The 144,179-nt window shown below is 42.4% G+C and overlaps 1 protein-coding gene across 13 annotated transcripts; it reads right to left on the bottom strand.

Annotated features, from left to right (window-relative positions):
* Nucleotides 1-27,567: 27,567 nt before the first annotated feature.
* Nucleotides 27,568-96,629, bottom strand: C2H11orf24 (chromosome 2 C11orf24 homolog). Of its 13 annotated transcripts, XM_054971223.1 has the most exons (8): nucleotides 96,493-96,629; nucleotides 78,823-78,885; nucleotides 66,475-66,514; nucleotides 35,945-36,069; nucleotides 35,620-35,676; nucleotides 33,819-34,058; nucleotides 33,020-33,133; nucleotides 27,570-30,460 (listed from the first exon to the last, which is right to left on the bottom strand). In XM_054971223.1, the coding sequence occupies exons 6-8, from the start codon at nucleotides 33,973-33,975 to the stop codon at nucleotides 29,178-29,180; spliced, it is 1,554 nt and encodes a 517-aa protein (XP_054827198.1). In that variant the 5' UTR covers nucleotides 33,976-34,058; nucleotides 35,620-35,676; nucleotides 35,945-36,069; nucleotides 66,475-66,514; nucleotides 78,823-78,885; nucleotides 96,493-96,629; the 3' UTR covers nucleotides 27,570-29,177. The 13 variants fall into 13 exon arrangements, with proteins under 13 accessions (XP_054827202.1, XP_054827198.1, XP_054827194.1 ...); XM_054971219.1 differs by lacking the exon at nucleotides 66,475-66,514 and having other exon boundaries at nucleotides 35,620-35,709; XM_054971216.1 differs by lacking the exon at nucleotides 66,475-66,514.
* Between the last annotated feature and the right edge of the window lie 47,550 nt (nucleotides 96,630-144,179).

Here is a 144,179-nt window from a genome sequence, read left to right as displayed (position 1 = left end):
AAGAGAGCCCAATGGGCTCAGAATGCTGCCATTAGGGGAGGAAGGGATCTGGTTTCCCACGTGGAAACAGCACTGGAGTGGAGTTATTTCCCCATTTTTGCTGCTTCACATGCACAGAATACTCCATGTGGAATATGGGGAGACCCAACTCTTTAAAACTCCAAACATGTAATTTAGTCCTCAGTAACTCAGATTTAAGTTGACTTTTTTCAGCACCAGAGATTTAAAGGAAGATTCCAAGGTGAAGCTCTTAGTTGGAATACATATGCAGATTTGACACTATCAGTCCCTCAATCAGTCTTGGGAATGACTAGCTCGCTACAGAAAATAATTATCTTTTTTTGAGGCTTATGCGTGCTATGTACCAGTTCAATACTAATCGAGAGTGATCCACTCCCATTCTGATGTGACTGTTTATTTTTTGGATTTTATTTCCATATACATTCTGCATAGTAATACAACAGGTTAATCTGTTAGATTGCTTGCCCTTTTAGCTTTATTTTGTCATATCACTTCTCCTCCACACCTTTCTTGTGTCTGTATTCATGTACATGTGAATGTGAACATGCCGCTGAGGAAAATATTCCATACATCTAATGAAGTGGACTCTGCCTCATAAAAGCTTATTCCACAATAAATGTGCGACTGACTTTTTCTACGTGGCAATACTTCCCTATGGAACCGCAATGTTGCTACAGCTGCCAATGCAGCACAGCACAGCAACCTTGCTTCCAGATGGCAGCTTTCCTAACATTTTCCCTGCACTGGTGCCCATGGTGGCCATTCCCTCCGGCACACCCTGTGCCACCGGAGTGGAGGGCTTTTTCTGAAGGTTTTTTAACATGGTAATGGATATGCTGATATACCACTATATTGATATGCCAATTGCCAAGTCTTGGTGGGGTGGGGGGGTGGGGGGAGGGAATGCAACAAAGTTTGCTGGTGTCATGTGCAGAGAGGGAATGGATGCTATGGGATGTGAGGCAGGGAAAATGGCTGCTATGTAAAAAAAAGCCAGACTTTCACATTCACAGAGCAGTCAGCCTGGCCATACTATAATCTTTCTCAAAGCACCAGAGCAAAGTAGGTTTGGGAAAGATTATAGAAATGCCAAGAAAACCTATGTGGTACATAGAAACACCATGATGTGGTAAGGAAGCAAAACACTTCTCAACAGCACTGAACCCAGAGCAAATCAGCCCTGTGCAAACAGCCTCTGAGGGTGCTACAAGACCTTTTATTGAAAACATAGCCATTCAATGTTACCTTTGCTTTGTAGAGCTAAGACTTTCATGTGGTGCTGAGGGGCCCATTATGATATATTTCTAGGTGGATGACTTCGTCTTGGTAAGGAAGTTATCTTATTTGATACGTTGGAGGGAGGGTATATTTATTTATTTATAGTATTTCTATGCCACCTCTTCAGAGTTCTGCTCAAGGAGAAGTTACAATATTAAAGGAGGAGGAGGAGAAGGAGAGTACCCTCAAGTCATAGTTGTCTTATGGCAACCCCCGGTGGGTTTTTCATGGCAAGAGACTAACAAAGGTGGTTTGCCATTGCCTGCCTCTGCAACCCTGGTCTTCATTGGAGGTCTCCCATCCAATTACTAACCAAGGCTGACCTTGCTTAGCTTGTGCGATCTGATGAGATCAGGCTCCCCTGGGCTATTGAGGTCAGGGCCCAATATTAAAACCAAGATATTAAAAACAATGTCATGAGGACTAATGCCTGATATTTCAGAGAGGTACATCCATTGCAACAGAGAAGTACTCATTTGTGCAACATCATAGTCAGGGCCGGCGGGCCTATTGAGGCCAGGTAGGCGGTGGCCGCAGGCGCGGGGTGCCGGAGGGAGCGCCGGAGGAGGCGCGGCAGGCGGGAGCGCGCGCCACAAAGCACCAGCCTCCTATCCCTCCCACCCCGCGCCGCTGCCACCGCCAGCACAAGCCCCCGGCTAGGCGCAGCCACCGTGGGCAGGCATCTGCGGCGGCGCAGGCAACCGAGTGGGAGAGCTCGGAGGCCACCCGCCGCAGCAATTGGGCCAGTGGCGGCGCATGCACTCCTGTGATGACGCCACGCATGACATCATCATGCAGGCTGGTGTGCGCGTGTGCGCGCACGCACGATCGTGCGTGCGTGGGGGCGCCCGGCCGGCTGGCCGCGAGTGTGGTAAACCCTTGCGCCGCCCCTGATCATAGTATATTTCAGTATAGATACTGACAAGCATATTCCACAGAGCCTGAAGACAGATAAGCCAGTAAAAAGAGATAAAAGGGGCTTTTTCTTGACAATGTCTCATTAAAAAAATTAATTAATCATTTCTACCCTGCTTTTCTTCCTCACTACAACTGAAAGCAAAGAAAAACCAAAACGCAACCTATGCAAATAAATATTTACCAGCCTGGTTCACTCAGGGCAACAGGCTCTAGCTAAAAGGCCTGGATCTTTGGCCAAGCCCTTAAATATCTGTAAACAGCAAAGGAAACAGAAGCTCAGCCCAGATTACACTCAGTCAGCAGAGGTTGTTTGTAAGACTTCCCCCTTCTTCCTTTTGCCTTTTGATTCACCTAGATGTACTCTGGTTTAATTAATGGGAGCAAAGAGACATTGCCGTATTGAGAATATACACTGCCAGTACAAGATATTCTCTTCCACTTTTTAGGCCCATGAGTTTTTCTCTGCTTGCCCTATAGGAGATTCTACACTTGTTGGCAGCTGCTTGACATTCTCCAGAAGCCCCACAGGGCCCATCTCAGCTTCTCTGATAAACATCTGAAGAGATTTTCCAATCCCACACAAGTTGCAAGCGGTGTTGTGGTCAATGTCACATGAGACATGCCATGCCCCATGATTACGTCTTCTATGTGGTCACCAAACTTCCCTTCCTGCATGGCTCATTCACACTTTAAAAAAAATTAATTGGATTGCATACATCATCTTAGAATGTGCTATAAACTGAAACCTGAATTGCTTGAATTTTGGGGTAAATATACAATTAATATTTTAGTAACTATGCAGTCATTTCCTGAACATATTTGCATCATTGTTTCAGATCCATGATACAAAAGACATCTCTATTATATGGTAATGTGGTTTGGAATCAGAAGACAAGGACCCTAATTCCACATACACTTGTAAGAAACTCTGACATACTTGAACTTTGACACAATGGAAGTAAAGGCAGTGAAGAAATGCTGGGATGCGGGGTACGTGACTGAGAGGGATCCTTGTGTGTGGAAAAGACAGCCCTACCTTGCCATCCTTACTCTCACCTTTCCCTCATGACTCATAGATCAAGTGATGTGAAGAGAGTTGAAGGCAAGGAGGCTCTGTAGCACATAGATGACTCGACCTTGCCTATCAGTTCCTCATCCTCACCCTATTAGTTTAGAACCAGGAAGAGAAAGGGTAGGATAGCAGAGTCTAAAGCAAAGTGGGTGAGAGATCAGGAAAAAGGCCCTTTCCCCAATATTCTGCTATCAGATATTAAATCAACAAGCTATGAACTAATTTTGCATATTCATCAGACAAATGTTTCACAAACATTCATAATTCTGATTGTGTGTGTATTTTTGGATATCCCTCCCCAAACTCTCATTTTAATAAGATTGTGTTTCTACCATACCAGCTAAAAATATCTTTATCTGGGCTCCCGGCAAAAATTCCAGATGCCTTTGGCATGGTGCATTGTAGAATAGTACTCCTCAATAGTGCATCTGCCTAAGGTTGTGTAGTTGTTATTATTATTCTGTGTAGTTCTTATTCTCTTTTCTGCCAGAATGATGGCTTCTAGTCACAGGATTGCAACACACCAAATGGGAATGTACAGAATAATCACACTCCATATTCAAAATTATCCTTCAAAATCTGTACTTGTAGAAATGGAGGAATTTGTACATTTTTCCTGTATACCCATCGGCTAGTTCAAAAAGGCATGTTATCACTGCTTATGCCACAGTTGGATCTCTACTCTCTACAATTCCAAATGGAACCCAGTTCACTTAAATAACAAATGGTGGCAGCTGCCAAGTCTATCACTTATTTCGCTCTGTGGAAACAATGTTGGGGACCGATAAGGGAGAGGAAATTCCATTCTATCTCCTTTTTGGCCCCCTTCTGTACTACTTTCCCCACTCTTTAAAGTCGTCCCCACTTCCACCCCTTGTCCCCACTTCTTCCTTAATGGCAACTGCTGCATGCTGATTCCTTACTGCCCCACTCCCTGCTTTCAGGTCATTTCCTGTGTCTCTACTTTCTTTTTCACTTTTATGTCCTGCTTCATCTCCTTCCCTCTCTTCCTCTTCCTTATAACTGGCTCCTGCTTTTCTTTTTCTTCCGAACTCTTCCTTCTACCTACTGTTCAGCTATATCTCACCCAGGGCTTTTTTGCAGGGGGAATGCGGGGGAACGGAGTTCCGGAACCTCTTGAAAATGGTCACATGGCTGGTGGCCCCGCCCCCTGATCTCCAGACAGAGGGGAGTTGAGATTGCCCTCCGCGCCACTTGGTGGTGCGGAGGGCAATCTCAACTCCCCTCTGTCTGGAGATCTGGGGGCGGGGCCACCAGCCATGTGACCATTTTCTCCAAGGGCAACCCACTGAGTTCCACCACCTCTTTTCCCAGAAAAAAAGCCCTGATCTCACCCAATGCTTGAGTTGTTTTGGCAATCCATAATGGTGGCTGAAATCTTGGACATCAAAATGATTGTGTTAATAGTGCTGTTGAACATTTTTTTTATTCCCTCTTCCCACTAATAAACTTTAAAAACATTTTCCATTTTTGTGAACCAGAGGTGTGTGTGTGAGTTTGTGTGTGTCCTTAGTTTGCAGAAATCTCTACTTTAGTCCTGTGTGGTCCTGTTGAATGACCTTTTTCTATCTGCACAGTGGTGCCACGTGTGCCTATTAGATATATAAATTTCATTCAATTAGCTGTCTTGACATACGTGTTGTGCCCTTGTGTAAATGTTTCTAATTATGTTTTATAAAACAGAAACCCTCTCCAAACACAACTAAAGTGCGTACAAGTTAACCTACATAAACAGCACACTGAGATGGGTGTAATAGTGCAGAGTGAATCTATGTCAATGTCAATGTGTGGATGTCATATTTTAATACTAAAATCCCTACAAATAGAGGCGGGGGGGGGGGAGGAACCCAGCACAGCAGTAGTGGGCAAAAAACATCTCTCCTGGATGTGTCAGAGGTTTTGTTTTTTAGTGGGGGGCCTTAAGAAACAGTATTCACCAAAAGCATTGTGATGTGTTTAAATTCATTCTGCAACCTCATTATGCTACATGTGCAGAATTGTAGATCCAACAAAATCATTCATAATCAGAGAGCCAATGTAATGTCACTGGTAGGGCTGGGCTTGATCCAGTGAAATCTGGGTTTGAATTCCTATCAATCCTTGAAGTTCACTGGTTGACCTTTGCTCTCTATCATGCCTGGATCCCAATCCCACTGAGAATTACTGCCCCAAGAAACATTTTGTATTGAATTTGATCGCTGTTAGTATTGTAACTTAATGTCTTTGAGCCACTTCAGGAACTTTGCTGAAAAGTGGAATAAAAATGAAAAATTAATCAAAGAAGGGGCTCAAGATTGGTCCTGGATAGCATGATATATGCCCTTCCCTGCTGCTATCCCATGTATTAAACTAGTACATAGTATAAATGATTACTGACGAGGTTGTATGCAGAGCTGTATCTTGACTTACAGGAAGTGCCAGACAGAAGTGCCAGGCTTGATAAACAGGAAATGTGCGGCTATTCTTTTCCAAGCAAGTGCATAGGAACAACCAAACACACATATCTGAGAAAGTGCAAATGAAATATCTTCAAAACATACCTAAAGTGACAGAATGACTGATACGTGGGTCAAAGTCTTCATTTAAAAAACAATCTATATCATGCAATCATTTCGCACTCGTTTTTTAGAGCGCGTTTGTACCTGCTCCACATCCCATGTTTGCAAGGTTTTCACACTTAAAAGCAGTCATGGGATGCAGTCTCGCTGTTTGTCCGCTGTATCCCCGATTTTTCCCCCTGCGGACATACCCCGATGTTTTTTTAAGTTCGCTGCCGACTGGCAGCTGGCCCGCATTTTGCTAATGTGAACACTTTTGCCTCCTTTTTGCTTCTCTTCCCCCCCCCTCTCCTTTTCCCTGGGAGCTGATTGGTTTGTGCAGAATTAACCACTCCCACCCTCCTCAGCTCTCTGAACTCCTTGTCCACCATTTTTTTTAGTAAAGCGAGCTGAGGGTCATAAGGCTGCTTCTTCGTTGGTTTCCTTCCTCCCAGTATGCATGCTGTTTTATTTTTTTTCAAAAACCAGGAAGGATTCCTAAGCTTGCTGCTAATTCCCTGCTAGCTTTAAAATCAAGGAAAGTGTTAAATAGCTGCTTTCTCCTTCCTCCCTTAGGGTATGCACACACATTCTTTTTTTTTTTAAAGACAAGAATGGGTTGCAACATTGTAATGTTCCTGCACTTTCTTCCTGGCTTTAAAAGCCAGGAAAGGATTAAACGGCTGCTTTTCCCTCCCTCCCAGGCATGTTTCAGACTTTGCCAAAGAGGGGAGAAAAACCCAAGCATTTTGCACAGCCCTTTGGAAACAAGCCTCTGCTTCCTGGGAGGAGATTAATCGGCAGCATTTTAACCCTTTCCTGGCTTGATTTAAAAAAATGAGAGTGGTATATGTTTCCCCCCAGAACTCTGCCACCAATTGCCTCTCCGGTGGGCAGGGGACAGCCCAATCAGCAAAAAGGGGGGAAGGGTTCCAACATTGCAACATTACTACGCATGCTCAATTTTTTTTTAAAAAGTGTGACGTGAATTGCAAGGCCCCAAAAGCCCAAAATTGCACCGAGGTTTTGAAATGAAGCACAGACACCAAATCGAAATTGCAGTGGACAGTGTGAAATGAACAGGTGCAATGCTGAAGCCACTGCGATCGGGGCGAATGCTCATAAATGGCGGTTTAAACCGTAAGTATGAAAAGGGCCATGGAAGCTTCAGGGCATCGTTTGTATTGCCCAGCATCTTTTATCCCATCCAACCATACCTCCTCCTACCAGTTCATGTAGTTCACTATCAGCTGATGATGATGATTTTTCCATCCGATGCTTTTGTCTGTCTCCTGTCTATCACTGAATGTGGACCTGTTCTTGGTTTGTCACACCAGTAAGAGGGGTGGGGGTGGAAAAGAGTCAAGAATGTATTTGAGACTTTCTCTGGTGAATAACAAGGGCAGGGAAGCTCCATATCTGTTAACCATCATAAGAACAGACACAGAAATGAAACACTGACAACTTTTGTTGAGTAACTGCTGTTGTGGAGAATGTTCTTGACAGCATCACAGAGGAGTGGGAGGTTGTAGCTTAGGTTCTTGTTACGTTTCTTTGCCTTTGAAAGCCAGAAGGGTAACAGACCCAACTTTCCCTCATCAATGTCCCCACTATGAGTACAACTGCACCTGTTAGATTCTGAATGAAAGCTGCTTGGCTAACTTTCAAAGGCACAGGAACCCTACAAAAACGTAGTAAACCTCCTTAAGAACAGCTGGCTTCTCACCCAGCTGGCAGTTGGGCACTAGGTGGGGCCATCCTTTCTACTGTCCCTGTTAGATGGTTGTCTGATTGTCTATGGAAAAATAAGAGGACACATGGAGATAGTGACACATGATGAGTAGCAGCCGCATCAGGCAATGCCGGGGTGGCTGGGTGCTCACTGAGAACTGGTTGAGAAAAGCTGACTCCACTGGGGTGCTTTTGTTATTAAAACATTTGAACCCCAACTTTGGGCCTGTGGAGTCCAAAGGCAGCTTATTGTAATATCAGTTTAAATACATTACAGTAAAAATAACAATACAAATAAAAACTCCTTACTAAAAGCTAAAAGCAGAGTGGAACAAAACAGAATACTCCAATAGATGAGACTAATTTGACTGATAAACTCAGTTGGCCCAGTAGACTGAAACGGAAAGACCCCCTCTGCTTAACCTAAACTAAAATTATCTTTAAATATAACAATCTTAATCAGTTTACAAACCCTAGCTAAGTAGGTTCCCCCACCCTCAATGGGGGAAATAATTCTACAGTCTTGGGTCTGCTACTAGAAGGCCTTGTTCCCATCTCATGTATCAGCCAAGCTTCTGAAGAAAAGTAAACATGAAGCAGAGCTGCTCAAGATGACCTCTGCAATCATGTAAATTCATGACAATGAATGCTGTCCATGAGGTAACCATAAACCAAGGTAAAGGCAAAAAAGCAAGCTCTTGCATTTGAGCCCAGGATCAAATTGAAAACCAGTGATGGTTTAACAGCATAGATTTAATATGTGCAGACTGGCTTGCTGTGTTAAAATCAGATAACTGCATTTTGAACCAGCCCAGATGCATGAGTAACAGGCCAGGTCAGACTTCTCCTTAATGTATTTCCATTTTACATAACTCAGCCAAATAACTTCCATAGTGAGAATGCACCCACCTGAGGTATGTACATTTGGGAAGCCACTAATTGTGGTATGTTAACATTTTGAGTTAGCCTCAAAAGCACATGGTCACTTCTGTATAATAGTGTATTTATTGCTTGATGGTGTCTGATTATTGGCCATTAGCATTTGTTTTTTTTTCACATTGTATTTTATTTAAGTTTTTCAAATTTTTTATAATACAACATCTGGAAATTATTAACAGAAAATATTCAACTTCAATTTTAAACAAATTAATAGTGTACTTTTCAGTAACAGCCAACAACTATCAACGTCTAAACTACTATCTAGTCTAGACAAGAACATTAACATTAATTAAAACAAATAAAATGATGTAACAATTATTGAAAACACATCTCTGATTTGCAGTGACCAGGTTATAAATTGCCTAGTGGTGTAAGGGTCAGATAACGCTTTTGTAAATAAAACTGTGTAATATTTAAAGATAGGCCAAGGAATAGTATAAGTCTTGTTTCACCTTGTTGTTAGACCATTGTTCATCTTTGGTTAAATAATCAAGTACTGGTAGCCATTGCTCAAGAAAACAAGACTTATGTTTCGGGTTTTCTCTCTGTGCCAGCTGGTCAGAAATCTTCTGCATGACAAAATGATCCCATATGCGATTTCTCCAGTTATTTATGGATGGGATTGATTTTTGTTTCCAGAAGGAAGCTATTGATAATTTCGCTAGTGCCAGAAGTGAGAATATAATATTAAGGCTAGAAGTAGGAATCCCAGGATTTTCCCAATAGCTTAATAATATTACTTCTGGAGAATTAGGTATCACATAACTTGTTATGACCTCAATTTCCTTAATTATTTTATCCCCAAAAGAACTGATGTATTTACATTCCCACCAGCAATGAAAATATGTGCCCAGCTGACCGCATTGCTTCCAACAGGTGGCTGACTGAGATTGATTGACATGATGGAGCTTGATTGGGGTCATATACCAATGTGAAATCAGTTTTATGGTTTGCATCTTGATGTTTATTATATTTGTACGGAAATTATTTGAGTTCCAAATCATGTTCCATGTATCATTTGAAGGGTCAATTTTGCATTCCTTGAACCAAATATTTTGATAAGACAAAATTTTGCATTTTTGTTTTTCTTCCGATAGAATTGAATTGATTTTAGACAGGATACCCTTCTGTCTTACTGATCTTTCTTTTAAGATTCTTTCAAAGCTTGTTAGTGGCTTGCCTATAGATTCTTTGAGTTTTGGCGACTCAAAGAGATGCTTGATCTGAAGATATTCAAACCATGGGGCTCTTGTCGTGTTGCCTTGTTCTATTTTTGCTTTTTCTTGTAATTGTTTTTTATCAAGGATATCTATTATTCTAGTTTTATTGTTCAGCCTCCACCATCTGTATGAGTGGGTGCTGAGAGCTGGTGGGAACCAGTGCTGTCCTGCAAACGATGAGACTACAGAGAATGGATGGACTAATTTAGATTTCATTCTGTCCCAGATTTTAATATCGCTTAATAAAAAGGGATTGCTTTTTAGTGTAGAGGGGCGTTCTAAATTCGTGTTCCAAATGCATTCACTTAAACGACTTCCTTGCAGGTAACTCTGTTCAATGTCTTTCCAATCTAGTCCAATTAAATCATTTGCTATTACCACCAGATTTTTCAAATGATTAGCCTCATAGTAGGTTTTCAGATCTGGAAGATTTAGTCCACCTCTGCTGGTTTTTCTTTTTAAAGTTTCCCATGATACTCTGGGTTTTTTATTATTCCAAATGAATTTACTAATTTTAAATTGCCATTGATCAAAATTTTTGTCTGGTATTACGATAGGGATTGCCCGGAACATAAATAGAAATTTTGGGAAAATAAATGATTTGATTAGGTTAATTCTCTCGAGCAAGGTTAGGTAATTCCGCCCCCATTCCTCTAATATAGTGTTGATTGACTGATTGATTTCGCTAAAGTTGATGCTCAGGAGATCATTTAAATTTATAGGTATTTTAATTCCTAGGTACTTCCAATGTTTTTTAACCCATTTGTATTGATAGTTGCTTTTGATGAGATTGGGCAAGTCTGACTGTAAATATATTGGGAAAATTTCACTCTTGTTGCTATTGATGGTTAGGCCTGAGGCTTTTGAGAATTCTTTCATAATTGTCTCTAATTCAGACATTGAAAACACAGGGTCTGAAAGGTAAAGTGCCATATCATCGGCAAACAGAGAAAGTTTGTACTCTTTGTTATTAATATTAACGCCTTTTATGTTGGGAGATGATCTAATATGGTTTGCAAATGGTTCAATAGCCAGAGCAAAAAGAAGTGGGGATAGCGGACATCCCTGTCTAGTGCCTCGAAGTAGATTAATTTTCCCCGACTTATGACCATTAATTTTGATGGAGGTAGTGGGGCTAGCATATAATGACTGAATTGCTCTGAGAAAGTTATCTCCAAAATTCATTTTCCGTAATAGTTCCATAAGGTAAGGGATTTCCACGCAATCAAAAGCTTTTTCCACATCTAACGCCAAAATAAGAGAGTTAAGTTTATTTTGCTTTCCAAAATTAATGATATTCAGTGTTTTTCTTATGTTATCTGTTAGTTGGCGGTTTGGTATAAAGCCAGATTGGTCTTCCTTAATATAGTTAGAAATTATTTTGTTTAATCTGGCTGTTAGGATGGCTGTGAATATTTTCATATCCTGATTCAATAGAGCTATAGGGCGATACGAAGCAGGATTAGTAGCATCCTTTCCTGGTTTTAAGAGAACCACCATTTGTGATTCAGTCCAGGAGGGAGGCATTACACCAAATTCTAATATTGCATTACAAACACTAGTAAGATGAGGGGCCAACTGTTGTGAAATTTTTTTATAATATTCAGCAGGAAATCCATCGTTACCAGGGGACTTATTATTTTTCAAACTTTTAATCACCTCTTGAGTTTCTGTAATTGAGATTTGCTGATCAACCATTTGTTTATGAGCTGTTGTAATCTTATTAAGCAGCCCTGCTTTTCCCAAGTAGTTATTGACAGTTTCTAAATTTGGAGTGTCTGACTTATATAGATTTTTATAAAAATTTTGGAAGACTGCAAGAACAGATTCTGATTTTACTTGAATTTGACCATCCTCATCTCTTATTTGATTTATTAGTCTTGTGGCTCTTTTTTTCCCCACTTTCCAAGAGAGTAATTTCAGATTTTTGGGATTATTTTGCCAATATTTTTGTTTTAGAAAGATTAGATTTTTCTGAATAGTTGTGGTTTCTAGGGCTTCCAATTTTTTCCTTTCATTTAAAAGTTTTTTATAGATTTTCTTATTACATGTTTTTTTATGGGCCTTTTCCAAGTAAGATATTTTCTCCATTAAGTCCAATTTAGTTTTTTCTTTCTTTTTCTTGTAGGCTGAAGCAATTGCAATACACTTGCCCCGAACCACAGCCTTCATTGCATCCCAGATTATTTCATTTGGAACACCACAATTTAAGTTTTGTTTAAAGTAGTTTTGTATTTCTTCTAATATGTCTTTTTGAGCTGCAGCATCAAATAAAAGAAATTTGTTAAGACTCCAATTTGGTGTTTTGGTTTTTTGTTCTGAGGGCTTTAATGCGCATTCTACCCATGAGTGGTCAGACCACCTCATTGGGCCTATCTTTGAATTTGAGATATATTGTAGTAGATTTGGAGATGCCAGCAGGTAATCAATCCTAGTATATGTTTCAAATCTGGGGGAGAAATAAGTATAGTCCCTTTCAGTAGGATGTTGATTTCTCCACACATCAACTAGATCTAATTGTTTTAGGATATTAGCAAGATGACTATTTTTAGATGAATTTAGCCCAAGTGAAGTAGATTTGGATTTTCTTTTTTTGTTTTGTTTTGAATGGTCTAGTTTAGGGTCAGCTATTAAGTTTAGGTCCCCCCCTAATAAAATGTCCCCCTCCTGAAACACTTTAAGTTTGAAAAAGGTCTCTTTTAAAAATGAAATCTGATTAGAATTGGGAGCATATACTGACGCAAGTGTCAGTTTCTTTGTGTTGAAATTACCCTTAAGGAATAGGTATCTACCTTCCTGGTCCTTTTCTACTACTATATCTTCAGATCTAACATTCTTCGAAATAAGAATTGCCACCCCTCTGGATTTGGAGTTACCAAGAGCTAGGTATTGGTGGTTCCACCAGCTAGATTTGAATACCTGTTTCACCTTTGCTGAAAGATGTGTTTCTTGGAGTAACAAAAAATCTGGACACTGTTTCAGCAGTGTAGCCTGGACCCTTTTGCATTTAATAACATTATTTAGACCCCGACAGTTTAGAGAAAGAACCTTAAACTCCATTTCCTGCGAAATAAAAAGAAGTCAATAAAACAGGGTTTATATGACTGCAAGGTGCAAACAATCTTTTGAATTTCAAGGTTTTACCCCAACTATAACAAGAACCGGTCAACTATTACGTATTAATTGCAATTTGCAAGAATATAAAATGAGGAGAAAACCTCAATGGAGAGTAGCTGGGAGATGTGAAGAGATTTGAGAAGAGAAAATTCTTAGAGAGAAGGAAGAGAAAAGAAATAGAAAGAAGAGGGATTTTTTAAAAAAAAAAGAAAAAGAAAAAAGAAAAAAGAAAGGGAAAAAAGAACAAGGTATAAGAACCCTAACCTCCTTAGTACTTTCAAGGAGGAAACCACCGGAAACCTTCCCTAGTAGGAAAAGGATTGCTAACAATATATCCAGAATCGTGTGCACTGAAACTGGGTTTTGGTCTTTCAACCCAGTATCCGGGGTTTAAACTAAATTAGAGAGCCAACTAGGCCTCACTTCCGTCCACCCCCTCCCACCTTACCCGGCCGCATTTTAAGCTAAATCAGACACCATACAGCGAAACAGGAGAGAAAGTAAGTAATTTTTGAGTGACATTTAAGAAAGGTTTATTGTTTATAAGGAAACTTCTCGCTTCTTTTTCTTTTGTGGGAAAAAGTAGTATTCCGGCAGAAAAAAGAAAGTCTTGCCACCTTCTGCAACTCTTCTTTGGTTTGTTCATGGTGACTCCTTTTGTGGACCTCTATCATCTTTTTTTACTGGTATTTTGCTCCAGTTGTTCAGTGAAGCTCTTGCGTTGTAAACAGCAGTTTTGCTTGGAGAGGTGGTTTGCCAGTCTAGATGTAGATCTTTAAGTAGTTTGGTGCCAGTTTCCATGTCGTGAGCTTGGTATGTCTTCCCTTGCCAATGTACCAGAATTCTTGTTGATGAAGCCCAGCGGTATCTCATTTCAGCCTCACTCAGTTTGTTAATGATCGGCTTTAATTCCCTCCTTTTCGCTAGTGTTTCTGCAGAGAGATCTTGAAATATATATATTTTTTTATTTTGATAGGAGAAATATCCTCTCACTCTAGCTTCCTTCATGATCTTTTCTTTTGATCTGTAGTCAGGGAGGTTTATTATTATATCTCTTTGCTGTTGTCTTGATCTTGTATTGATTAGTGACCTCACTCTGTAAGCATGAGATATTAGGGGGGTTATACCATCCTCCAGTCTTAGTTCTTTTCTAAGCCATTCTGCTATAAATATAGAGAGATCTGTATTGCGTTCTTCATGTTCATCAAAACCTCTGATTTTTATATTATTAGATCTTAGCTTATTATCAAGATCTAAGATTTTTTCATGAAGCTGTTCATTTATTGCATGTAGATCATGGATTTCTTTTTGGTTGTCTATAGCTAGTTGCTTAGCATTTTCGGCAGTCTGTGCAACCCGATCAATTGACTCTTTAAGTTCACAAGTCTGGTTTTTAAGTGCATTTTCAAGCCTTGTAACTATTTTATTTTCAAGCCGTTCCAGGGCAGTACTTATTTCTCCCTCTAGAGCCTGAGCTTCATCAGGGTCTTTTGCTGGCTTGGCGGCCTCCATTTTAGCTGGCCCTTGTCGATTTCCCACCGGGGCTTGTTTAGCTTCTATCTGCTCTAAAAAGGATTTTAGAGAAGGGCCGCTTTGATCTGTGGGCTTGTTTTTTCCTCCTCCAGTTTTCCCCATAATTTTTAGAAGCTTACCGCTGTATAGGCACTTGCAAAAAGCCGCGGTAGGCAGTTAGGGTGCGGAGCGAGGTTTTAGATGTCTGCCATCTTTGCACGACGCCCCCTGGATCGCCATTAGCATTTGTAATTTGTAGCTTTTGATTTCTCTGTATCCCCATTCACTTTATTTTTCCTCTCTCTTCCCCTTTACAAGGATTTTTATATACAAACATAAAATGTATTTTAGTATTTTAAAAAAACTACCATGACAATCCATTTAATTCATCAGCTGTTGGATCTCTTTGCTGTGTCTCTGCATTCTGTCACAGGATCTAAGAGGGAGCTGTCCCTCTTTCGTGCCAATGCTGCAGCAGTAAGCCTCAGCACAGTGCCAACTGGCGACCTTTCTGGCAAATGCCAGATTGCCGGAAGTCTCTGTCTTTTCTTGCCTGTTGCCCCCTCACTACTGCATGGTGAACGCTTATCAGAATGCAAAAATTTGTGGTCAACTGGTTCTCCTACTGCAAACTACATACTTGTTTCCTCTGTGTGACAATCTGTTGAGTAAAAGAGTGTTGAGCCAGTATATAGTTTCCCTAAACTGCAGGGGGAGGAGAAGGCACTCTTTAGTCATAACATTTTAAATGCTAAGCAGGGGCTGGAATTGGGTGGGCAATATTCAGGAACCATGTTTGGAGGTATACCGCCTTCCATGCTAACCTGTAAAGGGTGTCATGTGTATATATTCTTCCCCTCAAACTCATGTGAGCTGTATTACCTTAATGAACTAATACACTCCTTGTGCTTTGCAACAATTGGCTACATTTGGCGTAGTGGTTAAGAGCATGGGACTCTAATGTGGAGTCCCCACTCCTCCACTTGAAGCCAGCTGGGTGACCTTGGGTCAGTCACAGCTTCTAGGAGCTCTCTCAGTCCCACCCACCTCACAGGGTGTTTGTTGTGAGGATAATGACAGGGCTTTTTTCAGCTGGAATGCGGTGGAACAGAGTTCTGGCACCTCTTGAAAATGGTCACATGGCCAGTGGCCCCACCCCCTGATCTTCAGACAGAGAGGAGTTTAGATTGCCCTCCGCGCCACGGCACGGAGGGCAATCTAAACTCCCCTCTGTCTGGAGATCAAGGGGTGAGGCCACAGGCCATGTGACCATTTTCGCCAAGGGCAATTTAAACTTTAAAAAACTCCCCCCTTGTTCCAGCTGAACCAAAGTTGACATCATTGTGTGGTCCTGAGTTCCACCACTGAGTTCCACTACCTCTTTTCCCAGAAAAAAAAGCCCTGGATAATAATAACATACTTTGTAGACCACTCTAAGTGAACATTCAGTTGTCCTGAAGGGTGGTATATAAATTGAATGTTGTTGTTGTTGTTGTTGTTGTTGTTGTTACATCATTAGCTGGGATTTTGTCTTCTGAAGAAGCTGGGATGGAAGTGAGAGACAGTAATATGGGACTAATATGGTCAATTTAATTATGAATTATTTTTATAACCGTAAGGTTTATGCTGCTGGGCTCAGGGCTAACTCAAGAGAGCTCAGATTCTGGTTCAACCATATCCCCTCCCTTGCCTGCTGCTCTGCCCATTTTTATCCTTTGTACTTGCAGTATCCCACTATTGCAGGGGTTACACTGATTTAGTGCACTGCTAGTACAATAATATTGTTAAACTGGCATAAATCCACGATCCTGGAATAAAGCTTTGCACTGCCAGGGGTATTTAGCTGTGATTCCATTCTTGTTCAGGAAGTCTAAGTATCCAGTTGACTATTATGTACAGATAAGAGAAACTATTAGCATCGCCTTTTACCCAAACATTTTCTTGAAGACCTTATGGCATGACCCACATTAAATAACTCTGGATTACTAACCATTTGTCATAACCTACTTGCCCATTTGACATTAGTATTAGAAATGCCAGCAGATTCCTGATTAGGTTCCAGTATCTATTTTGTACCTTCTGGGTATTTCAGTATCAAGCAGCTCCCTTTTTGGAACAGTGTAATGGACATTTGCTTTGAACCTGAAGGTTCACAGAAGAGACCTTTGTGGACAAAAGGCATTTGGGAAATTTAAAAATGCACTATTGCCTCACAGCTAATTACTAGCTGATTAATATCCATGATGGTTCCACCCAAATTATGTGTCTTCTCTTCCTTACTGTACAGGATTTTAGTATGAACTAATAATGTATGTAGGTAAAAGGTAAAGGCAGTCCCCTGTGCAAGCATCGAGCCATTACTGACCCATGGAGGGATGTTGCATCACGACATTTTCTTGGCAGCCTTTTTGTGGTGGTTTGTCATTGCCTTCCCCAGTCACTTACACTTTACCTTCAGGAAACTGGGTACTAGAGATCGGCATGAACTGAAATATGAACCAAAGTTTGTCACGAACCAAGCCGGTTCGTGATTCGTGAACCAGCGGTTCATCAGAGCCCATTTCTGATGAACCGCCATGAACTTTAGGGCGGTTTATTTGTTTTGTTTTTTGGTTCGTCACTGCAGACAGCCTGGTGCCAATCAATCAGTTTCTTAGGCAACAGGGGTTGAGCTTTCTGCAGACCTTATGCTGGCCCAGAAGTGACCTTCTGCTGACCCGGAAGTGGTGATTTGCTGGCCCAAAAGTGACATTTTCACAAACCAAAACAAATTGGTTCGTGAACCGGGGCAGGTTCATGAAAGTTTGTGGTTTGTGAAACGTGACGAACCATGAACCGTATGGTTTGGGGTTTTTTTTGGTTTGTGCCCACCTCATTTTACCCACCTTGGAAGGATGGAAGGCTGAGTCAACCTTGAGCCAGTTAGCTGAACCTGGCTTCCGCCAGGATTGAACTCAGGTCATGTGAGCAGAGCTTGGACTGCAATACTGCAGCTCGAGCTTACCACTCTGTGCCATGGGGCTCTTAATAATGTATGTAAAAGAACTATATAAATGTTGCATTAAAGAAAAATCATCTCCCTAATGTGCATGACTGCCCACTTTTCACTCTAAATCTTATTTTGAATTGCCTAAAACTGTGTTGAATCTACTGTCAGAAAAAGGCTAACTTGGGATGACAGACTTTAGCAATATTTATTTATTTTATTTTATTTGATTAATATTCTTCCCTTCCCACACCAGCAGGCTCAGGGCAGATTTCAATTAATAGAATAATATAAAATACAATATTTTAAAAACCAATAAAACATCTTAAATATTTAAAAAAGAACACACAACGAGCAACACAGCAGCAGGTTTTGTAAAACATGTGGCAGCAGATTTCACCAGCAACCACCACCCAACCACCTCCAGAAATATATAACAAAGGCTAGGTAGTAGACATCCCTTTGTAGGGGCACAGCTTTCTCTAGGTGGCCGGCAGGGAGGCCCAGAGCATCAACCATATGCCTGGTGGAACAGCTCTGTCTTACGGGCACGGAGGAAGGATAGCAAATCTGGCCGGGCCCTGATCTCTTCAGGCAGAGCGTTCCACCAGGTTGGAGCCATCATTAACAAGTCTTTGGGCTCTGGGGGTTTTCCCGGGGCGCTTAAGGAGGGAGTGGTGAGAGGTCCGTTTTAAAGAAGCCATCTTTGGATCCCGCCGACTCGCTCAGTTACTGCCCAGTGTCGAATCTTCCGTTTCTGGGCAAGGTGATTGAGCGGGCGGCAGAGAAACAGCTGCAGAGCTTCCTGAAGGAGACCTTGGCCCTGGATCCCTTCCAGTCTGGCTTCCACCCAGGCCATGGGGCTGAGACATTGCTGGTCACCCTCACAGATGATCGTCACAGACACCTGGATCGAGGTGGATCGGCAGTGCTGAGTTTACTAGATCTCTCGGCAGTGTTCAATACGGTCGATTATGACCTTTTGACCCACCACCTCGCTGACATGCTGAGTCAACTGCACCCAGCCCAGAAGCAAACTGCTGAGTCTGTAAGGACTTAGCCACATAGCACTGCAGTGCAAATTGTGCTGTGTTAATTCATAGGGTTTTACTACCTTTGCACCCAAGTGTGCCTCTAAAGGGCTTCTAGCTGTAACCTCTTGAAGTAGGTGGCTAGTTTGAAATGCTCATTCAATCACAAGCCATTAACTACCATTAACCCTGAAACAATAGCCTTGATATAACTTTCAGAGCTTCATGCCAGGTAGATGTATTCTGAGAGTTGTCTTAGTTTTGTAGTGTTTTTTTTCTTTTTCATCCCTGGACTATTTTTTGGTTTTCTTTTTATTAGGAAAGCACATTTGTGCCTGACTATACTATTCTTTTCTTAAAGTGGGCAGAGAATAGGATCATGCCAAAATGGCAGTTCTCTGGCTATGTAGAATCTATTTTATTTACTGTAAATAAAATAGGATCTATTTTATTTACTGTTTTTTTCAATCCATCACAGAGGCATGCAACTACAAAAATCTGTTTTTTTAAAAGCAAAGCAAGTGGATTGGCTGGTCTCTGCTGTGTCAGGACTTCTGGGAAACAGAATAGTTCAGTGTATCTCTGTCCATTTTTCTGTCTTGGTGAGTTTTACCAGAACAAAATGCCACTCTTTAAAATAGGGTAATTTGAACTCAGTAGCCACAGTTTATGGCAGTGCTTCCACAAATTCCCAGATGTTTTCAGATGTTACAACTAAAATTGGTTGGTTACATCAACTTCAGTTCCATGTGGTCCCACAGTAAATTCCACATGTAGACAATCCCTTAATTGAGCCTCATTGATCCTGGCCAGTGTTATGTTCTGCTCTACAGTTAGGCCAGTTCTCCCATAATTTGGTATATAAACAGCATTTTTATCATTTTGGTGGTCACAGTGTTTCTGATACTAATGAATACACCAAGCTACACAGACAAATCACTGTCCTTTGCAATTAAGTGATTATTCACGACTAAAGGATCCCTGCAATTGGATTCCACAAGCTATTTTCTATATACTTGTCTGCCAGAAGACAAAATTAACAAGTAAATCTATAGGGCTGAAATGAAATTTTACATGCCAAAACTAACATTCTCCATCTCAATCATTTCTCTGTCAGTAGTTTGTCTTGATGTATACTCCATTAACATGCTATTCATCACAAGCATCAAGGAGCCCCTTTTCTGGCTGCTGTGTCCATCAAGACTAACAACAGCAGCAGCAGCAACCCACTCTTCTAGACAGATGTGCCCCACTCAGAGCAGCAGACATGATCACTGATTATTATAATCCCCACAATACAGCTGGGGAGCTGGGGCTGAGAGGTGTGGCTTTCCCAAGGCCACCTGGTGAGTTCATGGCAGTACTGGGATTTGAACCAACACAGTGCTGATTCACTTAACTATTATGCTACAGCCACTACTGATCAGTGCTAGGCAAACTGAAAAAACATAAATTCTTGGGTAAGGAAGCTGGCCTGACTTGTATTACCTAGACCTGGTTGGAGAAGATGTTTATTTTTCTTAATTATATCCTTCTTAATTATGTCCTCAGTACAGCTCAGTGGACAAAGAGATGGAGTTGCTGTGGTTCATCAAAGATTTCATGCCCTTTTCCTGGTATCCCATCCAACAATCTCCTAATTCTGTTTGTACCTCATTCTGACTGACACAGTTTCAGGAATTTATTCAGAATAGGAAGTTTCCTACTGTTACATCCCTAGTTCACTTGGAAAATGGAAATGTTCCAAGATGCTCAACATGATCCCTCCTAGAAACACCCTCTCACTGCTCAGTCAGCTGCCTATTATAGTAGGGAGACTTGAGTGTTGGCTAGGGACCTAGGTCAAGAGTGGAAGACCACTCAGGGCAAGTGGGAAAAGCATGTTCCGTAGAACTCATTTTATGGCCTGCTCCATAGCACTGATGGTGGCAAAGAAAGGTTCTGCCTCTATTGCATCAGTACAATGCTGTCAGGTGGAGCTGTTTCCAAGAGTGAGAAATGTATTGCCTGCTGGTCCCCAGAGGGAGGGAGTTCTCTTGATATTCCATTATTTGTGAAACACATTCCATATAAAATAATTTTATGTTAACGGCTGGAAGATCAGGTAGTCTTGGGACTGATGTTAGATTTGTTCAGGATGGAGTCACACTCCCTCTTAAGGAGCAGTCTAGCAGCATGGGAATACTACTTCTGAATACCCAGGTGGAATGAAAGCTGTACCTTCTCCTAAAAAGGAACAAAAGATCTTGCTACTTCTAATTCTACATGTAGTCCCATTAAAAAGCATTTGGAAGGTATAACTGGTCCAGAGTTTCTTAATCTGGGGCCTATCTCACAGAGCATACTGTTCTTCACTAGTAGCATTGTTTTGCTTGGCTTCTCCTCTGAAGTTTTAGGAGTAAGTAAGACCATGTATGTGTCAATGCCTGAAAGTTATATAACAAGTCAAGGAAGAGTTGACCTAAATAAAGACTTCAGATCAACACAAGCAAATGAGCTACAGAGAAGAACTACCATAGCAATTTTAACTTCCCTTAATTATAGTAACACTAAAAAAAATCAGAATGTGTATTAACAGTTATATAACAAACATTTCCATATTTGATTTTTATTCTGTCTATCCTATTTATGTTATTTTATTTACCAAAGCACCATTACATCTCATGTATCCATGTCAACTCTAGGAAACCTCAGTGTCTTTTCTCCATGTTTAATGTCATACTAAAACTTGTCCCACCATCTCCTTGCATTCCACTCAAGACTTTGGCTCCTCTTTGTGATAAAATAGAAGCAATGCAATCTGCTTCCTCTCCATCTCTTCCAGTTCTCTCTCCTAAAACTTCCCTCTATCCTCTATCTCCCATCTCAAATGACTACCCTGTTGATATTAGCCAGTCCCTCCAGCCCATCCTCACTTTCTGGTTGCTAGATCCCCCACATCCTAAATTTTCCCCTGCTGCATTCAAAATACACTAATTCCCTATTCCTTTCTATCCTTTGTCCCAGAGTCCTAGGGAATACTACTTACTTCTACAGTATTAGCTTCCTTCTTTTTTGATCCCCTACAACTTCTACCCACTGCACATCACTTAAATTGCCCTCACTAAAATCACTCTGCTTCGTCCTCATCCACCTTGAACTCTCTTCCATTGATATAGTTGATCACTGTCTTCATGCCCTATGCTTCTGTCCTTAGCTCATTCTTTCCACAGGGCAGGGTGAGCACAAACTCCTTAGTGCACAGTTCCTACTGAAATTAAGCTTAAGTATATGCAGTGGAATGAAAACAGATTTCCATTTTTCTAGCTGTCTCGATTATAGTAAATTTTAGTTTGTAAGCTCGTCTGGACAGAGACCTATATTCTGGTGTTTTGTAGTGTCACATGACACCACATTATTTCTCATCTTACTGATATTAAGATCCTGTATTGCTCATGCATGGGAGAGGGTGGGGGTGGTGAGAGAAATCCAAATTGCAGGGCCATGGCTCTACAATTATTACATGTGTTATATTTGAGAACTTTTGCCTGCCCCAGCATGACTAGAGTTAAATGCTTTATGAACCAGGAAATGCTTGTTCTATATTTTTTAATGCATACACAATCCTACCCTAATAACTTCCAACTTTTTAACTGATGTCAACAGTGTGTTGGGTTATCTACTCTACCATCTTAATTGCTCTCTCAAATACAGTTCATGGCAGGGGAGGGAACCACGGGAATGAGAGGAATAGCAGTCAGGGAACCACCATGTTTTGTTTTCCAGAATATTTTGCTTTGTGTTTGGAGACTGAATCTACGTATCACATGAACAGCACAACAGCACAACCTCTTGGTTCCTCTCTGCAAGTGCAAGTAATCACAAGAGAATCACAAGAATCACAAAAGCTGTGCAGGCTTACATTAAAATTGGAAAAACCCAGCCTTTTGTTAATAGGCAGACACACATGGACAGCTGCATTAGAAGATGCAGTTTCACCCCCGTACTCTTGTGCTGAGAGCAGGATGCGAACTGAACCCTTTGTCTCATTTTTTAAAAGCAAGAGGAGGAGGGACTTGCCACCTGTCCTGCTCTCCAAACTTCATGAAGGCTCAGGGTCCATTCCCCTTAATTCTGTTTGTTGAAGCAGACATGGTAAGTCTCTGCTGATTCTCATTCAATCTGGAAAGTAAATTTCACCAGAAATACCCCAAAACCATGCTTTCATTTTAAATATGGTTATTTTCTGAAATCAAAATTCAGCTCCTTGACAAATACTGGCTTAAACCATCTTTGCTCTTTCAATCGCAAAGACCCAGCTGGCTTCCCAGTTTGCACTGTAGTAAGCAGGGTGTCAGGGAACAAGGATTAAATCAGGACAAGCAGGGGACTTGCAGGGATATACAGGGGCATCTCATTTTCCTGTTTCCCTTTTTCTCTTCCCCGGTAGCTGCCACCATCTTCCTGCTTCCTTCTTTTCTTCCCACACACCAGCCTATCTACCTCTGTTTGCTCCCATCTTCATCTTTCCCTCCTTCCCCCCTGCCCCTGGCAGCTTCTCCCAAGAAAAGTCTGGTTGATTGGTACAGTGACCACCAAGTTGGGCCTGGTTTTACAATGGCCACTGGGTCAAACATTGTGGGTAGTGAGTCTCTGGTGGTCACTGCTGAGTCTTCCCAAATCACAGGCCATGACAGGGAAGGGGGACAGAATTTGCAAGGATGTTTTGGCCTCCAAGTCCACCCTTGCAGTTTTGCTTTACAGAAACCAAGGCTTTGAAGCTCAGCAGTGTTGTTGTCTAGTGACTTTGAAAATGGCAACTGAAAGCTAAGTGGGCATTCTCTTCTTAAAGTTACCAGTGTTTCTATTATTTAGGCGAGCTTTAGTGTCCCAATTTTTAATTTTTGGGGGATTTTTCTGTAAATTTGGGCCTTCAGGTTTATTGTGAAATCTTCCTACCTGTCCCTAACTCCATTTTGATGATCTATTAATCCACACTCTATGATCCAGTTTGGAATTAGATATATGACAAGTGGGGACCCACAAGGATTTGCAAGGGAGGATCTAATTTTCCCTCCCCAACGATGCCTTTTTTCTCTTCCCTGCCTCCTCATAGCCTCTTCCCCTTTTCCTGATTTCTCCTCTCCTTTCCATCCACCTTTGTCTATCTTCATCTTCACCTTTACCCCTTCCCCTCCCAGCAGCCTTTCCTCTATGGCCCAGTTGAGTGGTACCAGCTGAGCCAGACACAGTTGCATTGTGGGGAACCAGCAAGGAACTTGCAGGGGTACTTCACTTTTTCCTGAATTGCCTTCCCCACACTATTTCCTCTTTCCTTCCTGGCAGCCTCCATATGCTCACCTTTCCCTACATCCTTCTCTCTTTCAAACCCACTAAAAACTTACCTTTTATCTGTCTCCCTATATTCACTTACATTTCTTAATTTACTTCATTTATATAGTGCCTTTCTCCAAAAAGCATCTTGGATCATTCTCCTTGCCTCCTTATTGTCCTCATAACACCCTGAGAGGCAGGTTAGGCTGAGAGTGTGTGACTCTATCAAAATCACCCAATGAGCTTCCACAGCAGAGTGGTGATTTGAACCTGGGTCTCCCACATCCTTCTCTGAAACTCTAACCACTACATGTCCGGGTTTGAGGCACAGCCCCCGGCCTCAACAAGAGGAAGCAGGGGGAGGCAGCCAGGAGACAGCAGTCCTGCCACCTCAGCCAGCAGCCAGGGCCGGAACCTGCCTACACCAAAGGGAGAGGGCAGAGGCAGGAAGAATTGGGACCCAGCAGCAGCCCAAACAGGGCCCTTACCTGCAAAGGGGGAGAAGCAGCCACAGCAACTCAGAGCCACGCCCCAGCATCCACCCCAGCTTGAAGAGGGCAACCTGACTCAGGAGGTGCTCAGAAGCCAGCCCCTCCAGGTGGAGCTGCTGAGGGCACTCTGTGGGAAGAGCTGGGCAGCCAGCCAACGGGCCGCAGCTGGGCCCAGCTTCCCTAATCAGCTCAGCCAGAGAAGCCCAGTAGCCAGCCAACATGGTGCAGCTGCGGCTGATCCCGGCAGCCCAGCCAGCTACCCCTGCTGCAGCAGCTTGAGACAGCCCAGGGCCACGCCAGGGCTAGAAGACAGCAGCCTGGCTCAGGAGTTGCTAGAAGCCAAGCCTCTACAGGGGGGGCTGCCACAGGCATTTTGGGGGAGGAGATGGGTAGCCCCGCCCAGCATTGCCAAGCAGGCAGCACGGAAGCTGGCTAAGGCAGCTCCTCGTGAGCAAGGCCAGGCAAGTTCAGTAGCTCAGAGGCTGGCTGGGGCAGCCCCTCGTGAGCAAGGCCAAGAAGCCCTCAGCTGGGGATGGCTCACACTCAACCCCACCCTGCCATCTAGGCAAAGGAGCCCAGAAGGGATTAGTGGTTGGAGGGAAACACCTGGGCCTGGTCAGGAGAGGGAACAAGCCTGGAAGGAGGGCGGGGTGGAGACAGGAAGCCCTATAAAGGGTGGCTGGGAAGAGCTCTGGGGTGGTGGGTGTGAGTAAGGAGTGAGGATGTGGAGTGAGAGCAGAGCAATGCAAGAGTGGAGGCTTGGAGGAGAGTTCTGGGAGGCGAAGGTGATGGAGGATGCAGATGGTAAGCAGGCCAGGTTGAGCAGGCCAGCGAGTGGGCTGAGAGGGAGTCCGGGTGATGTATACCGCCCCTCCTCCCACAGAGCAGGGTCCTGTAGAATCCCTGGCCCCCCTTTGATGTCAGGAGCAGACCGCCCAGCGCCCTGCCCAGTGGCGGCTGCTGCTAGCCCTGACACTACACAACACTGGCTTGTGGGGTGGGGGTGCTGCTGTTGAAAAGTAGCAAGTAGCCAGGCCTGGGTGAATCATGCAAGTTACCCTATGGTTGGTGCCAGGCCTGGTCCCAATAAGTCCCCCCTCAAAGTCTGAAACACCCTGAAAAGGCCCTGCCCCTCCCCCTGTCTTTTACCGACAGAACCCAAGCCTGGAATACTGGCTGAACTCTTATGGTTGCCTAGCTTCAGCCACTGAGGACATCTGGTTAAAGCTACAGGCACTTTTTTATCATTTTAAAGTTTTTGAAACCCTCAATGTATTTTTTTTTTAAAGATTTGAGATTGTCTGCAGACTTGGGGTATTTTTTTTAGATGTGTAGGGTAATTTGTCTTGTCTGTTTATGGCTCCAGTCTCCAGATTTAAGTATCCTCAGATCTTTTCTACTTAATTATTAGTGTATAAGATGTCAACATTAGTACACTTTGAAAGCCTTAGTTAAGCCTGTCATTAATAAACAACTTCAAACCATGCTTTCAGATCCTGGTCTGACATACCTTAACTATTTATACTTAACTGGCTTGATACCCATGCTTCGCTATTGTATTTAACTACTTTAAATCCAGTTATAGTACTTATTGATCTATAACATTTTTTGGTTTGTGTTTATTTTCTTGAGTTGGTTTTGTAGTATAATAGCATAGTACTCGAGCTTCATAAAGGTGTTTGACTAAAGCGATGCGTGTTACCCCTATTCAGGAGTCTTGTACCGTCTTTCTTCAACTGTCTGCAGTTTTCTTTTCCTGATTTTTACTTTAGAACACAGAGTTCCACAGCTGACCAATCAGAGCTAAGCTACAAGAGATGAATTACACAAGGATAAGCATGTGAAGAGATCCCATGTAAGCTGGGATCTCCCTGGCTCTGTAGAGAGGGGAAATTGACAAAGCCTTCCAATCTCTTTTAAAACTCAGCTTCCCGGCTAACATTGTGACTCTTTTCATGTGCTTATCCTTGTGTAATGTGTCTCTTGTAGCTTAGTTCTCAGAGAGAGGGGGGTGCAAGCCGGCAGGAGCCTGTCAGCCACACAGGAAAGCCAGGTCCTGCAGGGAGATTGGTAATCCTGGTGACCTTTGTGGGGAAGACTGGGAGGTGCATTTTACCTCAGGACACATTCAATGACTCCCAATAGCAACTGCCTACTGTTTAGGGATGCCAGACCTCCGGCGGGGGTGGGGGATCCCCTTCCCCGCTCCCCACACCCCGCCTCCACTTACCTAACCAGCAGGGGGGGCACCTTCCCTGCGTGCTCCCCCGTGGTGCTGCATGCTCCCGTGTGCACCCCCCTCTCCCCCAAGGTAAGTGCCAGGCCCCTATGCCCCGCCAGGAGGTTGAGGGGGCCTGGCAACCCTAGGCCACATACGCAAATGACATCTGTGTTCTAACTGTCTCGGGGGGAGGGGGATGAAGTGTGGAATGTGGTGAGCCCCAATCAGCTTGCATATGCAAATGACCTTGAAAGGATGACCCAATCAGGGAAGAGTGGCTGAGCTGGCAGTGGGCGGGGGTGTAAGCAGGCAGTAGCCTGCCAGCCACACAGGGAAGCTGTATTCCTTTGGGAAAACATATTTGACCTCTTTTTACCCCCTTAGGGGATGAATTTCTTAAAATCCATTCTTAGTGGGTGTTTATATCATGAAAGCAATGTTCTCCCCAAATTTCATGTTGCTAGGTCCAGGGGTGGGGGCTGGGTGTTGATGAGTCAGTCAGGACACTTATATATATATATATATATATATATATATATATATATATATATATATATATATATATATATATATATATATATATATATATATATATATATATATGTTCAGATCATCACATTCACCATTATTTAAACAAACCATAGTTTCAGATGTCTGAGCTGACAACCCCCTTCCTGTTAATAAAAGTGTTATCAAATTACTTATCAAAGAGCAATATGCTCTTGTAGCTGCTACTTTTACTTATTCATGAAGTCTTATTCCAAACCCTCTGATTCTTTCTCTTGCACAATTATCTATCTACATCTTTACTTTATTAAGCTGAATTTTTAAGGGTAGCCCATTCAATTTGTGCCAAGCTAACTTCCTTTGCATCTTTGGTCACCAGAGATACATTCAATGTAGCTCTGCTGCTGCTTGCTGAATTGATCCAGGAAATATTAAAAGTATGGTAGATTATTATACACACAAAAATGGAAAATTTTGACATTAACCACAACAGAGGAACAGTTGGTGATGATAGAACTTGCAGAGATGGCTAAACTTACTTCTTTGATTAGAGAAAAGACTTTATCTACATTTATTGCTAACTGGAAACCACTTACAGACTTTTTGCATAAACAGAAAAAAAAGAGCTAATGATTTGTGGATTTGATGATTAGGGGGGAGAAATTGGATAACAGAAAAAGAAGACCCTTACTTTTTGTAATTATAGAGTGTTAAGCTTGTGATTTTACTTGTGTTTAACATAGAGAAAATCAGAAGTCACTTCTTTATATTTTTTATTTTCCTTTTGTCAGCTTTGTATTTCTACTTTTCTTTTTTCATTTTTTTGTTAATTTTTTACCTTTGGCTCTAAAAATTCTTAATAATTTTTTTTAAAAGTATTGGTGAAGTTCCCTTCTCTTTCCTACACCATGCTCGTGTGAGAAAAACCACCATATATTTGCATACTTGAACTCATCTGATAAACATTTGAATGATTTTGAAAAAATATCAAGCATAAAATTAAGCTAATATTAAAGAGTAAGAGCACATATAGTTTATACGTTCTTTAAGGGACAAACACACACATGGAAGAAAAAGTCAAAGGTCCATTGCTCTTTCAGTCCTCCACTGAGAGAAAATGGGGCAGTAGGTATGTGTGGGTTCTTTTTAAATAATCACTGGTTAAACCATTTCCATTAACACAGTCTAAAAGGGCATAACTATGCTTTACAAAGTCCTCATGTTCCCCATGTATCCACCCCACTCTTAGTGACAGATGTGCTTTGGAACTTTGTGAGTTCTGTGGTCAAAGGCAGGTATGGAAGAAGAAAAAAAAGGTGAGTGAACCAAAAACAGAGCCATTGACTTTTAAACACGCTCTACCATTTCATTTATTCAGTGAGTACAAAAATAAAATCATATAGAGGTGCAGAGGTACCTCAGGAAAAAGCCATCATGATTAGGAAATAGCACAGCATTAATAGGGGCTAGTAAACAGCTGTGTTTTCCTTTAAATAATCAAGGAACTCAGGAAAACAAGATGGCTGTTCCACTAAAATTACCCCCAACAGAGGGTAATAGGAATGCTTAGTAATTCTAAACAGCTTTTTATCCAAACCTTTCTGTTCTGTAAACAAATAGTTCGTTTAGATGCTCTTGAACTAGCAGCATCCCTCATGGCTGATTTAGTGCTGTAGCAAGTAGCAAAGTGAAACGTACCATTACAAAGAGGTACCAAGCTGTGTAAAAAGGTTTGCCCTTGATACTACTTTGGGCATTGCTACCAGCATCTGATTTGCTACTCTGTACACCATTTGGAGTAGCAGCTGCTATCACAGTCTCTGTGCAACTTTCGGCATCAGGCATGCTGGAACTCCAAAAAACATGGAATCACTCCTTTTCCATTATTTGTGTCACAGGAAAAGGTATAATGTTAACAAAACCTGAGGAACTCGGCCTAGGAAGCCACAAAGTCCTTATATGAAGGTTGCTTGCAACATTAATGCTGCTTTGCAATGGCAAACTAAACTGGCACAACAAAAGTGATACTGTAGTTTTAGAAATAATATATCCATGGCAACCTGTAATGGTGAGTTTAAAAAAAAATACTTTACAGTAGAATGCATGGCATTTCTCCTACATTGCACCAGAAGTAATTTGGAAGCACTTTCAATTGATCTTTGAGGCAAAACAGGGCACTGAAAGCCAAGCCATTGCGGGCTTTCAAATCTGAGAGAGAGAGAGAGTGTGTAATAAGAATCTCCCTTTGCAACTCTACTGCTTTCACATTTCTGAGTCTGCATACATCCCATTGATTAAATAGTCCACTTGAGTGTAGTCTTTCTTCCTGTAGCTCTCATAGGCCTGTATGGCAAATAAAACTAAAACTGTTATGAAAAATAGGACTCCAAAAAGAAGTGCTAAGAGCAAACTGACATCTACCTGCTGATAGATACTCTCACTACTTAAGCCTTGCTGATCTTTTCCTTGTACAGTTGCTGATTTGGGCAATGTTGCTGGGCTTGTAACTGTAAGCACTGATGGAGTGGTGTGAGTTGGTGCCATAACAAGTTGGCTGGTAGTCTTTGTTTGCTGTGTAGTAATGGAGGTTTCAGAATCCTTTGTAGAGACTATGGGAGTTACCGTAACTGGATTAGATTTTGCCCTGTCTATCAGAGTTGTCTTATCATCTGACTTTGTTGTTGCAGTAGTTGCTCCTGCAGTTGTCAGAGCTGTGCTGATGACTGTTGAATGGGGTCTTGTCACTGATGGCATTTGTGTTGCTCCTGCAGTTGTCAGAGCTGTGCTGATGACTGTTGAATGGGGTCTTGTCACTGATGGCATTTGTGTTGCTCCTGCAGTTGTCAGAGTCATGTTGATAATTGTTGAATGAGCAGTTGATAGACTCTGGGTTGCTCTAGCAGTTGTTAGAGATGTATTTGTAACTGTTGAATGAGTTTCCAATGTCTGTGGACTATGGGTAGTTTCCACAACAAAGCTTGCTGGTTGTGAGCGACTTCTTACAGAGCTCGTTAGTACAGAAATTTTGGGATTAGTAGTTGAGGATAGGGGGGACACTAAATGGTTCCCTTTTATGGATTCAGACCTGCTAGAAAGAAGTTCTATTGATGTCATGTTCTCAGTTGGTCCAAATGTTGGCTCCTTGTTACCTGTTCCTTTTGAACCTGCTGTACTCTTAACAATATGGAAATATGTGGCAGATTCTTTTATATGAGGGGAGATGGTGGGAACTAAAGAGGTGATTGGGACTATAGCCGCTGGTTTATTACTACTTGGGGTTATATTGTTATGAATTCCACTTAGGTCTGCAGTTCCTGCTGTAAGTTGAGAGGTGAAAGTAGTAATGGTCTTCACAGTCATTAGAGGTGGGCTGACCCCACTATCACCAGAGATCTTACTTGCTTGAGTTAATGAAATAGGCACTTCTATATTACTGGTATTAACAAGGTTTTTATTAGTCTTCATCTCTAGTTTTCCATTAGTCTCTTCTGTGTTATTGGGCTGTAAGGGTATTCCAGTCTCTCTTCTTTTACGGATCATGAATCCTTAAACAAAACAAACAACAACAACAATAACAAAAAGATATGATCAGGACTAAAAAATGGTAGTGGTACATGAGAGGCAATTTACTTTTATAGGGCAACCTTCAATTTATTCACTGTGATTGAGAAAAAACATTACACAGTCAACATCTATTTGGAACTAACATCTTGCATATAGCATTGATCTGAGAACATGCTATTTTGTTTGGTTTCTAGTATGTGACTCCATGGTTCTATATGCACAAATGCTGCTTGCAGAAAAGAATAGCATTAGCCGCATAGATCTTTCAGGGTAGTTATAAACTGCTTACAGGTGGCAACAACTACACTGCACAAAACAGAAGTGAACAACTCTAGTGCTGTAACTTCATTACAACCTGTGCTGCTTATGTTCCAGTCTACCATAGTGGGATACAGCTGACTGGTAACACAATTTTAATAGCAAGGACTGAAAAAGCAATAACATTGGTTCCATCAACTGACTCTCATGCTAGCTGAGATGGACCTTTTACCCACCCCACTCTAGTGTGAACAGCAAGCAACATTACTGGAATCCACCCCTCCCCCCGCCATATACCTCAGTTGTTCACAGCATACAGTTGAAATATGCAAGAGGATGGCTTTGCTAAAGCTCCTGTCATCCACACGTGAGGAGTACAAGATCCCTTAGCTTGTGCCTCTACTTGTACTGTAGGCAGTGACCAAGGTATATAATTCAGTGGAAGGCTTGAGATCAGGACCTATTCTGGAGAAAACAGGGGCTGGATTGTAGCCCCAGGATATTAGCCCCTGGTTATCCCTACCATTCACTTTCAAAAAATATCTGAAAAACATTTTTTTAAAACACACACAATTCAACTCTCCCAAACATTTAAATAAAAACAAGCACACGCTCAAATTAGAATGCTGAGACATATTTCTCATTAGCATTACTAGTTCATGGCTGTAAGACCCTGTTTGACTGAACATGACTACCAAATCCTTGAAAAAGCCTTCCTTTGAGGGCCACCATGGAAAGTTGCCCTTTAAAAAAAATATGTAAAGGGTGTGTGAGAATTGTCCTGTACAAGTCTGTTTCCATAGTTCTTAACTTGCTCTATTTTGTTATGGTGTCACTTTTAATTAGTACAGAAAACCCTGCTGGTTTAAAAATCATTGCTAGTACCAGATGCTAAAACATACTGATTACACATCCAGACTTCAGTTTTCTCATATTGACAGCCAAACAATGCCAAGACTTCCTCCAAAAAGATATGGGTATAAGGATAAATAAATACAAAAACAAAAAGACACAACAGTACACAACAGGAAGTGCACAGCCACTTTTAAAATGCTGACAACCTAAACCAAATGGTTTTCCAGAACTGCATAATTCTATTTTCTTCACTGGACAGATTCCCAAATGCAAAGAGGGGGCACTAGAGTCTCCATGTTAGATGTGAAAGCCTCCAGGTTTTGGCAAGAGGCATGTAGTGCTGCTGCCGCCCCAACACAACAGCAGCTCAATGCCTGAATGTTTAATCTACTCTTCCTGCTCATCTTCAAGGCATCAAACAGTGGATTAGAGGATGGCCTCAGGATCTTAATTTAGTGGGCCTATCAAACATCAATAATCCCTGGCACTATCCAGATCTTGCCAGATATTTGTGTGGGCTACAGGATCCCATTCTTTCCACAAATAGTACAAAATTCATTGTTCATTTTAAGCTATCCTTTTCCAAGGTGACTAGTTGACCAGACATGGCTTGGATCCAGACTAATTTGGCAATTCCCACCAATTCCCCTTCCCCTTGTAGACTCTCCTCATGCCATTTTTCAGGGTCTTCTATCCTCCAGAAACAGCATTCTGTGGAGATCAGTGAGCTGTAGGGGGAGGGAAAGTTTCATTCTGCAATTATAAAATTTAATAATGATAATGATAATGATAATATGATAATGATAATGATAATCATAATTGATTTATATGCCACCCTTCAGGACAACTTAATGCCCACTCAGAGTGGTTTACAAAGTGTGTTACTATTATCCTCATGACAATCACCCTCTGAGGTGGGTGCAGCTGAGAGAGCTCTGGAAGAGCTGTGACTGACCCTAGGTCACCCAGCTGGCTTCAAGTGGAGGAGTGGGGAATCAAACATGGTTCTCCAGATTAGAGATCTGCCACTCTTAACCACTACACCAAACTGGCTCCAGCCAATAGTCTTAAAGGGAGAAGCATTTGCTGCAAATTCAGTTTACCAATGTTTCACTCTTAACCTACCCAGCAAGCAAAGGCTAAAAACTCTCAGTACAACTAACTAACTTTTTGTAATACCTTGCTTACCAGTACAACCAACCAACTTTTTTGTAGTACCTTGCTTACCTTCCAAAGCATATAAACCCCTAACCAATGCATTTCCCTGCTGGCTCAGCACTTAACAGGCCTCTAGGACCCATCTCTCTGTTAAAACTTCTGGCAGCCTGCTGAAGCCCCTTTAAAACATAACATCTGGAAGATGGGTAGGGAAAGAGAATTTTACCATGTGAATGAACCAATTAAAGTTTACCAAGAGTCCACATTACCTCCCATTAGTTCTTTGATGTCCTGAGTACTGGCATTCTGACACGTACTCAGTTGAGGACAACGCAGGAGGACACAGCGGTTTTGATAAAACACTGACCAGCAAGAGTGATTACCTAGAACACCACACATGGAGAAAAATCATCTTTCTTTTAGTAAAATGAACCCAGTGCAGTATAATCTACTAGAAGAGAACTTTGCAAAGCTGAAAGACATACTGTTCTGGTTTAAATTTCAAGACAAGACAGCAAGATGCTGGGTGGGGGCCTTTTGGTTGATCCTTCTTTCCAAAAGTAACACCCCTATACCCAACTTAAATTCATTTATCCTCATAACTATCCTGGCAGGAAAATTGGGTGCAGTGAATGTCAGCACTTACTAGTAAGACATCTGCACATCATCACTTAAGGAATTTTGGCTGACAATGTAAAAAGCTGCAGTAGAAAAAAGTGAGATCCCCTTCCTTGAATGCTTTTAAAGTAAGGAACAGATAGGCCTCTGTAAAAGGTGATTTAAAGCTAAAAGGTTGTAGGGGCTGGATTAAGTGACCCTTGAAGCTCATTTCAAATTTGATTCTAAACATATTCCAAGACCACAAGGCAACAAAGTCACATAAGAATGTAAAACATCAAATCCAGAGACACCCGAGCAATATTGCAACAATTTCCACATTAGCAGCATTCACAAAGACCAGTGCCTAGGAAACTGATGGTCTGTTTTAAATAAAGCTCTGAAGTTGTTTAGCTACTGCTTCTATAAGGCATAACTATAAATGCTGAGAAAATGTAGGCAGAGCTCTACCTGAAACTGTTGTGCCTCTACAAGCTTGCTTGCAATGTTTTTCACTGCTGAGAAGGTTTATCCTTGCTATTTGAGCCCCACTCCATTTTAAGATGGAATCCTTGTTTTCAGATATGCATAAGGAAATCAACAGGAAAAACACAACAGCTGTCCTCATCTTGGAGCTTGCCTCGGAAGGAAGTCAACTCTTCCAGATGATGTCCTCCAGGATTTACCACTGTCAGACCTTAAGTGACATATCTGCAAAAGTACAAAATTACAAGCTTATATTTACCAAATACTTTTATGACATTCAAATATTTGCCTGTTTGCTAAGGCTCTCTTTCTGTGGATCTCAAAACTATGCTAACCTTTCCAACTGTTTGCAGAGCTGTAAGCGTTCCTAAGACAATACAACAACAAGCAATTAAACCAGAATATTTTCCATAATCCTTTTTGGATGGGTCTAGAGATATGAAGGCATGGAGAAAAAAAATTCTACGGGGAAAAGGTCCCCCCTCCATTTTCCCCTAAGGTCACACCCCAATTTTTCAATTGAGATTGAAAAAAATTCAAATTGGAAATTTTGGGGGAAAACATTTATGAAATACTTTCTTTTTTAGAATGAGTGAAATGCTTTTAAAGACTAGGTGGACATGCTGTAGTTATATACAGCTCTTAAATGCAAGAAGCATTTCTACACCAAGAAGAATCTTCATAAGGGGAGCATGCAGGGCTTTCATAGCTGTTGCATGCATTTTGTTGTCTTTTTGACCGGACTCTCCCCTTGGGATTGACCTTTTTACCTCTCCTTCAAACCACTGGGATACATATTCCCACAGATTGAGTAACAGGTAGAGGTGGGCACGAATCAGGAAAAAAATGAACCATGCGGTTCGTGGTTCGTCCATTTCACGAACCACGAACCACAAACTTTCATGAACTTGCCCCAGTTTGTGAACTGGTTTGTGGTTTGTGGGGTTTAAATGCCCATTTCCATGATGCTACAAAGCATCACGGAAAGGGGCATTTCACCTCCACAGGCTCGGATCAGCTGCTTGTCAGGGAGATCCCTGACAAGCAGCTGATCCGGGGGTGAAAATGCCCCTTTCCCTGCTGCTGCAAAGCGGCACAGGAAGGAGCATTTCATCCCCGAAAGGCTTGGATCAGCTGCTTATCAGGGATCTCCCCAACAAGCAGCTGATCTGGGGGTGGAAATGCCCCTTTCCCTGCTGCTGCGAAGTGGCACGGAAAGGGGCATTTCACCCCCACAGGCTTGGATCAGCTGCTTGTCGGGGAGCTCCCTGACAAGCAGCTGTTCTGGGGGTGGAAATGTGGGGGTGGGGGAAAGGAATATTTTAACATGAACCAAACGAACTGGCAGAACAGTTCATGGAAGTTCGTGGAAAACGGGCTTCCATGAATCGTTGGTTCACGAAGCACAAACCGGCCCGGTTCGTGATGAACTTTAGTTCATCTTGTGGTTCGTGCCCATCTCTAGTAATAAGTAGCTTATAATTGAAGGGGAAAAGATCAGAAGGAGGTAGGACAGAAACTGCACAAAAGCCTCCGAGGAAAATTCTGAAAGTTCCATTGAGAACTGAGGTCTAACCAGTAACAACAGAAGGAAAAAGAAGCATCTAGCTGGAACTTCATCTAGCTGTACAGACATTATTACTGAAACATAAGAGTTTCAGTTTATTGTGAATTTAATATATCACTGTATTCATATTTTAACCACCGTAGTTTAATCACTGTAGCTTTATATAATTTGCAATTTTAATTTCTATCTCTAATGCTTTCTGAACAAATCACTCCTTACCTTTAGCAGTGAGGTCTGAGTTAAGGGGTTTCACAGTCAATCTTTTCGGGGTGGCTCCTATTACAAATTTGGTGACATGCGACATCAACACTGTAATGTTCATATAGGCATGGAATCATTAATATACCTCCCCTTTTCTCAGCAAAATGGTGTGGCAATCTTCTAAAAGCGTTTCCACACTTCAGATCTTTCTGAGAGAACCCCCCTCCCCCCCCCGTGTTGTGCAAATACTTGCCAATAAAATATGTATTTCTCTATGCTACCAGGATGACCAAACACATCCTTACATGCGGAAAATACCCTACAGACATTTAAAAAATCTTACATGAGTATAAGTGAGGTGGAAGTAGCACCAAACGGTGTCAATCCAGAAGTCCTGTTTCTTCTGTGACATCTGTATCATACATGTCCAGTCAACTTTATCTGGTGATGAACTAGTATCTCCATCAACTGCATGCAAAAAACCTTCTAGTTATTTATTTAAAATTTGTATTCCGCCCTCCCTGCAAGCGGGCTCAGGGCGGATAACATATTAAAATACAATTAAAATACAGTTAAAAATTCGTATTAATTAAAAACAACACATTTAAAACAAGATGGTGGACAGCCTTCACAGGGAGGGTTTTATACACCCCTTTTTTCCAGGAGGCCCAGCCTCAGCCATATGTCTGGCGGAACAACTCTGTCTTGCAGGCCTGGCGAAAAGATAGCAAGTCCTGCCAGGCCCTGATTTCAGCAGACAGGGCATTCCACCACGTGGGAGCCAGGACCGAAAAGGCCCTGGCTCTAGTCGAGGCTAGGCAGGCCTCCTTGGGGCCAGGGACCACCAACAGCTGTTTGTCCCCTGATTGGAGTGTCCTCTGGGGAATATATGGGGAGAGACGGTCCTGTAGATACGCTGGTCCCAGTCCGCATAGGGCCTTATAGGTCAATACCAGAACCTTGAATCTGATCCGGTACTCCACTGGCAACCAATGCAGCTTGCATAAGAATGGTGTTATATGCGCCTTATTTGGCACTCTCGTAATAACACGCGCTGCTGCATTTTGTACTAGCTGTAATCTCCAGGTCAGGCTCAAAGGCAGCCCTGCGTACAGCGAGTTACAGTAATCTAGCCTAGAGATGACCATTGCTTGGATCACTGTAGTTAAGTCACGGGTTGACAGGTAAGGGACAAGTTGCCAGGTCTGCTGCTGATGGAAAAAAGAGGACCTGACAACCGCTGTGACCTGTGCCTCCATTTTCAGGGAGGCATCCAAGATCACCCCCAGGCTCTTAACCCTTGGAACTGGCACTAATGGTGCCCCATCGAGGGCCGGGAGCCGGAGTCCTGAACCTAATCCCCCGTGGCTCAAGTATAGGACCTCCGTCTTCGTCAGGTTCAGTTTCAGCCAACTCTGCTTCAACCAACCAGTCAAGGCTGCAAAAGCATGTTCCAGGACATCTGGGGCTGAGCTGGGCCGGCCGTCCATCATCAGATACAACTGGGTGTCATCTGCATATTGATGACACCCAAGTCCGAAACTTCGCACCAACTGAGCAAGGGGGCACATATAGATGTTAAACAATAAAGGGGAGAGTATTGCTCCCTGTGGGACCCCACACACCAAAGGGTGGCGGGATGGCAATTTCTCCCCAAGTGCCACCCTCTGTCCCCGACCATGGAGAAAAGAGACAAGCCACTGTAAGGCAGTCCCTCATATCCCCATATCGGCGAGGCGGTGAGTCAGAAGATCATAATCAACTGTATCGAACGCTGCTGACAGATCCAATAATATCAGCAGCGCCGAGCCGCCTCGATCCAGATGTCTACGAAGATCGTCTGTGAGGGCAACCAGCAACATCTCAGTCCCATGTCCTGGACGGAACCCGGACCGGAAGGGGTCTAGGGCTGAGACATCCTTCAGGAAGCCCTGCAGCTGTTTCACCACCGCCTGCTCAATCACCTTTCCCAAAAACGGGAGGTTCGAAACCGGGTGGTAACTGACCAGGTCAGTGGGGTCCAGCGATGGTTTCTTTAAAAGAGGCCTCACCACAGCTTCCTTTAATGGCCCAGGAAAAACCCCAGAGCCTAAGGATAGGTTGACAATGGCCTCCAGTGAGGACCGCAGCCCCTCGGCACTGGCCTTTACCAGCCACGATGGGCATGGGTCCAAGGGACATGTGGTGGGCCTAACTGATCGCAGGGTCCTGTCAATTTCCTCCCCAGAGAGTGGGCTGAAATGACCAAATATCGGCCCCGAAGATGGCCAAAGGGTCTCCAGCTCATTCACTGAATCAACTGTGGCTGGCAAGTCACGGTGGAAAGACAAGATTTTATCAGCAAAAAAGCTCCCAAAAGCCTCACAACTAATATCTGAATTCAAAATTTGATGGCCTCCCTCTGGCAAGGGAGCAAGAAAAAAACTGACCAAGCACTTGCAAGAACAATATATTTCTCTAGGACGTCATTATTGACCACTGAAAATATATACGGCAGAAGTATGTAAATTATGACCATCATATTATTTGCCCAGAAGATATTTTTTGAGCAAGCCTATTCTAGAATCCAAATATGAATGTGTACTGCAATCTATGCAAGAAAAAAATCAATAAAGTATTGTGTCTTGCAGTACTTACAGATGACTAGACAAATGTTTTGGGAGAAGGAATCATACATTTTGTGGTAACACCGCAATAGGGATGCCAGTGCCCCACCAGGGGCAGTGGATCCCCTGCTCCCACCCCCACCTCCATTTCCCTGGCCAGCGGGGGGGGAGGACACACCTTCCGGGGTGAGCTCCCGCGTGCCACAGGGGCCCAAGCAGTGGAGCACTTCTGCGCTCTGCAGCAGCCGGATTTGGGCCAATTAGCCCCTTGGGGAGCGCGGAAGTGTTCCAGGGTAGCAATGTAATCCGCGCAATGGCATCACTTCCCAGAAGTGACATCATCACACAGGCCAGGAGTGCGCATGCATGCTCTGCACATGCAACAAGGGCAGACAGAAGGTAGATGCCGGTCATCCAATCTCCCACCTGGGGAGGGGGGGCAGTTGGGGACCTGACAACCCTACACCGCAACCACTGTTTTACAAAAGCTTCGAAACAGGCAAGAATACACAAATTTCAGGATATATTAGTAATAAAATTTGCAAAATTGCAGAAAAGGTTGGAAGAGGTAAATTATTTGCTTTAGTGACTGACAATGCAGTATGAAAGCAGCACGGAAAATCATAGGAAATAAATTTCCACATAATACTGCAATTGGATGTACTTCCCATGTCCTAAACCTATTTCTTTTTTTTTTTATAATAGTTTTTTTATTTTCAATATCTAACATACAACTACTACATACATACATACCCTACAAAACAGTAACTACAAAAGACTACAATAGCACAAGGGGTAGGAAAGAAGAGAGAAAAAAGAGAGAGGGAGGGAGGGGTGGAGAAAAGGGGAAGGTACCCTACAAACACTAAACACTAAACACTACATTTCTGTTTTCCCTTCATACTGCCATTATTCAAAAGTTAAAGCTTTATATTATATTGATGGAGTGGTTGACCTTACTAAATGCAAATTACAATTTAATTTCAAGTTAGATTTTTCTTCCCCTCCTGGGTCCCCGACGGAGTTCTCTCTGCGCAACTGCAGCCGCAGTGCTCGTTTCCTCCCCCTCCCCCTCAGGCTTCTCCTTTTCGTCTAGCTTGGTGCACTGGAATTCTGGGTTCCTGTCCTCAAAATCCCTTAGTTGATCTTCTGATAATATCTTAAAGGCTTGATCTTTATGGGTGAACCAGATTCCTTCTGGAAATAACCATTTGTACTTTATTCCACGTTCTCTCAGAAGAGCTGCGAACTTTTTATACTTAAAACGTCTTTTCCGGACTAGAAATGGGACGTCTTTCAATATCTTAATTTTATTGCCCAAAAAGTCCAAATCCGCATTATATGAATTGTATAGGATAGTGTCCCGGATCCTCTTAGATGAAAAATCGATGATGATCTCGCGCGGCAACTGACGCTTCATTGCATACTTTGAAGTAGCCCGACGGGCTTCCAAAATGGCGCTTTTAACTTCTTCTTTAGTTGCCCTCGCGGGTATCGCCAATAGTTCCGAGACAAGACCCCGTAAGTCCTCGTTTTCCTCCTCTTTCACATTCTGGAGGCGCAAAATTGTCTGTGTTCGTTCCACTTGTAGCCCGATCAACTGATTCTCCACCAGTTTAAGCTCTTTATTCGTAGCCTTCACGAGTGACGCACTTTCCCGAGCAGACTTCTCTGCCCCCCCCGCTGCTTCCTTGATGGTTTTCACTTCGCTCTCAATTAAGCCCACCCTTTGATCTGTTTCATTCAGCTTGTCAACAAAGGGTTTTATAGCTTCACCAACTGCCCTCCGTACAATTTCCTCCAGCGATTCTCCCTTTAAGGCAGCCGAAACTGACTTGCCAAGGGCAGGACTTTGTTTTTTTGTTGCCATTTTGGGGGGGGGGGGCGCCAACCAAATTTTGAGACTCAGCAAAGGGGAAGAGTGAGCCTTCTTAGCTTCAGATCTCACCTCTCCTTCACGTACGCTTGTAATAACAGAAGGAATTCGCTTACTTGTAGGCTCTCGCCTAGTTCTGCTCTTTGCCGTTTCTCATGGCCCGGCAGCACTCGAGGCGCCGCGCACGTCCGCCGGCCTCCGTAGGGACAAACGGGCAATTAACCCCCCGCATCGATTCCGGGGGGCTCTTCCCGCAGCGTCCCGGACCCAGCCTCCCTCACTGGGAGTTTTGGGGGCTAATCTTCGCAGATCAGCCGCCCGGACAGGGTGCTCGGCCGCTTCCTCTCGAGCCAGCGAAGAGGAGCGTCCGACATGGCGGAGAAAACGAAACCGAATCCCTCCTAAACCTATTTCTTAATGATTTCATGAAATTGGAAACAGTGGAAAAGATCTACAGAAGAGCAAAAGAAATTATATTTGTAAAGTCTACTCACTGTAGCTGCAGTCATTAAGAAGCAGCAAGAAGAATGGTAAGAATAGAATAGCAACAGTGAAGTAAATCTAGGTGGAGTGATGTAATCTCATTTGAAGATTTACTAAAAAAATGAAGTTGTTCCTCAAGAAACAGTTATAATTGAAGATCTCAAAGTAGCAAGGAGTGTATGGAACTCTGTTCTTTCTTTCTTTCTTTCTTTAATTACACTTCAAGACCGCCCTCCCCGTCAGACAGGCTCAGGGCGGTGGATGAAGGAATTGTGTGGAAGTTGGACCTAATGCATAAGATTCCAGGAAGGAATTGGTTCAATGTGGGTCAAGGTAGGAAGTGGTTCAATGTGGGTCAAGGTAGGAAGTGTTTGCAGGCCCAGGCCTAGCTGAAACATGTTGGCTCAGCTAATTAACAACACTTGCAAGCAGTCTGTGAGTCTCTAGTGAAACGGCCTTGAATACCAGTCTCAGAGAGTTCTATCTAGCCTCCATGAACGTTCTCATAGCAGAAATGTCAATTAGCTGCTTTGCCCTGATTGGCTCCTGTGTCGCCTAGTGATGTGCTGAGGGTTAAAAAAGATGGCTTCTGAGTACACATCAGACACCTACCATTCTTTCTTCTTCACCTTGGCAAACCTACATGCTGCACCAACTCAGCATGAAGAGTGCCTACTTGCTATCAGATAGGTAAGATGAACAGCTATTGGACGCCAACCAGAGAAGCTTAAATTCATCAGCTCTTGAAATTTTAGATAGACAGATTTTAGTTTAGCAACAGTAAGGTCATTTGTTTTATGTCTGTTGCCTGTTTGTTTGAGTGCCTTCATGCTTTGCAATACTCTTTAAAAACTAATAAAATATATTGAAGCAGTCTCTGGATTTACTGAGACTTGAGTACATCCCAAAGACGAACCCAGGGGTTGGAGAGTCAGGACCTCAGGGAAGGCAGAGCTCTCAGCCCAAATTAAGTAAAAGGGTCAAGCACCACTCCTGTTTAACTGTCGGTGTGGCTGTTTTCAGTGCCTGGAGTAGGAGGTGAGGGGGTTTGAAACCTACAGGTATCTTCTGGATTCAGCTGCAGCACTCTTCAAAGACTCTACATCAAGTTTCTTCAAAAATCACTGTGGTCAGACATTCTTTACCTTATTGCATAGATAAAATCCACTGTAAGCATATCATCACTTACAAGTATGAAAGAAAGAAAGGTGCAAGATTTAGTTCAAAACCAAGAAGAATTTTGTGCTTTCCCTGGTCATAGATCCAGAGGAGTTAGCCTTGTTAGTCTGTAGTTGCAAAACAGTAAAGAGTCCAGTAGCACCTTTAAGACTAACCAACTTTATTGTAGCATAGGCTTTCGAGAACCACAGTTCTCTTCGTCAGATGCATCTGACAAACAGAGTTGTGGTTCTTAAAAGCCTATGCTACAATAAAGTTGGTTACTCTTAAAGGTGCTACTGGACTCTTTACTATTTTGAGAAGAATTTTGTTGCTAGTCAATTCATGCAGCTGTAAATCACTTGGATCTGAGATTCCAAGGTACTCAGGTCAGTGATGATACCATTCCTGCTGCATTTGACTGGATTAGCAAACAAGCAACACACTTGGGACTTGACATTAGAAAGGTTCTTTCTAATACAGGGCATCATTAGCAATTTAGTCCAGGAGTGCAATCTGAGACTCTGACAAACATATTTCTCCTGCAACATGGTGGCAAGACCTATGCATAACACTGCCTCTGCCTCTTCTTATTCCATACCTGTTTCAGATTCCTCCATCTTCTGCAGCATGGGAAAGGAACTGGTCCATGTTTGGAAACACACACCATATCAAGAAACAAACTAACATGTGACAGAGTAGAGAGGTTTGTTTCCATTTGTGCAAACCTCAGGTTTTCCAAAGAGTTGCATGAGTATAAAAATGAAGGCTCAGAAAGAATCAGAATTTTCAGAAACTGATTCTGATAGGAGACATTAAATGCTGATACTTTTATTTTTAAATGGGACTAATTTTGTACAGAATTAAAATTATATAGTTTGTATGCTGATAATACACTAGTGAATAGTTTAACGCTTTAATGTTATAAAATTTAACTACATATCAAAATATGCTACTAGTTTTGAGTGTGTGACCCTTTTTCTGAATATGTATTTCTGAATAATATATTTTATGTTATTTACCACAAAGCCTGCATTTTCTGTTTGACTTCTATTTTTTCTACTTTTCAGATAGGAAAAATTAAGGTATGTTTGCTAAAGTAGTAAAAGATGCATCAGCTTGCAATTCTCTCCCAAGTATTGGGTATATTTGCAATTTTGCTTGTAGAAAACTAAAGCATTTATAACTTTTAAATTAAATGAATACATCAAATACTGAAATTTTATATGCTACGTTATGACGACACCTCTGAAGATGCCAGCCACAGCTGCTGGCGAAATGTCAGGAACTACAATGCCAAGACCACGGCAATACAGCCTGGAAAATCCACAACAATCAAAATCAGTTATATTTGATAGGATAGTATCAAATTTCTGATTCTGTCCCCCCAAAACAGAAAAATATCATCCGTGGCCCACACACTTGGCTTCCAAATTTCCAGAAATTTTACAACTCTACACATTATAGGCTTCAACTTTTTGAAGTTAAAGGAGTCTGGCCCAGAATAGTTCTTAGATGGGAGCTCACTGGAAACTATAGGTAGTCTGCTCTGAGTTGCTTGAAGGAAGTACACAATATTCTAGGTATATTCTGCTGCAAATTACAGCATAACATAATTTTCTAAGTACAACTCAATTTCCTACCATCCCTAGCTAAATTGTTAGAACTACATACATTTCAACATTTTCTTGAGTGGCAAGAAGAGTAAAAAGAATCAGAAAAACATAGCCACTCACAGAAGGCTACAGAGTTAACCAATAATATCATGGGCTAGGACATGGGAACCCCACTGGATAGCCTCATTGTGGCAGTCCTCACTCTCAGCCTACCTTCTTCACAAGGAAGTAGAGAAAGAAAGATATTCCCATAACCATGTCTCTCAAGTTTGTAGGCATAGAACAGTCTGGGCTCAGATTACTTCTGGTAATGAATGACTACTCTTTGTACCACTTCAGCTAGTGGGGAAGTTGTGACCTCTTTGTTGGCTTTGGCTCTTCTGTGGAAGATTACTCCTGAAAGCTACTCAGAGGTTTCAGCTGGTTCAGACTGAAGTTGTCCTTTCAGAAAACTTATTACATCCGTATTTTTACAGCCATACTAAGTTTGATCACAGGGACCTTAAGTAGCTGGAGAACGAGAGTGAGGAGACCACATCTCTGACAATTTAAGGCTCACTAGAGACCAAATTTGAGAAAACTAGGGCCAAACAAGTTTTTTTTTTAAAGCCCAACATATACCTTTCATCAGTTCCCTGAGTAATATTCACCATACTAAATGCACTTTCCTATTTCTCCATTCCATTTGGAAGGCGCCTCATTTTTCTCAGATCAAGATTTTAAAAACTCAAAGAACAGATTAAAAATTTAACAACTCATTAGTATGTTTCAGGAAATAAGATTACTTGGATGGAGAGCAAAACAAAAGAAACACAAGACTACTTGGGCTGGTGTCATTCTTCACTGCTTAGGAATACCACATAGGACTCAAGAAATTTTTAACACATATTTGGAAGTCTTTTGTTCCAGGTGATTCAATGTGAGCAAGATGGCATTAGTCACTTGATCTTTGGGCTCAGGGACAAATTCAACTGAGCCATGTTATGTGTACAGACATCAGGGTAGGGGGAGAGTAGAGCTGCCATCCCATCTCACATGGTACCGATAGGATTGTTTATTAATTTAGCCTAGCTTCAGCAGATCTGTACTCTTTTGGAATGCTAAAAGTGTAGTAGTTGGCTGAAAAATGTTGCAGAATGAGTTTTGTAGGTGGTCTACCAGGGAGCAAAATTATCTCACAGTGTGAAAAACAGCTGCATAGAACCCTCCTTAGTAGCTGGGAAACATGAAGAATGTGCTATGACCAGCAGGTCTTTATCATTTAATTCCCCATCATTTCAATGTTTTATGCAGCTCTCTGGGATTGTTCACTGATCATATTAAGATTGCATGGAAGAGTAAAACGCAGATTTGCTATTCATTATCAAAACCAGCTCCTTAAAATCCATTTAAAATCTGCATCTCCAGACCGCCTCTAGTCCTTTCTGTCGGGAAGATATGCCTGTCCCTAACCTCTCTGGAAAAGAATGGGCTAGAGACATAAAAAATCTGGGAATTTAGACAACCTGGAACACATATGTAGTCACTGCCTCCTCCTCTGAGAAAAGACAGCTCTTCTGTTCAAAGAAGTCTCTGCTATACAGTTAGTATTGGTGCAGGGGCTAGGCTAGAATAAGAGTTGGCAGCCTCATCACAGAGCAGCTTAGAGGCACATTGGTCACTAAAGCTGTTGGTTATGTTATGGTTGGTACATGGTTGAGATTGAATTATGCAGAGTCAACCCTGGCTGCTCTCCCTGTGAGACAGCTGCCTGCAGAGATAGAAGGACATTAATGAGCAAAGTTTCATAGTAGCAGCAGGTAGACTTTAAAGTTTTACACATAGTTCTCTTGCAAGGTCAGCAGATCCCTGCTTTATATTTGGGGTTCCCCCATGGTGTGCTGAGCCTGTTGGAAGACGTGATGTATCCACTAAGCCAACATTTACCCATCCCTTGCAAGGAATGACAATGGAATTTTTGTACTGCATACTGGAGTTGTGCTCCTTGTGTCCCTCATTTGCAGGCACTGACAGTCTGCACTGTACACACTCACTGCTAGCAACTGAGGAGGGAGGGCTGGTGGGGAAACATGACCAGCTGTAGCTGCACCATTTTCAGTCAGCCCACCTTCCCATCAAAAGGTGGAGGAAGCTACAAGGGGTTCGGCCATACTAGACTTGATATTAACCAACAGGGAAGAATTGGTAGATGAGATAAAGGTGGTGGGGACCTTAGGGGTAAGTGACCATGTCCTTCTTGAATTCCAGTTGCTGTGGGGAGCCAAGGAAGTTCGTAGCCAGACTCGTAGGTTAGATTTTCGTAGGGCCAACTTCGATGAACTCAGAGGCTTGATGAGAGTCATTCCGTGGGGGAGTGTGCTGGAAGGAAAAGGAGCGAGTGAAGGGTGGGCCATTCTCAAACACGAGCTTTTGCAAGCTCAAGCCCTCACTATCCCAGCAAGACGGAAACATGGTAAGGGCTCCAAGAAACCGACGTGGATGCACAGAGAGCTCCAGAATAAGCTAAGGGAGAAAAAGGAAATGTTCAGGAAATGGAGAGAAGGACAGACCTCTAAAGAGGAGTATATGAGGGTTACTAGGTACTGCAGAGAGGCCAAAGCTCAGTACGAGCTGGGCCTGGCCAGGAGGGCTCGCTACAGTAAGAAAAACTTCTACAGATATGTGAGAAGCAAACGCAAGGTAAAAGAGGCAATTGGACCGCTGTTGGGAGTAGATGGAGAAACTCTGATGCAGGACAGAGAAAAAGCAGACAGGCTTAATGACTTTTTTACCTCTGTTTTCTCCCTGAAGAACTCAGGCACATCTAGAGATAGTAGAAAATGTGGCAGGACACCTGAGTGGCTAATTGACATTGACAGAGAGGTAGTGGAGAGGCATCTGGCTACACTGGATGAATACAAATCCCCTGGGCCGGATGGGGTGCACCCAAGAGTGCTGACAGAACTTTCCAGAGAACTTGCAGAACCCCTGTCCATCATCTTCAAGACCTCCTGGAGGACTGGGGATGTGCCACAAGATTGGAGAAGAGCGAATGTTATCCCAATCTTTAAGAAAGGGAGGAAGGATGACCCGGGAAACTACAGGCCAGTCAGTCTGACTTCTGTTGCTGGGAAGATATTAGAACAGATTTTAAAAGGATCAATCTGTAAGCATCTGAAGGACCACTCAGTGATCCGGGGAAGTCAGCATGGTTTTGTTCCTAACAGATCTTGCCAGACCAACCTGGTTTCCTTCTTTGATCGAGTGACCAGCTTACTTGATCGGGGGAACTCTGTTGACATGATTTATCTGGATTTCAGTAAAGCTTTTGATAAGGTCCCCCATGACATTCTGATGGGCAAACTGGAAGACTGTGGAGTAGACTATAGGACAGTTCGGTGGATAGGGAACTGGTTGGAGGACCGCACTCAAAGAGTGGTGGTCAACGGCGTTTCATCAGATTGGAGGGAGGTATCCAGTGGGGTGCCGCAGGGCTCGGTTTTGTGCCCGGTACTTTTCAATATTTTTATCAATGATCTGGATGAAGGAGTGGAAGGGCTGCTCATTAAATTTGCTGATGATACCAAATTGGGAGCAGTAGCAAACACCCAAAAAGATAGAATTAAAATTCAACAAGACCCGAATACTCTGGAGAAGGCAGCTGTGAATAGGATGCAATTCAACAAAGACAAGTGCACAGTATTACATCTGGGCCACAAAAATGGGAAGCACAAATACTGGATGGGGGATACACTTCTGGGCAGTAGTATATGTGAAAGGGATCTTGGGGTAAGAGTGGACTGTAAACTGAATATGAGCAGTCAATGTGATGCGGTGGCAAAAAAGGCTAATTCAATCCTGGGTTGTATCAAAGGGGCCATAGCTTCGAAATCGCAGGAGGTCATAGCCCCTCTCTATACTGCCTTGGTCAGGCCACACCTGGAGTATTGTGTGCAGTTCTGGAGGCCTCACTTCAAAAAGGATGTGCACAAAATCGAAAGGGTGCAGAGGAGAGCGACAAGAATGATCAGGGGTCTGGAGACTGAGCCCTACGAGGAAAGGCTGAGGGCCTTGGGAATGTTTAGTTTGGAGAAGAGGAGGTTGAGGGGGGACATGATTGCTCTCTTTAAATATTTGTAAGGCTGTCATTTGGAGGAGGGCAAAGAGCTGTTCCAGTTGGCAGCAGAGGGTAGGACGCGAAGCAATGGGCTAAAACTACATGCACAAAGGTACCGACTGGATATTAGGAAAAACTTTTTCACGGTCAGAGTAGTTCAAAAGTGGAATCAGCTGCCTAGGGAGGTGGTGAGCTCCCCTTTACTGGCAGTTTTCAAGAAGAGGCTGGATGAATACTTGTCAGAGATGCTTTAGGCTGATCCTGCACTGGGCAGGGGGTTGGACTAGATGGTCTGTATGGCCCCTTCCAACTCTATGATTCTATGATTTACCTCTGTGGGGCGTATTTCCCCTGCATTCCCAGCTGGAGGAGCAGAGGCTCCCATGGGTATAATTTGTAAGGGTTCCAAGTGGAGAAGTACTGACCATACACTGCAAGTTATGTTATCTCCGGTGGCAGTTTGTGCTTAGTGCCCCCATGGTTGTGCAAAGCACCCTTTCTATGGAGTTCCCATCACCAAATCCCCCCTCCCCATGTGTTCTCAGTATGCTCAACCTGAATCCAGAGATATATATGCTGTGTACCCTATTATCTAAGCTACAGGCTGGGATTTACATCATGCTTTCAAGGACTCTGATAGGATACTGATGAAGTATGTAGCCAAGGACCTGGGGGTGGGCACTGATTTTTCATTGTATTGGCAAACAGGGGCTGTTGTAAAGATAAATGGGGGAGGGGGGTTGGTGGTGTAATGGTGCTGGCATCCATGCTCCACCCACAGTGCACCCTTGATGCCACCCAATGCTAAACAGGCACAAAACTGACCCAGCATGGCTTGGCATCAGCATATCTCTGTGACATGCCAGCACAAAGCTAAGTTGCCATCCTAAGTGATTGAAAGAGAATCTAGGTTCACTCTAACAGTGCAGAGTTGCAATAAAAACCCCCAAGAGCTGTGTTGTACCTTAAAGACACTTTATTTCTGCATAAAATTTTTATGAACTAAACCCACTTTTTAAGATGCAACAGAGCTTCACATTTTGAGTGCTGATATTTTCAAAACACCATTATATCCCATTTCAAGATTTTTACAGTATTACCAACTTAGCTCTTTTATAAGTAGTAGATGGGTTAAAATACAGAACAGTCACAACAGAGGTAATTCATGCTTTCTCCTCTCAAAAAAGACATCACATATTTTTCATACTCAGCTCAGTACAGAAGCTACCTACAGTAGAAAAGGTGAAATAGTCAAGTTGATGAACAAATGGAATTAATATTACCCCTGGGAAGTTCCTAAGGAATGTCAGTCCTAAAAAAGTAGCAACAAGACTACATAGGAATCTGGTTCCACATTGCAGAATCTAACAGCTGCCCAAGATATTTCGAACACCCATGTGAAGAATGGGTTATACCATTATTTCCTACATTTACTGAACTGGGCTTCTGTGTGTAACACAACGTGAAAAGTCTTCTGGAAGATTCAGTTTACATACCATAAATAGCCCTGAAAAGCTTTCCAAAAAGCTCTAAACTAAGCAATACTCTTTCAGTCCTCTGACTGAAGAGAACATCTGTCTATGCTAATGAGGGATTTTAAAAATAAATTGTTAGCAACTCTTTTCCAGTCCACAGGAAATAAAGCTTATGTATTGGGGAAAAGGCTGAGATAGTGCTTCCATGAGTCAACACCAGCCCTGTTCACAAGTTACAGTGAACACATAATCTGCACACAGTGTACACTTGATTTTTTAAAAAGATTCAATCAATATTGATTCTCATGCTACATTCAATGCATGTACAGATGAACTTGTGATACAAATCTCATGTTTATCTAACTATTGGTCCCCAGATTCAATAGCGAAGAGAACGTACACTGGCTGTTTCTTTAAAAACCAATATACACATGTACATGCATTCACGGTAACATATGAACAAAACTAATGACAAAGTCAGGATTAGGTTAGCAAAGCAAGGTAGCCATATACAGTATTATGTTAGTGAAAAGTGTCATGCCTGTTATGTCTATAATTGGTAAAAGGAATATTGCTTTAAATAGGAAAATGAATCCCCAGTATCTGGAACTACTCATACATATGGGGAGTGGATTCTGCTATGACAGCTCCAACTCTATATTTCATGTGGCTGGGTTAAAATGGAAGATAAACTATTTCAAAAAGGGAGCATGACAAGTGCAGCACTAAATAACTGAGGCCATAGCAGCAAATACTCATCAGTTTGCATGAAACAAGGCTTTTGGAATAGCAGAACTCCATGACTACTGAGCTGGATGGGATCCCAGTTCCCGGGCTTGGGGGGCGGGGCGCTATAAAGGATGTTCTGTTTTGGAACATTTGAGGGGAACACAAGATACAGAGAATTGGGTAAAGATAGAGTTTCCCTCTGTTTACACCAGTGGTGTCAAGTTAACACATCAAAAACTGAACAAGGTTTTACTTCCTTTATACCATTCCTTCCAATGGGGTTTGGCTAAGTTGTTTATAGCACAAGAACTTGCATGCTTTGTTGGCTTCATTATGTGACAGACCTGCTCTCCAAGTTTGACTTATTAAGGTCTGGATTGTGTAGGGTGATCTAAAATAGAGCCGTTATATCCAGAATGTTTCAAAGAAAATTCCGCAGAACAGTAGAAAAGTAATATTTAGCTGTTAAACATATTATAAATTCAGATGCTGAAACAATACACAGAAAGATGCATAAGGACATAAGGTGATATTATTTCAGTTGTTGGAAATTAATATCATCCTGGATTTGGTTTAATTGTTTATAAGTGGGTATATATCTTTTGACTGTTTGATATGGAATCTAAAATATTCCGAGTTATATCTACTGAGAATCATAATTTAAGGCTTAATATTTAAGCAATTTTATGGAACAGCTGCTAGAAGATTATTGTTGAACATGTATTTACATGGTCTGTAAAAATCAGTATTGTTTTTTTTAAAAAAAATAAAATAACTGGCCATATAACATGGCACAATATGTATCTGATTACATGAAGTGGCCAAACCTTTTGTATCTATTTATTCATTATTTAAAATGACGTAATAATTATTTGAAAAAATAAAGTGGAGCTCACATGCAGGTTCAAGAAATGGATGGGCTTTTTGTTCCTTCTCATTACGATTCTAAGACATTACTGCACAATTCTATGATATCCACAACCTTCTAAGTAAACATAGCTGCTTTCCTCAGTGATAGCAAATACAAAGGGGTAGATAGAGTAAATTGACCTTGTCAATTATTCCAAAGGGAATAAAATCATCAGTATACATGTGAATCTTATACACATATGAATAAAAAAATGTGTAATCTGAACAATCTTCTTGTAGCTGTAAAAATTCAAAGAGATTGTGACAAACACTGCAGCTTGCACCTTTCATTCTGAAGTTACAGTCAGAAGATACAACCAATAATTTGGTGAATTCATGAGGATCCTCTCTTTCAAAGAATGCTTCTTTTAGATTTCCTTCGTGGTGGAAGGGGCTGGCCCACACCAGGCACCAATTCACCCACAGCTGCCTTTTTCTTCAAGACTACTAAACCCGTTTCCCTTATTTTTCAAACTGCCACTTCTTGGGACACACCTAGAGATTTTCTAGATAGTGTCCACTACTGTAAAAGTAGTCACTCTCATAAGAGAAGCATGTCTCAAGACCACAACTTACATATCAGCTTGAATCTTAACTTCCTTATTAATAGTGGGTGCTTTCATGTTAGCCTTCCTCTGATAAGACACTATTCCCTAACTTACTGAGAACCCAAACCATTCATCTCCCAAACCATTCAATTCCAGTAGCTTCATTATTATCTTGCCCTCCTCCCAAGTACTGGTTTGTGGCATTAAAAAAAAGTATCGAATCCAATTGCAGTATAGACCTATCAAGTGTGAACTGACTAGTACAACTGCAGCATTAAGTACAGGGGAGTGATCAGTGACATTCATGTCATTAGGTATATTCTAGTGCCTACTCAATTCACAAAATCAAAGGAGCGCTCCTCCTAGAACACACCTTAGAATCCTCTACAATGCACTCTGTTTCCACAGCAGCTATTCAGGTGTTTCCTACCATACTGTTTACATGGACTTCTTGAAGTCAGAAAGTTTGAGAAACAGTTAACAGTTTGCTGAGGGAAATGATATGAACAAGTTTTGTCCTAGAAAGTACATGGAAAACAGGAACACAGGAACATGACTGACAGCCTCCCCATTAAGGGACTCATGAACAAAGCATACAAACAAGAAAGTGAAACAGAATCAAAGGGAATAAAATCATCAGTATATATGTGGATCCTATGGGACCTCTGCTTATGTTAGCAGCGAACACATGCATTTGTTAGACTTTGCAAATGTCAAGCTTTAACTTTGTTCAAAATAACATTCATGCGCACATAGTTGTTTTATTGCCAGTGGACTCTAGAAGCTGCTACGGTAGACTGCATTGCTCTTTGAAGGGTTCCCTATGAAAAATGACTAGGCAGCTGTTTCATTTATGATATGTCACTTGGTCTGAATATTTTAAAATTCCAGTTTAAATATAAAGGAAAGGAAAATGAACTGCCACACACCAACTGCATCAAAACTTGAACTGGCAAACAAAACCTGTCAATGAAAACACCTCTGAGGAATAAAAGTGCCTCAAACTGATGGCTGCTTTCCATGGTCTAATCATGACTGAAAGGCTCAAGCAAAAATTGTAAATGGACAATTTCCATGCGGGAATAAGGAGCCCCCCCCCCCCGGCCACGTAGTGCTATAGATTAACTTTATAAAGCTACAGCTCAAACTTTAGTTACCAACTGACCCCTGTGTGAACTCTGCATTCAATCCCATTAAAATTTCAGAGGGAGAAGGGTAAGGCAGCCTTCTCACAACTTGCTTCTTTCACTTCTGAATTGCCAAGTCAACTACTCAACTGTGTGGCAATATCATGCTGCCAATATTTCGGCATGTATGAAAACAGACTATCAGTGCAAATAGTCAGTGAAAACAAACTATCAGTGCAAATAGACTATCAGTGCAAATAACAAGTGCCAGTTTGGTGTAGTGGTTAAGAGTGCGGGACTCTAATCTGGAGAACCAGGTTTGATTCCTCACTCCTCCACTTGAAGCCAGCTGGGTGACCTTGGGTCAGTCACAGCTTCTAGGTCTCTCAGCCCCACCCATCTCACAGGGTGTTTTGTTGTGGGGATAATAATGACATAGTTTGTAAAACACTCTTAGTGGGTGTTAAGTCATCCTGACGGGCGGTAAATCAAATATTATTATTAAATAGGCTTGCAATTTATAGAGTTGGGTGTTTTTTTTTTTAAGTATACCTAATCCTTGAGGACTTGCTGGCTGGAATGATGGAAGTACCACCTGCTCCACCCCCATTTTCACCCATGGATTAGTTAATTGTTAATGGATTTGTTCGGTTATTTGCAGGGGTCATTTCATAGAAAAAGAGCTGGAGGAATTCATTAGCATAACTCATTAGCATATGCTATGCCCCTTGCCATCACCGGAAATGTGTCATTAGCACAACTGATTTGCATGTGCCACACCTGCAGACATCACCTATCCTGGTTGTTTTGGACCCAATCCTGGCCATTCAGGGCCAAAATTGGGCCCAAAAAGGGGCTGAAAATGGCCGAAAAGGGGCCCAAAATGGTCAGGATTGGGTCACTGCTGAGCAAGAGAGTGATCCACCCCCGTCAGAGGCCCATTCCGGGCCATTTTGGCCCCAATCCAGGACAAAACAGGCCCCAAATGGCCAAGAGTCAGGTGGGCAGGGCCACCTGACATGTGACCTCTTCGGGGAACTGCCAGAACTGTGTTCCTGCGCATTCCCCTCGAAATGAGCCCTGGTTATTTGTGTTCCTGTTTCTTGCAGAATCGGTCTTCTGTTGTTGTTCTTTTGATATTGTAAGCCATGGTTCACACAGAGCAGAAAAAAGCAGGTTAAAAGTGCTCGAACTACTACTCACACCTCTGTGTAGCTCTAGCAGTGCAAACCCACTGTATCCATATTCTTTCAAGGCCCCCAGACGGTTCTGATAAAGAAATCATCTAATGTAAGGCTGACATCCTATTAAAAGACATCTCAGTGACCCCTGTGAGTTTTTGTTGATTCATTAGGTCTGTATAAGTCTTCATAAGAGAACAATCCAATAACTGTAAAAAAAAAAAAGCATGTTTGCATTGTTATTAGAGGATGGATGGATGTGCTTCAGGAAGACATTGGAGAAGAGCCATTCCATCTCCACACTTTCAATGATTCAGCTGAGATAGCCTATTCAAATTGAGCAAAGCTAAGTGAAGAAGGGCTAATACCCACTTAATTAGTGATAATTTAATTAATTACATGCAGGTTGGAATTAGTTGAAAGGGTGATGTGATTAAATTGGGATAGAAATGAATTCTGTGCCTGATAAATGTGATTGGGGGTATGGAGAAATATGACTATATTGAGATGCATATTGAAGTAATTGAGGGGAACTGAGTTCTGTTGCTGTGCTGTATTGTTGCAGGGTATGCTAGGGGATGGAGGTTGTGGGTGGGTGGTGAGAAAGGAGACCGGGATGGAGCCAGGGATCCCAGTGCTCCAGGGTTGAGGGAGGTATGGCAGTGGGATGTGGTTTTGGAAGGGAAGGCCACGGAGACGTGGTAGGGCTCGGTGTCCTTCCAACCTTCATCCCATCCCGAGGCATGTTGGTTGTGGGGCTAGGAAGATGAATTACCTCCCTCCAGCACTGATGTTGTGTAACACCAGGTCCATCAATAATAAGACCAAGACACTGCAAGATTTCTTTGCAGTGGAAAATGTGGACCTGGTGTGTGTGACTGAGACCTGGGTGATGGATGGCGAAACAGTCGCCTTGAAAGAACTGCCCCCCCCCCAGGTTTCTTGGTCCTTCACCAGTTCCAGACAGATGGTTGGAGGGGGGAAGTGGCTATTCTCATTCAGGAGTCTTTCTCCTTCAGGCCGTTCCCCACACCAAAGATCACTGGCATTGATTGTGTTGGCCTGATGTGGAATGCTAAGGAGAGCTTGGCTATCTGTCTGGTGTTCCAACCGCCTAGCGCACCAGCAGCTACCCTGTTGAGCCTGTTGCAGGTGGTGGCAAGGTGGGCTTTGGAGCACTCTAGGCTATTAGTCTTGGGTGACTTCAATGTCCACGTTGAAGTCAGACTATGGCATTCCAGTTGGATAGAGTCTGCCTTCCTCCCTTCTGCAAGAAGACAAGGTCTTTTTGATATCAAAAGGCTTTATTAGAAAGACAGCATTCAGGCCCAGGTGTCCACATTCCAGGACCAAGCAGATCTTGGCTGAGCAAAGCTTTGTTAGGAATGAGATACAGAACGAAAGTTGTTACACATCAAACCCTCAGAGCCCAGCCTCCCCCCAGAGTTCACATAGCAGGAAACTTCTCGGTGGGAACACTGGCCAGCCAAGGTTGGCTGAGTAGAGAACAGATAAGATGCAGTATCCTCTCCCATGGAAACGGCTCCTGGCATCCCATGGGCCTAGAGAGAGAGGGGAAGACTAAACAACTACAGAAATAAGTATGGCGTTACTCAGGTTGCATTTCTCTAGAACAACAGACTCTGACATTCTGCCCCTCTTAAGACCCCCCTCCACCTCCTCCACCCGGTTTCTCAGGATACCGTTGATGGAACTGTTTCAGGAGCCAGGGGGCTCTCACATGGATGGCGTCTACCCACTCCCTATACCCCTCCTCAAAGTCTTTCCAGCGAACTAAGTAGTACAGCTTATAAGTTTGGAGTCCAAGATTTCTTCAATTTCATAATGTATTTGATCATTGATCATGGTGGGAATGGGATTTGTTGTTGAAGGATGCCATGTATCCGGTGCAGGGGCCTTTTTCAGTAAGCTGATATGGAACATTGGGTGGATGTGGCGTAGATTCTTTGGAAGGGTTATTTCTGCAGTTACTTGATTGATTACTCGTTTGATAGGAAATGGTCCCAGATATTTCAGAGCTAATTTTCTGCTGGATTGCTCCACTTTGAGGTTTTTTGTGGAGATGTAAACTTTGTCTCCAGGGTGTAGTTCCCACTGCGCCGCATGGTAGCAATCTGCATATTTTTTATAGTCTGCTACCACTGCTGAAGGTCCCCGGTGGGTTGATTTCCCAACTGCATTTCAAAAGGGAATGCCTTGCCATCATACCCATGTACAATTTTGAAAGGTGCTTCACCTGTTGAACTATGGACTGCTTTGTTGTATGCGTATTCTGCGAAATGAAGAAGATCTGTCCAATTGTCTTGTTGGAAGTTAATATAGCAGCGTAGGAACTGCTCCAAAATTTGATTTGTTTTTTCTGACTGTCCATTGCTTTGCGGATGGAAAGCGGAGCTAATTCCTTGTTCTATTCCAGTTATCTGGAGCAGCTCCCGCCAAAAGTTGGCAACGAATTGCCCACCTCGATCCGAAATTACCTTAGAGGGAAAAGAATGCAGCTTCACAATGTGTTTCATAAATATTTTAGCTAGTTTTCTGGCTGTCGGAATGGTTGTGCATGGAATAAAATGTGTTTCCTTAGAGAATAAATCCACCACCACTAAAATACAGGGACACCCCTTAGAGGGAGGTAAATCTGTAATAAAATCCATGGATATTACTTCCCAAGGCCAATTGGGGGTCTCTAAAGGTTGTAAAAGTCCAGGTGGTTTCCCTTTCCGTGTTTTGGCACTTACACAAGTTGGGCAGGAGGATACGTATTGGGATACATCCTTCCGGACTCCTGGCCACCAAAACTGTCTCTGTATCAGGTGGAGGGTTTTTAAGTAGCCGAAATGACCAGCGGTACGGGCATCGTGACAACGGTGCAGGACTTGCCTTCTAAGCCTGGCTGGTATATACAATCGGTCATTTTTAACCCAGTCTCCTTCTTCCGTTTGAGACATTTTTGCTTTGGGCGCTCCCTCCCCTTCTTTTTCCACCTCGCTTTTCACTTTTGCTCTCCACCTCTTTTCCTCTGTTTGGCTCTTAGCTGTTTGGCTGCGAGTGGTGACCGCACCTCCTAGTTGATGGGGGGAGAATACAGTGTCAATGGTTTCCTCGCTCTTGCTCTGATGTTGGAGCATGTGTGATAGTGCGTCAGCCAAAAAGTTAAGTTTTCCCCGGCAGAAAGTTGAGTGTGAAGTTAAATTTAGAAAAGAATTCTGCCCATCTGAGCTGTTTGGCATTAAGACGTCTGGGGCTTCTAAGTTTTTATGGTCCGTCCAAACTTCAAACGGATGCTGCGCCCCCTCCAGCCAGTGCCGCCATACTGTGAGAGCTGTTTTAACGGCAAAAGCTTCTTTTCCCCAAATATTCCAATTTCTTTCTGATTCCGAAAATTTTCAGGACAAATACGCACATGGTCTGGCTTTGCCATCGTCCCCTTTCGGCAAAAGCACCCCCCCCCCAATCACTGTATTGCTGGCATCGACTTGTACTATGAAGGGGCGATGTTCATCGGGGTGCTGTAAAACTGGCTCGGAAGTGAATTTAGCTTTGAGCTTTTCAAAGGCCAGTTGGCATTGTGGGCTCCACTCTAATTTGGAGGTGGGTTTTCTTGCTTGCTCCCCTTTATCTTTAGTTTTTAGGAGCTCAGTCAGAGGAAGGACAATTTGAGCAAATCCTTCTATGAAGTCTCTGTAGAAGTTGGCAAAACCCAGGAAGAATTGTAATTGTTTACGAGTAGATGGAGTTTGCCAATCTTGTACCGCCCGTATCTTGGCGGGATCCATTTTTAGCCCTTGCCCAGATATACGGTAGCCTAAGTAATCCAGTTCTGTTTTATGAAACCCACATTTAGAGAGTTTGATAGGGAGCTTGTGGCACATTAAAGTGGTCAGCACTTCTCGCACTAATTTTACATGTTCCTCTTTCGTTTTTGAATAAATTAACACGTCATCTAGGTAAACGACCACTCCTTTATATAAATATTTGTGCAACACTTCATTGATCATGGATATGTATACTGATGGAGCTCCAGATAAGCCAAATGGCATGACAAGGTATTCATATTGTCCCAAGGGCGTATTGAACGCTGTTTTCCATTCGTCCCCTTCCTTGATTTTTACATGGAAATAAGCATCTTTAAGGTCCAATTTTGAAAAGATCTTACCTTGAGCCACAACGTTGAGTAGATCTCGTATCAGTGGGATGGGATAGGCATTGGTTGCCGACACAGCATTGATCCCTCTGAAGTCAGTGCATAGCCTTAGACCTCCATCCTTTTTCTTGACAAAAAGTATGGGGGCTGCATGTGGGCTGTTTGCAGGACGGATGAAACCTCTTTCCAAGTTTTTGTCGATGAATTTCCGTAGCTCCTCTCTTTCTAATGGGTTCATGGAGTATAATTTGCCTTTGGGCAGACTTTCTCCTGGAATTATTTTGATGGCGCAATCCGTGGCCCGATGGGGGGGAAGGCTATCAGCTTCCTCTTCACTGAAGGCTTGTTTGAGATTTCTATATTCCTTTGGAATGCAACTGATTTCTTCTTGGGTTAAGAGAGCCACATCAACTAAGGGTGGTTTGGCTCTCCCCCAATCTACTTGCCAAAAATGCTGTTCGCAATATTCTTTGTTAAACATGACAATTCCTTTAGCCCAGTCTATGTAAGGGTTATGATCCCATAGCCAACAACTGCCTAGGATAAGGGGGTATTTAGCTGCTTGACTGATTACAAAACTTCGGCTCTCCCAATGTTCCTCCATACCAGTGGGTATTTGTTCAGTTTCCAGAGTTACTGGGTTCATATTAGATCCGTCCATCTGTTCAAAAATGATGGGGGTGTCTAACTCTTTGGTTTCTAATCCCAAGACGTTCACTAACGCAGGTGCTATAATGTCTCTGGAGCAACCGGAATCAATTAGGGCTTCTACACAGATATGAGTTCCTCTTTTGGGATTTAATAGAATAACTGGAAGAAACAATACAGACCCTTTTTCTCTCACCTCTTTCTGAGTGATTCTTTTTTCGATCTGCCAGTCGGGTCCCTTTACGACAGATCCCTCTCGTTTCCCGACTGGGGACTGGGTGCCTCTTCTTCGCTTTCGGTGGGCTGCATATCTAAGTCCATTAACACCTCTTCCGCTTTCAGGCCCTTCTCCGGTTGAGTGCGCTTTTGGACTCTCCGTCCGCGGCTAGACCTCGGCGCTGGAATAGGGCGAGAAGGGGTAGCGGGGGTAGAAATGGGTATGCGAAAGGGGCATTGAGCAGCGAAGTGTCCACTGCGGCCGCATTGAAGACATAGTCCTTGTCGCCAAGGAGTTTCTCGCGCACCGCGGCTTGGTGAACCTGCTCGTCCCCCCTTGGGTATCACCGGAGTTGTTCTTGTTCCTAGGGCTTGTTGTTGTTCCACTAATCTCACCTGTTGGATGCGGTTTTCCACTTCACAGGCCAATTGTATCCAGCCCAACAGCGTTGGGGGGTCATCTTGCATTAAAGAACGATCTAGGAGTCTAGGGTTCATGCCACTTTTAAACATTACTATTTTAGTTCCTTCTTCACAATGGGGACATTTAGCCGCTAGTTGACGGAACTTGGCCACATACTCTCTGATCAGTTGCGCACCTTGTCGGAGCGTTTGCAATTCTGTGCGAGCGCGGTCTTCTTCTAACGGATCCTCATATTGGGCACGTAAAGCGGAGACAAAATTCTGTAGCGTGTCCAACTCGGGAGCTCCCGAATCATATAAAGTCACATACCATTCAGCTGCTTTGCCTTCCAGCCTAGAGGCCAAGTGATCAATCCGGCTTTCCTCATCTGGGAACAGATGTTCCCACCGGTTGAAAAATTGAAGAGCTTGGACTACGAAGAACCCTAGTTTTTGCGTATCCCCGTCAAACGTGGCTTCTAGTTTAATCCACCCTCATGGCAACTCAGGCGCCCCTTGCCTATCCGGCTGTGCTGGCCATGGGGCCGGAGGAGGTCCAGCTGGTAGGAGCCCCTGCACCAGTCCTCGGGGACGGTCTTGTGGCCCTCGGGGAAGGGGTATATGTCCTACAATCCCTTGCGGCCTGGGCTGGGGTGCTCCAGGGGGTGGAATTCTTGGGCCTTGCCCCGGTGGACCCTGCGGAAGGGGTCCTGGGATTGGCTGTGGGACCGGTTGTGGGATCGGCGCAGGCTGCACAGGAGGCGGCTGCCTCGGAGGTGGTGGTTGCTGAGATACCACCCGTTGAGGGGGCACTTGTTGAGGAGGGGGTGGTGGAGGAACTTGTCTAGGAGGAGGAGGAGGAGGTGGAATTTGCTGAGGAGGAGGTGGTGGAGGCACTTGCTGTGGAGGTGTCGGTGGCGAGGCTACTTAGCCAGGCGTTGTTGGTTGAGGTGGAGGCTGTGGCTGCTGCGGGGGGGGGGGTCGGTAGTACCGGTGGGATCAGTGGTTGCGGAGCTGGTGCTGTTGGCATTGTCTGGACCGGCAGCAGCTGTAGAGGAGTCGGTGATGGGCCGGCCCCCGATCCTGGAGTGGACTGAGTTCCCAGCGGAACTTGGGTCAGTGCTGGAACTTGGCCCTGTGACGCTGACGGAGCAAGCGGGGCTATTGCTTGTCCCGCCACTGCTCACGCCTCCCGCTGCTCCCTTACCAATAGTCCAATGAGATAGATGGCCTGGGCTAGGTCTTCCTCCATAGCCCCCATTCTATCTTCCAACCGACAATAGTGGTTCGGAACTCCATTGGACGTTCCGTCTTCCCCGCGGTCACTTACTTCCAACGGCTCTCTCGACCTCGGAGGAATGTATTCTCTGGGCCAGGGTCTTGTTGGCCCTTCTGCACCTCCAACCGACCTCCAATCATGAAAACTCCCTGTATCGGACCTTCCTCTCCTCTGCCTTGCAATAACTGCTCCTCCTCAATGGTCATGCTGGCGTGTATTCCTTTAGACAAACTGGTAATGGCCAAAATTCCGGATTCCACTGCCTAGCTCGATACTCCAACTGCTGCGTGCACCCTCGTTCCCAAGCCCTGGCTGAATTTACATCCGTATAATCCCAGCTCATGAGCTCGTGACATGTGGTTTCCCAATCCTGGGTATCTTCAGTCCCCCTTCGGGGGTCCCACTCTTCCAGGCGGCCAGCCTCTGCATCCCACTTATACCAAGGCTGAGTGCTGGCCAGAGTGTCCTCCGGAGTGCGGGCGGCCCTAGTTAAATCCCACACAATGCTTGGGCCCTCCTGCTCCGTCGACCCGATGGTTCGCCTCACATCGATCATCGACCGGGAAAACATGGTGCCCGCTCATCTCTCCCTAGTCTCTCGAGGTCGGGAGCCCCACTGCCGCGGCGTTGGCAGCGAAATTAAATGGTTCTCCCCGGCAACTCTGCACACCTTCGGCCGGGCACCTCCTGTAGCTGGGTCGGTTGGTTTCCCCCTTCTGTCGGGCACGGGATCAGTCCTGTTGTCCGGAACAGGCTCCGCTCCTTGGGTAGGAACGACGTTAAGAACAGGATCAGGTACAGTCTCGGATCCACCGTCGGGTACCATGTGAGACTGATCGGGAAGTCCCCCATCCTCAATGCCAAGTTCAGACAGATCAATCAAGTTGCCCTTGGTATCCATCCTCCCTGGATGAGGCATCGGGGAAAAAATAAAAAGGATTCCTAACAAAATTTCAGACTATGGCATTCCAGTTGGCTAGAGTCTGCCTTCCTCCCTTTTGCAAGAAGACAAGGTCTTTTTGATTTCAAAAGGCTTTATTAGAAAGACAGAATTCAGGCCCAGGTGTCCACATTCCAGGACCAAGCAGATCTTGGCTGAGCAAAGCTTTGTTAGGAATGAGATACAGAACGAAAGTTGTTACACATCAAACCCTCAGAGCCCAGCTTCCCCCCAGAGTTCACATAGCAGGAAACTTCTCGGTGGGAACACTGGCCAGCCAAGGTTGGCTGAGTAGAGAACAGATAAGATGCAGTATCCTCTCCCATGGAAATGGCTCCTGGCATCCCACGGGCCTAGAGAGACAGGGGAAGACTAAACAACTACAGAAATAAGTATGGCGTTACACAGGTTGCATTTCTCTAGAACAACAGACTCTGACAGATGATGCCTCCTCCTCACAGGCTGTGGACCTGGTGTCATCCATGGCAGCACTAGGGCTCTCCCAATTTGTTTCAGCTCCCATGCATCAAGCGGGCCACAAGCTAGATTTGATCTTTGGGATGGGGATTCAGGTGGACCTTGATGCCATTGAGGTGGTGCCATGGTCAGACCACTTTGTCCGGAAGGCCCGTCTGGGAGTGCCAGCCCCTTCTTGCATAGGCGGTGAGCTGATTTATGCTCGTCTGCAGAGACTAATGGATCCAATTGGTTTCCAAAATGCTCTGTGGGATCCAATGCCCCCGGTGGTTCGTTAGATGAGCTGGTGGAGGACTGGTATGGCCATCTCTCTGAAGCTATCAATGAAATTGCCCCGTCGCCCTCTCTGTTCCTGTGCCAGACTAGCCCCCTGGCACACGGAGGAGCTATGACAGTTGAAGCGGGAGCTGAGACGTCTGGAGCAAGGGTGGCAGCAGAATCAGAGCAAAGAGGCAAGATCATCTTATAGAGCGTTTATGAAGGCCTATTTGGTGGCTGTGAAGGCGGCAAAGAAGGAGTATTATGCCGCCTCCATAGCGTCTGCTAGCTCACATCCAGCGAAATTATTGTAGGTACTTTGGTCCTTGGTCTCCCTCTCTCTGGGAGACTGCCAAATTAGAAATTCAGCTATTAGCTGTGAGGTTTTTGGGAGCTTTTTTGTGGATAAAGTCGTCTCTCCGCTGCAACCTGCCGGTCACGGTTGATACAGTAAGGGAACTGGAGACCCCTTGGCCGTCTTCTGGTCCAATTTTAGATCACTTCAGTCTGGTCTCCCAGGAGGATGTTGACAGGATCCTGCAGCTGGTGAAGCCCATTATGTGCCCCTTGGACTCCTGCCCCTCGTGGCTGGTTAAGGCCAGTATCAATGGGCTGAGGGCCCTGTTGGAAGCCATTATTAATTTATCACTGAGCTCCAGGGTTTTTCCTGGGGCATTAAAGGAAGCCGTAGTGAGGCACCTCCTGAAAAAGCCAACCTTGGACCCCAAGGATCCATCCAGTTACTGCCCAGTCTCGAACCTCCAGTTTCTGGGTAAGGTGATTGAGTGCGTGGTGGCGGAGCAGCTGCAGGGTTTTCTGGAAGATGCATCAGTCCTGGACCCATTCCAGTCCAGTTTCTGCCAGGGCCACAGGACTGAGACAGTGTTGGTTGCCCAGTGAGACGATCTACGTAGGCATCTGGATCGAGGTGGGTCAGCGCTGCTGGTGTTGCTAGATCTCTCAGCAGTGTTCGACATAGTTGAACATGAATTGTTGACCCACCGCCTTGCTGATGTGGGGATCTGAGGGACTGCCCTGCAGTGGCTTGTCTCTTTTCTCCATGGTCGGGGACAGAGAGTGGCGCTGGGGGAGAGGTTATCAGCATGCCAATCCTTGGTGTGTGGCGTCCTACAGGGGGCGTTACTCTCTCCATTGTTGTTTAATCTCTACATGTGCCCTCTCACCCAGCTGGCATGGAGTTTCGGACTGGGTTGCCATCAATATGTGGATGACACCCAGTTGTACCTGTTGATGGACGGCCAGCCTGGCTCTGCTCCCGAGACCCTAATTAGAGCATTGGTGGCCGTGTCTGGATGGGTGAAGCAGAGCAGACTGAAGTTGAACCCCACGAAGACGGAGGTCCTGTACTTGGGCCATGTGGGATAGATATGGGGATCCAGCTCCCGGCCTTTGAGGGGGCACCACTTGTGCCCGTTCCATTGGTCAGGTCAATTAAATTAAATTGGTGTGACACTGGATTCCTCCTTGTCAATGGAGGACTAACGACAATGTCCTAATGACAGTGATCCATGCAATGGTCACCTCCAGATTAGATTACTGTAACTCGCTCTATGCAGGGCTTCCCTTGGGTCTGACCCAAAAACTGTAGTGGGTCGAAAATGCTGCTGCTTGTGTCCTGACAGGAATTCCATTCAGGGCAAATGTGACTCCAACTCTGCAGCAGCTGCAGTGGCCCCGTGGAGTTCTGGATCAGGTTCAAGGTTTTGGTTCTTACCAATAAAGCCCTAAACGGACTGGAACCAGCATACCTGAGGTACTGCCTCTCCCCGTATGTACCTCGGAGAGCTCTTAGGTCTGCAGGTAAACACCTACTGGTGGTCCCTGGCCCCAGGGAGGCTCGGCTGGCCTCAACCAGGGCCAGGGCGTTCTCTGTCCTGGCCCCAACCTGGAGGAACTCTCTGTCAGAAGACACTTGGACCTGCCAAGATCTTATATCTTTTCGGCGGGCCTGTAAGACAGAGATGTTCCGCCAGGCATATGGTTGAGGCCAGCACGGGATCCGTCTAATTAGCCTCCCTGCCGGTCTCCTACCAATGGGGGAGGCATATGGTTCATCTACCCCCCCCCCCATGCTATGCTTGGGGAGTTAGAATTTCACCAACCCACACCTCCACCCTTTTCTTCCTTGATGTGTGGTGGGCAGGGAAACAAGGAAGGGTGCCCCATCTGGAATACTGAAATTCATGTTTGTACTGGGATGTTATTTTATTTTTATCCATTGTAATTTGTTTGTGATTCTAACCCGCCCTGAGCCTGCTTGCGGGGAGGACGGGCTAAAAATCTAATCAATCATTGTTTTTAACTCACTCAAAACTTACTGACTTCCATGAAATTCTGAATCTACACTGAGTGTCAGGTGGGTAGCCATGTTGGTATTCAGAGCAAGATTTCAGTCCAGTAGCACCTTAAAGACCAACAATATTTCCAGGTCATAAGTCAAACTCCCATTATCAGGAATGGAGATTTCTGAACCTTTATATCCCAGGCAAAAGGTGAGAGGAGTGTTGCAAACAACGGAATCAGGATGCAAAAGTACAATGCAAAATGCTTGATTAGTGCAACAGACGAAATGCAGAAAATTAGCAGCTGTAGTGAAAGAAGAATCTATGTCCCTATTCAGCCATGGGGAGTCCATTGTTTTGAATATGTGAATGGACTCAAGTTCAGCAGCCTCATGTTGTAATCTTCCTTGAAGCGACTTTGTGGATTGCCATTCTTAGGTTGGCAATGGAATGTCCTGGAAGATTAAAAGTTTCTCCCACTGGTTTTTGAGTGTTGTGATTTTTAATGTCAAATTTATGCCCATTAATTTTTTTGCGTAGGGCCTGACCTGTTCATCTGATGTAGATTATGGAAGGGCATTGCAGACACTTGATAGCATATATAATGTTGGAAGATGGATGAATAAGTGAATGAACCTGAGATGGTATGGCTGGTCATTATGCTACTAGGGTGAATATGAGGACAGAGTTGGCATCTTGTTTTATTGTAGGCCCTGGTCCCAGGGCCTGTGTCCATGTTAGGAAGTGCACTATTCTGTGTGAGAAGTTGTTTAAGGTTAGGATGCCTGTGGACTGTCTACATGCCTCCAGTCACCATGTTAAACATACCAAACAATTCACTATCTACAACTAAGCTCTACACTACAGCTGCATCTGTTCCATTCTCTCTGACAGAGATTCTCACCTACAGGATTTACAAACATTTTGAAATTACAATACCCCTATGATGTAGCAAGGAAACGGAATGACAAAGCTAGAATGGACCTGCCACAGGACAGGCCAAACCAAACAGAACACTGCTAGAGGTAACATACAGCTCTCAGCTCAAAACAGTTCAACACATCATTAATTACTTGCAACCTGTGCTGGACAATGATACTTTTTCTCGAACAAGCACTGGGAGGGAAACTTTTCTTACCCACAGACAGCCCCCAACCTTAAGCAACTTCTTACTCACAATAATGCACCTCCCCCTAACATGGACTTTTCCTTTCTTATGAGTGAGATATTAAAATATTTATTTTTAATTTTAAAAGATTTTTATGCTGTCTTTCTGCCCTCACAGGACCACCAAAGTGGCTAACAAATTAAAAGATCAGCTTAAAAACCGTTAAAACCAGCACACATGTACATTCATAAAACAGTTTAAAACAAAAGCTTAAAATGAATACAAAAGACAGAAACAGTTATAACATTGTGGAAGGAAGAAGAATAATTGAGGGAATACCATCCCAAACAAAAAAGTCTTCACCCACTGATGGAAGATGACAAAAGAAGGGGGTGGGTGAATAAACTACTGACAAAATATTACAAACCTGGAGTTTTAGTAACATGAAAAGGACCAACTTCAGCTATTAGGGGGGCCCTTCACTCCAGTGCTCTGCTTGCACTTCTCTTCCAGTCCACCCACCCACATGCCCTCCAGCCTGGGTTCCCCAATGTGCTCACAAGCCTTCCCACTCCCTTGCTCACAGCCACTTGCACCCCTTCCATGCTGGTGCTGGGCAGCACACTCAAGCCAGGAGCAAAGGTGGCAGTGGCAGAGTACTCATGAGTGGAAGAGGGAAGGGTATATGGGTGGGTGGCAGGGGAAGGAATATGTGAGTGGGGGGAGCATTGGTGATCATGGGCCCTGCCAGAAGTCTTGTACCTTGGCAGCAGCCCTGCCTGAGGGTGTTCTGATACCATGAGTAGTAACAGTATTAATAACTTTAAGTTAGGGGTGACCAAACTTTGGCTTTGGAGCAAAATGCAGCTCTTCAACAAAGTGCAGCTTGAAGGGCCAACTTATTTTGTTGTTCCCAAAGCACACAATGCTTTTCTCTCCCCCCACCCCAGCCCCACAATTGGTAATTTCCTCTACTCATACAGCAGCCAATTAGCTCTTGTATTTATAGCCCCTTCTTTTGATAGCTAGCAGCCTATAATTGGCTGTGGAGCTGAAGAAAGTGCAGACAAGGATCTCATACCTTAGGAGTCTGTGGAGAGAAGGCTTTGATTAAATGTATGGAGAAAATAGACTGAGGGGCCAGCTTTTGTTTGCCTAACACTTTCCCCTTAATTCTGGACAGCTCCCATTTTCACTGCCGCCTTGGTACAAAAGAAAAAGTGTTAATATCCCTGTCAGGTATGCTCTATATATTTCTATATTTCCATTTTCTCACCTTCCCTTCTCCTTCCCAGGTGGGAGACTCACAACTGTCACTAAACACAAAAAGAGGAAGAACAAGGTTTTAATTCTAAAATTTCATTGATTTACATTCTTTTCTCTTTGTAATTAGCATATTATCAATTCAGCTGATCTTAAAAGGTTAATGTTTTGAAAAACATTCAGTAACTATTTGAACAGTTAAATGCCTAAATTTGTATCTTGACTGTACCGCTTAAGTCAGGTATAAGTTCACATACTGGGTTGCATCCCCCTAGGGTTGCCAGCCTCCAAGTGGTGGCTGGAGGTCTCCTGGAATTACAGGTCATCTCCAGGCCACAGAGATCAGTTCTCCTGGAGAAAATGGCTGCTCACCCTTTCCAGGCTCCACCCCTCAGATCTCAGGGAATTTCCCAATGCAGACCTGGCAACCATAATTCCGTCCCCCCCCCCAATATTCTTATACATAGAAACCCAGCCTATCACAGAGGCTAGAACTTCTCTTCCTGACATGGCTGCTTGTGTGGAAAGAATTACTTTGGAGAGAGGAGCATTCAGCCGTGTAAGTTGCCACCTGCAGTCTCTAACAGTACCATCTATGATGAAACCTTGTGGCAAAGCGGACAGATAAACTTTGCCCTTCCATGTAACATTAGAAGCCAGGAAACTAGTATTCCACCAGGTAGAGGAGGTGTGGTCTAATGTGACTAAAACAGAATTCCATTGTGAAGGAACTGAAAAGTAAGAAGGGGAAGGAGCATCTGGTCAAGCTAGAGGAGAATGGCTATGTGACCACCAGGAAAAAGCATAGCTTCAGGAGAAGAATGAACTCCTAACCAGAACAAAAAAAGGATAACACTAAGATTATTTCACTTCTTTCAGTTCACAAATGCAGAAAATAACTTTTAGAGAAAGAAGATGGTGCTCACTGTTCATTTTATTTATTCTTTGCTCAGCAGTTAGACATTTGCTTGTCCCCCCCCCAGCGTTTTGACATTAGCCACTCTTAATGACAAGTTATATTTCCCCCTCCCCACAATAGATACGTTATTCTGCTCTACATGAAAGCCTACAATTGGTACATAATTACCATTTTTGCAAGACAAGCTGAGAAACTACTGCATGGCTTTGAATTACTGAAACATGCTGGATTCCTAATACTGCCTCTATTTTCAGGGTAAATTGGACAAAGTGGCCAGGAAATGCCTGCAGCCCTTTATTTGAAGAAGAATCTTTTCAATAGAGATAGTTTAGTTTCCTGAAAAACATATGTACTTATAGAAACTTCTAGTACCTGGGAAGCAATGAAAGGATCTCCTTTCTGTTGGCATTGTGGAATAAAGCTGGAAAAGTCTGGTAATTGCAGATCTTAGGGTTCCATATACAATACGTTTCTGCACAGCCATGCACAGGTTTTAACATGCTCCCTACAGACACACATCAACTGAGGGGAACTGTTTCTTTTTTGAAGATGAGAGACTAAATGAGCTCAGAACAGTGTTGCAGGGGGAGGAAAGACTCCTGCCCTGCCCTCAATGCCATTTTTTCATATGAAAACTGCATGCAAGGGGAGTTATTTCACTGATTTTGCAGTTCCATGTGGAGAATCTGTGTACAAATTTTCCACACGGAGCAGCAGAGTTGGCAAAATAATTCTCTACCACACGCTGTTTTTGTACACAGGCCATGTAGAAAAGTTTCGTGTGGCGATACCTTGAGACAGCTGTGTGTATTTCCCAAACAGGACAAGAGGCAGCTGCAGGAGCTGTTTTACCACACAGTCCAGACACAGTTTAACGCTTCAGAAAGACCTTCATCCAAGTGAGGAGCTTGTTGTCTCACAAAAGCATTAATCACCTCTTTAACTGAATATTAGTTCTGCATTCCAACTTTTATACTTCTATATGTTTGGAACCATTTACAAAACTGAAAAGTATAGCCACAATATTTAACGAACTAATATTGGAAGATACGCATAGCTCTTTTGTTGCACAGTGCTGGTGCCACTGGATTGGACTTTATGACTCTCTTCCACTAGAAGAGCTTTCTTCTAGTGCAAAGAGATTTGTGGGGATAGAAGAAGCATCAACAGGTACACATGAGGAACTGTACATGAGCAGGCCTGCTGTGGACATTCCAAAAGTTCTGACAGTGTGAGGCTCTTTTTCACTCTTTAGTGCAGTTCCCAACAGTGCCTATATTAAGGGGGGCAGAGCACCTTCCTCTTTCCATTTGCTGAGTCTGCTGCTAGAGAAGAGGACCCAAAACAGGAATACTTCCTGAGAGCTCACAGCAGGGATGAAAGAAGGGTTGTGTGCCTGCACAAAACACTCAATGAACATCAGTTAAATGTAAGTGCGACTTGGACGGCAGACTATGTTTTCATCGTTGTATCTTCCATGTAGACCCATAAGGGAGAGTGGGAAGCTAGCTTACCAGAGGAGGTGGGTGTAAAGCCCTTAAGAAAACTGGTTGTGGACAACTGCTTTGCCTACAGCAGAATCATTCCTGGGGTCCCCATCAATAGCATAGTACTTGATGTACATAGATGGTATAGACCAGGTGGCCGCCCTGCAGACATCCAGCAGAGAGGATCCTCTATGGAAAGTGGAAGAGAAAGCCTGCGTCCTGCTGGAATGGGCTGTGATTCCCAGAAGGAAAACATTAGCCTTTTCATAGCCATCTACAAATGATGAACACAGACTTCCGGTTTGGGATCCATGGAGGTCTAACGCAGCTCTTAAAGCTGAGCTGTCCGGAATGCTTTGAGGGCTGGAGGGGCCGAAATCGCCCGCAGCCAACTGCTCTCAGGCGGAGAGCAGGCCTAGTACAACCTTCGGGCGTGTTGATCTCGGGCGAGGGGGGGTCCTGCGCAACGGACTCTCTCCCGTCCCTTGAGGTCCCACCCGAAGACAGGTTTTGCCAAGATCTCTGCAGTAGCTCCGGAGCCAATTCGGTTGGCATAAGACCTACATGCCCAAGCTTCAAACAGGGGCAAAGGGAACTGATGTGAATGGAAGATTGGAACAGTGATTACAACCCGAGAAATCGACTAAGAAGGTAAAGATCACTATCTCTTGAAACGGGACAGATTAACTTAACAAACGAAGTATTAAAGTTAATTTTAAAACTGCGACAGACTGAGTATAAGGAGGGGAAATCCCGGCAAGAAAATATAGAGTATAGAAAGTAAAACGCCATGGAGTTGAGGAAAAGGGCAGACACGTGGGAGCGAGGCAAAGCTAGCCCCACGATGTCGAAAAAGGAGTGGCAGGCGGCAATTGAAAGCTTAGATAAAAAAGTTTCAGAAGGAATTAAGGAGCTTAAAGACATGATACCAGAGACGGCGAAAGAGTTTAAAGAGACACTTAGAAAAGAATTGGCGGAAGTGACGAAAGGTATGGAAAAGATACAAAACGACTTGCAAGCCACGCAGCAAAGAATTAATGTAGTAGAAAGCGCGGTGGATACTCTAGCAGACACGCAACAAACTGAGATGAGGGTGATGAGAGGTAGAATGGCAGTTGCGGAAAGTAAACACATGGAGAAGCAGTTAAGGTTTCATGGCTTGCCGGAAACTGAAGGAAAGACTGCCCAAGAACAGATTGTAGAAGTGTTGGCTGAATACCTGGGGAAAGAGGAGGGGGAAGTTGCGGCTATCCTAGATGTGGTTTACAGAATAAACTCAAGACTTGCTACCCAGAGGAAATTGCCAAGAGATGTAATTGTGCAGTTTACGACCAGCAACACAAGAGAATTGATTGTGAGTAAACAGTTTCAAGATCCATTAGAAGTCGACGGCAAGACTGTTATCATTATGAAGGAATTGCCCAGATCGGTGCTGCTAGACCGGAAAAAATATAAAAATCTAGTCCAGATTCTGAAGGATATGAAAATAAGATACAGATGGGAAATGCCTGAGAGAGTGTCCTTTGAATTTGGTGGTGTTAAAAAGCATATCAGATCTGAACTGGAGATGGAAGTTTATTAGGGACAATGAAAAGGACTTACCAACAGCAAGATCATGAATATGGAGTGTAAAATTTTATCGTGGAATGTAAATGGACTTAATTCTCCCAGTAAGAGAAAAAATATTTTCCATTGGCTATTAAAACAAAAATGTGACACTGTTTGTTTGCAAGAAACTCATATTAAAAAGCAGGACATAAAATATCTAAAATTTGCAAAATTGGGAAGTGAATTCGTGGCTGCTTCAAAAAAGAAGAAAAAAGGGGTGGTGTTGTATATAAAAGAGGAATTGCAGCCAAAATTAGTGATGTGTGATGTCGAAGCTAGATACCTAGCAGTGGAAATTATATGGAATTTAAAGAAACTGTTGGTGATTGGAATATATGCACCTAATGGAGCAAAAGAAAGTTTTTTTGATGACTTGAGTAAACAACTAGATGGACTATCTTATGACCAGATGATCTTAGCTGGAGACTTCAATGGCGTTACTAACTTGGATGAAGACAAGAAATCTGCTACTGCACAAAAGAAAAGAGGACTATTACCAAAGTCTTTTTTTGCAATAAAAGAACAAGAAACTTTGGAAGATGTATGGAGGAGACAGAATCCTAAAAGTAGACAATTTACATTTTATTCTGCAAGACACTCCACTTTGTCACGAATTGATATGATCTGGGCCTCCAAAGACTTAGTGCTTTGGACTAAGGACGTGGAAATAATGCCTATGGTAGGCTCAGATCATAATCCAATCATGTGGAGGTTTGGGAAAAGAATAAAAAGAAGAGGTTGGAGAGTAAACGAAGATATATTGCAAGAAGAGGCAAATATTGAATTGTTGCGAAGAGAGACTAAGTATTTTATACAATACAACATGAACAACGAAGTACCAACAAACAAGGTATGGGACACTTATAAGGCAGTGACTAGAAGCATACTAATGGACTTAAATGCTAGAGCCAGGAAGAAAAGAGAGGAGAAGAGATTGGAGATTATGGAAAAAATAAAAGCCAAAGAGACTCAATTAAAGAAGAGACCAGGGAAAAAGAAGTTATACCAGGAGATTAAAATCCTTCAAGAACAGTTGACGGCAATGAATAATAAAGAAATGGAATGGAATCTTAAGAGAATGAACCAAAAGTCGTTTGAGGGTGCAAATAAACCTGGGAAATATCTGGCATGGCAATTAAAAAAAAGAAAGGAGAAAAGAACCATAAACAAAATTTGCGAGGAGAATAAAACACATTTGGAACAGACAGCCATTAGTAGAGCCTTTTTTAAATTTTACGCAAAGTTGTACCAAAAAAAAGAAGTTGATAAAGATTTAATAATGAGCTATTTGGGAAAAATGAAGCTCCCTGCAATTTCTGAAGGATGGAGAGATAAATTGAATAGAGAAGTGACGGAAGAAGAAATAAAAGAGGCAATACGGTCGACAAAATTAGGAAAGGCGCCAGGTCCGGATGGACTTACAGCTAAATTTTATAAAGTATTGGCAAATGAGCTGGCGCCCTTTCTGAAAGAGGTGATCAATGGAGTTATGCGAGATCAAAGGACTCCAGCTACTTGGAGCGAAGCTAATATATCACTGATTCCTAAAGAGGGACAAGACTTGACTAGTGTCAAAAACTATAGACCAATTTCGTTGCTGAATAATGACTACAAAATCTTTGCGAAGATTTTGGCTGAGAGAATAAAGGGATGGATGTCTGAATTTATTGTAGAGGAGCAAGCTGGATTTTTGCCAAACAGACAGATTAAGGACAACTTAAGGACAGTTATAAATGCTATTGAATATTATGACAAACGTTGTGATAGAGAAGTTGGTTTCTTCTTCGTGGACGCTGAGAAAGCATTTGATAATTTGAACTGGGACTTTATGTTTGCCACAATGGAGAAGCTGCAAATGGGAGAAAAGTTCATTCGTGCAGTGAAAGAAATGTATAGAGACCAGAGTGCAGCAATTGTGGTGAATGAAGATGTGACTAAGAAATTGACAATAGGTAAAGGTACTAGACAGGGTTGCCCGCTGTCTCCATTGTTGTTTATTTTAGTTTTGGAAATATTGATGATTCAAATTCGAGAGGATGATGCAATCCGAGGAATAAAAATAAGAGAGTTTTCTTACAAGATCAGAGCATTTGCGGACGATATAATGTTAATTGTGGATGATCCTATTGAGAATATGCCAAAAGTAATGGAGAAAATTAGGGAATTCGGAGATTTGGCTGGATTTTATGTAAATAAAAAGAAGTCAAAGATACTATGTAAGAATATGACTAAACAGAAACAGCAGGAACTAGAGGAAATAACAGATTGTGAAGTAACAAATAAGGTAAAATATTTGGGAGTCGAACTAACCGCGAAGAACATAGACCTATTCAAGAATAACTATGAGAAACTGTGGACTCAAATAGAGCAAGATTTGATTAAATGGAATAGGCTGAATTTGTCGTGGTTGGGAAGAATTGCAGCAGTAAAGATGAATGTACTGCCGAGAGTTATGTTCCTGCTACAAACAATTCCAATTATTCGTGACTCTAAACAATTTGAAAAATGGCAAAGGAAAATATCGGACTTTGTGTGGGCAGGCAAGAAGCCTCGGGTGAAAATGAAAGTATTACAGGATGCTAAAGAGAGAGGTGGAATGCAGCTGCCCAATTTAAGACTATATTATGAAGCAATCTGCCTGACTTGGATAAAAGAGTGGATGACGTTGAAGAATTGCAAGCTATTGGCTCTGGAGGGATACAAAAAAATATTCGGATGGCATGCATACCTGTGGTATGATAAAGTAAAAGCTGACTCTATGTTCTCACACCATTATATTCAGAGAAGCCTTTTTACTGTCTGGAAGAAGTATAAAAATTACCTGAAGGACGGAATTCCCCTGTGGGTGGTTCCGTTCGAGGTAATAGATCCAAGAACTGTCGAAAATGAACAACAGTGTTTAACATACAAGGAGATAACATTATTGGAATCCTCTAAATTGAGAATAAAGACGGAAGAGGAGCTGTCCTCAAGTTATGGATGGTTTCAATATAGACAGATAAGAGATCTTTATAATTTGGACTGTATAAAAGGAGGACTAAGAATGGAGAATTCAGAATTAGAAGAGGTAATCTTTCAAGAGGGTAAAAAAGAAATTTCAAAGATCTATAAAGTACTTTTAAAATGGTATACAGAAGATGAGACAGTTAAAGTTCAAATGGTGAAGTGGGCGATAAATTTTCATAAAGAGATAACAATGGAGGCGTGGGAATACCTGTGGAAAACGACTTTGAAGATCACGACATGTACAAATATTAAAGAGAACGTTTATAAAATGATATATCGTTGGTACCTGACACCAAAGAAAATTGCGCTAGGAAATATTAATATGTCAAATAAATGCTGGAAATGTAAAAAGCATGAAGGATCTTTGTATCATATGTGGTGGACTTGCGAGGTAGCTAAGCAATACTGGGGAGGAATAATAGAAGTGATTAATGAGATTTTACAGTTTCAAGTTAATAGAAACCCAGAATTGCTGCTACTGAACTTGGGAATGGAAGATATTCCAGCACAACACAGAACATTGTTATTTTATATGACAACAGCAGCTAGACTTTTATACGCGCAGAAGTGGAAATTGCAAGAAGTACCAACTATTGAAGATTGGATTTACAAATTGCTGTACATGGCTGAGATGGACAAAATGACAAGGAAGCTGAGAGACCTTGATCCAGGACAGTTTAATATGGATTGGGGGAAACTGAAGCAATACTTGGAGAAAAAATGGGATGTGGAAGGGGAACTGTGGCAGTTTGAGAATTACTGAGACTCTATAAAAGAAGAGAGAAGCGGCTTTACCGGGAAAGGGGGATTTAATTATTAAATTCTAAGCTATTATTAGGGTTAAGATGGAAATTTTGTTTTATTATTCATAGTATCAAATAATAGATGTATTATTATGAATATATATTATGAATATATATGAGCATGCTAGCTAGGTATTTTTAATGTAGTTAAGTTTTTAGTATAACAGATATTTCATATAATTAAGATCGATTGAGAATAAGAAATGTTTAAAGAAATATACAGAATATAAGTTAAATTGATTAACTTATATGGGGGAGAATAAAGAGATTAAGTAAGGGAATAGAAAATGGATAAAATGTTATACTAATAATATAAAGTTTGGTAATATATGCTAGCAATGTGTTATTTAGAATATAGGATTTAGTAAAGGAGGGGTTAAAGGTAACTCTGTGTTATAAAAAAAAATAACAAGCTTAGAAGAGAGTTTAAATGTATGTTTAATAGATTATATGAGGTAATAAGTAAGTAAGTAATAAGATAGACAAAGGGTTGGAAAACTGTTGGAAGTCAAACAAAAGGGGGGAGGAAAGGGAGGGGGTTAGAAGTAGATATTTACAAAGGGGGAATGTTTGTATTGAATGATGATATATTCTAATCCAATAAAATTTTATACAAATGATGAACACAGGCAGAAATTACAACCTTTTGGGGAGGCCCTAAGACAATAAAGAGGTTTCTAACCTTCCTAAATTGCTCTGTCCTTGCAAGTAGAAGAAGAGGGAGTGCTTTAGGTTTAAGAAGTGTACGGCCCTTTGTGTCATCTTTGAGTGATGGAACGAAGACTGGCAGTACCAAGTTTCGATTTAGATGAAGACTAAACTACAAACTGGTTTGGCAGATGCAGGTCTACAATAGGGCATTTGCCCCCAACTTGTTGTCTATGTGGAAGTAAGGTGAACACACACGATCCACAGGGAGGCAGGGATTTCCTCTATTGCCCACTTTTCCAGCAGAGTCTGAACATTCTGCAATGCCTGAGAAGGTGGAGGGACAGGAAAGAGAAAGAAAACAGCAAGGGTAGCACTGTAATGAACTGTAATGCGTAACCTGGGTGGATGATTGGCAGGAGTCAGAACTCAGATTTTTCGGGTAACAATCTCCCAGTTATGGAAAAACCAGGTCAGCCACACCTTGGAAAGTGTAAGCAGACAGTCAAAACCTTTGATATTCTTTTTCCTGATATGCTTGTAACATATGCTATGAAGTGTCAGCAATGCCCTTCCACTCTCTACACTGGACAAACAAGTCAGTCCCGTGCAACGGAATAAGGGGATATAAATCTGACAGTGCCATTCTGTTGTTCTGTTTGTGACCACTGGTGGTTACATACAGCTCTCAGCTCAAACCAGTTCAACATATCATTAATGACTTGCAACCTATTCTGGACCATGATACTCTTCTCTAACAAATATTGGGAGGCAAACCTTTTCTTGCCCACAGACTGCTCCCTAATTTTAAACAACTTCTCACCCACAATAACGTACTTCCTAACACAGACTCTGGGACCAAAGCCTGCAGTAGACCAAGATGCCAATTCATTCCAACAACACAATTACTGGACCTAACAACACCAGTTATACCATCTCAGGTTCATTCACTCGTTCATCTTCCAGTGTTATATATGCTATAAAATGTCAGTGCCTTTCCACTCTCTACATTAGATAAACAGGTAAGTATCTACTAGAGATGGGCACGAACCGAAATATGAACCAAAGTTCATATTTCAAAGACAAACTGGGCTGGTTCATGGTAGCACATTTCTGGTGAACCGTGACAAACTTTAAAGCGGTTCATTTGGTTCATATCACTTCCAGGGATCATAGAATGGCCTCCTTGACAGTCAGAGATGCCAAACTCACAGGGAGTCTTCAATAAAAACATAGGATGGAGTTACAGAATCTTCCTCTTCATCCAATGTTTTCATTGTAACTTTTTGGTGCTGCAATGCATTTCAATGGTGCCAATGCAAGTCAATTTGCAATGGAACTTTCCTGGGGGCAGCCACTTTGTGGGTATATAACTCAGACATACAAAATCCAATCTTCACCAAACCTGGAGGGTGATTGGAGGGGAGCATGCTGAAGACTCCCTGTGAGTTTGGTATCTCTGACTGTCAAGGGAGCCATTCTACAGCCCCTGGAAGTGATGAACCACAAACCAAATGAACCAGTTCGTGAACCGGGGCAAGTTTGTGAAAGTTCATGGTTTGTGAAACACAACGAACCACGAACTGTGGTTTGTGACATTTTCCTGGTTCATGCCCATCTCTAGTCTCTACACAAAAGAATAAATGGGCATAAATCTGACATTAAGACTTACAAGACTCAGAAACCATTTTAATCTTCCATGACATTCCAATGCTGGCCTAAAAGTGACTGTCCTCAAATATAGAGGCTTCAAGGACAAATTACAATATGAGATATTTGAACTTGAATTCATTTACAAGTTCAGAACAATGGAACATCCCACCCCCAAAGCTGAATAGAGACACAGGATTCTTATTTCATTACAGATGCTAATTTTTGCTTTAATCAACTGCACTATACTTTTACACTGACTTCCTTCTTTGCTTCAGTCCACAAACCTCCTGACTGGGATATTAAAGTCACCTTTTTAAAATATGCTCTTTTGCATGCTGAAAAGATTTCCATTACCCCAGGTCCTTTTGAAAGGGGAAGTGAAACTGGGAGGCAAAGAGAAAATTAACAAACCCTCTGAGCAGTGATCTCCCCGGTTCTGTAGAGAAGGGAAATTGACAAGCCTTCTGATCTCTTTTAAAACTCAACTTCCCAGCTAACATTGCAACTCCCTTCATGTGTTCCTCTTCGTGGAATTTGTCTCTTGTAGGTTGGCTCTAAGTGATGAATCACTACAAACTTGGAATGAATTCTGAGAACTCAGACAGGGCTGACTATTAGAAGCAAAGTTTATTTCTGGGCAAACCGCACAAACATCAAAGCAGTAGCCTAGATAAAGGTTCAAAGCACCCAGGATATGATCATGTCATTTTTCTCAAGCAGAGAAGAAGTGGGGGTGGGATGGGGAGAGAGAACACAATCCTTTGGCCCAATGAGAATCCAACATTGGTGCAGGGAACTGGCTCCTGGGCAGCAAATCAGTCCAATAGGGAAAAAGAAGAGCGACATCTTGTATATGTGCCAAATGGGAGTTCTGCAGCTTACAAAACATGGACCAGACAAAAAGCTTACTTTGGAGTTCCTAATTAAAGAGCAAAAAGTATGGCAGAAAAAAGGCAAGGGCAAGGGAATAAGGAGGGACTGGATGTTCATCTAAAAGGTTGCAGTTCATGATCCCAAAGGGCAAAATTGAGGGGAGGAGTAGTTGTGAATGTCCTGCACTGTGGAGGGGGTTGGATAACCCTGGAGGTCCCTTCCAACTCTCTATATATGATATGATATGATTCTAAAAATACATAGTAATAGGACAAATGTATTTAACACAAACATATTGTTATGATCTTCACTTTCTTTAGGGTGGATTTTGCTTTAATCTTTCCCTTCACACCCTCTGGGTAGTTAGCTGCCACCAGGAATATTAAATTCCAATATATTTTATTTAAGTTTTCCCTTTGGTAACGTGTTTATGCTTCAGGCTCCTTCGTGGTTCTATGTGGTCCTGAGGATAGGAATGGGAGATAACAATGACTGCTACTCTGGGATATAACAAAACAAAATAAAAGTTTATTTTTTAAGAAGCGTATTGGTTACATAAAAGTAGTTCTTAGTTCTTCTAGTTGCTTCATCCAAACTCATTCACACAGATCTCTTGTAAGGCTTCACGCACAGTTAGCCTCTTTCTCTAGGCTCTATATTTCTCTCACAGAGAACTCCTCAGACAGCACACAGCTAGCCTGTTTTCTTTTCACTCTCAATTCTCTCTCTCTCAGGCGCACACACAGTTTGCCTGTTTCAAATAGAATGAATATATAGTCTCACAGACACACTCAGTTCAGGCTTCCACTCAGGTTGCCTTTCCCTCACAAATACATGAACACACTCAGGCTGCACACAGCTCGCCTCTCTTGCCCTAACTGAATCTTTTTCTCTCCCTCAGTAACTGAAAACTGCCTTCACTCCGCCCACTCTGTCATCAACCAATCATATCACTCACTCATCTCTCTTTCACCCCCACTCTTCACCTATCTCAACAAACATTTAAAGACACATGCACCTATTTCTTGAAATCATTACACATATATATACAGGTAAACTACTCAGAGAGTCAGAATTAGCTGTGGCTCCCTATTGTAGACAGTTTGCAGATACTCATGTGACTATCGATCCTTAATACGAGCCATTATACCTTTCACTTCAGGCTTTCCCCTTCCCTGCTGAGAATATTTTTCATCTCTCTAACCAAGCAGGAATTCCCTCTAGCAAACACACAGCTCTCTTTAAAGAGAATCATATTTTTTTCTGGATTAGGCAAACTTCTTTTACTCATTTTCTACCATCCTTGTCAAGTCTGTATATACTGCAGAGAAGTCTGGTATGTTGGATGGATGGAAGAGACTTACACATATGCCTTACCACATCAGCACTTGTAAAAATATTCCCACTTGTAGAAGGAACTATTGGTCCTGCAACAAAAAAAACAAAAAACACAAGTCAATCTTGCAAGAGCTACGTTCTGAAGGCTTTCAATTTCTGCAGTACAGATTAAAGAGGGGCACATTTTTAAAAGCAATTAGAATGACATACTGAAGTCATTTTCCAGAAAGTGAGAGATTGTGTGTGTAATGGATGTCTTATAATGGGTAGTTGCTTTAAAGGTGTAATCTCTTCTCCATCTCTAGAGGTTCCATACAGGTTTGCGGTGGGAATGCATCTATCCAATGCAGCCAAATCAATGGCTGCAACCAGCAGTCTATTGCTGGAAGGAATGAAAACAAACACACACGTACCCAAACATCTTGATCTTTCAGGACAGCTGCAGAGCAATTAGGATAGTTCCTTACAGTATCACGCTCCCTTCTTTTCCTTTTCAGTTGCAACAAGACTGCTAATAAGCAGCAAGTTTCCATGCATTGCCTATTATTGCCACTACCACCAGTCATACAAACCCAGTTCTATCCCTTGCCTAAAGACTGCTTTGGAAAAAGCTTGCCCATGGAAGCCCACAGCAAAGCATATACTAGATGAGATGCCCTTTTGGACTAAGCGTAACCAGCTGTGGTATAGTAGAATCGTCCACTGACTACCCCACAGTAAGATAAACACAGACCAGCATATCACAAGTAGAACATAGGTTCCTGCAGTTCAGCTGATTCAAGCCAGCTAAGAGCTGAAGTAAATGAATTAGGGAGGGGGGGGTCCACACATGTTTATTTATGTTTGCCTGCTCATGTTTAAAGTAATGATAAGGCGGTCTATTTTTTAAAAAACAAAGAAGAGCCTCTGGCTGAAAGGGTTAGAGCTGGTTATCTAGCCAAGCAACCCAGCAGTTGTTTGGGCAGTACCATTAGAAGGGCACCAACACTCTGCAGGGGCCTACTTTGCTCTTGGCTGGCAGCATGAGCTGATAGGCATGGCTTATGCCTACTATCCCTTCTCAGCTATCAGCTTGGTCCAAAGCACCCTTGGCAGCCCAGCAGAGACTCTGTTTGCTCCTAGAAGCACAGGACAAGACAACAAGCTAGCCTAGGCAGGCAAGCAGCACCTGTCATTGAGTGATTCCGCACATGTTGGATAATGCACTTCCAATCCTCTTTATAGATCATTTGGAACGGATTTTTTTGTGTGCGGAACAAAAAATCCACCTCAAACAATTGATAATGTGCATTGAAAGTACATTGTCCAACGTGTGCGGAATCAGCTATAGCCTCCTAAATCCAGACTGCACTCAACCAGGTCTGAAGTAAGTCTTGCAGTGCCACCACTGGTACCAAAATATTCTGAACCATCACTAGAGGGGATCTAAATCTTGGCGGCTGCCTACCTTTCTGTACCTTGTTTCTTTCCACAACCCCTTCCAGCCCAGCTCGCTTCCAGTATCAGACTTTAGCTGAAAAGCTACAGAACAATGGAGTGCAGCAAGGTAAAAGGGAGAAGGGTCAAATCCCCCCCCCCCGCCACTTGCACACCCTCACTCTCTTCTACATAGCATGTAGAGCTGATTCATAACATGGAGAAAAAGCACACACTATCTAGGGACAATATTTGAAGCATTTTGTGAGCTACTGAAAGCACCCTTTTAAGCCTCTTCCATACAGATAGAAATGGCACTCCTACAGCAGGGCAACACAGCACTAACCCATATTGCAAAATTGCCCTGCACTTCCTGTCGCTTGTTGAATATGTAAGGTTCAAAGCTGCCTCCCAGTGTTCATTTTGAAGGCCTGTTTAACTGCAATTATTTTTTGTTATTAGAAGGCTTTTAACATCCTTCTTGAATGTTCCTAAAATGACTGGTTGGCTTTTGCTTTAGCCAACTGCATTAAGGCTAATTTGCTATAGTTACAAAGAGAACTTCATACATTAGAAAGCATCCTACTGCACAGATAAGCAGCAGGGAGAGATTTTAAACAAGGAATCTTAGAAATTTTTCCTTTATTGCAGCAATCCAAAAGAGACAATGAAGTTATTACTTTTCTTACACTGATGAGTCTGCACTGAGGGACTTGGTATGCTTTTAAAACACACCAGACTTCCACATTCCAAATATCTCACCTGATTCAACCTGTGCTGGTCACTGGAACAGCTATTTTCTGGAAGGAAGTCTGAAGAACTGAGTCAAATTGAGGTGATAAAAGTTGAAGTTCTGGTATGATTTTGTAAATTAAAAACCAGTATGTCTCTGGGTCCAGGTGGCGTATACCCCAGGGTTCTTAAGGAACTCAAATGCAAAACTGTTGATATATTAATCTGTATATGTAACTTGTAGATAAAACCAGCTTCTGTACCAGAAAATCTGAGAGTAATAAACATTACAAAAGTTTTTAAAAAGGCATCCATAGGGAATCCAGGACATTACTGGTCAGTTAGTAGGGTTTCCAGGTACCGGAGGGGTTGGCCCATTACCCACGGATCTTCCAGTGACTGGTGGGAGATGGCAACCCCCCCGCCAGAGGTCACCCGCCACCAGCAGGTACCCTGAGAACACGCACAGTGTGCATGATCCCAGGAGGCATGACGTCACTTCCTAAAGTGACATTGTCACGCTGGCCATTGACATGTTCCCAAGCTTCACTGTGGCCAATTTTGACCCCTAAAAGCCAGACTTAGGCCTGTGTGAAAAATTGGGAGCTCACCCATGGCCAGCACGATGACATAACTCCCGAAAGTGACGTTATTGTGCATGTGCCGGGAGCGTGCACACACTTTAGTGCCAAGTCCCCTCTTCCAGTCAGGAGCGTATAGGAACCTGGCAATGCTATCAGCTAGCCTAATGTTCATCCCAGTAGAAACTGTTATTAAATAAATACTTATTAAGCATATAGAGAAACAAAGCCTGCTGAGGGAAAATAAGTATGGTTTCTGCCAAGGGAAGTCCTGCCTCACCAACCATTAGGAGTTCTTTGAGAAAGTGAACTGTGAAGATGACAATGACCCAGCAGACATCCTATATTTCCAAAAGTTTGGGTTTTTTTTAAACGAAGTATTTCAAAGGCATCTGAGTAATGTATTGTCGAAGGCTTTCACGGCCGGAGAACGATGGTTGTTGTGGGTTTTCCAGGCTGTATTGCCGTGGTCTTGGCATTGTAGTTCCTGACATTTCGCCAGCAGCTGTGGCTGCATCTTCAGAGGTGTAGCACCAAAAGACAGAGATCTCTCAGTGTCACAGTGTGGAAAAGGTGTTGGCAGGTCATTTATATCTACTCAGGAGGGGTGGGGTTGACCTGAATCATCCTGTAAGAGTTTCCCAGGGTGTGGAATGCTAATGGCGGGAGGCTTCACTGTATCCTGAGGAGGTTCTTTTGCATATGGATTGGTGCTTGATGTGCTAATCTTCTCCACAGGGCTATTGTCGGGTGTAGAGTGTTTTGTTAGCCTGGTGTTTTTCAGAACTGGAAACCATGCTCTGTTCATTCTTAAGGTTTCTTCTTTCCTGTTGAAGTTTTGCTTATGCTTGTGAATTTCAATGGCTTCCCTGTGCAGTCTGACACAGTAGTTGGAAGTGTTGTCCAGTATTTTGGTGTCCTGGAATAAGATACTGTGCTCTGTTTGTGTTAGGCTATGTTCAGCCACTGCTGATTTTTCAGGTTGTCCAAGTCTGCAGTGTCTTTCATGTTCTTTTATTCTTGTCTGGATGCTACGCTTTGTGGTCCCGATGTACACTTGTCCACAGCTGCAGGGTATACGGTATACTCCTGCAGAGGTGAGGGGGTCACTACTGTCTTTTGCTGATCGTAGCATCTGTTGTATTTTTGGGTGGGTCTGAATACTGCTTGAAGTTTATGCTTTTTCATAAGCTTTCCCATCTGATCAGTAATTCCTTTGATATATGGCAAAAACACTTTTCCTGTAGGAGACTGTTTTTCCTTGCTTGTTTGATTCATCCTGGGTTTGATTGCTCTTCGGATTTCATTTCTGGAGTAGCCATTTGCCTGAAGTGCGTGGTTTAGATTATTAATTTCCTCATTAAGAAAGTGCGGCTCACATATCCATCTTGCACGATCCACTAATGTTTTCATTATGCCTCTTTTCTGTCGGGGGTGGTGATTGGAGTTTTTGTGTAAGTACCGATCAGTGTGAGTTGGTTTCCTGTAGACCTTGTGACCTAACTGAACGTTTGCTTTGCGGATGACCAAGGTATCCAGGAATGGGAGTTTTCCCTCGATTTCTTTCTCCATAGTGAATTGTATGTTCAGGTGGATGTTGTTGAAATGATTCAAAAACCCCATCAATTCTTCCTCCCCATGGCTCCAAATGATAAATGTATCATCCACAAACCGAAACCAGACACTAGGTTTGTGGGGTGCTGATTCTAGAGCTGTTTTTTCAAAATGTTCCATGTAGAAGTTTGCTATAACTGGGCTGAGAGGGCTCCCCATGGCCACCCCATCCATCTGTTCATAGAATTTGTTATCCCATTGGAAGTAACTGGTTGTCAGACAATGATGGAATAAGGCTGTTACATCCTCTGGGAAAATCTGATTAATAAGTGCAATAGTGTCTTTTACTGGAACCTTGGTAAACAGGGATACAACATCAAAACTGACAAGTATGTCTTGTGGATTGAGTTTCAGAGAACTGATTTTGTTGATGAAATCTGCTGAATCTTTGATGTAAGACAAGGTTTTCCCGATGTGGTCTTGCAGGAGATGGGCCAGATGTCTAGCTAATTCATATGTTGGTGAACCAATGGCACTCACAATGGGTCGGAGTGGGACTGAATCCTTATGTATTTTAGGGAATCCATATAGTCTAGGTGGCTGTGCTTCTGTCTTGCATAGTTTTCTGTGTGTGTCGGCATGTACAGGGAAGCCATTGAAATTCACAAGCATAAGCAAAACTTCAACAGGAAAGAAGAAACCTTAAGAATGAACAGAGCATGGTTTCCAGTTCTGAAAAACACCAGGCTAACAAAACACTCTACACCCGACAATAGCCCTGCGGAGAAGATTAGCACATCAAGCACCAATCCATATGCAAAAGAACCTCCTCAGGATACAGTGAAGCCTCCTGCCATTAGCATTCCACACCCTGGGAAACTCTTACAGGATGACTCAGCTCAACCCCACCCCTCCTGAGTAGATATAAATGACCTGCCAACACCTTTTCCACACTGTGACACTGTGACACTGAGAGATCTCTGTCTTTTGGTGCTACACCTCTGAAGATGCCAGCCACAGCTGCTGGCGAAATGTCAGGAACTACAATGCCAAGACCACAGCAATACAGCCCGGAAAACCCACAACAACCAGCATCTGAGTAAGTTTAGCGGTCAGTGAACAAGCAGACAGGACTTCTTACGGATTAGAAATTGGTTAAACAGAAGGAAGCAGAGAGGAGGAATAAATGGACAGTTCTCACAATGGAGGAAAGTAAGCGGTGGGGTCCCACAAGAATCACTATTGAGGTAAGCACTATTTAATTTGTTCATAAATGATCTGGAACTGGGAGGAGTGTAGCAATCAGTCTGCAATGATATAAACTTATTTAGGATGGTAAAAACCAAGGCTGATTCTGAAAACACTCCCCTTCTGTATTTTCAATAGGAATCAGGGTTGTTGCTCCGGGACCACATAAAGGTAAGTATCAGAAGATTCTTGCAAGTTCTCAAAGTAAATGTCTTTTTTCTTTTCTTTAGAGTCTCTTTCAAAGATCTTTAGCTGACTCAGTGGAAAGCTGGAGATCCAAAAATACAAAGCCCAAACTGGGCCCGGCTGTCAAAACCACAGATTTCGTCTCATGGACTTCCTCAGGGGCATCAATGGACCACCGTGTTCTTCTTTATTCACTCATGGGACTAGATAGACTGTATCGGCGTCACCCTCCGGATCCCATGAGTGAATAAAGAAGGACACGGTGGTCCATTGATTCCTATTGAAAATACAGGAGGGGAGTGTTCCATTTGTCATTGATTATGTCTTTTGTATATATGGGATGCATTTAATAGAAATAATTTGTTGGCATTGTATGAATATAATGAAACAGGTTTTCCTGTAGTGAATATAATTGGTTGAGCACTGATCACTTTAATATATATTGAAGGCAAAAGACTTGATATTGTTAATTCCCGGGTGGGATTTCCCACTCTTATATAAAGAAAGAATATATGGCTTAGATAGAAATTTACTGGATTAGGTTATTTATCTCTCTCCTTACTCCACAATGGGAACTCGAAGCTGCTTACATCGTTTTCCTCGCCTTCATTATATCTTTGCAATCAGGAGCAAACTGGGAAGGCAAAATAGCCCTGGGAAAAAATCACACTGAGCAGAGCTTCTGGCACTAGAAGCCAGTGCTGCAGAGTGTGTCGGCAAGTTAGAGCCGAACTAAACGAGACGAGTTACTCAAGTTCTACATGTGTCTACTTACCTCAAGGTTTGATGGGAAGTGTAGGCGTCCTTGCAGCTTTAAGTTTAATGTTTACAGAGCGACAGGGAGGGGAGTGCCAGCGTCGGGCTCTTGCTGGGCACCCTCTTCCCCTCCGCTGGGTGTGTGTGGGGGTTTCAGGGGCCCTCTCCTCCCCCCCTTCCCTGCACAGCAGACAGGGTGCCTGGCTGCTGCTAGCTGCTAGTGCGGCTTTGGGCAGGGGCCGGGCAAAGAGGTCAGCTGTCACGGGCTGGGCCAGCCCAAGCAGGGTGGTTCAAGTCCAAACCTTAATGCCAGAGTCTGAGGGGAGTTCCAAGAGCAAAAGCCAGGTCAAACCAGTGGTCAGAGCACCAGATAATGCCAGGAGTGAGTCCAGAGTCCAAGAGCAAGGTCAGGTACAATCCAAGGTCATTTACCGGTAGTGTCAGGTCCAAAAGCAGGCACGGTCACGGGCAAGGAACACGGAGTGGTTGCAGGCAGTAGACACGTTGCTTCCACACCCAGCAGTTCCTCCAGACTGGCTCTTATAGCCAGGCGTGGTTTTCAGCCAGCTGCTGGGGCTCCATCCTGATGCTACTCATCGTCACTCTCCTGCAGCTGGCGTTGGCTCAAGAGGCGAGCACTGCGCTGTCTCTCCTGCAGTTCCAGTCTCTGGCGCTGCCTGTGGCGTTCCTTGGGCGTGGGTGAACCTGGGGGGGTGGAGGCTCTTGGCTGCGCTGCACTTGTAGAAGTCCCTGGCTGAGCTTCCCCTGTGGTGTTGGAGCTAGAGGGTGCTGGTGTCTCAGCTGCTGGCTGCAAGCTCTGATCAGCCAGCAGCTGTTGCTCCTGATTGCTGGGTTCTGCTGAATCAGGGCTAGGGCTGGCTACACAGGGCTCCTCTTCTCCTGAGGAGTCTTGGCTGGCTACACGAGGCTCCTCTCCTCCAGAGGAGACCTCACTATCAGACTGGGCCATGACATCAGCAGACAGGATGCCCAGAGCATCGCTGCATCTCTCCCCCCACTCGCCCAGCCCCTGCAGAGCGACGCCGGGCTATGAAGCTCTGGGCCATGCTGCGCGGCTTCAGGTGGCGGCTGGGCAAGTGGGGAGGGGGAGATAAAGTGATGCAGCATGTGCGCTCGGGCCAGAGCAGTGTTGGGCTGTAGCATCGCTGCCGGCAAGAGCCCAACGCTGGCACTCCTCTCCCTGCCGCTCTGTAAATGTTAAAATTAAAGCTGCAAGGATGCCTACACTTCTTTCACTTCCCATCAAACCTTGAGGTAAGCAGACATGTGTAGAACTTGAGTAACTCATCTCGTTTAGTTCTGCTCTCAGGCTGAGATTATGTGGGGTTTTCCACAGGGTTTTCTTCTGCCGATTTGGGCCCCGTACACATTTTTTTTTGCCTTTACTTTTCACTTTTTGGTTTCTTCCCATTTTTTTTCTACTTCATTTGAGACTGCTTTATACCAATCTTTTCCTGGAAGCTTATTTTGAGTCAATTTTTACCCTGTGAACATGTTTCTTTTGTTTTCATTTGTCCCATCCATTCCCACCCACCTCCAACCCACTTTTCAATGTTCATCATCATTGAACTAGACCTCTTCCCCACCTTCCTCCCCCCTTTCCTGGTTTTGTTGTCTCTCTCTCTTTATTTTCATAGCATTATATCAACCTACCATTGCAACAGCTGAATCTCCAGCTGTCCTTTTTAAATTAAGTAAGTCTCTAGTCTGTTCCATTGTGGCGATATGACTTTTTCCTTGTATCTCCATAAGGAAAGGGGCTAGAGACTTTTTAAAAAATGGAAGTGGGGAATTCAGAGAATCTGGTGCGCATGTATTGTTACAATGTTTGGTCAATATAACACTATGAAAATGATGATTTAAAAAACTGCCAAACTCTGGGGACCAAGGGGAGATGAGGTGGCCACTTCTGGTGCCAGAAAAAGCAGCACAATTTGAAAAGCACAGAGCTGCTGCTGCTCTGAGCTCCGTCCCAACAGAGGCCAGTTTTCCCTGACTGTGCTGGTCTTTGCCTCCTAGCTCTGAGAGCTAAGCTACAAGTGATGCCTGACACAGGTTGGACACTGGTCAGCTTCCCTCAAGTTTTGATGGGAAATGTAGGCGTCCTGGTCTTGCAGTTTGGCTCTCCGACTGCTGTCCAATGGACTTTTCAACTGTCACTTGTTCAACATTCCGCTGAGCTGCCTACATTTCCCATCAAAACTTGAGGGAAGCTGATAAGTGTCCAACCTGTATCAGGAGTCACTTGTAGTTTGTAGTCAGCCCAGGTAGAGCTCTCCGGTTTGGACCATGGCAGGGGTGGGACTTAAGTATCGGCTCCCCATACAAAGACTTCCCCATGTGTTATTTTTTTTAAAAAAATCAGTCCTTATATCAGTATAATGTTGTAAGAATGTGCAAAGATGTTTTTAAAGGGTGTGGTGCTGTGACATCACCAATGATGCCACTGATGACAGCAGCACCCTCACTAGAAAATCATGATTATTTAAGGCATGTGCAAAACAAAATAAGATGATTCCCCAAGTATAAAAATGCAAAGGGAGGGCAAACATGTGGAAGAACCATACCCAAAATGATTCCAACGCTTGGTGATTGTTTGCTAAATAAATCAAGTACAATCAAGTGTGCAGAAAAGCCCTGTGACTACAGTGATCCAGCAAGCTTCCTCGACACAGTATGGATTTGAACCCAGATATCCCAGATCCTAGACTGACACACTAACCACTACACCACACTGGTTCACAAATGTATGAAAGAGAGATTTCAAAGAGTGCATATAGGAGTTCTACATTTGAGTATAGAAATCTTAGCGACAGAAGTTATAGTTTAAATTTAGGGATGCATTTCTTCTTTTACTTTCCTTGCTTAGTGTTCTTTATACGTTGACATGTTTATTTATTATTATTTAAAATCACAAATAAATACTTATCCTGAATTAATCTCTTTACCCAAGGGCTTGGTGATCTCAGTTTAGCATATTAAAGAATTATACTTGACAGTACTTTTAGGTAAACGAAAAAAATATCCAAAAATGGCAGTTCTTGCAGACTCTGGTGTTCAAGGATAAAGCCAAAGAAGAAACAGAGTGAACTGTTCACATTTAGATGGCTGAATTTTTAAAATGCTAATTTCTCTATTTCCTAACAATAAATTTAATTTTGTAATCAGCCTAAGTATCATATCTGTGGATTAAGAGATCTATGTTATATATGAACATTTTAAAAATCTTTGTTATTGTTTTAAATACCAGAGAACTAGTTGACTTCCGGGGTGAGGCAGTGAAATTATGACAGGGGAGTTTATGAGCTCCCTGCCGTGACCTTCCTGGTTCCTTGGGACCCGAGAGATCGGGCCCTCAAGCTCTCCCCCCAGAGAGGGGAGGCAGGCTGGAACAACGTGGAAGAGCTTAGGGGGTCTGGCAAACCCCCAGAAGCCCCAATACTGGTTCTGAAAGCAATGACCAACGAAGGAGCCAATATGGCTACAAAGCTGCAAAACCGAGAGTCCAGCAATCCAAAATGAACCACAGCGAAAAGCAGATTCTTAACAAGACAGATAAAAAACAACTTTAAGACAGCTCAAGTGATCCCACAACTTTCCATCAAGTAAGCAGATTATTTTAAGGTTTTATGAGGGCAATCCAGCTTGATTGCGAGACGGCTGCCCGAGCGAGCTGGGAGGGGCAGAGACAGGAGAGGAATTATAAAGAGACTCTCTCAGCAGATTGCTGGAAAGCTACAAATCTTTGAACATAATTAACCAAAACAAAGCTTTTAACCACTTTTGAAATGGCTTCTTGGGAAGAAGAAGTACTCTCTAATTTGCAAGAAATATCTAAATTAATGACTGAATTACTAATTAAAGCAGATGGGATATTTGGAGTGGAAAAGGATAAAAGGATGACAAGAAACGACAATGCAGAAAAAATTTCTAAAGGGACAGATCTAACTGAAAGAAAAATAGAGCCAAATGAGGGGAAAAACAGTCTGCAACAGTCTACAAAACGGACGATTCTACCAGGACGTCTCCTTGAAGACACAAAGCATTAGCAAAAAAAAAAAAAAAAGGTGGAGCCACGAAGCAGACCTGCACGGAGAGCAGACTCAGCATGTCACTACTGAAAGGGGAAAAAAAGAGTGCAGCAGATCTTAAAGCAGAAAAACAAGCAGAGGAGTAACAACATTCATATTGACCCCCTTCAGAAATGGCTGGAAGACAAGGGAATCTACCTTTGGTGGCCCAGATGGATTAAGGATTGGACGTACTACTTTACAGGAAGAAAAAAGAAAAAAGAAGAATCAGAATCAGATTAGGATCCAATAATGCAGACCTAACCTCTTACTTTTATAGCTCTTCCCTTCTTTTTTATATATATATATATATATATATATATATAAAACACTATATATTCTGTATATGTTTTGAAGAGTTGAGAGAGGGAGATTGATGGAATTATAGAGCTCTCTGGTTTTACTACTGTTCTCTCTTTTCCTTTTTTATTTTGAAAGTAAGAAAGAAGGGGAAATATGGATTATGATTTAGACTTCCTCTATATGTTTAAAGATATGCAATACAGATTTAGTGAAAATTTTGAAGGCTCTATATTATAACAGACTTTGTATATCTACTGTTAAAGTGATAGTGATAATGTGATAAATGGGCCTTTGGAATTTATTAATTGTTCTTAGACTGTCCTCCTTCTCAGAATACAAACTAGCGGTTAAGCTAAATAACCATCTGCTCTTCTTAACCTCACGAGTATGAGAATCCAAGTAAACAAGTGCAGATGGTCAAAATAAAACAGATGAAGGAGCTACTATTTTTAAAATGCAAAACTGTGTTTTAGCTATATAGTTATGTGGTCACCGTAGCCTTATCAATATGAAAACTCAAGCAAATAAGTTTGGCTGGAACAAAATAGATGAAAGAGGTATTTTTTATAGAATATAAAATTGTCTTTAAACTAAATATTGATTTGGCCTCTCCACCATTACTATTATGAAAATTCAAGTAGACAAGTTTGGAAGGCATGGCCAGAACAGATACAAGAAAGAGGGGAAATTAGCATAAAAATGGCTCTTTTCTTTATGTTAATGTATACTACTGTCCTTCTGATATTTTATGTTTTGCTATTTCCATCTCCCACTCCTGGAATGATTAAGGATTTAAGATCCCTGATTAAAAGGTAAAAGAGGTGAAATGTGATCTATCTATAAGATGCACAAAAGAAAAAATTATTAGAAATGATATAAGGAGCAGAGTAAGTGGATTAAAAAGTATAGAAATTAAATAAAGACTATAGAAAATAAAAGGGAATTTTGAAGGTATATGGGTATATTTTGAAGGTATATTACATATATGGTGGCTTTTTGTATCTGGACGGATGGATATGTGTCTTGTATATGAATCTGCTAAATGTTTATGTCTTGTTGTAACCCCCCCGTTTACTATAAAAAAATATATATATATTTTTTAAAAGAACTAGTTGAATGGTCTCTTGTCAAAGGTCTGGTGAAATCTCATTTTCTACTCATCAATGGATATTTCTACTGGCAAGTGGGGTGGGCAGATTTTCATAATTTTCAGGAGGTGCAAGGGGCTGCAGTGGGAGGGCAGACAGGAAAGTTGTAATCTATGAGTGGGCCTCCAACTGTGGTATTTTGACTCATCAAACCTAATTCTCTAACACTTTTGCTCATGGAACCTCTTAGCTGAGAAAGACTTAATGATGATCATGACATGCAAAACTATGCACCTTAAAAAGAAAAAGGCTTTATAAATTGCAGGGGATTATTTTCTTAACACTGCATTGTAATGTGGATATCTAAAGATCACAGTACAAAAATACCCTGGCTTCTGCAAAGCAGGCTCAGGCTCACAGATACAAACACCAGATGTGTGTGGGTGGCTGGAGACCATTTTGAATGGAAGGATAGAAGAAACTGTTTCAGACATTCTTCAGGGGACAAGAAAGCTCTGTTAACACATGTTGGGGGAATAAAGCCTCTTCATGTTGGTAAAGAATGTTGGTTGCTGTCCCTACTCTGGAAAAAAGTTTTGCTGACGCAACAGGACTCTTGAAACCAAATGCGTCAAATACAACAGAATTCTCAACACATCAAGAGCTTGCATTCGGCTACCATTTGCTCCCTTTCCCCCATATACTGTGACACGGTTCACCTGTGACAAGACACAGGCTGACATCAGGGGAACAAACTTAGGGGATACTCAGGTACGTGTGCTCTTTGCACCAGCTTGGTGATGAGAGCTCCGCTTTTCTGAATAACCATAGTTTGTGATTATACCTGTATAACTCTCCCCTTCAAACCAGAATTAAGTGAGAATTCAGAACCCTGATTTGGAAAAAAGAGGGGGGGAAAACTGTACTTGTGGTTTATACACAACCTCAAACTATTACTACACATCAAAGCAGAAGCTTTTCATCATGAAGCCACTTGCCATGGGAGGACAGAAAGACAAACAGAAAGAATGTATAAGCCTGAGGATCCTCCCATTTGTTCATGTAATGGTAAACCACAGTTCTTTTTGTACGAGTTTGTCTGCATACTCTGAAGAACTGCTTAAAATTGTGTTAAAGATGATCAAGAACAGATTCTCACATGACAACTATTTCTAATGTGACAAGCGTATTTGTGGTTGTGTTAAGTACAAGCCATATGGCTCAATAATAATTTCAGCATCAGATGCCTTTAGCATTAACAAACCTTGTACTAAGGCTGTCACTATATTGATGTAGAGGTGTGTTGATTAGCCATATGAAGTTGAAGTTGCTTCCACGTGGAGCTTCTGCTCTACCCTCCCCTCCAGGTCTGCAGCAATACTATCATACAACTGTTAATCTTGTGGAGTTTCCCCAGCTCTGCTACACAGTACACCATTTCCTGAAAGATCATACTCAAAGGTGGTTTGGTCAGTGTGGAAGGAAGGGCACAGAAATCCCCACGAACATCCAGTTCCAACCATACCAGCTATCCTCCCCTCCATCACTGGTGGTATTTTCACTTTTGTTATTGTTGGTACGAAGACTGTTATATCATCATAATGCTATAGTAACATATTTTTATGAAGTTAGCACAAAGCCCACCAGTGGCAAGAGACAGGTGCAGGGGAAATGCATGGAATATATCCCCAGGAGAAGGTTCACTTTCCACTACAAATGCCTTTGCATTTGCAGCAACAATGAAAACACAACCAAAAGTTGTCCCTATGTGGAAGCAACTGTAGTCAATGGATTTATTTATACTCTACCTTTAGCCTCAGCAGGGACCTAAGGTGGCTTACATAATTCTCCTCTCTTCCATTTTATATTTATATTTATTATTATATTACATATTTATTATATTTATATATGACTACAATGGTAGTTCTAAGGCAAAAAGTATACTATGACTACATTCAGATGTTACAAATGTTTATAGCTAGCATGATGTAGTACTCATAGTGTCAGACTAGGATATAGGAGACCCAAATTAAAAACTTGACTCTGCCATGAAACCTTGCTAGGTGATCTTAGACCTGTCACATACCTAACCTACTTCAGGATTGTTGTGAGGATAAAATGGAGGACAGAAGTACAATGTAAGCTGCTTTGGGTCCCCACTGAAGAGAAAGGTGAAGTATAAATGAAATACATTTTCCTTGGTCTTCTTATGTAGCCCCTTTTTAAAACAATTTAGTTTCCCCACATGTTGGCAATGCATTCTTGCAATCCTTTCGACAAGTAGGTTTCAAAGCTTCCATGCAGAGTCGGGATTTGAACTTGGATCTTCCAGATCCTACTCTCTAATCAATACATCACCGCAGGCAGGCTTGGTGGGTGGATAATACCAATGGAGCAGCCTGGAGGACAGTCAAGAGGCAGCCTTCAGGTTAGGAAGCAGCATGGCTACACCACATGGCAACATATTGCTACATTTGTGTCCCATTCTTCTTTTGCAGAAATCAGAATGGTAATTTTGTGTTATAAAAACCTCATGAGTTAGATTAAGTGGAACAATACTTGGGTTTAGTCAGCTTTATAGTTTTAAGCAGGAGCTTGAAATTAGGTTCCCATGTCCAAGGCTAACATTCTAATCACTGTCCTTCATGCATCACTACACACAGTGTGCCCAACAGGAATAGGAGGTTCTTTCTCTACCTGCTTCCTAGCTGACAGCACTGTGCATGGGGAGCTATATCTTGGAAGTTACACAATCTTCTTTTGAGCACTGCACGCTGTGTCACAAGCCACAAAACACGCACTGCTAATCACAAGTAAAAACATGACTCTTTGGGTGCCTGAAGACCCCCCAAATTTGTTCCAAATTTTTTGAAGTCTGAAATTAAGATGATTAAGTTCATTCATCTTTTGACAGGAAAATATTTGTACACCCTAACATAGCTTTAGGAACAAGTTATTTTGTGAGTTGGTGCTATAAATAGATTTTTGTGCCTCTCATTTAGAACAGGATACATTTACACACACACAAAACTCTTGAATACTATAATACTCTTCAGAAGTTTCAGACATTTTCAATGCCCAGTGACATAATTGGGGGGGGGGTTGTAAAAATCCTGACAAACAGCTTTAACTTGCAAGTGCAAGTCCCTCCCCACCCCTACACTGGGTGGAATTACAAAGTTCCTTTCCCCCAGAGATCTTTGAAAACTTTTGAGACCTGGCAGATTCCACCTGGAGGGGGGGGGGACGACACTAAAGTCTTGCACCCATAAACGACACTAGAAAAATGTTTCTAACTTAATTTTGCTTGTATCTTCAACCTTCTTCTCCACAGCAATCCCAAATGACTCTTTTACAACTACAGTTCCCCAGGAAACACTGCATCACCTGACACTTGAAGAACATGTGCCGGATGTCTTGTGTAGAGAGACTCTAAGTTTGTTTCTCCCTTTGTAAAGGGTTTGGCCTGTGTCCCCGTCCACTATAAGCTACAGATCCTTTGGCTGGAAGTGATCATAGTATTACTCTGGCAGTTGCCAAATTCTTGTATGTGATTGAATCTAACAGATAGCAGGATCTGGACAATTTGGTGTTCCAGCTGCGTAGTGTTGGTTATATCCATCGGTATTAATAGCATTACTTGCTATTATCATTATAATTGCTTTCTGATCTTCTATATTGTTGATACTCGTGATTAGTCATAAAAGTAGAGGAAAAGATGAAAGAAAGATACATAAACAAACAAAAAAAAGGGTAATTACCATACCAATACTGTAGCCTGTGGATCACTTTATGTAAGTCATGCCCAAATGTACTGCTCTGTCTGGCAGAAAGCTGTCTGTTTAACAAACATCCTCAGATGACTCAAGTAAGCAAACCAAGCCACATGCTTCAGGAAAAAAACTGATTCACCGCAGGCAAGCTTGGTGGGTGGATAATACAAGCAAAGTACCTTAAAAAATAGTCAAGAGGCAGTCTTCAAGCTGGGAAGCAGATAGTTTCTTTAGATGATAAGGAGTTACTAACAAGAATAATTTCACTCTTTACTATTATGTACAAAAGCCAGTTCATACGCAAAGTAAACAAGCAGGCTTCCTATAGTACAACTCCTTGCTGTAATTTTCAGTCTGAATTCCAGATGTACCCAGTTTGGAGTGATTCAAACAGCTCCAAGTAAACATGAGCAATCCTGATCAGACTTTACCCATATGTACATCCCAACTTCTGTGTAGAAATGCAACATGCTGACCATTCAGCCGCAGATGAGGCCAGCAGCATCCATGACTACAGGCCTTTTTCCAGCTGCCACAATCAAAGGAATAACTATTGCCTATATCCCCAGTCTTTGCTTCACACATTCATTTCTCCATATAGTTGAGTTTCAAAGGCCATCCTGGGCTACATGGTGGAGGATCAGCATCAGTGCAGGTCAAAGCATTCCACAGAGCTGGTCAATTCACTTCAGGAAATTTGTCAGCACTATGTAAAAACTTAAGACCATCATGAAAATGGCTCACGTGGCCAATACATCATACAATACTTCCTATCTAGACAGAAAAGCAAGCAGGGGACAAGTGGAGTTGCAACAAATACCTTGTGAACTGGATACAAAGCAGTTAACGCTAGTTCTTCTAATAGGAGTTAGGTAATCCAGACCTCAATTTAGAGGTGCTGATCAGAGCTACAGGTAAGAACTGACTGTGACACCAAAACTGCAGGGGCACTGAGAGCTCATCCCATCAGCAATGGTGTTACCTCTCTCCCCCCTGAGAGTCTGGTGCAAGTGCAAAAGTGGACAGTTGTAAATAAAGAAAAATCCTATGGCATCTTAAAGACTAACAAACGTTTCCACTTGAGCCCATCATACATAGTATATTTTATAAAGAGTGATTTGCTTTGGATTGCCATTTATAATGCTTTTTTAAAATAAATTTTAAAGGAGAAAGAACATAGAGAGGAAAACATAATAAACAGAGGTCTTTCAGTAGGTTTCTTTAAGATATTACAAAGTTTTCATTAACAGTCAAAATGCTCAGATCTCTTAAACCTACTGAGACAAGGGAGAAGCCTCTAAGCAGGTCACCTCTCCATCTCAACCAACATCCACCTTTCAAGACTACTTCAAAAGCCCCACCGGGAAGACAAATTCCCAGCTGTATTGAGACCTGTGATTTGATATGCTACTTTTAGAGCTTCGGCGACACGCTTGCGAGGCAGCGCAAGAATGCTCAAGCAGGAGCTGCCTGAACAGCTGTGGGCAAAGAACTCCAATCTGCAGGCCTACCAGCTTTCCAAACAATATCCTCTCTCCCTCATTTTAAGTTCACTTTTGTAAGTAGCTTTAAGAAAGAAGTGAAGAAGCTCGCACCTCTGAGCTCGTGAGTAGCGCCGGCGGGAAGAAAACAGCGGCGGTACCCAGCCTCCCTTGGACTCCACCCTCTGCCAACGCAGGAACCGAATAGGGCAAATTCCAGCGGCAACTCCATCCCTCGCAGACTAAAATGATAAAGGGCGGCCAGCTCAGCAGGGCAGAGTCGGGGCGGGAAGGGGGGCGCTGACATTTCGCAACTGCCGTGAGGCACTGACCTCGAGGATGCCGGGACCTCTTCACCAAGCGGGGCGTCGGGGACACCCGGGGCAGAAGAAACAATCCCTTCCCCCGGTATATCATAACTCAGCAAACTGCCACGGGACCCACCGACCCGCTTCTTTCGTCTCTCCCAGGAAGGTATCTAACTCACCCCATCCCTTCCACCGGCTGTAAGACAGAAGAATTGCGACGCGCCCTCCCTAGAGAAAGGCTTCATTACCCGCCCCGAGGCAGCTGCAGCCCACCGGGCCCGCTTCGAGCGCAGCTGCCGAAGCCAATGGACGGAGAAGGAACTCCCTCCCTCCTCCCCCCCCGCACAGGCCGCCACATGTCTTAGCGAATTCCCGCCCCTGACTCGCTTGGCTCCGCCCGCAGGCCCTGAAACCACGCCCGCGAGCCCTTTCAGCAGAGGCACCGCCTGAGGTGACCCGCCCATCTTGCGGCCGCAGCGGTCTCCGGCCATGCCCTAACTTTCGTCATCCCTCAGAGACCGGAAGTCACTGGAAGGGCGGAATTCCTACTGAAAAGTCTTTTTTTTGTGCTACCGCCCCATTTGCTAGTGCGTGATGTGAGTCGCGTTTTGTGACGTAAGGAATGCGCCTTACAGCAGTTCATAGGCAGGGGGCAGGGTGGCCATGGTGCTGGATTCTTTTTTTCCCTTCTTTTTCTCTGCATCCACTTTGTTGTGCTTTTTCGGCTTCTCTAGGGCATGTGTCGATGCACGCAAAGAAAAGCACTTTCACCTGCAGCTTTCAGTGTTGCTCAGAGAGGGGTAATTGGCCTCGGGGTGGGGGGAGAAACGGGAAGGGGGGGACAACCTGCCATGCGGAACCCCGTGGTTGCTGTGTTGTATTGACTGCAGCAGTAACGCGGAAACCACCGATTCATAAGAATTAATTCACTTTTTATTTCTGTACCCCTTCAGATGTTACCATATCTTGTAATCCATTTGCTGATATTATCATATTTTATAATCTGCCTACTGATTGAAAGTTTTTAAAATCATAATTTACTTGCCTTTTAGTCCTGGTAAAAAATGCAGACAAGAAATCCTGCCCAATCTTGAAAAATTCTGGATGGCTACTAATCAGAGCCAAATTAAAATGTATAATCACATAAAATCAAATTGTATTAACAGATTTTAAATTCAAGCAATTTTTAGCTTCTTCCATACCTTTACAATTATATAGTATTTATCTGGTGCCAGCTGTTTGCAGCTGCTCCTTGAAACAGCAAGGCAGTGTAGTTCTCTTGAAAAACCAATTGATTTCCAGTACAAATGATAACTGCAACATGGGATATGATGTCAAAACTCACTTTTTCAGATGCATGAAGTGTGCATCCATAAGGATATAAAGACTGGGGATATACTTTGTAACTGGAAGTGATCTCATATTTATTTTATGTTATTTTACAAACAACATTCATAATCTAATTTTTATAATCAAGTCATATGTTATAGAACTTACATTTATTTTTTAATATTTCACTTCTATTTAAAAACCTTTAATCTATTTTCCCATCTGTCTTCATATCTATTGATATACATGACAGAATTAATAAAAAAATAGACATAATGAGAAGCAAAAATGGACCCTGCTTTACAGATGGATTGAACGAAACTATAAAATAGGGACTTAATTGCTCGGTAGCAAAACACAGCTAGATGAATGAGGAAAGGCAAGAAAGTAGACTTATAGTGACAATAGCTTGTGAATAGCTAATAAAAGTATGATGAAATTGTAGAGATGGAATGAAATACATGTTATATAACATGCAGCAAAAAATGCAAGATCTTTGTTTAAACCTAAAGTACCTAAAACTAATAAAAATATATTATGATATACATTACCCAAGTCTTTCTTATTGTCATTCTCTGTTTTAATTTTAATCTTGATTTTCAGCTATATAATTAAAAACTTGCAATTTTTCTTGGAATTCTGAAATCAGTTTGTTGTGTATAAAAGATGTTAATTTTGCCATTGCCTCATATTCATTCAGTTTATTCTTCCATTCCTTCAAATCTGGACATTTCACTGCCTTCCATTTTGCTGCAAATATTACTCTTGCTGCCGTCACCATATGCTTAAATAATTCACTGTGTATTTTGGTTATATTTCTTGGTAAGATAGTTAACAGCATGTTTTTCAGATCCATCACAAACTTAACTTTTAATATTTTCGGCATTTCTTCATGTATCTCTATCCAATATTTTCTTGCTTTTTTAATGTCTACCACATCTCTATTCTGACATTTCCAACACTTTTCATTATATTCTTTGTTTTTGCTATTTCTTTAGACATAATACACCATCTATAAAACATTTGGTACCAGTTCTCCCTTAATATTTGACATTCAGGAAACTTAATTTCTTTCATCCAAAGATTTTCTCACTGACTTGTGTATTTCTCCAAAATTTTGTATCCATTTTGTCACAATTTTTACTTGTTCTGTTTCAGTGTCATATTTTAATAATATTTTATACATTTTTCTCAATAGGTGTCTTAAATCTCCAGTGATTAATTGTTCAAAAGTCATTTTCTTTCTTAGTCAGCCCCTCTCTTTAGCTATTTGTCCTTTCAATTTTTTTTTATAATTTTTTTTTATTTTTAATTACATCAAAAATTACAAGAAGGGAAAAAGGGAACGGGGGAAAGGGAAGAAACAACATATGAAAAACACACACTACATCTACAAGTATTGCATTCCCTTCATAATACAATTATTTAAAGTTAAACTTTCTAATATGCTATTAGATTGGTAGATCTTATAAAATACGAACTACAGTCAGGATCAGATCTTGTCCCCCCCCCCCCCCCCGCGTCTCGGTCGCAGCTCTCTCTGAACAGCTACAGTGGCTGCGCTCACTCCCTCCTCCCCATTCCCCCCTTCAGATTCTAAATCCTCTCCTTGCTGGAACTCTTGATGATTAAACACAAAGTCCCTCAGCTGTACTTCCAATGTTATCTTGTAGGCTTGGTCTTTATAACTGAACCAGATACCTTCCGGAAATAACCATTTGTATTTTATTCCACGCTTCCTCAGAAGAGCTGCAAACCTTTTATATTTGAATCTTCTTTTCCGAGCTAAAAATGGAACGTCCTTCAATATCTTAACCTTGTTACCCAGAAAGTCCAAGTCCACATTGTACGAATTATATAAGATGGTGTCCCGAGTCTTTTTAGATGAAAAATCGATAATAATCTCATGAGGCAGCTGACACTTCGTTGCATATTTTGAAGATGTCCGACGGACTTCCAGAATATCGCTTTTTAACTCTTCTTTAGTTGCCTTCGCGGATGACGCCAAAAATTCCGACACCAAATCCTTTAAATTTTCACTTTCCTCCTCCTTCACATTCTGAAGACGCAATACCCTCTGAGCACGATCCACTTGTAACCCTATCAATTGATTCTCCAAAAGCTTTACTTCTTTGTTTGTTGCTTTCATGAGTACTGCGTTTTCCCGAGCAGACTGCTCTGCCCCAGACGCTACGTCTTTAATGGTTTTCACTTCGTTCTCAACTGAGCCAACCCTTTGACTGATTTCATTTAGCTTATCAACAAAGGGCTTCATAGCTTCAATGACCGACCGTTTAACCACTTCTTCAAGAGACTCTCCTTTCCCCTGCAAAGCAGCCGAAACAGATTTGCCCACAGCAGGGCTCTGCTTTTTCTTCGCCATCTTAGGGGGGGGGGGAATCCGCCAACTAAGTTCCAAAACTCAATGAAGGGGAAGATATCCGAACCTTCTTAGTTTCAATTCCCACCAATCCTTCGCATACGCTTGGAATGACAGAAGGGATTTGCTACTTACAGGTTTTCACCTTAAATCTGCTTGTTGCCATTCTCCATGGCCTGGCAGCACGTGATGTGCTGCGCAAGTCTGACGGCCTCCATGGGAGCAAACAGGCAATTTACCCCCTGCATTGACTTCAGGGGGCTCTTCCCGCAGCGCTCCGGACCCTGGCCCCCTTACTGGGAGTCCTGGGGGTTAACCCTCACAGGTCAACGACTCGGTCAGGCTGCTCGGGCGCTTCCTCCCGTACCTGCAGAGAGGAGCGTCCGACATGGCCGGGAAAACAAAACCGAATCTCTATTTGTCCTTTCAATTTTGATACCATTTGATGATGTCATTGAGTTGTGAGATGCTCTGGGATTTTCATTTAACTCTATGGCATAGTTTTAGGGAATCACAGTGACCCACAATATTGTGATGTCACTTCCATTCTACTTCCCCATTTTCTTTCCACCAGCTATCAAGTGGTGGAAGAATAATCAGTCCGCTCAGAATGGGATATGATTACTCTCAACTGTTGATAGATAGGCAAAGTAGGCTTAGTAAAAAATTTAAAACAGGAAAATGCAGGATGAAACATGAAAAGCAGATATTACTGACTTCCGGTTTGGGATTCATGGAGGTCTAATGCAGCTCAAAGAGCTGAGCTGTCCGTGCTGCTGTTTGTGGAGGCTGGAGGGGCGCAAACTGCCCGCAGCCCCCTGTTCCCAGGCGGGTAACAGGCAAGTACGCTCAAGGACCTGAGGGTGTGTCGATCTCGGGTGCGAGGGGGGTTCTACACAACGAGCCCCCTTCCACTCTTGCGGTCCCACCCGAAGAAAGGTTTGCTAAGATCTCTGCAGTGGCTCTGGAGTCAGTTTCTGGCATAAGACCTACATGCCCAAGCTTCAGTAAACCAGGAAGGGAATTGGAATTGACTGGATAATTGAAGCAGCGATTACAACCCAAGAGAAACGTCTAAGAAGGTAAAGATTGCTATCTTTCAGTACGGGACAGATTATAAAAAGGAGTAAAGAGATAAAGACAATTTAAAAACTGCAAGGGACTTGTTGCATATAGGAGAGAACTCCGGCAAGTTAAATTTTTAAAAAGTGACATTATAAAGAGAACTAAACGCGGAAAACTGATTATTGTTTATATACCTGCGGCTGAGAGGAGATAATGAACTGTGAGAAAGTTTTAACATCGTGAGAACTGCCGTGAAGAAAGCAGGAACAGGAAGTGCGTCAAATCATAGAGAGACTGGAGAGAAGCAGTTTGCCAAAAGCGGAAGTAGGGAGCCGCCATTTTGAAGAAGGGTAAAGCTGTGGCTTCAAAGAAAACGGAAGTAGGCCATCTTGGATGAGGGTAAGGGCAATTACCTCAATATAAAACCATAGAGAAAAGACGCCCGACATTTTGGACCGCATAAGCATAAACTTTTAAAAAATAAGCCGAACTGAGACACTTAAAAATAATAGAAAGGAGCAAACTAGCGCCACGGAGTTGAGGAAAAGGGCGGACTCGTGGGAGCGAGGTAAATCTAGCCCCACGATGTCAAAGAAGGAGTGGCAAACCGCGCTGGAAAACTTGGACAAAAAAGTTTCAGAAGGAAATAAAGAGTTAAAAGAAATGATGCAAGAGAACTTTAAAGACTTTAAAGAGGCACTCAAATCGGAGATGGCAGAAATCACAAAGAAAATTGATCAAGTACAGAACGAACTGCAAGCTACACAGCAGAGAGTAAATGTAGTAGAGAATACAGTTGATACTTTAGCTGATGTGCAGAGAACAGAGTTGAGAGGAATGAAGGGAAGAATGGCTGTAGCGGAATGTAAACAAATGGAAAAACAACTTAGAATGCGCGGAGTTCCGGATATTACAGGAAAATCGGCCCAAGAACAGATTTCAGAAATTTTGGCAGGTTACCTGGGAAGAGAAGAGGAGGAGATTGCAGCTTTCCTGGACATGGCATACAGAATCAACTCAAAATTTGCAGCACAGAGGAAGCTACCAAGAGATATGATTGTGCAATTTACGACCAGAAGCATAAGAGAGACAATTGTAAGTAAACAATTCCAAGAACCACTAGAAGTCGATGGGAAGGTGGTGAGAATCATGAAAGAACTGCCCAGATCGGTGTTGGTGGAGCGGAAAAAATACAGAGAGCTGGTCCAAATGTTAAAGGATTTGAAAATTAGATATAGATGGGAAATACCGGAAGGACTGGCATTTGAATTTGGCGGAACAAGGAAGAACATCAGATCCGGTCACGAGATGGAAGTGTTTATTAGGGACAACGAAAAGGACTTACCAAAAAGTACACGAATGTAAACATGGAGTGTAAAATTATATCTTGGAATGTAAATGGACTTAATTCACCTTGTAAGCATAAGGCCATTTTCCATTGGCTTCTAAAACAAAAATGCAACATAGTATGCCTGCAAGAGACACATATTAGGAAACAGGACTTAAAGTATTTAAAACTGGCAAAATTGGGAAATGAATTTGCAGCCGCCTCCAAAAAGAAGAAGAGAGGAGTTGCATTGTATATAAAGGAGGAGCTGCAGCCCAAATTAATTTTAAGTGATGTAGAAGCCAGATATTTAGCGGTGGAAATAATTTGGAATTCAAAAAAGATCCTGGTGATTGGAATTCATGCACCAAATGGTGCAAAAGAAATTTTTTTTAAGGACTTGCAAGGACAATTAGAGGAGCTGACTTATGATCAAATAATTATGGCTGGTGATTTTAATGGAGTTGTAAGCTTAGAAGAAGACAAGAAATCTAAAATTGCACAGAAAAAAAAGAGGACTTTTGCCAAAGTCATTTTTTGTGATTAAAGAGCAAGAAGATCTGGAGGATGTATGGAGGAGACAAAATCCTAAAAATAGACAATTCACCTTTTACTCTGCAAGACATTCTACACTATCAAGAATTGACATGATCTGGGCTTCCAAAGAATTGACGTTGTGGACTAGAGATGTGGAAATTATGCCTAAGGTAAGCTCAGATCATAGTCCAATCATGTGGAGATTTGGAAAAAATAAAAAAAAGAGGATGGAGGATAAATGAAGACTTGCTGCAGACAGAAGACAACATGACGTTGCTGCGAAAGGAGACCACATTTTTTATACAATACAATATGAACAAGGACGTGTCAACTTATAAGGTATGGGACACTTATAAAGCGGTAATTAGAGGAATACTGATGGAGTTAAATGGGAGAGATAGAAGGAGAAAAGAGGAAAAAAGAAAAGAAATAATGGAAAAAATTAAAGCCAAAGAGGGGCAACTTAAGAAAAGGCCAGGGAAGAAGCGGATATATCAGGATATAAAAATATTGCAGGAACAATTGACGGCAATGAGTAACAAAGAATTAGAGTGGAATTTGAAAAAAATGAACCAAAAGACATTTGAAGGGGCTAATAAACCTGGCAAATATCTTGCTTGGCAATTGAAAAAGAAAAAAGAGAAGAAAACTATAATTAAAATTCGAGAGGAAGATAGAACATTATTAGATCAAATAGCCATCAGTAAAGCCTTTTACAAATTCTATGCAAAACTGTACCAGAAAAAAGACGTGAACAGAGATTTAATAGAGGAATACTTGGAGAAAATGAAATTACCAAAGATGTTGGAGGAATGGAAAGAAAAATTAAATAGAGAAGTAACAGAGGAAGAAATAAAAGAGGCCATCCAGTCAACGAAATTGGGGAAAGCACCGGGACCGGATGGACTAACAGCAAAGTTCTATAAAGCGATGGCTAACGAATTGGCACCTTTTTTGAAAGAGGTAATGAATGAAACTATGCAAGGCCAAAAAATTCCTGATTCATGGAACGAAGCTAATATATCATTGATTCCGAAAGATGGACTGGACTTGACCAATGTTAAAAATTATAGGCCAATTTCGTTACTGAACAATGATTACAAAATATTTGCAAAAGTTTTGGCAGAAAGAATAAAAGGATGGCTGGTGGAATTTATCGCAGAGGAACAAGCAGGATTTTTACCTGATAGACAAATTAAAGACAACTTAAGGACAGTAATAAATGCTATTGAATACTATGACAAGCATTGTGATAGGGAAGTTGGTTTCTTTTTCGTGGATGCAGAAAAAGCTTTTGACAATTTGAACTGGGACTTTATGTTTGCCACCATGGAAAAGTTGCAAATGGGAGAAAGGTTTATACAAGCGGTTAGAGAAATTTACAAAGACCAAAGTGCAGCGATTGTAGTGAATGACAATTTAACTAAAAAGTTGAAAATAAGTAAAGGAACAAGACAGGGGTGCCCATTGTCTCCATTGTTGTTTATTTTGGTTTTGGAAATATTGATTGTTCAAATACGAGAGGATGACACAATTCGAGGTATAAAAATAAAAGAATTTTCCTACAAGGTCAGAGCATTTGCGGATGACATAATGTTAATAGTAGAAGATCCAATCGAAAACATGCCAAAGGTAATAGAGAAAATAAAACAATTTGGAGATCTAGCTGGATTTTATGTTAATAAAAAGAAGTCTAAAATACTATGTAAGAATATGATTAAACAAAAGCAACAAGAACTGATAGGGATAACGGACTGTGAAGTAACTAATAAAGTAAAGTATTTGGGTGTTGAACTGACTGCAAAAAATATTGATTTATTTAAAAACAACTATGAGAAATTGTGGATACAAATAGAAAGAGACTTGATAAAATTGAATAAATTGAACTTATCATGGTTGGGAAGAATAGCAGCAGTAAAGATGAATGTTTTACCACGAGTGATGTTCTTGTTGCAGACAATTCCAATTATTAGAGACTCAAAACAGTTTGACAAATGGCAAAGGACAATTTCAGACTTTGTGTGGGCAGGTAAGAAGCCACGTGTGAAAATGAAAGTACTACAAGATGCGAAAGAAAGAGGTGGCTTCCAACTGCCCTATATAAGACTATATTATGAAGCAATGTCTGGTTTGGTTAAAAGACTGGATAACGTTAAAAAATCGTAAATTGCTGGCCTTGGAGGGACATAAAAGATTATTTGGATGGCATGCATACATGTGGTATGATAAAGTAAAAGCGGACTCGATGTTTTTGCACCACTACATTCGAAGAAGTCTCTTCACAGTCTGGAAAAAATATAAGGTTTACATGGAAGACGGAATTCCTTCATGGGTGGTTCCATATGAAGTAATAGATCCGAGAACCGTTGATAATGAGAAGCAGTGCCTAACATACAAGGAGATAACACAAATACAACACTCAGTGCTAAAAATAAAAACAGAAGAAGAGTTGTCTCCTTGTTATGGATGGTTCCAATATAGACAGATTAGAGATCTTTACAACTCGGACTGTTTAAGAGGAGGTATAAGAATGGAAAACTCTGAATTAGAAGAAGTGATGTTACAAGAAGGCAAGAAAGAAATATCTAAAATTTATAAACTACTTCTGAAATGGTATACAGAGGATGAAACAGTTAAAACCCAGATGGTGAAGTGGGCAATAAATTTTCACAAAGAGATAACAATGGAGGCATGGGAATACCTGTGGAAAAACACATTGAAGATTTCAACTTGTACGAATATTAAAGAGAATGGATATAAAATGATCTACAGATGGTATTTAACGCCAAAGAAAATTGCGCTAGGGAATACAAATATGTCAGATAAATGCTGGAAATGTAAAAATCATGAAGGATCACTGTATCATATGTGGTGGACTTGTGAAGTAGCCAAGCAATATTGGGGAGATATAATTGAAGGAATTAATGAGATTTTACAAATTAAAATAAATAAGAACCCAGAATTGTTGCTACTGAACTTGGGGATGGAAGCTGTACCAAAGCAGTATAGAACATTGTTATTTTACATGACTACAGCGGCAAGACTTTTGTATGCGCAGAAGTGGAAAGTACAAGAAATACCAGCTATAGAAGACTGGATTTACAAATTGCTGTACATGGCAGAAATGGACAAAATGACAAGGAAGCTTAAAGATCTTGACCTAGGACAATATATTGCTGACTGGGGGAAATACTTAGAGAATACTTAGAGAAAATACTTAGAGAAACAATACTTAGAGAAAAAATGGGATGTGAAAGGAGAATTATGGCAGTTTGAGAATTTTTAAAGGTAAGGGTTGGAAAGCGGTTGGAAGTCAATAGGGAGGGGGGAGGAAAAGGGTGGGGAGTAGGACTAATTAGATACGAAGGGAATGTATGTACTAAATTTTAAAGTTTAAACTCACCAATAAAAATTCTTTTTAAAAAAAAGAAAAGCAGATACTACTAGAAAGTTATAAATGTGTAGCTGAAGTAATTAATCTGTAAGGAGTGGGATGCACAAGATATTAGAACATAAAGTTAGTGAGAAATTTAAAGCCCTTGATGAGATGGAAGTGGGTGGGGTTAAACTTTGTGATTTTATTCTAATTTGCAGTTTTATGTTGGATTCTCTCGTTGATGTTATTTCATAGGAGCAGGGGTCATTTCGTAGGAAAAGAGCTGCAGGAACTCATTAGCAAGACTTATTAGCATATGCCATGCCACTCAACATCACCGGAAGTGTGTCATTGGCATGACTGATTTGCATATGCCACACCCCCTGACATCACCGGAAGTGTGTCAGAAGGCAATCCCCCCCCCAGGCGCCACCCCAAAAATCTCCAGGTATTTCCCAACTCAGAGCTGGCAAGCCTTCCTGGAGAAAAATTGCTTCAAAAGCACAGAGAAAGTGGTCAAGATTTTAAATGGTTTTATTATAAAATCAACAACTCTACAATTAATGATTAAACTGCATAGTACAGTATACTCAGAACAAAGGCAATTCTAGCAACAGCATCCATTGGCAAGAAGAAAGATAAGAAAGTCCCAAATGTTAAAGATCCAGAGGAGTTAACCGTGTTAGTCTGTAGTAGCAAAATAGAAAAGAGTCCAGTAGCACCTTTAAGACTAACCAACTTTACTGTAGCATAAGCTTTTGAGAATCACAGTTCTCTTCGTCAGATGCATGGAGGGTAAGAAGAAACTGGTCAGATATATAGGTGGAGGGGGGAATAGATGCAATCAGTAGCTTCTGATAATAGGATCAGACCACTGTACAACTACATAATGGACAGATAAATACCACCTTATACCAGAAACCCACCAACCGATACTCATATCTACATGCCTCCAGCTACCACCCTAAACATACTACTCAGTCGATTGTCTACAGCCAAGCCTTACGTTACAATCATATCTGCTCCAATGCTCTTGATTGGGACTCCCACTTAAGAGATTTACAACAAGCATTTTTGGGGCTACAGTACCCACCTAATGAAGTGAGGAAAAAAATCGACAGGGCCAGACTAGTACCCAGAAACAGCTTGCTCCAGGACAAACCTAAAGAAACTAACAACAGAACATCACTGGTTGTCACCTACAGTTCCCAGCTCAAACCCATCCAACGTATCATCAGTGACCTACAACCCATCCTGGAAAATGATGCCTCACTCTCACAAGCCCTGGGTGGAAGATCTCTCCTTGTCTACAGACCCAACCTTAAACGTCTTCTTACCTACAACCATGAACTGGCTAGCGGAGTCACCAACACAGGTACCAGACCCTGCAACAGACCCAGATGCCAGCTCTGCCCCCATATCTACCTAGGAAATACAATTACAGGACCCAATGGTGTCAACGACACTATCTCTGGCTCTTACAGCTGCTCTTCTTCCAATGTGATATATGCCCTCATGTGCCAACAATGTCCATCTGCTCTGTACATTGGACAAATGAGCCAACCTCTGCACAAAAGAATAAATGGACACAAATCTGACATTAAAAATGGCAACATCCAGAAACCAGTGGAAGAACAATCTATCAGGACATTCCATCAAGGACTTAAAGGTCACTTTAGTTCAACAGAAACCTTTCAAAAACAGAATCCAACAGGAAGCTGCTGAATTGGAATTCATATGTAAATTTGACTCAGTCAGGCTTGGATTGAATAGGGACTATGAATGGTTATCTCATTATCAGAAGTAACTGATTTCATTATCAGAAGTAAACTGATTTGCATCTCCTCCCCCCTCCCCTCTCCACCTATATATCTGACCAGTTTCTTCTTACCCTCCATGCATCTGACGAAGAGAACTGTGATTCTCGAAAGCTTATGCTACAGTAAAGTTGGTTAGTCTTAAAGGTGCTACTGGACTCTTTTCTATTTTTCCAAATGTTAAAGAAATTGAAGGCTGCTTCTTCATCACATGCTTGCTGCTCCACATGATTCTGCTGTTGCAGATCTTCCTCTGGTTTGGGCCTGCAAAGAGATTAGCGGTTTATGGGGCTTCTCTCCTGCTGGTAAAGACTTTTGACTTTAAACTTTAGCTCAACTTTGAAGGATCTGGTGGTGGTGCCAAACTTTGGAGATGTCACCAAATTCCTCTATTCTCTTTGGGCTCTTGAGCATCCAGTGATGAACAATTGACTTGAAGTAAAAACATCTCTACAAACCTTTCACCTCTTTGCAGTTCTGTTAAAGAAGCATCCACAATCTGTTAAAGGGGATCCAACAATCATTGCAAAAAGGAAAAGACAGCATGCTTTGCTCTAGAACAGAGTGCACATAGAGAACAACTTACCTTAGCATAGGAGTTTCCAAAGTTTAGTCCTGTCACCAGACTCCTCTGTTCTTTTTTGTGTCTTGCTTTGGGTGTCTAAAGCTGAATGATGACCTTGAAACAACCATGTCTTTACAAACTTTGTTGGATCGAAGACTGTTAGAGGTGGTCCAACAATTCTTATAAACAATAAAGATGTTATTGTTTTGACTTTCAAGGAGGACCTTTCTGGAGTGACAATCAAATTCATCTGGGAAAATCCCCTTTCACACTCACTGGAGGAAATAGCAACTGTATTGAGAATGCGGCGGAGCTGAGACAGTTCCTTGGGCATTCCTTCTCTATATTTTAGATGCTCTCTGAAGGCCCGAATGGCCTCTTTTTCACTGAGCTTAAACTTTCTTGCCAATGTGCTTATTTCTGCTTCCCCATAGAGAATACAGTCACTGAAGTTTGCTGGCCATTTCTTAGAATCCAGAACTCTTCCACACCTTGACAATTCTGTGTCTTCTTTCAAAAGCAGTCCTTTTTGAAGAGATTTTTAAAGTTGCTCATAGAATGCAGCTGGGGAGATCGACGAGTCACCAATTCTATTTCTTCTATGCAACTGGACATCCTTAAATTGCATCTTTTCTGTTGCCTCAAGTGCTTCTGTATAGTAAGGACCTGGAGCAGTGCCTCTCTTCCTACAAATTTGAACAAGAGTCTCAATCTTGCCATGGGCTCTGTACACTTAATTCTGAGAGCTCTTGGAAAGCATCGCAAAGTAATCCGAGATCCAAAACGAATTCTGCTGATGTAATCTTCTTATGAAGAAGATATGTGCACTTCTCCTTTCTATCTCGACCATTCTCGGTTTTACCGTTTTCAAAATGAAGCACTAGGGCTTTGTAATCCTTCCAGTCAGCCATAACAGTTCTGTAACTAGATGCAACCCATCTTGTAGACAGGATCCTTCCAATTTTCAAAATCTCCATCTCTAACATGGCCACACATGCCTTGAGCTCCCTTGCATTTTTTGGAGATAACTTGTCCATAAAACTCTTAAATCTATTGATGCCACACATCTCTTTCACGACATTGTGGACTGATAATTCCAGCCTATCGCTAGCACAATGCCATACAACAATGGAAGGGAATCTGTCCTTTAAAAGTTTTGCAACTCCTCCACGGGATCCTATCATCACTGCAGCCCCATCACAAGTCAACGAAACCAAATTTTCCTTTAAGAATTCCTCAGTGATTCCTAGTGACTCAAGGGTAGACATCAAACTTTTGAATATTCCATTTGCTGTTACATCATCCAGCTCTATCAAGCCAATGAAGTGATTCATATGGTCCTGCATGTCCAGGTCTTCAATGTAGGTGTGAATGATTTCTGACTCACAGTAGTATATTCATCAATAATCAGTGCTATTTTACTCTTGGAATCAATAATCTTCTTGACCAATGTGATTCTCATTTCATAGCCAATGTGATCTATAATATGTGCACAAGAAGTAGCTGAGTGCAAAATTCTCCCCACATCAACACCATTTAATTCTTGCAAATCAATGTCACCCTCAAAATCATTAAAAGACTGGTTCTTTCTAGCCATTTTATATGCAGTGCAGAATATTTTCTTGGTGATTTCCATCTCTTTTTCTTGGGACCTCAAACATACTGTTTTCAGTGTTTCGTTCTTTGCTTCAGCTGTGATTTTAACTGCAGCTTTATGCCCTATACTTTATGCTAAAAAATGTTTTTCCTGAGAGATGTTAGCTGCTGTTTCCTCGATTCACCATTAAATGATACACCACCATGTATCCACTCTTTAGAAAGATGCACACCCACAGTCATCCTCTCTGTCCCTAAGGTTCCAACATTTTTACACACTGAGCAACCTAACTTGCCACCACTGAAAAATAACCACTCATTTTTTTGGAGATGCTCATCCTTCTGCTCTACAGTCCAACAAGTGGGCCACAAGCTCTCATCAACTGGAGAGGCAGAAATGCAATGGCTTGACTCGCCAGTCCTTGGATTTTCAAGTTCCAAACCTTGATTAGTGTCAGGAGTTCTGATGTCATCTGGATTGCTTGATGATTCCCTTGATGTTGAGCGATGATCTTCAGTAACTGCACATTTCACTGTGGCCCCAACATAGTAGTCAGAAATACTCTTCCTTTACATGGTTCACAGACGCATGTATAGATGAAAATGAAAGACTTGATTTTCAAAACAAATAAACCCCTCTGCTTCCCAGTACCAGCCAAGCGGCCTGGGCAAGTGCTCTGGTGGCCTCCTGTCTCTGGTACCTTGCACCTTTTACAGGCATGTAACTGCAAGACTGAATGGAAATGGGAACGCTAACAATTTGAACAGTCAGCTCTAAAAAGTAAAGAAATTGTCAAAGTATTTGCATCCCCATGCAAATGCCCAGTTAAAGCACGCTGCTGCACTGGAAGCTAAGCTAAGGTGGTCAGAAAGGATCTAAAAAAAGGTGTCCTTGCTCTGTGAACTTAGCGTGCAGGCCTCTGCATTCTCTGGAGGCCCCCGTCCTTTGAAAGGCCGGAAATGCACCCCCCCACACACACACCCTGATACCTGTTTTTTCAGCTCTGGCCTTGCTTGTCCAGCTGCAGCCCAATGCACCATTTTAGACCATCTTAAAATATTACTGCCATAATTAATAGCAAAATTGATAACAATGCTACAGACCTCTTTAGCAGTGTGTTTCTATAGTGCTTTTCTAAACAGTAGTGCCCTCTCTCACCACAGAGAACAAAGCCAGCAAAATACAGATTTTTAGAAATTGATGTTGCAAGTGCACACTGCACATCTGGGAAGGGGGGACATAACAACAGTAATAACTGTTTTCTATAGTGCTGCTGCCCTTAGTCTCATTGCAGATAACAAAGCCAGCAAAACACAGGTTTTTAGAAATTAATGTGCACACAGCACATCTGGGGAGGGGGGACATAACAACAGTAACAACTGTTTTCTGTAGTGCTGCTGCTATTAGTCTCATTGTAGATAACAAAGCCAGCAAAGCACAGGTTTTTAGAAATTAATGTGCACATAGCACATCTGGGGAGGGGGAAATAACAGTAACGAATGTTTTCTGTAGTGATATCCTCGGTCACCACAGACAACAAAGCCAGATTTGTAGAAATTATACAGCACATCCGGGTGGGGGGCATAATAACCCTGTTTTCTATACTAAAGCAGCACTGCCTTCTCACCACAGATAAAGCCGGCATAACACAGATATCCCTCAGCAACACCACCACAGAGGACAAAGCAAGCAAAGCAGAGATAATGTACAGCAGCATCATGGAGATCAAAACCAGAGATAAAAAAAAACATTGCACTCACCCATTGAAGTTTGCAGGGCAGGTGCAGGACCAGCTCCATGGCTGCTATGGCCTGCTTAAGGCCAACCAGCGCAGGCCCGAGCGCCCCGACTGGCTGTGGGGCCAGCTTCAGAGGCCACCGCTTGCTGCCTTGACCAGCTTGCAAGCCGGGAGGCCAGACCGCGCAGGCCCGAGTGGCCCGGCTGGCCGTGGGGCTGGCTCCAGAGGCCCCCCCGCCCCCCGCTTCCTAACTAACTCACCAGGTAATCCAGGTGGGTGCTCTCTCGTTGCTGCTCCTGCTCCTGCTGCTGCTGCGGGGAGAAAAAGGAATCATGTGGGCGGGGCCACCCACATGATTTCTTTTCCGAGCTACCGGAACGGCGCTCCAGCACGTTCTGCCCTGAACGGAGCCCTGCATAGGAGAATGATGATTTTTGATCATCAACAAAATGCCCTGGAAGATTAAAATGTTCTAATCATATTAATCTGTCCTTTGGGTTTTTAATCCAATCTGTAATCCAAACCAAACCAGCTGCTTCATAATATAATTTAATGTTTGGTACCACCAATCCTCCTCTTCTTTTTTCATCTTGTAGTACCTTAAATCTTTTCGAATCTTCCTCCATAATACTTCATAATTGTCTTTAAATAGTGTTTCCTTTTGTCCTGTTAAATTTATGCCCAAGTATTTCACTGGATTTACTGCTATTTCACATCTCCACAGTTCCTCAATTTTTTTTCTTCTTGCCTTGTTAAAAACTTGGGAATTATTTTAGTTTTTTTCTATTAACTTTAAATCCTGAAAAATTTCCAAAACTCACAAGGTGTTCCATAACATGTTGTAATGTCTCATATGGGTTCAAAATAATCAAAACAACATCATCTGCATAACATTTCAGTTTAAATTCTTTGTCATCCACTTTTAAACCTTTAATTTTGGAGTCTTGTCTTAACTTTGAAGCAAAGATGAATAATTTTGGTGACACTGGACAGCCTTGCCTAGTGCCCTTTTTTGTTTGTAATTCTTCTGTTGATTAAAATCTTAGCCTTTTGCTTTGTATAAATTCCTTGTATCCTATTCTCAAGTTTTGGGCCACAATTTAAATTCTATACTACTTTTTGTAAGAAAGTTCTAGAGATGTTGTCAAATGCTTTTTGAGCGTCCAAAAAAATAAATGCCATCTTATGTCCTCCCCCCTCCCTACTAATTATTCCATTCTGTCAATTACAAATCGAACATTTTCTTTCATGTATCTCTTTGAGACAAAGCCCATTTAATCTGGATGCATTATATTTGTTATGCATTTTCTGAGCCTTTCTGCCAATATAGAAGTAAACAATTTGTAGTCCACACTCAATAACAAGATAGGTCTATATGACTGAGGTAACATTAGGTCATTTCCTTCTTTATGAATCAGCGTTATATGGGCCTCTTGCCACGTTGGAGGTAAAATCTTATCTTCATGTATTTTATTCATCACTTGTTGAAGTGGCAGTATCAATTCTTCTTCCAAGCATTTACAATACATGGCTGTTAACCCATCCGGGCCTGGAGCTTTATCTTGTTTCATTTTTCTTATTGCTTGTGAGATCTCTTGTACTGTGATATTATGATTCTTCACCTCCTTATCTTCTGATTTAAACTTTGGAATTAGTGTACCTTTAATATAATCTTCCATGCCTTGTTCTTTAGGGATTTCTTTCTTATATAATTTGGAAAAAAAGGAAATAAAATTGTTGATGTATTTTCTTTTTCTATATGTGTGACTCCATCTGGTTTTTGACTCCTATTATCTTTCTTTCAGATTCTTTCCTTAAACAATTGGCCAGAAAGCGACCTGGTTTATTTGCATGTTCAAAATGTTTCTGCTTCATGAAACTTAATTTCTTCTGCATTTCTTCAACTTGCAATAGATTCAGTTGGTTTCTTAGTTGCTTAATTTCAGCTAATGTTATCTTCTTAAGAGATTTTTTGAATCTTGAATTCCAAAAGTTGAATTGGCTGTAATTTCATTCATTTGTTTTGCTTTCTCTTTCCTTTTTTTTTTTTGGAAGTTAAAGCTTCCCTCTGAAGCTTTACTTGCTTCCAAAATTGTAGTGATGGAGGTGCCATTGGTGCAGTTCAGTTTGAAGAACTGTTATAAGTCTCTCTTGCACTTCTTTATAATACCATCTTGCAGTAAAATATTATCATTCAGTTTCCATCTTCTTTCCTTAAATCCACCCTCTTGCCAATCAGTAAGGGATTATGATCTGCGTAAATTTTCGGTTGTATCTCTGCCTTCTTTAAATTTATTAATGCAGTTTTTGATACCCAGCACATATCTGTCCTAGAGTATGTATTTCAATATACGTGTAATGTGTATATGCATGCAATTCAAGAGAGAGAAAGAAAGAAAAGAAAGAAAAAGGTTTAAAGATGTAACAGTGTTGAAACAGAGCAAAGACACAGAGCATAGACAAATTCCATGATTGACATAGCATCTACCCATTAAGAGCATACTTATAGTACTTGTAGTGAAGTCTATGGTCCCTCACCATTTACAACAATTGTACTGAACTCTATGATCCCTCACTGTTTACGGAAATAGTAGTGAGGTCTTTGGTACCTCTTTATCCCTTTAATGATGGGTTCCCTATCCCTTTATTGATGGACCACTTGAGGCTCCTTTCTTATAGCACAGCCCTCCCATCTAAGCAAAAGTCCCTCTTGAACAATTCAGTTTTGAGTCATTTACGAAGGCCAGGAGAGCAGGAGCTTTCTTAACCTCCTCAGGTAGGCCATTTGATAAAAATGGGGGTCACCATAGGAATACCCATGTATGGGCAGCTGTTGATTTTGCTCATGTGAGGAGTGGTATCTGCATAAGGCCTGTTCAAATGAGTGAAGTTGGAAAATAGGAAGAGAGGCGGTTCCATAGTTAAGATGAACTAAGGTTGTGGAGAGCTTTGTAGGAGATAGCCAATACCTTAAATTAGGCTTGGAAACTGATAGGAAGCCAATGGAGTGACTGTAGAATGGGAGTAATATTCATGGTTCTTCTAGCTCCCAATAATAGCTGAGCTGCAGTGTTCTGCACCAACTGAAGTCTCTGAGTTAACTTAGAGGGGAGACCAATGTACAGTGCACTGCAGTAGTCAAGTCTCGATGTTACCACAGCGTGGATCCAGGTGGCTTGATCGGCAGTGTTGAAGTAGGGGACTATGATGTAAGACCCACTCACTCCCCCACTGGAAGGCAGATTTTCTCTCCAAAATGGTCAAGATTACTTGCTGTGGCTGGGCAGCCTCTGGTAGCGTGTCTCTGGGTATAATCTTAAATTCCTTTTGTCCCACACTTTAAAATATACATATTTTGGGCTTATATATATATTAGCTTATATCCCAGGAATCTAACCTGGTTCTCCAGATTAGAGTCCTGCACTCCTAACTAGACATGGGGACGATCGAAATTAGTCTGAAAATTGCCCTGATTTTGGTGTTTGCACCATCGGGACCGGGCTGATTGGTTCCGTCCACGGCTCCCAGTTCAGCGCTCGGGTGGGGCGCTCTATCGGGTCTCGATCGGATCGATCGGTTTACGTTCGGGATTGCAGTCAGCAGACAGTCTTGCGCCAGCCATCTGTTCCCGAGGGAACGGAGCCCAGTGGAAACAGAGCCTGGGGAATGCCGGAGCTGTTTGCCCTCCTTCTGTCGCCCTGGAAACGCAAATGGAAGCCCAGCTTTCCTTGATCAGCAGGGCTTCCTTCCAACCACGGAGCAGCCAGAAAAGTGCGCGCCCGTCTTGTCCATTTGGGAGAAGAGAGGGGAGGGCGGGGGAAGGGGGTGTTCTTCTGTAGCCATGGGCACTCGAATCTCCTCGAATCTCCTCACCTACCTCCCTTCCTTGGTGGGGAATACGCCCCGCTCCACTTTGGCCCGGCGGCCGGGCACATGGGGGGTGCCGCCGGCGAGCAGCCAGACTCCCCACCCCCGCAGGGGAGGTGGCTCACCGCCGCCTCCCCGGGCCTGCTGGGCCTGGCGGCCGCTGTCACCCACCATTCCTTTAGCGCTGGAAACCGCGGGGCGCCCTCCCGCGTTGGCCTTCCCGATTCCTGATTCTGCATCGGAAACGGAACTTGATCGGTGAGGTTCGGGAACCAGGGTTCGGCAGCGGCGCAGAATCACGATCAACTAAATAGGGATTATTTTTTCGATCGTGCCCATGTCTACTCCTAACCACTATACCAAACTGACTTCCCAGTGGAAAGCATTTTTTTGTAGGCGCCTTAATTTGCTTTTCTGGCGGTAGCAATGGATCCAGTATAACCTCTAGGCTCTTGACTGAGTCTGCAAAGGTCAGATGAACCCCATTGAAATTGGGAAGCATGATGTCCTTCAAGAGCTCTGCCTTCCCAACCAGTGTCACTTCCATCTTGTCTGGGTTCAATTTGTTTGCTTTCAGCCATTTAATCACAGCTGTCAAACAGTGACCTAAGATCTCTACTGCATCCCATCGTGATTTTGACAGTGAGATATAGAGCTGGGTGCTCTGCAACATCATTTTAGTGGTACAGAAAACAAAACTACACACAATATTACAAATGAGGCCACACCATAGATCTATACAAGGGCCTTATAATATTGGCCTGTTTATTTTTAGTCCCTTTCCTAATCATGCCTTGCATGGAGTTTGCCTTTGTCATTGCTGCCACACACTGAGTTGACATTTTCATCAAGCACTCTTTCACTGATCTCTTTTAATACCGACCTCATTCTGTTCTCAGTCCCATCAGCATTTATTTAAAATTAGGACATTTTTGTTCCATTGTACATCACCTATGTTGAACTTCTTTTGCCACATTTTTTGCTGTGATGACTGCAGGAAGCCCCTGCTATATTTGAGAGCATCCACTTCCTGCCCAATCCAAGCACAACTGGTTTGGTTCCCATATATTTCCTGGATGAACCAGAAAAAAATAAAAACTTAATGTTCTTCAACCATAAGGGGAAAAGTGGGGTGTTAGTGAGTGGACCATTCATGAGGACACTGTCCACAGCCCATATGAGGAGAGGACAGAGCTAAGCTTTCTTTGCCCCCTTTTCAGCCCTTTAAAGGCTCATCTAGGAAGGAGGGCTTGCAGGGCTATAGAGGCCCTGACATGATTGTCATTACATTTGTGCTGATATGGTAGAGAGAAAGTGGGAGGGGCAGTAGTGTTGCCTGGAATCTTCAGAAGGTTTTTTAGGGTGGGGCAGGGAAAAGGATAAAGGCAAAGCATCAATGTCACTTCCAGCTAGAACCTGGAAGTGATACCACTGATCCTCTAGGATTTTGGCTGATCTCTATGTTAAAGCAATAGAAATCAGAAACATTTCTAGAGCATCAACAACATTTCCAGGTTCCAGCTGAAAGTGAGATTGACTTGTTGCCAGCATTCCCTCTGCTGCTTAATTGAGTGTTAGTGGGATGGGAGATCATTCGCTAGTAGTGGGCAAATGGCAAGCCTGACAAGTGGGGTGGCAAAAGCAGTAAACAACAAATAGATGGGGTATGCAGGCACTATTCACACCTGTTTCCTGCCTCTCAATACTGCTTCTGAAATGGGCACCTTTCCACCATGTGGAAAAAACCAGCCTGTTAGTGGTCCATTGCTGTAGTTAAGAAGTTGTTTTAGATTAGAGGGCAGCCTGTAAGCAAGAAAATGCTTCTGCCAGAGAAACATTAAGTAGGATAGACAGCAGGTCATAGATAACAAGTTGGACGGTTTTGAACTGCAACCTCTAGGTGACAACCTGTGCTGTTCCATTGTTATTTCTTTGGGTCTGTCTTATGTATTTAAATATTCTGGAGAATATTTAAAAGAATACTTTTAAAGAATACTTTTAAATATTAATTAATTGCTGTGTTATTGTATATTTATCAGGTTTAAAATTCTGCTAGCCACGGTGAGCTTTAGGCAAGATACAAAGGTAAGTAAAATGAAGCTTCAATGAAAATAGCCACATTGCAAATCAGAGCCAATTTTGAACAGGTGTTTTCCCCTTGGGAACGTACTTGTCATTCTTCTCTTAAACTTTATGCTTGCCAATTTTATGAGATACAAAGATTGCTTGTAGACAAATGCTTAAAATCCTGTATGAAAAATTATCAGATGTATGTGAAGAGTGTAAATTCTAATTTCTTGTAAAAAGATAATGTTCTACATTAAGAAATTGTAAAGTTTTGAGACAAATGTGAAGTGATTTTCCCTCTGTGCAGGAAAACTACCATGTATGCAGGACTCCGCAGGGGAAGGAAGAGCTCCTTCCTCCCCACTCAAGCTGTTTCCCTATGTCAAAATAGCATGGGGGGGGGGAGAGAAGCCTGTCCTCCCCCCGCAGAGGCATTCTGAAGCCGTTTGGGCTCACCTTTATATTTTAACAGCCATTCCCCAAAACTGTTGTGGACCCACCTTTAAAAACAGGGAACCCACCTTTAAAAACCTGCACATCTAGCTTGACTCTCAGGCTGAGTTCCTACCTTGACAGGATAACTGGTAGCCTAATAGAGCATACTGTTTTTTAGATGATGAGTAAAATAAGGTTTGGTGAGGTATAAACAGAACTGCATGTGTCCTGTGAAAGTTGGGACAATGTTTAGGATTAGGAGCAGAATTCAACATCATGGGAATCCCAGCTTTTCTTTTTTTAAAAAAGCAATTTTCTAACTCAAGCCCATCTTTGGATCCAGAACATGTGTGGGCCACATCTGGTGAAATCTTAGAAGCCAATAGCAGCTCAGGGGGTTCCTACTGGTGTGAGGCTTTGGCTTGAGGATGCTACATAGTTCTTTACCCCTTATCATGACTAGAATAAGTTATGTAAAATAAGCACGTGCATGCAAATTGATTTTTTAAAATAATATACAGGTTGCAGAGTTCAGCTTCATTGGCACAACTTTTGGTTTAGCTTGATATGGAATCATACTTTTTTAAAAAGAAAAGCACCGACTAAGTTCAGGCAATTCAACATGCAACAGCAGTAAAGGTTACTTTACCTTTTGGGAGCCACTTGCAAAATAATTCCATGCTACTTTCCTCATCTTCTATGTAAAACACAAGATTCTCGCATCAGCTAACAATGAACAAGTCCATTTTTCATTTTTGGTACTTACAGCATTATTGAACATTGGGTTTTTATGCCATTTTCAAAATTATACAAATGTGTGAGACCCAAATTTGCCATTAATCCCTCCCAGAGCCTCCTTTCCCAGCTCTCCCTGTTCTACCTCCTTTCCTCTGGCCTTATAGCTCACTTGTTAGAAAAGTCAGAGACTAACACTGTGCTATAACAATAGTGGCAAGAAGGTAAGAGCAGGTAGAAGTAGCAACTAAGCAGTAGTGTCTGTGCAAGTCTTTTCTTTCTCTAGTTTCCTTGCCAAACCGCTACACAGCCTTCCTCAAGAACCGCCCCTCCCCCTGTCTTCCTTGTCATTTTCTGCCAATGGCCATTTTAGATTGAAAGCTATTCCCTTTCTTTTCATGTGGCTTATGTTTTCACTGGTAAGCTTCAGAGAAGGGGGAACTGTAAGGTGCATTCTTGGGGAAATAGTTCATTTCCAATTTTCCATTACCTACTTTCTCTGTGATGCAAGCTTGAGGGGCTAGGACAGGAAGGGACAGTGGACTTTCAGAGGCAGCTGTTCCCTTTGTCTCAGACAATGAAATGTCAGTTCAGATTATCTTGTAAACAACAGTTCTCCCTGTCACCACAGGAGGGCAGGGGGAAGAGTAGCATCTTCTGTACCACCCATCAGACCATGAGCATATGGTGCTCTATAAAATAAAACACAAAGGAGTTTTGTTCCCTCCTCCCCTTTGTACTGTCACTGGAGTAGGAAGCTTCTGGCTGGTAGATTATTATTTCTCAAAATCGATTCAAGAGCTGTTCTGTTAATTTCTAAAATACTGGAGACAAAACTATAGCAGGGGTTAGAATGCATGTTTCTGAATGGTTAATAAGAAGCATTGTGTTTGCTTGTGAAATAATCTATGGTTTTTAAAAGTATTATACTATAGTATAGTATTTATAGTAATACATATAGTAAACTAATTAACATAAACTAGAAATTACTGAAATATAAAAATGGCATAGTGGTATAAAAAAGAAGAAAAACTTACAGCTTTCATGGTTTTTCTTCAGCAGGAGGAAGATTGTATATGCATGTAAGAAAAAGGAAAAAAAGTTTACTCAAAAACAAATAGTACGTGTGCACTTCTCCAAGTTATGCCATTTGCTCATGGTGCTGTGCTACTCTTCCTCTGATTTGTGCTGACAACTGAGATGCAGAACAGATAATAAGGTTTAATGTAAACTTTTAAGTTCTGGCAAATTGATTCAAGAGCTGTTCTGTTAATTTCTAAAATACTGGAGACAAAACTATAGCAGGGGTTAGAATGCATGTTTCTGAATGGTTTATAAGAAGCATACAAACATTGATCTTTTCCACACGGGGCTTTTTCATCGGTTCTGGCCTCATACTGCATCGATTTTTCTCCAGAGCTCTGCACACATGGTTAAAGTACCCTGATTCAATTTCCAAATTGCTTCCCAGACTTTTTTGCATTCCACACAGAGAAAGGCTGCATCTGCTGCAGAATCAATCTTTCCCCGGCATTTTTGCAGCTTTTCTCCCTGTGCACATACCCAGATTTTAAACCAGGGCTTTTTTGACATGCAGAATGCTTTCTTCGGAGTTAAACCAGGGCTTTTTTGATGTGCAGAATGCTTTCTTCGGAGCGAGGCTAGGCCCTAAAAAAAAACAAAACACCAACATTGCAACATTGGTACCATAAAAAAAGAGGCGGGGGGAACCTTGTAAGTTTCCTCAGCAATCGACTGAGAAAAATGACAAGTCCTACCTTGATCATCTAATGAAACCAACATGTCCTCAAAGCCCGCAGCAGAAACAGAGCAGCAAAAATAAAAAACAGACACCATTTTGGTTCAACTCCCTCAAAGTGTACAAAGCAGTACAGGGCCAGAACTGATGGATAAAGCAGATCCAATCCTCGTAGGTTGAATATGCAGAAAGCCCGATGTAAAGTTTGCTATGTGGAAGAGGCCATGGTCTCTAAGCAGGAATTTCATGATTTGCCTATTGAGTTTCCTGTAACTTACAAAATGCAGAACCATTGTCAATACATTCATGCCATTTGCTGCTTACAGCAAGAGTAGAACTACTTCATTTTTTAAAAAAAAGTGGTTATGCACATCTTTGTGATAATGGGATAATGATAGTGTTGGTGTGGAGAGGGGTACATGCATCAGCTAACCTACTTTTACAGTAACATTACAAACCATGCACTCATGTATGCTGTAATTGTCACGTGGATATATAGGCCTTTTTGAAGGCAGAAAAAGTGGAAGACAGCATCAAGTCTACAGACCAACAACGAATGAAGAAGCAAGCATATTTCATTCCTTTTCCCCCACCACATTCTTCCCCCCCCCCCAAAAAAACACAATCAGAGAGTAAATGTAGCATTAACAGGGGAGTGAAATAGCCAAATATAACCAGCTGCAGAAAAGAACACAAACCAATGACAGATTAAACTGACATGAAAATCTTGTGGTCCTCCTTACCCCATTCCAAAAATTAACAGATGATGCAGAGCAAGCTTCTTGGGGAAAAGTGCCCGAGTTGGGATTATGCAGAAAAAAACCCTGCTCCATGCAGCCACCCTCTAAACTTCAGAGGACAGGGAAACATTGAACACAGCAGAAAGTGGACTGCTGCAGGAGGAAATGATCCCATTTGAAAGCCAAAGTAGAGCAAAATACTTGTGGGAAGCAGCACAGTTGACCTCATTGATCAAGTTGAGTCATGCTGCAGCACACCAAATTATTTTGTTCTACACACTGAATGCTGCTTTTGCTGGTTCACATTTTATCTTCTAAACAGAAAAAGAAATTCATTATGTAGGATTTTAAAAAGTGATAAATAACTTATCTCTGATGAAACATTCAAGAGTCCAGTAGCACCTTTAAGATGCATCTGACAAAGAGAACTGTGGTTCTTGAAAGCTTATGCTACAATACAGTTGGTTAGTCTTAAAGGTGCTACTGGACTCTTTACTATTTTGCTTCTACAGACTAACACAGCTAACGCCTCTGAATCTATTGATATTCAAAACACCTTTACGACTGTTGGCTGTCTTTTTTAATTAATAAGGAAAAAAGAAGGGGAGGGGGAGAAGAAAAATATATAGGAAACACTTGATTTTTTTCTATGACAGATATTGGCATGGTTACAGATTTCACACTTGTACTCTTGTTATCAGCATAAGCTTCTCAATTTCCATAATCCCTCCCCACCCTTATAATTCGAAGCCACAATTCATCAATTCATTTTTTTCAGTTTCATGCACAATGTTTCCAATTTGCTATAAATGTGGACGATGTCTTCTCTCCAATCAAAGCTGTAAGTTTAGCCACCTCGACTAACTCTGTCCTCTTCACAATCCACTCCCCTATTGAACCCCTATTGTGTTCTTCACTTTTGAGCATATAGTAGCCTTGCCGCCATTGTCATATATAAAAATAAGATACCATGTTTATTTTCTGTCTGTCCATTAGTCCCAATGATAGTTGGCCATCTTGACGGTGCCTTTAACTTCTTCTAACTGCTATCAACCGTTCAATAATCAAGTCTAGAAAAAACAATCTGTAGATGAAAGTAGATCATACTGCGTCTAACATGGTAGCATACTCTCATATAACTGCTCTGGCTACCTGTGTGTATACATACATTCTTGCACTGTTTTGAAAGCATCATCTCACCACAGAAAGAACAGGCCTGTGTACACAGCTGGATACATTTAAGAAGCAGAACATTTTGGATAACTGTAAAGTGTGCTGTTTCTTAAAATACAACAATTCCAGACTGTTAACTGGAGCTAACTGCACCATACTTCATGGTAGGGCCCCATGCTGCAGTTTTCAACATATAGAACTCTAGTAATGTATATTAGTTGCCCAGTGCTACAAAAATTATACAGTGTTCTAGGGAATCTAGCAGATAAACTGCACTCAGGGAAATAACACCTACCTCTTTGGAGCAACTCAGCTACTTTAAAAGCCCCTGTAATTTCTGCTTCATACTCTTAGCTCACTACCAATTTTGTTCTTTTCACAACCACCACCACCCTTCTTTACTGGACTGGAGCTGGGATGGTTCTTTTAATTATGTGGTACATTAACTCTGCTTAAAAATCAAGAAATAAATATTCAAGTTAATTGATGTTAGTTATTTATTCTGGCACAGAGAGTCTTCTACATCCAAGTGAGATAAGCTGAATTGCAGAGGCTGTTAACAGTTTTACTTACAGTCCAAACTAGTCAACACAGTACTTGATGATGTGAGAAATTATATAGCTAAACTTTTCTAGCATGATTCTTTTGAAATCAATGGGATTCAATCAACTGAAATCCAAAGACGTTCCTGGTAGATTATACAAATTAGCTCAGTTGGCATACTTGTAAATATGTTGGCGATGGAAAGAATTTGCTCCATCCACATCCTCCCATTCTGAGCCTTCACCTTTGAAAAATACAGGCCATATATACTTTAGGACTTCTTTTGATTGTATTTCCATTAATTGATTCTTCCTGGAACAGTCCCTATTTTTTCTGGACTAATACTTGGAAAAGACTTTGAGTAAGCAACCAAGTTCATTCCCTTTTTCACTGTTGAGGTGTTAGGGTTGCCAAGTCATTGTTGATAGAAGTGATAATACCTTAAAGACAAGATGCACCTGTTGCGCCTTCTGTCCTGTTCCTTTACATGTCCCTTCCTTCGGTATTCTGGAACAAAATTTCATGCTGGCCAGAAAAGAGGCAGTTGGTAGAAGACCAGGGCAGGAGGCACAGAGGTTTCTCAGAGGACTTGAAGGTAGAAGGTGTTGCCAAGTAGGCCCCCTCCCCTGCTTTAAGGCCTGCCATGAACTGTGTTAAAGTTTCCTGCATTGCTGTTTCACTGCTGCTACACAAAGACTGCTTTGCACGTGTGTGCTCTGATACACGTGTCAGTTTCCTGCTTGCTTGTTAATTACCTCGCTGCTGCAATAGACTGTGTAGTTCCCTGACTCCATGTTTGGATAACTGCACAAAGAACGCTTTTCCTGGGCAACCCTGCCTTGACCTGTATCTGGACTTCCCAGTGTGTGTTTGGACTTTATTACAAGTATGCCCCGTGCCTGCAGTGCCATCTGCCACGGACCGTGCCTGTTCCCTGCTTTGGACTGTGTTTAAAGTGCTGTTCCCCCTGCCTCCATGGAAGCCTGCCTCATATGGGCCCAAGCCGCTGCTAGCAGCCGGGAGACGGCCGGGGAAACCTCCAGCGAGCTTGGCTAGGCGCTCCCTGGTCAGTCCCCGCCTGGAGTCTCCCGCGGGTCGGTCCCCAAGCTCGCCCACGCTACCGGGCAGCCTGCTATCCAGCCCCAGCTATGCCCAGCCGGCATCCATGTTCTCAGACAGCCAGAAGACCCAGGGAAGAAGACTGCTTTGAGAAGCCATTTCGGCGAAGCGGGCACACCACGTCCGCAGCGAGAGTACCTCGCCCCGCTCTGCATATCTTAGGAGCCGCCCCGGAGAAGGAACTAAGTGCCGACCATCCCAAGCACTTAGAGAATGCATCTCAAAGAAACCTCCGCATTCCAGAGCTGATGACATCAGCCCTGTCCGCTGGAACATCCTTTCAGCCCACTTGGATTTCCCCCTCCCTCTTTTGTCCCCTCTTCCTGAGGTGTCACTTACCACAATCTGATTACCAAAGTGGCCCATCCAAGCCATTCAGTAACCCATTAGAACCTTTGTTTTAAACTGTGAGAACCACCAAGTACAGCACCAGCCCCGGGGTACGTTTTGGGGTATTTAAGCTGGTCTCCCAGACCACTCGGTGCTCGTGCCATCCTATCCAGAACCCCTTGCTGTCCGTCTGTGGTCCCAGTGCTGGCATTGGGCCACCTCGCTGTTGTGTCTTTGCTTCGCTCCAGGATTGTGAGTATTCCCCACCATCGTTGGGAACCAGCTAATGCGAAAGTCTCTGTATTTCCTACTCTGTATTTCCTAGATCCTGTGTGTTCTCTTGTATGCTTGTGCAAGTTTAGGCTTACGCCACACTAAATACACGTGTTTGGAACTTATTTGTAGTCTGCCTCTTTTTCACTAGAGTGTCTGGAATCGGGACCTCCGTAGACATAGGTTAAGATCCGCGCTAATTTTAAGTTACAGACTGCTATAGCTAATTTCCCCCATTAATAAGAGCAGTTCTGGTAACAAAGGCACCCTCTCCAGATGAGGACCAATCGGTCATAATTGGTAATGTGCCTTTCAATCCAAGTGAGACAAAGCAGTATGAGCTTGAATCCAGTCCCCCTATTCAAGCTTTATACCCATCTTGCAAATAAACATTGGCTCTATACCTTTAACAATTGTCCATCAGGCAGAAAGTAAACAGGCAAAGCTTTTCCATTCATGCAGAGGTAGGAAATGCTGAGCCCGATGGATTTCTGTTTGAACACTGAATCAATGTTGGGGGGGGGGAGGGAAGATAAAGAGTTTCAACATCTGCAACACCTACAGTGCTATGATAGGAAAAGCTGCATCATTGGAGCAACTAATCTAGATACAAGAGCTCTTTCCCATGTGCAGTCTAATAATTCTGTGCTCATCAGCAGCTGCACTTTCACAAATGTACCTTCAGATTGTCACTTACTCTTGTGTGCTGTTAATGAAAACCATTGTTAGTGGAGATTTATATGCTTTTTTTTGTGCTAAGGAGTAAATAACCCCAGTGACCTGGCTGTTTCCCTTTATTTACTGAAGAGAAACCTAGTCTGGGATTACAGCCAATTCTGGATTCATTCTTCAGTAGTGAATGACTATACACAATGATAAACATGGCAGCTACACCACAAAAGGTGGTTCAGAACTTGCAGGGAGCCTGCATTAAAATGGCAGAAATCCTCCAGAGTCCCTTGGCACACTACTTGCATTAGAAATGAAACAAGACAAAGGGAATCATCATGAACTCTCCTCTGCCTGTGGAGACTGAACATGTTGAGATAATGTAGGCTGTGTACACATGAGTGGGAAAGACAATCAATATAACTTGGAATCCCCTGCCCTCTTTTAAATTGACAGATGGATAAAGAGTGGTAATCCCATTTTATATTTGAAAATCAAGCACTTAAATTTCTGGTTGCTTTCTGACTGATATGTTCAAGTGACACGGTATCCAGCAGCGATAGTCTTAAGGTGTCTTTACATGCACATCAATAACATAAAGAACTAGTATGACCAATATTGCTTGAAAATATGTATTGTACAGGTATTCTTGTCAGCAAGCTTGGATGACTCATGAATCCCTACTGAGTGCATGGAAGGGAATTGCTGCTACATTGATTGGTTGTTTCCTGATTGTTACATGGTTGTGTCTAGTTGCTTCTATACACCAGACCACTTTGAGCACCCCTAGTAACTTATACATGGGATGATGGGCAGTGAAACAGTTTATCTGTTGTTTGTCATGGCATCAGAATATGTTCAGGGAAAAGGGAGCCAATTAATGCAACAATAGAGTCCTGGTTGGCAGCCCACATGTAATTCGATAGTTCTGTCTATCTCTTCTTTATCCAGCATATTTGGAGAGGGGATGATCGGGGGTGGGGCATGGAATTGTACAGTTAAGGTGAACATGGGGTGCCTTTTCAGACCATTAGTCCATTCTGCTCAGCAGTATCTACTTTGGCAGCAGCTCTCCAAAATCTCAGTCGGAGAAAGGTGTGTCCCAACTAGGTACCCAAGATATTTTCTGAGATGTCAGGGACTGAACATGGGGCGTTCTGCACACAACACATGTGAACTACCACCGAGCCACAGCCCCTTGCCAAATATGAAATTATCATTGATTTGTTGCATGAGATCCAATGTCCTCCTCTAAGATAATGCTTCTGCTATGAAAATATGGCATTTTCCGAGCGCTCATAGTGCACTATTTCAGATTAGGCTATTCTTTTCCAGATATTGCCACAACCGTGCCTGCTCCATTTTATAACGTTAAAATACATTTTTTAAAACACGTTAGAAGTTGACCACTGCCCTGCACCTACCTTACCACTCCAGTGAGCATCATCTAAGCCTTAAAAAACAGAGATACTGTTGTTCATTATTGTACCTTGCTCAGTGAATGTCCCAGCTGTTTGATTATATTGTATTTTTACTCAAAGTGTGTAATCCACCTTAGATCTCAGTGAGAAAGGCATATCATCATCATCATCAACAACAACAACAATTAATAAACTGAAGCTGTGCTATACTATTTCGTGATTATTATTTTTTACTTTTGAATGTATTTTATTTTGTCCTTTGGAAACTGTGCATTTCTTTACAACACTGGATCATAGATCCATCCTAATTTTATTTTAAAAGTGGGTACAAGCCTCTTTGTGATTCCTTGCCTCAGCTTGACAACCCTTTATAGGTCTGGATATTGTGCGGTTGCCTTAAATTAGGACTATTGTGCAGAGGTTAAAATGAAGTTGGGAGGTTTGCAATCCTTTATGGCATGAATAATCCTTAGATTAAAGGCTGGCAAACTCTTCAGTGCAAAGATATCTGATGTCTGATGATTATCAGATGGTGATACAACCGTCAGAGAAGTTAACTGGTCAAATGCTGTTTATCAGAGCATGTCTCTGCTGCTCCATGGGAGAGTGAGGGTGTGTGTGGACTAGCTGATGTCACTTTTGGTACCACATTAACTTCCTCTTGTAAATAAGAGAGTGGAAGAAAAGGATTCTAAAAGCACAAGAGTCAGTGTCCTGGTGGCAGAGTGGTTGGCTTCCCTTTCCTTATTCACAGATTTCTTCCCTCTGCTACATGCTTTAGGGGGCCTGTCCAACCATAGAGGCAAACTAGGCAGCCGTGTGGGCAGCGGAGGGGGAGGGGCTCCTGGGATACCTTTTTCAGCTGTTGTGACACAGAGACATTTGATCAGCTATTAGTTATATTTTCAGTTGGATTACTTCCATATTTTGGTTCCTGTTCTCAGCATGCCAAACATGCAACCTGATACTAACCACACCCGTGCTTAGTAAAGTCAACAAAGCCTACAAGATGCTGCATAAAAGATCTGACATATTTTTTCCCTCTGTGTCCCCCCCCCCCAATATCCAGCCTGATTAAGGGTTCTGGAGATCCTGAAAGCTAACACAGCATGTTAAATTATTTTGACTTGTCTTAACGCACTGTATTGCATAGTTTCTGTTTTTGGACTTTGGTGGCTACCAACTTTTTTGCCAGTGCAGCTACCTACCTACCCTTTTTATTTTAGCCTCAGTTATGTAATTGTCTTTTAAAGAGGGACATGTGCCTATATTTTGGGGAAAGGTGCACAGAAGCAGATTAGCAGCTCATTGTATGTTTTGCTTAAAATGGTAGATTCTCAAGGTTATTTTTTCATCTTTAAAAATATTTGGGTCTTATTACAGGTATTGTTCATAGACTGGTTAACTTGTTTCCTAGTTCCTTGTTCATAGCTAGTTTATACCTGGAGTTGCCATTGTTGGTTCCTCAGAATAAGTATGTTTCAGTAACGTATCACAATTGTCTTTGGACTAATGTCTTACTTTGGTATCCCTGGTCCACCTCAAACACTGGTCTCATTTGCTGAAGAGTAAAACATGCATTTCCTGTTTCTTTCCTGTTTTGCGTTGCCCATCACCAAAGCCAATAATAAGTGGAATGCATTGAGATGAGTAACTAAAGGCCAAACTAGATGCTACAGCATCCTTGGGTCCAACATATGGATGCAGCTGCCATTTTAGAGCTGAACTTGAGCTATTTAAAAGTGCCACAATGGCCTGTTCCCGATCGGGCCAACAGTACAGCAGGACCAAGTGATTTCCCTCCCCTCCCTCTTAAATTGCAGAAATAGACCCTTTCCGCTGTTTAGGCATTGGAAAAGGTGCAGGAGGATGAGCTTGCAGTCTTGCTGTGCTGCATCTGATCAGGATCAGGTCCTTGCAACATTTTTAAATGGCCTAAGTTCAGCTTTCAAGTGGCAGTATCATCCACTGATTGGACCTGGGGTTTGTCCCTAAGGCTGCAATTCTAAGCAGGTTTGGGAGCAAAATCTTACTGAACTCAATGAAAGTTATTTCTTAGTAGCCACACACAGGATCATGCTACATGTCTTCTAGGGTCTGATTCTATGATATGTTAAACACAAGTTGTGTTGAGGTTGAAAGCAGAGGTGAGTCTTTGTTCAGCAGAATTCTAGAGTCCGGCTGCTTGAGGGAGTAAGGACACATTGAGGCTTATCACTTAGAAAAGAAATAGAAGTTCTTTATTATAAGAGATTTCCATGCTAGAAAGGAAGGACAGAATAAAGATGGATCTAAGTTAGGATGGAGAGAGATTGTAGAAAGCATGTCCAGCCCTCATGGTAGAAGACAGAGAAATAAAGAGTGACCAGAAGGAAGGAAATCCTAAGAATAGCATTCTGGGTAACAAAGGGACAGCTGCAGGAGTAGACAAAGGAAACATCAGGAAGCAGCCTATCTAGCCTTTATTCTCTATTGTCCTCCCTTGAGACTCCAATGTCTGTGTTAGCATTAAGCAACATTAATAACAACAACTGCGCTTATATACCATTCTTTTAGATAGATTAGTGCCCCACACAGAGCAGTGAACAAGGTCAGTGTTATTATTATCTGCACAATACAGGTAGGGACATGAGGCTGAGAGAGGTGGCTTACCCAAGGCCACCTACTGAGCTCATGGCAGTAGTGGGATTCAAACAAGTAGAGTGCTGATTTGCAGCCAAACCACTGTGCTACAGCAGCTACATTGCACAGTTCATTCCTTCAAATGAAGAATACCCAACCCAATCCATGCTTAATTAACTTTAAAACAGCCTAGCAGACACTTGGAACCTAGAATAAGACAAATAGCCCTCCCCCACAGCCATTTTCTGCTAGTGAAAGTGTGCAGGGTGGAAGGAAGGGAATTATGATGCTCCTCCTGCCTCCACATACACTCAGTATCCAATTTGCACGGTGCAACCCCCCCCCCATTTTTAAGGTTCGCACCCCCCTTAACTATTTTAAAAGTGAATATCAAGTCACCCCTTAGACATGAGAAGGGTCTGGGTTTCCTCTAATCCAATGTGCATTTAACATATCTAATGAGACCCTTAATTTGGAGGGCTACATGCAAAAGCTACTCCTAGAGGATGGGAGATGTTACTCATCACCCATCTTCCTGCTACCTTAGCAGAGAGAGAAAGATGGCTTCCAGCAGACCAGATTATCACCCCCTCCTCCTGTCAAACTGCAGCTTCAAAGGTTTCATCAATCCTTGTTTGGAGTAGGCTGTATGTAACATTCCACACCACACTTTTAAACACAGTTGCAGTCACCTACAAGGTCTTTCTGTGAATCTCTTCGAAGAGGAACAAAGAGCTGGTTAGGATGTTTTCCATGGTAGTTATTCCAGAGGGGGTAGCTATGTTAGTCTGTTGCAACAAAAATAAACAGAAGTTCTGAGGCACCTTAAAGACTAACAAAACTTTTTTAAAAAAAATTCTTATTAGTACCAAAAAAAAAGGAAGAAAAAACAATGCTGGCAGCAAAAATACTATTGGCAAATCTAGACATATGATTCAATAAAGGATTTTGAAATATCTAAAAATAAAATCCATAATCAATTGCCATCTATATGCCATACATTCAAATGTTGATAAGTTTATGAAGTCCTCAATCCAATGAATTACAGGAAGTGTTTTTTTGTCTTTCCAGAATTGTAGTATAAGTTTTTTAGAGATTGTAAGGGCATGAAGAGTCCATTTCCATTGACCATCAGATTCCAAGAGACAGGCGAATAGTTTAACAGTACATTAACATCCTCAAAAATAAATGAGTATTCTAATTCAAAATTAATATGGGTAATGATTTCCTCCCCAAAGGGCTGAATCATTGGACGTATCCAAAGCATGTGGTCAAAAGACACATCTTGTAAATTACAACACCAACAATTAGACTTAATAATACTTAAAGCATTAGTAAATACTTAATAAATACATTAGTAAATACTTAATACTTAAAGCATTATTAAAAAGGCACTGTGGTGTCCAATATACCCTAAACATAATTTTTTCCTGAAAAGGTTGCAGATTCAGTTCCATAGCAGCAACAGGTATAAGGCTTAAAGCCTTATCCTATTGCTTTGGCAGAATTGGACACTTTGGCTCATTATTCCATTCATCTCTGAGACTCTGTGTATCATATTTATTGACTAACACCAGTTTCTTATATACAAATATTGTAGGTTTCTTTTTCTGATTGTTTCAATAAGTATCTCCAAAAGTTCTTCCTTCTTGAATCAACCCTGGTTTACCCCATGGCAAGAAAGGGCTGCATTCACTAAGTGGAGGCAGGCAGGCATTACACGACTCACCAAGTTAATGAAAGATGGAAGGCCTCTAGATAAGGAGGTCATCGAAGAAAAATTAGGGGAAAGAATACCTTGTTTTTGTTTTCTACAAATACAACATCTGATGCGGTCTGTTCAACTGGTTGACACTTTTGGGAAGCCCTCTACTAAGTTTGAGTGTCTTATTAGGAATACTGATAGTAATATCAAAGGTCTTATATCCTGTATTTGTAAAATCCCGGTGAAGCAGAAAACAGAACAAAGGATGAATTGCCAAGTGCTTTGGCAAATGGACTGCCAACACAGAATCCTGGAAACTGAATGGCCAAAAATTACACGTGCTCCAAATTATAAATCAAAAATTTTCAGCATATGTTTTAATTCGTTTAAGGTTTTAAACAGATGGTACTTACCCCCAACCAGACTTGATAGAATCCATTCAACTGTTAGCCCTAAATGTTGGAAGGACTGTGGTCAGGTGGGTGATTTTTTATATTACTGGTGGCACTGGCCGGTTATCCAACTATTTTGGGGACAAATTTTATTGGAGATAAAGAAAATTACAAGATGTAACTTGCTGGCCCAACCTGAAACAGTTTTGCTATCTTACTGTCCAATGTTGAATTGCTCCAAATGAAAAACTGCATTAATTACAACTCTCCTAGCCATCGCTAGAATTGCAATTACGAAAAAATGGAAGGAGAATCAGGGCCTGACACTACAAATGTGGCATAATAGCTTGCGGGAGCATTTCATCCAAAGCAAAATTATGAGTTCTTCAACTAGGCCAAATTTGGAAACATATCAAAGATCTTTCCAAGAATTTTGGCTCCCAGTGGATCATCTTTCTGAACAAGGAGTGGTTCCAGCAATTCCATACTTTCAAGAGCTGCTTTTTTTTGACATCTGAGAATTCCCTAAATGCCTGTCCAATGCCTATTTAGCAACAATGAGAGTCTGAAGGGATTCAGTAGGTTGTACAGGTTGCCTATTTTGTCATTGTCAGTCTTTGTATTGAGGAGGTACAGCATCTGCGTGATTGACTGATTTGACTGTCTTATCTGTGGATGGACTTTCCCCCTCACTTTGTCTTTTGTTATAGCTTAGGCACCAACTCATTTATTGTTTGTGGGTCCAGGGATTTATGTGCAAAACTGACTAATTTATTTTGATTATTGACTATTTTGTGCATTGAGTTCATTACTGTTATTTACTTTTTTCACACATTGATATAATTTACTGCAGTTCACTTTGTTGCTGTTTGCCTTCATTTGTGGTTTCCACTTCTGTTAGCTTAAAGTTTGGTGGAAGCCTGAGACCTGAGTGCTCTAACTAACCAAGATCCTTGATACTTAAAAACTATCATACTAGCACAATCAGGCCCTCCTGTGTGTTTACTCAGAGACATGTCCCACAGAAAATCAACAACAAAACTTATTCTAAAGTAAGTATGCATAGAATTTTTATTACCTTTGATGGTTAGAGATCAGTGGTTTCATGTCACTTTTGTTTCGGAATGTCATGAGCAGACACACCTCCTATTGAAAACCACACCGCTTTAGGTTCAGTTAGTGCTGGACCATGAAAAAAAAATAAAAAGAATATTTTGTAGCGAACAATACTGATGACACCTAGTGGTTAAAGTCCAGAAATGTCCAAGATATTAAATGTAAATGTGGCAAATGAGGCAACACAGAAAAGATGAAAACAAAAAAGTTTTTGAAAAGCTCATAGCATCTACCTCAGCTGCAGGTTGATCCTGGCTCAGCCATTAGTTTTATCCCCCCCCCCCCCCGGGCTTTAGCTGGGCTATCCACATTTTATCTTTTAAAGGGTCTGCATGAACATCATCATCTTATACATTTTAAAGTGGGTTTTTTTAAAAAGTACAAAATCCTTTGGGGATTGTAGAATGGTTCTTTTCATGCTTTTTCCCAAGAATTTAACCCTGGACAGAAATGATATGGTTGGACTGAGCCCAGTAAAGTCACTTCAAGAATAGCCCTAATGCTCTAAAGGTGTTGCACCTCTTGGCAGCTAAAGCCTCCAGCTAGTATAAGGGGAAAGGAAGGATGTTAGAAAGCACACAAACTCTACCAGTTAAGTGTTATTCTACATTTTTTCCTGCAATAGCTATGCAGCTTTCTTTGGTAGTAGATAGTAGATAGTACATACCATTCCTCTAAGTTAGTTTCACTACTCTGTCTTTGATAGCTGAGGTTATTCATAGTAACAATATTCGCAATTATGAATTCTTTTGTGTTTAGGATTCAGAGACAATAATCTCATCTTTTGTTGGCTTAGTTTCCCTTCCTGTCCTTTGCAAGCCCTTTAAAATAAAGCCTTTCAAACAGGAAATTGGATAGTTAATATGCAGCTTTTAAAGCCGTGCTCATAATTATGCATGCCATTGAATTGTGCATTATTGTGCTTGGAGTGTGGCATTACTTCCTTTGTCCACAAGACTGCAGATTCATCTATACGCTGGTATTCAAAATGAAATCTGAAAATTACAGTTTTGTTTTTGACTTTGAAGAATTCAGATGTGTGTAAAATTTTCTCTCTTATTTCAAATCCAGACGAATCACTGACAACAAATAGTCCACTCTTGTATACATTTTCTCTTCCCATGCTAGGGATGACTGTGTAGCCAAAACAAAGTATTAAAGAATAAAAGTTTGCCTACAATTCCTGAACATGCCCTCTGTATTAAATTATACTAAATACCATAGTGAATGGACAGACCAATTTAATGTGAATCCTGGGGAATTTTTTTGAGATTTAGAATGAGACTGGCATTCCTCTGGCTCACAAACAGAAATACAGCAGTGTATAGTAGCAAATCAAATGCTAGTTCAGCTGCCCATCTTGCTCCTACCCTGCGTTTCAAGGGGACTGTCCACCCACATTGCACTTGTCTTTTTACCCATTCATTTGTTACCTTATTAATTTTATACAAATATTTTGAAAGGTGCAAAATTGCTCCAGGGTTGGTGGGAAGAGGTTTCTTGGTGAAACCAAGAGGGGCAAGTTGATCAGTCCTTCATAGATCTGGAGTGTTTGTATTCTTTACTGCATAAACATGTCCTGTTTCCATTGCAGCTTGTGATCTAAAGAGGATTACTATGGAGCATAGTTGGTAAGTTGTGTTAGGCGTGTTTCTCTCATTTTCTCTGTTTAGGAGTCTTATTGGATTTCTTACATGGATGAACAGTGGAAGGGGGACAAGGTCAAACCAACAGATCTGCGCACAGCCAGAATTCAAACTGAAAAAGAAGCAATGGAGAGGACACTTGTGCTGAGACAAGGAACACCTTTTTCATCCCACACAGCAGCTGCCTTTTCTGTTCCAGCCCCTGTGCCCACTTGGCAATTAGTTGATTGCCCTGGTAGGAGTTAATGCACTTCCTATTTCTGAAGTGTAATTCCAATTAAGTAAGCTGAGAAGCACTTGTGACCTAAGCAAAGTGGAGTGGGTAAAGGCAGGACTGCATGCGTCTTCTCTAGCCCTGCTTGGCAGAAATAATCTGGAAGCCTAGCGAGCAAAAGGAAGAGCTAAAAACTGCCTGGAGGTGATATTGGAAGGAGGAAATTGGCAGGCAGGGGAAGAGTTAAGCAGTTGGACATGCCTGCCCATGCTCTATTTTTCTTGCACCTTTCTTATTTCCATTTCTGTTTGTCCCTCTGTCCTTCTCTCAAGTTTTCTGGGAGGCCAAGACTCAGAAGGCCTTCAGATGCTATCCAGACTTTATGTAATATATGCATAACAGTCACTCTTTTGTTCTGGCAGGTCTCTGGAAAGTCAAGGCTGTGCTTTCCTGCAGCTGATTAGCAATCGTTGCTGAGCAAAAGCTTAGCTTCCCTCAGTTTCTTCAGTCCAATCAAATATTATTACTATAGCATGCAGCTGAACAACTCCCATCATGGTACCTTTTAAATACTGACTGTGGCATGACTAATGATGATGAGGACACAACTCATCCCAGCTCACAGCACACTGAGCATTTTAAAAATGAAGGAGTTGCATGCTCTTCAGTAAGGTGAAATTGCTAGATGAACAGGGAGTGTGGTCAGTTTAAAGGCAAACAGGCTGGTTCTCAGCACCTGGGCCTTATAAACAGACAACAATGAAGTAAGACTCGTAACACACAAAGCCAGCAGTCTGGGAATATATCATGGCTATGTGGTCTTTGTAATGCCTCTATGGAAAGTCAGATAGTTTCTGAAACTGAGCTGAGTACAGGGAAGGAAGTCCCTCAATGGAAAAGCCCCCCAATACTGAAATCTGCAGTGGTGCTTTAGAGGCTTGTCTGGTTCTTTATCTTCACATGTATGTACCAATTTTGGAGACTGCCATTTAGGATATTAACCTTTCTATATCAATTAAATACTCTAACTCACATTAGATATTGCAGTGGAACAAATGGTGACATATGGACTAGAAATCATCTCTTTCTTTCTTTCCCATCATTCTCTTATTGTCAAATTGTTAGAAGCATCTAGCATGTTAAAGAGTTGTGAGATTTTTCTCAAATAACAAAATTGGCATCTGTTTTATCTTCATTTACACCTAATTAAATTAGGTCTCCTGAAAATCCTGAAATCTCATGAGGGAAAAAGGGTGTAGAGAGTGCAGATGTCAGTTCTACAGCTTGACAAGATGTATAGTTTTTTACTCTCTGTCTGTTTTTTCTCCAACACTCTGACAAATTTGACAAATGAATGCAAAATTTCTTTCCTTTTCCTATTTAGAGAATGAATGTGAAAATGCTACACTTGAGATGAAGATCAGTTAAAGTCTATTAACTGAAAGCAAATGGTTCAAAGGGCAGGTGATATAATGTGCAGGGAACAGGTGTATGGAATGTGTGTGGGAATTTAGCACGTGTTTTCATTTCAGTCATGAAAGAGTTAAACTGTTTGTGTTACCTACTTAATTAGTAAACATACTTTGAATGTAACCATTAGAGCTTCGAATAAGATTCCCACCATAGAAAGAGGAGTCACTAAGCATAATGAAGTAGGATTAGGATTTTCTATTGGGCAGTTTGTTTATTGGGGGCAATTAATGTACTGAAGTTTTATTGCTCTTTGTTCACTTCTTCACTTCTTCTTGCCTCTACTCTTCTATAAATCACTAATCTACCAAGATGTAGTCAGCTTAGCAATTTATTATTTTCTCAAATGTAACCCTAATTTTTATCCTTTAGTAAAGTATTCTTACAGAGCTACACTGGAGTATGTGTGAGAGTCTATTCTCATTACTTCCAATGCGCAATCTTTGCACAAACTCTGCTATATTTTCCTACAAGGTTATGGGCTCCAGATATAATAATGAGAATAAATCCATGTGTTAGCTAAAAAAGAAGAAATATTCTATTCCTTCTTGGCTTTTGTAAGTTTGAAGGTCTCCTCTCTTTTGCGCTCACTCCCTCTCGCTGTGGAGCTTTTTGGAGCTAACTTGAGGAATCACACTGACAACTTCAGCCCCGAGGAAAGAAGGAAAGAAAAGTGCATCTGAAAAGAAAGGACATCTAAGGCGTCCACATCAAAGGGAAAGATGAGTACCAGAGCCACTGCCGCTGCCGCTTCCACCACTTCAAAGACTGGTGAGAAGATGAATTCCTTTAAAATACCTAATTTGAATCAAACCAACTTTACAATTTGGAACAATAGTTTAAAGCTCGCCCTCAAGGCAAATAAAATGCTTGATCTTTTAACTAAAGATCCGCCTCCCAGCGATGACCCTCAATTTGAGGAATACTTAATGAAAAATGCAAAAGTAATGTTTATGATTGTTACCTCCCTAAATGAGACTTACAGTCCATTAGTTGATCAGTGTGAAACTGCAAAGGAGCTGTATGAAGCAATCCGAGAGAAAAATCTTGGCAAAACTGATGACCAAATTAGAGACCTGAGATTAACTTTGTACACGATCAGATATAAACATGGAGAAGACATGGAGTCACATATTAATAGAATACTCCATATTGTTAGTCAACTTCAGGCTGCAGGCAGTATTGTGCCTAAATCTGAAATTTTTGCTGCTATAATGGGAAATCTCCCAGAGTCATATGAGAGCCATATTACAGTCTTGAAAAATATTCCAAATTTGACCATTCCATCTCTTACTAAGAGTCTGATGGATGTTGCAAGGAAAAAGGAAGCTAGCAGCTTGAGCGGAAGTTTTCGTGCTTTCAGAGTGTCAGAGAGGAAATAGAGACGATGTAATTTGTAATATCTGCAAGAGAAAAGGGCATTTTGCAAGAGAATGCAGAATGAGAGACAATTTGCCCAGAGGCCAAGATGCGTCTAGAGAACAAAGAGGCAGCCATTATCACTACAGAAAGCCATGTGGTCGAGGGTCGTTGAGAGCTAGAAGTCGCAATGCTGGCAGAGGGACAAGCAGAGAAAGCTTTTCTGTGAGCAAAGAAAGATGGAATTCTAATTCTAGACACAATGTTTGTATGATTAATGATGAATATGATGCTGATTTGAGCAATGTGTGATTACTGGACAGTGGATCTGCCCGTCACTTATGCCCAGACCTTAATTGCTTTATTAATTTTAATGATCAACCCAAATAGTCTCTACCAAGTTGATGGAAGTATGCTCAAGGTGGAAGCCACTGGTACTGTGAATTTAAGGCTAATTGGTCTTAATGGGCATGTTAATTTCCTAACTCTCAAAGACTGACTATATGTGCTCTAAGCCACCGAGAAAATTATCTCGCTTGGCAAGATGCTCAATGCTAAAATCCGGATGCAAACGAACAGTACCAGAACCTCAAAGGTTATTTTAAGAGGACATGATGCTGAGATTCCTATTGTGAAATTGCAAAATTGTTTGTACTTGAGAACAGAAGTTGATAAAGTTGCAAGCCTGAAAGAGAAAGATCGTCAGCATAAGAACTGCATTTTTGGTTGGCATCATCGTTTCACTCATAAGAATGTTAACTCTATTCAAAAGTTGTTAGAGAACAATGGAATTGTATATGATGATTGCAAGGCTATTGAGGAAACCTGTGAGATTTGCCTACAGGCAAAGGCCACCAAGCCAAAAAGCAAGCCGCATCAGAAAGTTGAGGCTACCAGACTCCTGCAGAGAGTTGATTCAGACTTAACTGGTCCATTTAAGAGTTCAATAGATGGACACAGATATATTTTAACCTTTTTGGATGACCACAGTCATTTTGCAAGTGTTTACCTGTTAAAGACTAAAGATCAAACAATATATAAATTTAAGAACTTTGTGGCTACTGTGGGAAATCAATTTGGGAAAGCTCCAGAAATCTTGCATACTGATAATGGAAGTGAATACTGTAACACTGAATTCCAGAAATTTCTTGAGCTAGAAGGAATAAGACATGAGAGAACTGTTCCATTTAGCCCATACGAAAATGGGGCAATAGAGAGATTCAATAAGACTCTGCAAAATATGGCCAGAAGTCTTTTATTTCAATCAAAGCTCCCTGACTTGTGCTGGTCAGAAGCAGTAATGACTTCAGCTTACTTGTATAACAGAATGCTACACAGAGTAACTGGACAAACTCCATTGTTTCACTGGTATGAGAAAAATCCAGGATTAAAGCATATTAAATCATTTGGTGCTAAAGCTTATTCATTCATCCCTAGGGAAAGAAGGGGCAAGTTGGAACCCAGAGCAGAACTCGGAATCCTTGTGGGATATGCACCAAGAGGGTACAGAATCCTAAACCCCAAAACCTTTGAAATAAAAGTTGCTAACGCTATATTCTTTGATGAGAAGCATGTGTTCACAGGGAACAAAGAACCTGACTCAGCAGCGCCACTAAACTGTGAAATAGAAGGTCCATTCTTCTGTGATCTGGTTTCGAAGTTGCCTGTTGCTGATGCTGATGCCAATCTCCTGGAGGGACCCAGAGAAGCTTCACCATCAGAAGGGGCAGAGGCAGGGGTCCTGTCACCAGAAGGAGAGACAGGTGAAACCTGGCCAGATGACACAGAGACAGAGACCAAGGTGAGGCGCTCAGCAAGAGAAAACCAAGGTGTGCCACCAGTGAGATACGAATCTTGTGCTAAAGTGCAAACTGCATGTGAACCAGCAGACTGGGCTGAGATGCTTGAACTGCCTGAACATGAAAAAGGCAAATGGATTAATGCTGCAAAGGAAGAGTTCAACTCACTTCATAGGAACCAAACCTGGACTCTTACAAAACTGCCACTTGGAAGGAAACCCATTGGGTGCAAATGGGTATTCAAAGTGAAACACAATGCAGATGGAAGCATTGACAAGTACAAAGCACGCCTCATTGCCAAAGGATATGCACAGAAACCTGGAATCGACTTTTCTGAAACTTTTGCACCAGTTACAAAGCAGTCAACAATAAGAATCCTACAAAGCATAGCAGCTTCAGAGGATTACATATTGAACACTTTGATGTTAAAACAGCCTTTCTCAATGGAGAACTGGATGAAGAAATCTACATGACTCAACCAGAAGGATTTAAAGAAAAAGGCAAAGAGACTTTAGTTTGCAAACTCAACAAAAGCGTCTATGGACTACGTCAATCTGCCAGAGCTTGGAATGAGAAATTAAGAAAGCTACTATCACAACTGAATTTTAAACAAGGTAAAGCTGAACCTTGCCTATTTACAAGGATTATAAATGGACAATATCAGTATTTGCTTTCTTTTGTGGATGATTTGATACTATGTTGTGACAGCAGTGAACAAGCCAAAGAAATTGTTAATCAACTAAATAAGGACATTGAGATTAAGCAGCTGGGTGAACCCAGCAGTTATTTGGGAATGCTCATCGAGAGAACCCAGAATGGAAGTTTTCTTCTAAGCCAGAGACACAAGATCGTGGAACTTGTGGAATCACTAGAGATGCAAGATACCAGACCAAAAGGAACACCACTTGATCAAAATTACATCAAATACCATGATGGAGTGCCACTAAGAGACAATGTCAAATACAGAGAAATAATTGGAAAGCTTCTCTACCTGAGTAAAATGTCAAGACCAGATATATGCGCAGCGGTTAGGATCCTGAGCAGAAAAACAAGTGCACCCAACAAAGCTGACTGGGAAGCAGTCAAAAGGGTAGTCAGATACTTGATTGGATCAGCAAACCTGAAACTAGAATTTTCACCATGTGATCACCCTATCCTAGTGGGATACATGGATGCCAGCTTTGCTGAGGAGATAGATGACTACAAGTCAACCAGTGGATACCTTTTCTTCTATAGAAACAACTTGATCAGCTGGACAAGCCAGAAACAAACTCTCATTGCCACATCAACCACTGAAGCTGAATATGTGTCTGCTGCACAAGCCTGTGATGAGCTTGGATGGATTATCAACCTACTGAAAGACTTTGGAATAGAGGAACCAAGACCCATCACTCTATTTGAAGACAACTTAGCTTGCATGCATTGACCAAGAGTGAAAACATCAAAGGAAAAACCAAACACGTAGTAGTGAAACATCTCAAAGTAAGACAGCTGCAACAGCAAGGACTAATAGACATTAAATATTGTCCTTCTGATGAGATGGTTGCTGACATACTGACCAAGCCGCTCAACAAAGCAAAGCTTGAACACCTACGCAAGAAGATGAACCTTCATGACTTCCACTCCAACACTTGAGAAGGGGATTGTGGGAATTTAGCAAGTGTTTTCATTTCAGTCATGAAAGAGTTAAACTGTTTGTGTTACCTACTTAATTAGTAAACATACTTTGAATGTAACCATTAGAGCTTCGAATAAGATTCCCGCCATAGAAAGGGGAGTCACTAAGCATAATGAAGTAGGATTAGGATTTTCTATTGGGCAGTTTATTTATTGGGGGCAGTTAATTGATGCTATGTACTGAAGTTTTATTGCTCTTTGTTCACTCGCTTCACTTCACTTCTTCTTGCCTCTACTCTTCTGTAAGTCACTAATCTAGCAAGATGTAGTCAGCTTAGCAATTTATTATTTTCTCAAATGTAACCCTAATTTTTTATCCTTTAGTAAAGTATTCTTACAGCGCTACACTGGAGTGTGTGTGAGAGTCTATTCTCATTACTTCCAATGAGCAATCTTTGCAAAAACTCTGCTATATTTTCCTACAATGTGTGTGTGTGCGTGTGCGCACAAGTGTGTGTATAATGGGACTTCAGATGTCATTGTGAAAGCCAGGGTTCCCCTCTCTTAAAGTAAACAAATAAGGGAACTATTGAGAATTGGAAGAACACAAATTCTCTGTAAAGATGTTTTCCCCAGGTAATTCTGGGCATATAGAACATGATGGGACTGCTCCACGCGCTCTGGGAGGACTCTATGTCCCCGAGCTGGAGCATATTGTTCACCTCCCACGCTTTCTGGGGCAAAGGTCTCCAGGGAGCCCGGGCCACCTTCCCCAGCGGGGTCGAGATGGCGTGGGATATTACCGACGTCCGGTCCAGCTGTAGGGAAAAGACGTGAGGGTGCCACCTGAGTGCCTTCCGGACTTACTCGCATTGGTCTTCGGACAGCCCTTCATTGAGTTGGGGTTCCTCCACCCCATGGGGTGCATTTGTCCAGGGCAGGTCCCCATCAGGTAAGTCCAAGGGATCTTCTGGCAGGCTGCAGTGTAGCGGGCTGGGGTCTTGCCAGGCCTTGAGGTGGTTCATACGCAGCCTCTTCTTGTGGCGTCTTAGAGGCCCACACTGAACTTCGTAGGAAAGAGGGCCCAGGACTTTTGTGACTGGGAAGGGACCCCGCCAGGGGTCCCCAGAACCTGGTGCCATTGCCTGCTGGCTCACCAACACCCGGCCTCCGACTTGCAATTCACAGCCTTTTGTTCTCCTGTCATAGTATTTCTTTTGTGCCTCTTGCGCTGTTTCCAGGTGACAACAGGCCACCGTCCTCGCGGCCTCCAGGCCGGTCTGTAGATCGCAAACATATGGTGTGGCAGGGCGGGCTTCCTCCTGACCCGGGGCCCTCCACTAACTGCAGTATCCCCCGTGGTTTCCGCCCATAGACCAATTCAAAGGGGGGTAAAGCCTGTGGATGCCTGTGGTGTCTCCCGTACCGCAAACATAAGGGGGTCATGTAGAGGTCCCACTGGCTGGGCCGGTCATGAGCCAATTTGCACAACATCGCTTTCAAGGTCTGGTTGAATCCACCAGTCCATCGGTCCGGGGGTGGTAAATGCTGGTGAAGATCTGGTGTAATTGAAGCATCTGACAGAGTTGTTTTGTCAGATGAGCCATGAAGGGCTTGCCACAGTCTGTTGAGCTCTCCTGGGGAAGCCCCACCTGGGCGAAGAAGTGCATCAAGACGCAGGCTACCCCAGGGGCTTTCATGTCCTGGAGGGGAATGGCCTCTGGGTACCTGGTGGCGTAATCCATCAGCACCAGGAGGTACTGCGCCCCCCATGGAGTCCGGGACAGTGGCCCCACGAAGTCCATGGTGACCCGGGAGAAGGGTTCTTGAATCACTGGCAGGGGGGCCAGAGGGGTCCTTGGTGGTGGCCAGGTAGTTGTGCGCTGGCACAATGAACAGGCCCAGCAGTATTGCTTTACTTCCTTAGGTAGGATGGGCCAGAAAAACTGGGACGTCACCCTCGCAGTGGTACTTGGTGCCCCCTGGTGTCCCACCCAGGGATGGCTGTGGGCCGCTGTAAGTACCTCCTGGAGATACCTGGTAGGCACCAGTAACTGGCATGTTTCCCCCGTAGGCCCCTTTACCAGGTGGTACCATAATCCCCTCCCTTGGATGACCCATGGCAGCCGACTGGCCTGTCGTACATCTTGGATAACCCCTTCACTTACCGCTATCAACTTTTGGAGTGCCGCCAGTGATTCATCATGAGCCTGGTCCGCTACGAACTGGGGGTCGGTTTGCCAGTTGGTGTGTAGCTGGTCACTGGGGTCCTGGCCATGGGGGTTTTCCTCTGGAGGGGAACTGGCTGGGCCCTCACCTGGATTATCGTCTCCTCCCCACAGGGCCTGCTCCGGGAGGCCATCCGCCAGCTCGGTCTGAGCTTGCGCGGCCAAGTAGAAGTGGGGGGCATCCCTCCCCAGGAGCAGTGGGTAGGGCAAGGTTCATACTCGCGCAAGGTTGGTTTGCTGGGTTTGCCCCTGATATATCATGAGCACCCACACCACTGGGCACTCCTCCACATGCTGATGGTAACAGGAGATGGTGGCCTGTCTGACCACTGGGAGGTCCGGGGGTAGGAGTAAGTCCTGATCATAGAGACTGAGTTTCCACTGTCCAGAAGGGCTGTCAGTTGTCTACCCATCACCATTACTACCACCAGCACCGGCGGTGGTCAGGAGGGCCATGAGGTGACCTGCATGGTAACATCCCACCCTAGGTCGCACTAATCAGGGGGCATTCTTTCTTCCAGTGCCCCCACTTCCCGCACGTAAAGCAGGGCCTGCGGTTCTCCCCTACCGAGGTGCTACCTGGGGGCTTTGACCCTTGCCCCGCCGGGTGGGGCACGTGGCCATGGGGTCCCTCTTGTTGAGGGGGCAGACCCTGGCCCGGAAAGAGAGGGGGTTTTTTGGGTCGAAGGCCATGCTGCCCCCGGCCGCCTGGGGCCCCACCACTGCCTGGGTTGCTGCTTCCACTCACCATGGCCTTGGGTTCTGGCCTAGGTGCCTCTTTTGGTTCCGTGGCCATAACATTTTCCCACAGTGCAGTAGCTTCCTCCAGAGTGGCA

The sequence above is a fragment of the Eublepharis macularius genome, chromosome 2, assembly GCF_028583425.1.
Source record: "Eublepharis macularius isolate TG4126 chromosome 2, MPM_Emac_v1.0, whole genome shotgun sequence".
In the NCBI taxonomy this organism is placed as follows: domain Eukaryota; kingdom Metazoa; phylum Chordata; class Lepidosauria; order Squamata; family Eublepharidae; genus Eublepharis; species Eublepharis macularius.
Note: the sequence above shows the minus strand (reverse complement) of the source record. Positions and strands in the feature narration are given on the sequence as shown.

Coding starts and splice junctions, on each gene's coding strand:
- C2H11orf24 (XM_054971223.1), bottom strand. CDS start 33,975: ATGAGGACAGCTGTTGTGTTTTTCCTGTTGATTTCCTTATGCATATCT. Junction 33,134..33,818: donor TAGAGGCACAACAGTTTCAG/GTAGAGCTCTGC, acceptor GTGGTGTTCTAG/GTAATCACTCTTGCTGGTCA. Junction 30,461..33,019: donor CATCAAAGAACTAATGGGAG/GTAATGTGGACT, acceptor GTTTTGTTTAAG/GATTCATGATCCGTAAAAGA.